General features: G+C 41.2%; 2 long non-coding RNA genes across 3 annotated transcripts; both read left to right on the forward strand.

Moving 5' to 3' along the window:
* Window positions 1–4,574: 4,574 nt before the first annotated feature.
* Window positions 4,575–5,362, forward strand: LOC125094775 (uncharacterized). Its single transcript, XR_007125689.1, has 2 exons — window positions 4,575–4,632; window positions 5,181–5,362. It is a non-coding gene; the product is annotated as an uncharacterized LOC125094775 (long non-coding RNA).
* Window positions 5,363–27,023: 21,661 nt separating this feature from the next.
* Window positions 27,024–96,503, forward strand: LOC125094770 (uncharacterized). Of its 2 annotated transcripts, XR_007125686.1 has the most exons (4): window positions 27,024–27,276; window positions 28,401–28,794; window positions 92,202–92,356; window positions 96,450–96,503. It is a non-coding gene; the product is annotated as an uncharacterized LOC125094770 (long non-coding RNA). The 2 variants fall into 2 exon arrangements; XR_007125688.1 differs by lacking the exon at window positions 28,401–28,794.
* The last annotated feature ends 47,676 nt before the right edge of the window (window positions 96,504–144,179 follow it).

Raw genomic sequence — 144,179 nt, forward strand, 5'->3', positions numbered from 1 at the left:
CGCTGGAGGCTGTGTTCAAGGCTGCTTGAATGGAAAATCTCAAAGCAGTCGCCCATGTTGAAAGAAAATATTACATTTGATCTTTTTTTTATGATTTCTGCAGACATGATGCGTGTCTGCATTCTTTAGCCTTATAACCCCTTTGTATTTGGAAGAAAAAAAAAATCCCTGCAGGAAGTAGCACTTCACATTTAATTTACAGTATGCCCGAAAAGTAACCACAACACATGGGAAGTCATTTTAAAAACACCTCCATGATTTATTTTTATTAGCCGTCTAATAAACCTGTGCTGGTTTGCAGGTTGTTATACATTGAATTATGACTTTGAGCCTAGCGTTTCATGTCTGTTTCTACGAGGCTGTTTTACTGTTCTGGATGAAAACATGCCTAAGGATGCTGGCAGCCATCCGCGAAATGTGTAATGCCCTCTCGCTGGGTCTTGTTTGTAAGCGGCATGCTTTCGGATACAGCAAATTAGAATTCTCGGATCAAATTGAGGTCCCGAGCAGAGGTGATGTGACTGACAGCAGCGTGTTGAACCAGGGCTGGGTGCCCTGAATTGCTGGGCTGCTCCCTCTGCCAGACGGAACCTCTGTGTTTTCTCTCCTGGGCACACAGCACTGTTAGATGACAGAGCGTGGACAACCTAATCGAAGTCCGCCTTCCTCCATATTCCAGATGTGTATGGGATATGGTCATGTCCTAGGAAGGAAGTGGTACAGGACCAGAGAGCTCATGGCGAGTCCTTACCACCTTGTACCTACTGCGCTGGAGCAAGAACATACCCTAAGAGTCCTCTCAGTGTCACAGAAACTCTGGATCACAGGTCCCTAAACTACAGCCCCTCTCCATTTTTGTAAATATAGCTTGTTTTTTTCCTAAATGCAAACTTTATAAAGTTGTGGTAAAATATGCATAACTTAAAATTTGCCATCATGACCATCGTTAAGCCTACAGTTTGGTGGCATTGAGTACGATGTTGTGTAAGCATCACCGTGGTCTGTTTCCAAAACTTCATCACCCCAGAGGGAAACTCAGTGTCCATTAATCAGTTAACTCCCCCTTCCACTCCCTGCCCTGCCCCAGCACCTGGTAGCCTCTCATCTACTTTCTGTCCCTATGATTTGCTTATTCCAGATATTTCATAGAGGCGGAATCGTATACTCTGTGTCCTTTCCGTCTGGTTTGTTTAACTTAGCCTCCTGTTTTTGAGGTTCATGCATGATGTGGCATGTATTAGGGATTCATTGCTCCTTCTGGCTTTGATGAGGTTTCATTGAGAGTTAAGCATCATAAGTATTTAAGGTGTATGTCTTATTTTACATATTTTTGCATTATGAAATAATTACCACAATTAAGCTAATGAATCTATCCATCACCTCACATAGTTACCGTGTAATTTTTTTTTTCTTTGTGGTAAAGGCACTTAAAATCTACTCTCTTAGCAAATTTTGGGTATACAAAATAGGACTATTAACTATAGTCACAGCATTGTACATCAGATCTCCAGAACTTACTCATCTTGCATTGCTGCTTTTTTCCTTTGTGATAAAAACATAAAGTAACCATAACATAAACATAATATAAAATTTGTCATCTTCACCATTTTTAAATGTACACTTTAGTAGTGTCAACTATATTCACACTGTTGTACGACAGATCTCTAGGCCTTTTTCATCTTGCAAAACTGAAGCTCTATACCCATTGAATAATACCTCCCCTTTTCCCACTCTCCTCTGCCCCTGGGGACTATCATTCTACTTTTTATTTCTAAGAGTTTTTCTCCTTGGATACCTCCCAGGGGTGGAATCATACAGTATTTGTCCTTTTGTGACTGACTTATTTCACTTAGCATTGCATCCTTAAGCTTTATCCATTTTGTAGCATGTGACAGAATTTCCTGAATAATATCTCCATGTATTTATGACATATTTTGTTATCTATTGATCAGCTGGTGGACCCTTGGGATGTTTCTACCTCTTGGCTGTTGTGATAATGCTGCTATGAATGTGGACGTACAAATGTCTGTTTGAGTCTTAGCTTTCAGTTTCTGTGGGTGTTACCCAGAAGTGTGTAAATAAAGTTTTATTGTAACACAGCCATGTCTGTTTGTTTACCAATTGTCTGTGGCTGTTTCCCCTTATAACAGGAGAGTCGAGCAGTTGTGACAGAGACCATATGGCCCACAAACTTGAAAATATTTACTCTCTGGCCCTTCCCAGAAAGAATTTGCTGACTGCTGCTCTGGATCTAAAGAACACGTATGTTTTACATTTGGTGGCTCTGTTGGAGAGTTTACTTCTCTTGGTCACTGGTTTTGAATCAGGCCTAATTATTTACCTGGTGTTTGGTAGACACAAAACAGTCACAGCCAGTTCCAATCATAGAACGACTCTTTTGGCCCCAATGCATCGACTTAACCTCCCAGGGGCTTGACTGACAATGATGAAGTACGAGATCTCTACTGTGGCGATATTTTTTTTCCTGCCATAATACATATGTATTAGTTTCTTAGGGCCGCTATAACAAATAACCACAAACCGTGTGGCTTAAAACAATAGCATTTTAGGGATGCCTGGGTGGCTCAGTTGATTGAGCATCTGACTCTTGGTTTCAGCTCAGGTCATGATCTCAGGGTCGTGAGATGAATCCCATGTCAGGCTTATGCTCAGTGCAGAGTCTGCTTCAGATCCTCTCCCTCCCGCTCTGTCCCTCTCGCTGCTCTCTCATATAAATAGATAGATGGATAAATAACTTAAAAATACAAAAATGACAGGGCGCCTGGGTGGCTCAATGGGTTAAGCCTCTGCTTCAGCTCAGGTCATGATCTCAGGGTCCTGGGATCGAGTCCCGCATCGGGCTCTCTGCTCAGCAGGGAGCCTGCTTCTCTCTCTCTCTCTCTCTCTCTCTCTCTCTGCCTGCCTCTCTGTCTACTTGTGATCTCTCTCTGTCAAATGAACAAATAAAATCTTTAAAAAAAAATACAAAAATGACAAAAAGAATAGCATTTTATTCTGTCACAATCTTGGAGGCCAGAAGTCTGAAATCAGACGTTAGTAGAGTTGGTTTCTTCTGGAGGCTCTAAGAAGGAATCTGTTCCACACCTTTCTCCTAGTTTCTGGTGGTTGCTAACAATCCTTGGGCTTCCTTGGCTTATAGCTACATCATCCCAATCTTTGATGCCATGGTCATATGACCTGTTTTCTGTCTCTCTCTTTAGCTGTATCTCCTTTTCTTTTAAAAGGACTTCTCATTGAGAGGGCACCTGTATGGCTCAGATGCTTAAGAAGCGTCTGGCTCTTGGTTTCAGCTTAAGTTGTGATCTTGGGGTCATGGAATTGGGCCCTGCTTCAGGCTCTGCACTCAGCATGGAATCTACCTGAGATTCTCTTCTTCTGCCCCTCCCCTCCCCCTGTTCAAGGTCTCTCTCTTTCTCTCTCTCTCTCTCAAATAAATAAAATCTTAAGAAAAAAAAGAGAACTTGTCATTGGATTTAGGGTATACAGGGTTGCTCTAGGATGAGCTCATCTTGAGATCCTTCACTTAATTACATCCATAGAAATCTCAATTTCCAAATAAGATTACATACAAAGGTACTTGGGTTTATGACTTAGACATTTCTTTTGGTGGTGGACAGGTGACACTGTAGGGGAGGGAAAACAGTTTTCTCTACTCTTTTAAGTTCAGTGACAGGGGCCTGTGTCTTAAACTGCCAAAAGACAGATCAATAGAAGGAAACATTTATTTTACATGCACATAGGGGCTGCATAGAAAACAAAACCCAAAGAAATAGTTAGGCCTGAGACCTTATTTACTATTTTTAAAAAGGTAATAAATGTAGAGAAGTGACTAGGCAAAAGAGAAGGGGTTTGGGCTTCTGGGAAGTCCAGTTTTGGGAAGGTAAATATATGGGGAAACTAATGGAAAATAAGGGCTATTTAGTAAGGGTTGTTATGGAGACTGAAGTTGGCGATCTCCAGTGATATATGAGTCCCTGGTGACTAAGAGTTATTCTGCTCTTCCTTGTACAGGGACAAATAGAAATTTATGCCCTGATTTTAGGCAGAAAGGAAGAGGGCAGAGAGTTCTTCCTGCATCTACTGTTTCTCAATTTTTGTAACCCAAAAAGCCCTATGCTACAGTGACATATTCTGTGGTACATGTTCTGATTGATTTCAACTCCATTCAACACAGTATGACATATAATGAATGATATTTACGTCCAAGCTGTATAGACATATGTATATCTAATATAAACACCCATCCCATGAGTAGACTCAGAGTTTTAGAAAAAATAAGCAATCCTGTAGAGAAATAAGACAAATGACACTGTGCTCTTCTTGGTGACCTTTATAACCATATTTATCCAGATATTAAGTGAAGCAGCCATGTAAAGATTTCAAAAAACTAGTCATTTTATTGGTAAAAATGAATATTGTGGATGTAATTACTGAAAAAATTTTAAAAGTATATTTTAAGGAATAAATTATTTCTTAGAGGAGTAATGATTTTGTTTCCTTCTGTAGTCCATAGATAATTAAGCAAGCACGTACTACATACAATGTTGTATTTGTTTCAGGTGCATGACACAGTGATTTGGAAATTCTGTCCTTTGCTCAGTGCTCACCTCAGTAAGTGCAGTCACCCTTTTTTCTTGTCTTGCTCCTGCTAGTAATGGGAAAACTTTTGGTCTTTCACTTTCAGTATAATGTTAGCTATGGGTTGTGCAGATATCCTTTATCAGGTTGAGAAAGTTCCCTACTATTTCTACTTTATTGAGTTTTCTTTTTTAATCATAAAAGGGTCTCAAAGTTTGCTAAATGCTTTTTTTGTATCTGATCATGTGATTTTTGTCCTTATTTTTTTAATAAAGTGTATTAAACTGATTGATTTTCATATCAACCAACCTTACATTCCTGGAACAAATCTCATTCATTCAGTCATGGAGCATAATCCTTTTTATATGTTGCTGGATTGAGTTTCTTAATACGTTTTTGATTTTTCTATCTATATTCATAAAGGATGTTGGTCTATAGTTTTCTTGTAATATTTTTGTCTGGTTTTGATATCAGGGTAATTAGATAATCTCACCTCATGAAATAAGTTTGGAAGTATTTCCTCTTGTTTTCCTTGGAAGAATTTGTGAAATATTGGTTTTTTTTTTTACTGTATTTTGTAGCATAATGTAGGTTTTTTCATCTCTATTCTGTAATGTAAAAAGAGGTAAGTGAGAAGGAATAGTAACCTTGTGCTTCTAGGTGTTGTCATCTCTGCATCATGTTTGGATCTATGGCAGCCTCTTTGGGACTATGAGGGGAGTCATCCCAAGTCAATATCATAAGGATGGTGGAGTAGAAAGAAGGAAAGGAGAGAGAGAGAAAGTTCTTTATGAGCAACTGAATAATCAACCCTGGAGCCTTCCTCCCCGCCTCCACCCCTTTCTCACTCTCCCTCTCACCCCACCCCCCATCCTAGGTCTCCTGTTATGTGAAGTAACTCATATCTTTATTACTGATTTTAGGCAGAAAGGAAGAGGGCAGAGAGTTCTTCCTGCATCTACTGTTTCTCAATTGCCTGTAACCCAAAAAGCCCTATGCTACAATGACATATTCTGGGGTACATGTTCTGATTCATTTCAACTCCATTCAACACAGTATGACATATAATGGATGACATTTACGTCCAAGCTATATAGACATATGTATATCTAATATAAACACTCATCCCATGAGTGGACTCAGAGTTTTGTTAGGTTTTCAGTTATGTGCAGCTGGAAATATCTGAGAGTGATTATTGCATCCTGTGCAATAGGAATATTCCCTGTTTTCTTTTCTTTTTTTAAAGATTTTATTTATTTATTTGACACAGAGAGAGATCACAAGCAGGCAGGGAGGCAGGCAGAGAGAGGAGGAAGCAGGCTCTCCGCAGAGCAGAGAGCCCGATGCGGGGCTCGATCCCAGGATGCTGGGATCATGACCTGAGCCGAAAGCAGAGGCCTTAACCCACTGAGCCCCCCCGGCGGCCCCCCCTGTTTTCTTTAGTGTCTCCCACTTTCTATGTCATCAGGCTAAGAGAACACAGATTGTGCCTGCAGAAAAGTAGCATCAAAGGGACCAGACAGTCATTGGCTTCTGTGTAAAGCAGACCAAGTACAGCCTCAAGCTTACATGGAATATAACTTTGTTGAAACCCTTTAGGGTGCCCTGAACATTAAAAAATCCTTAAATCCCTAAGGGGTTTATCATTTTTGCCCCTTGCATGAAAGTGGGTAAAAAAAGGACAGATTGGATTTGGAGAGCTTGAATTGTCACTCACAGAATGACCGTGTATATTCGTCAGGGTTCCCCAGAGACACCAGGCCAATAGAATTGGTCCCACATTTTTGCCCCCTGGGACACATGCCCAGTGTAATTCCCCTTCCTTAAATGTGGATGGGACTGCAAACACAATGATTAGGGTATGTTATGTGACATAAGTGTGGGGGCTTTTCAGATATAATTAAGATTCCAAATCAGTTGACTCTGAGTTAATCAAAAGACAGGTTATCGTGAGTGGGTCTGACTTAATCAGGTGGGCCCTTAAAAGCGACTGAGCACCTTCTGAAGAGATAGATTTGAAGTATGAGGGGGCCTCTGGTGAGGGCTACCTGGAAAGGGCTTGAGAGCATCCTCTAGTAGCTAGAGTGGTCCCAGGTGACAACTAGCAAGAAAATGGAGACCTCAGTCATCAAGCTCCAAGGAAGTCAATTCTGTCAACAACTTGAAGTTGCTTGGAAGTGGATCTTTCCCTCACTGAGCATCCAAATGGCGATGTACTGGGCTAATAAGTTGCTTTCAGCCTTGTGAGACTGTCTTAGTCTGCTTGGGCTGCTATAACAAAAATATTTCTCACTGTCTGAGACCTTGGAAGTCCAAGATCAGTGTACTGGCAGATTGTGTGTCTGGTGAGAGCCCTCTTCCTGGTCTGCAGATGGCTGCATTCTTGCTGTGTCTTCACATGCTTGACAGAGTGAGCAAGCAAGCTCCAGGCTCTTCATTTTCTGATATGACCTCATTCAAGGCTAATTAGTTCCCAGAGTTTCCAGCACATTGATGATTAGGGCTTCAACATATGAATCTGGAGTGATACAAACATTTAGTGCAAACTGAGAGCAAAGAACCTGGTTAAAATGTGCTGGAGTCCTAGCCTACAGAAACTATGAAATTAATAAAATGGTACTCCTTGAAGCACTAAGTTTGTGATAATTTGTTATGCAGCAATAGAAAATTAATATAGGTAACATTTCAAGTATCATTCCTTTATATTTGAAAAACTAGGTTTATGATCAATGTAGAATAAATTGTGAAAAGTAATAATGTTTGACAACTCAGAAAATTACATATAGATCAATTCCCCAGCAAATTGCCTTTTATTATTATTTTTTCTATTAAATGTTGTCACTTCTGAGGGGACCCCACAGACAAGGGGCAGTTTTGGGGAGGGTGTAGAGAATGCTTTTCTATCTTGCCCCAAAGAGTTGGCCAGGTGTGTTCAGCTGTTGGGAGGCTGATGCCCCTGAGAGGCCCTCCTCCTGGCCCTGAGATGGCCTTAGCCCTGAGATGCCATAGTCAGCCCTGGCTTGTACACACTCCGGGTGGGGTTCCTTGTGTCAGAGGAAATCTGCTCCAGGCAAGTGCGTCCAGGTTAAGAAGAACCATGGCATTGGGAAAGATGGCTTCAAATACACAGGGCCAGTATCTGGTTGAGTATTGTTTCTCTTTGGCATGAGGTACAGTCATTTCTTAAAAACCGTCTTTTTTTTTCTTAAATATTTTATTTATTTATTAGAGAGAGAGAATGTAAGCACAAGCAGGTGGAGGCAGAGGGGCAGAGGGAGAGGGAGAGGCAGGCTCTCCAGTGAGTAGGGAGACCGACACAGGGCTTGATCCCAGAACTCTGGGATCATAACCCAAGCCAAAGGCAGCAGCTTAACCGACTGAGCCACCCAGGTGCTCCTGAGACCTTCTTATTCAGTAAAAATTGTTCAGGTTTGCTCGGTAGCTCTGCTTGATCTGTACTCAGCTTGGGCATCAATCATAGTTCTTAGGTATAGCATTAAGATTGTGCCTGATTCCATGTTATTAAACTGATAACAAAGTGATTTCTTTAAGAAAATGATCAAAACTATTGACCTTTTATTAACCTTACCTAAGAAGTTCTTGGGATTATTTCTTATTTTTGCAGGTTGATAAAGAATAATTTTCTTTTCTCTCTTTGGCTTTGATGGGATCACAGGTAGTCATGTGCATTTGTAGCTTGCTAGAGTACCTTTTCTCTTGTTTTTGGGTTGACAGTGAAAATGTGAATTAGATGGAGTTTTTTTTTTTTTTTTAGTAAATTTAAAAAATGTCCAGTCATTTGTACAAATGGTTTAAAAGCCTTGAGATTTTAGGAATGTGTATTTGCAATTATTCTCCTTTAATAATTAATCACTAATATGTTTTAATCACTGAGAACATTGTTTTGATCATTAAGAATTTACAACGTAAAGATTATTTCAAGGTCAAATTTCAAATGTTAATCATTGTAACCTAATGCATGTAAATCTCTACTGAATTCGGTTTAAAAATAAAAAGTAAATCATTAATTCGAGCAAGCATACTTACTGGAAATTGTCTTTTATTATTCTCTGCTGTGGGTCAAGGTCATTCTTTAATCAAACCTGAGTTTGATCCAGAGTCGAGGGAAGAAAAATCACTCTTCTCCTCTCTTGCTTTCCCTAGCTTTTACAGGGAACCTCTTCCAACTTCCCTTTCTCTTAACTGTTCTCATCTCATCTGTAATTAATGCTGCTGCTGTTTTGAGGGCAGTGTGTGTCACCAGGCACAAGATACTAAGAAGTTATATGACTTTGCTTGCCGGTAGGGTATTTTTGCTTGTTGCTTTGATATGAAAGCTTTGTATGGTATCTTCCTTTGCTTGAACGGGCGTCCTGATTTCTGAGGCCTTCTGCTTAACTGTCTTCTGACCAGGGGCTGTGTGGGGTATAGGTTACCAGCATGGGTTCCAGATGGAGCCTCACTCGGGCTTGGCTCCTGATGCACCACTAACTGGTTCTGGAACCACGGGAAGTTCTCAACATCCATCCAGTGCTTCTTCCTCTTCATCTGTAAATGGGGACGAGCAGAGTACTGATGTCCAGGGGCTGTGTTGAGGATGAAATGTACCTCAGCATGCCACCAAGGCTGGCTGTTGTGTAGGGGCATCAATTTAACTCATGCTACAGAGAAAATGTGATGCCTTCATTGCGACTACATGATCCAATTTCCCCCTCAGCCCGCCCCACAGGTTACTGGGTAAAATCTGGCTTTTAGTCCTGTCCAGTTTAAATTTTATCTCATCCAATTTAATTTAAAAAAACCTCAATTGAATTTAAATGGCTTCTTTAGGCAATTGCCTGAGGAGAAACATGGTCCAGTAGCCTCTCTTGTTTCTTTCCCTAAAATGGTATTGGGTGGGAGGAGGGTTTTTTTTGTTTACAGTTCTACCCTCCCCATGCTGGTTCTTCCGTCTGTAACTGGTGAATTTGCAGCCTGTCGCCCGCACTGTCTCTGGGACACATCTACTGACTCTGTCTTACTGGCTTTTGCTACCTGCAGGCTTCTGAGCCCGATTCTCTACCTGACTGCAGGCCGGGAATCCATGTGGCCCAGGCTGGCTGATCTTCAAGGCATCTTCTAGAGTGACCATGCTTTTCGGTCCTGCCAAATTTTGCAGGATGTATCCAGTCCCTGAATTGGAATGTGGGACAGCCTGTAAGCTGGTTCCTATACCTTTATATAGCTCGAACTCTGTCCTGGATATCCTCACTTAAAAAATAGTCCACTTGTTGGCTTATAGTTATGGACTTCATGTTTCTGTCTTCCCCACCCCCCATTCATATGTTGAAACCTTAACTCCTGGTGTGATGGTTTTGGGGCCTTTGAGAACTTGTTAAGTTTAGGTGAGGTCATGAGAGTATAGTCCCCATATTGGGATTAGTGCTCCTATAAGATGAGGAAGAGCCCAGAGCTCCTGGTCTCCCTCTGCCATGTGAGGACACACACCAAGAAGAGGGATGTCTACACAGCAGGAAGAGAGCTCTGACCAGAACCTGACCATGCCGGCACCCTGATCTCAGATCTCCCAACCTCTGGAACTATAAAAGAGAAATGTTTTTTGTCTAAACCACTCAATCTATGGTGTTTTTTATAACAGCCAGAGTGGAGGAAGGCGCTTATCTTGCTCTCCTGCCTCTGGGCTCCCTTCTCCTCACCACAGTTCACTCAGGGCCAAAATGGAGCAGATTCTGTCCAGGCCTCCAGTATAAAGACCCCATGGCTTAGTCTTCTAAGCCTGGCTGTTGATATGCTACTGGGGGATAAGGAAAACTGGATGCCCTTTGTTAGGACAACACCCCAGCCCAAAGGGCCATTTCTCACTGCAAAATCATCACTTTGAGTGCACGAAAGTGAACATTATGTCAGTCTATCTCTTTGCATGTCTTCTATAATCCTCATTCTCCCCCTAGACACAGGGATGTCTCAAAGAGAAAGATAAAGAGAAAGCAAAGTGAAAGACAAAGGGGGGGGTCGGGAAAGCGCATTAATACTTTCTAAACTGCTACCCTTATAGCACTGATGCTGGACTGAAGTTTCTTGCAGACTGAGACTGGGTTGCACACTTGCCAGGGCCTACCCAGGACCAAACACAGTTTTTGGTCAAAATGCAATAAATAATTGTTGAATGAATGATGAGAATGGGGAGTATCTTTAGAGTTTCCTATGAACAAATGTGGATGGACTTCTCAAACAGCTTGTCAGCAGTTACTAGCAGATGTCTCATAGATATTTTACCATGAAGAGATAATGGGTCCCTTGCTAATTGTGAAGAGAGTAACTCTTTGAAGTGAAGGGAAAAGGAGTTTTTCCCTTTTCTCCATGAAAAGCAGAATTAAAGGAATGATAAACTCTTGTCAAAGCAAAAACTGCCCTGGACAATGTTGAACAGCCAGGGATGACTTTATTAAAGACTGTTACAATGGCAGAGGAGAGACTAGAATGGAGTCTGAACTCAATGCTATTGAAACAAAGGGCAGGAGGGCTTCTACTGGCTGGAATGGGCTAGTGGAGGATCTTAGCGGGAGGTTGATTTGATGTGATATATAGGGCACATTGGGCCTAATGTCCTCCATGTTCTGATGCTACTACCAGCCATATATGTATTGAATCAGACACTCAAAGATAAAATATATCATATACATACAGTTTTTTTTTTTTTTTTTTACTACAAAGACAAGTCTATTCTATGGACTATTTGTTCTTGTGTATCCCTCACAATTCTATCTCCCCCCCCTCCATCATCCCACTTTGGTAATAATTATTAGTAGGTCTTCATTGCCATAATTCTCCAGCATTAGTGAAGTTAAATAGAAAACGTTCATGCAAGGTCAGACACACTGGATATAGATATAGGCATTTAAAGTAGCATGGATTTGGGGCTTAAAAGAACCCAATGTTGAAAACAAGGAGAAAATGATGGAGAAAGCAAAGAAAAATGGGAAATTTAAGCTAACAGTATTGGTTAGGCCACGAAGACACCATTTTCACGTAGATGATGTCAGGTGTGGGGCTGCTGATAGAAAGGTCATGAGCTGCTGGGAAAGGTTAGATACTCCTGAGATTTGGAAATATCTATCTGTAGATCTTGGTTATATCTGTTTGAAGATGCTGTTTAATATAAGATGGGGCTGTTTCCAGGAACTTACCCCCACTTAAATGATCCCATGTTACAAACTGCTCCTTGGCCACACTGTGCTGTGTGCACAACACAAAATCTGTCAGGGCTCAGGGAATTGTAGAGCCATGGATCTTGATGAAGAAGAAGAACGCGTATGAGGGGCCAGTGGTAAATTTGTACCAGAAGCTCAACTCTCCCATTGGCTAGTCACATTTGATGATTTGCATAGATTTTATACATTTTTTTAAAAGATTTTATTTATTTATTTGACAGACGGAGATCACAAGTAGGCAGAGAGGCAGGCAGAGAGAGAGGAGGAAGCAGTCTCCCTGCTGAGCAGAGAGCCCGATGCGGGGCTCGATCCCAGGACCCCAGGATCATGACCCGAGCCGAAGGCAGAGGCTTTAACCCACTGAGCCACCCAGGTGCCCCAGATTTTATACATTTTAGATTAAATGCCTTCTAGGTTGGGCTCACTGTTTATTGAAATAGTAATGGCTGCTAAATTTAACAGTAGCAGTTTTTCAGATCCTAAGGTATTGAGTGAAAAGCCGTCCTCTCTTATTTATTAAATGCTATATCCACAACATTTTTTTTTTCCCATCGGAAGCTAGGAATGATACAGATGGTTTCCAAGGCATATATTTTGACATACTGCATCATTTGGATCAGAAATGAATATCTAAGTATCTCTGGTTGAGTAGAAGCCCCTTTCAATCATATTAGCAGCAGGACCAATCCCTTCCCATGATTATAGTGCTTTTATTCTATAGATAGTTGGTTTATTTCAGAAGGATTATTTAACTCATGGTATTTGTACACTGATGGTGTTATGGGTCAAGTTAAAATAGAGTAATAGCTTCAACTTCTCCACCATACCATAGAGTTTTTATATTTGTCTTAGTCAAAACATGCTTTTCTGTAAATGTGTATTAGTGTATGCTCTATTAAGGCCTGCATTGTGTTCCTCCAAATTCATATTTTGAAGCTCTAATTTTCATTGCGACTCTATTTGGAGACAGTCCCTTTGAGGAGATAATTAGGGTTGAATTAAGAGTGATGGTTAATTTTATGTCAACTTTACTGGGCTACTAGATGCCCAGACAGTTGGTAAAACATTATTTCTGTGTTTGAGAGTGTTTCCGGAAGACATTAGCATTTGAATTGGTGAACTATCTAAAGCAGATGGCCCTCTCCAGTGTGGGTGGTCATCATCTAGTCATTGAGGGCCCAAATAGAACAAATGGGCAGAGGAGGGTGAATTTACCCTCTGCTAGAGCTGAGCCTCCAACATTGACGGTCTTGGTTCTCGGGCTTTTGGACTTACTTTGGGACTTAGATGATCAGCCTTTGTTTTCAGTCCTTTGAACTTGAACTGTTTATTATACTACTGGCTTTCCTGACTCTCCAGCTTGCAGACAGCAAACTCTGGGAGTTCCTGGCCTCCACAACCACATGAACCAATTCCTATAATAAGTCTCCTTCTCTGGAGAATTCTAACTAATAAAATGAAGTCCTGAGGCTGGGGTCCTACTTCAAGAGTACTGGTTTCCTTGAGTACTGTTTCTACAAGGTAGAGACATAGGGATGTGTGCATGCAAACGAAAGGCCATGTGAGGACACAGTGAGAAGATCCATGTACAAGCCAGGGAGCAAGGTCTCAGGAGAGACCAAACCAGTCGACACCTTGATCTTGGATTTCCAGCATCCAGAATTGTGAGAAATAAATGTCTGTTGTTGATGCCCCTCAGTCAGTGGTATTTTGTCATGGCAGTCATAGAAGACTACTAAATCTTCTAAGGAAGCTAAGTATTGGGCAGTTTACAATCCAAGGACTCAGGAAATGCTCCAACAGATCAAAGCCACAAAATGAGTAATCCCTATCCCATTGAAAACTGTTCCTCTCTGGTAATTTGCATCTGAATAATAAAAAAAAATGCTGGAAAAAGCTGAGAAATATAAGGAAGTTTTTCTTCCTTAGGTGGGTGAGTGAACCCTAGTACCTTCTGCCACATAGGCTCTCCTTGGGCCTCTCCAGTTAATGAGTTGCCCTGATTTGGTAGAGCAAGTGTTACATAAGTGACTGACAAAGAGATTCCTAGCATATGTGAAGAAAATATGAAAAAGCCCAAGGAATGTTTTTTCTTTTTCTCGTTTGTTTTAAAAAGAGGATGGGGCACCTGGGTGGCTCAGTTGGTTGAGTAGTCCTACTCTTGGTTTCAGCTCAGGTCGTGATCTCGTGGTTGTGAGATGGAGCCTGGCATCAGGCATGTCACCTGCTTAAAATTCTCTCTCTCCCTCTCCCATTGCCCCTTCCCCCGCTTAAAAAAATAAAAATAAAAAGAGGAACACAAATGATAAATCATTATGGAGATACCTTGTTAAGTAAGTAAAGGTTCCTATTAGTACAGAAAGAGATGAGCATGTCTGCAGTTATTGTGATAAGAACAGTCAGGACGCAGTTATCCATGCGACACATTTTACAGAAACTGGAAGTCGAATGTGCTTATCCCCCTTGCTGATCCACTCTTCGGTGCTTCAGGAGCCCTCACTAATTAGCCTCATGACCCTGCTGTGAGGCAAGTGAGCGTCTCTACTCTCATTTTCCTTACTGTACCATTTTCCACTGGATGGAGCAGAGCAAACTGCCCAGTGTTTATGTCTACTCCACAGCTGTGGCTTCCAGCTAGCCTTCTTCCCCCTGAAGTGTCTATTGGATACTGCAAATCCCAAAGTTTGTCTATTGACCTGTGGCTCTGGGCAGATCTGGTCCTATTTCCAAAACAACGTCATTTGATATTTAAGAAGCGACCGGAATTCTTAGTTATTTTTACTTGCAATTTCAAGTTTTTTTTTTTTTTTTTTTTCCTTTCCCCAGATCTCCTTGGGCTATAAATTAATCTTAGTCAAAACATGCTTTTAAGAGAAGGGGACTCAAAGTAGGACAACGACTTGTTCTTTTTGAAATTGCTCATAATTTAACATAGTATAACCTTTGAAGGGGAAATGTGATCTGTTCAGAGCATCGCAGTGGTATTTAAGGAGGCTCTATGTCTGAAAGCCTCATCTCAGAGAAAGCAGGTATTTGGTTTCAAATGATCAAAACAGCCTTGTACTCTTCTTGGAGTTATTTTGACATCTAAATAATAGTTCTGGCATTTCTTTCAGAGTGTAAATCAATAACATTGACTTAGTGCATTCTTTCCTCTTACTTTCTTTCCTTACTCTTTTATAACCTTAGATCAAGTATTAATAATTATTTTAAGCCTTGCTTAGGTCTGGTACTTTGCCACTTAGTGATGCAGAAGGTACTTCCCCCTCCTCCCCCTTTTCCAGTTGCCTGGTTTTTCCAGAATATTCTCTTTCTGAGACAAAGACAACACCTTCAAAAGCAGATAAGTGGTTGCCTTTGATGTGTTTCTTTTTCTTCTTCTCTAGTACACACAGTATGGGAACACGTACACCTCTCTTTTATTCTTCTTTTTAAAAAAAGATTTATTTTAGAGAGCGAGAGAGAGCACAAGGAGGGGAAGGGGCAGAAGAAGAGGGGGAGAGAGAATCCCAGACTCCCCGATGAGTGCAGAGCCTGACATGGGGCTTGATCTCACAACCTGAGATCGTGACCTGAGATGAAACCAAGAGTTGGATACTTAAACCGACTGAGCCACCCAGCTGACCCTTCTCCTATTCTTCTCACATTCTGCTAGTATTAATTGCCCTGATTTCTCACCAGTGTTTCTGAATGCTTCTGCCAGTGGCCTACCTCAGAATCACTGGTGCTTATCAAAGCTGCCATTGTTGGGCTTCACCTCATACCTAAAACCCCCAAATCTCTGGGGAGGAGGACCTAGAAGGTGCAGTTTTTTTCTTTAAAAATTCAAAAAAAAATTTTTTTGTAGACCCCACACCCAATGTGGGGCTTGAACTCATGACCCCGAGATCGAGAGTCTCATGCTCCACAGACTGAGCCAGCCAGGCACCCCTAGAAAGTGTAGTTTTAACAAGCACCCAGAGATGCTTTCAGCATTAATACCCAAGGAGCACTACCTTACACCTTGTTGGTTTTCCAACTGTCTTCTCTCCATTCCGGTCAGACTCCCATTAGTTATTGAATTCTTATACACTAACTTCTAATTATGACTGTTACTATAGTTTCAAAAATACACCAGCTCTAAAATCCCCATGATTTGGCTTTAAAACTCTGCAGAACATGGGAGACAGTATGGTGTGGGAGGGGGCTGAGGGGGCAGGCGGGAGAGCAGAGAGACATGGAAGGGGTCAGAGAGGTTTGGAGGTCCTTCAGACCTGGGTTTGATTTCCATTCTGCTACAGAATGAGCTAAATGACCTTGGTTGATTTGACCTTGTGAAACTCAGGGATGGTAATTTGTCAGGCAGGGCTATTGAGGAGGACAAAATGAAACCACAGATGTAGCGCTAGGAGGTATGACTGTGTGGTAGCTTTTGTTGATCTTTAATTTATTCCTTTTATCTTCTGTGTTCTTGTTCTTCTGTCTTTGGTTGTCTTAGCTTCTTACATTGTCTTTATTATGCCCTTGAATATGATGGTTACCTTCTTAAATTCTCTTTTGAGTCTTCTTTTTCAGATACTCCTCTCTAAAATGATAGAGAGCTTATTCAAACCTTTAATTCTTTTTTTCTTTTTAAACATTATTTTTCCTTTTAAGTAGGCTCCATACCCAGTGTGGAGCCCAACACGGAACTTAAACTCACGACCTTGAAATCAAGACCTGAGCTGAAAACAAGAGTCAGACACTTAACTGACTGAACTACCCAGGCACCCCCAAACCTTTTACTTTTGATTGTTTTGAGGTAACGGTCTAGAAATTTCTCAGGCTGAGAGTCTGTGGTAGATATCTCCTGTTTGGTCTGTTCAGCATCCCTCCCTCTCAATATCAGCACTTCTTTTCACCTTTAGGGTTTTGCCATTCCTCCCCTATCATGGGTGGTTCAGGGAGGCTGGCTGGGGGATAGGCACTGACTTGGGCATGCCATTCACGGCACCATGTCCTTCCCACCATGATGAGTGGTCTCATGAGTGGTCATGTGACATAAGCAGGGCCAATCAGTGTGATTTTCTGTAGTTTTCTGGGTGGGACTTACAGGGAAGGCTTGCTTTGCTTTTGGAGCCTCATGTCTCTGGGAGCTTTGTGATTCCTTTAGGCTGCTAACACTTGCTTGAGGGTGGGGAGTAGGAGTAGGGGAAGAAGACAGTGTCTGCTACTTACTGAGGCTTATTCCCACTCGTGATTTTAGAGAAACACCTTTCTAATCTCTTTTGGAGGGGAACCCGATGTGGAGATGCTGGGTTCTAGCTCCTCTAGGACTTAACAACTTTTTAAATTGTCTGTATTCCACACCTCTTCTCTTTCCCAAGTCATGTACACAATGTCAATGTGGTCAAGTTTGGGGAAGCATCTAGGTAGAGGCATTTGTCATACCTGGAATCACCATTCCCTTCATCCCCTAGGTTCAGATGGTGAGATTGACCCATCAGATCAACCCTTTTATCTAGTACGGAAGACTCTTTCCCAGGGAACCCCACAATCTCCCTATTCCTACCTTATGTTGATTCCCCTTACTTGGCCCTGTTCTACTTACCTCCAGGCTCAACAGATATTCAAGTAATTTCTGGGAAGCTTCTGGCCCCCATGATACTTAGTAGATGACATGTGTGTATGTCTGGGCCATCGATCTCTGCAGGCCTCATCCATACCCTAGCCAGGACTTTTGTTACACATGTCCTTAGAATCATGCAGAAGTGTGTACATTTATCATTGAAATATGGGAATGGTTAATAATACGTGAGTCAGTAATGGATGCGAGTTCAGTAACACAATTCCATTTACTTGGTGAAAACTTCAGTGAGGTGAGGTGGAAATAGGAGGAGGTGGGAGTCAAGGTATATATATAATATTTTTGCATCTGCCATTGGGTAGATGTAAAGTTTGGACTAGTCAGGAAGACCCTTCTTCCCACAATTTTCTCACTGACAAAAGATTTGGTTTACATAAACCTCACAACTCTAAATAATGGATGACTCTGTGACAAAGGTTTTTTTTTTTTTTTAAAGATTTTTAGTTATTAAAGAGAGAGTGGAAGAGAGTGAGCAGTCTTGGGGGAGGGGCAGAGGGAGAAGCAGGCTCCCTGCTGAGCAGAGGGCCCTATGCAGGGCTCTATCCTGGGACCCTGGGATCATGACCTGTGCTGAAGGTAGATACTTAACTGACTGAGCCATTCAGGTGCCCCTGTGGCAATGGTTTTAAGTGGAAATTTAGTGTCACATGGCAGTGGACTTTGAGCTGTGTGCCCAGGGCCCAAAGTGTTGAAGGGCAGGGGTCTAGGGTCTAGAGGGGTTGACTCAGAGGATAAGAGAAAGTCAAGTGGATGAATCTCTGAATCTCCATCCTCCTGCTATACGAAGACTAGCTTGGATCTCATCAGTTTTATATATTGAAGACCTATATATAATTTTCTTCATTAAAATTGCACTGCTGCTTAAAAAACGCTGGAACCCTCCCTCCTGCCTCATTTATTCAAGCAAGTGACACCATTTTTACCTTGGTCTAGCTAGGTCTAACCAAATTTACCTTTCAGTACTCTCCAAATGGACGCTCAACATCAATCAGACAGATAATCTCACAGTCTTTTAAATATTTCATGCCCGTTCCTTTTTACATGGGTTCTGTTAACAATGATCTAGCCTTGGGGCGCCTGGGTGGCTCAGTGGGTTAAGCCACTGCCTTCGGCTCAGGTCATGATCCCAGGTCCTGGGTTCAAGCCCCACATCGGGCTTTCTGCTCAGCAGGGAGCCTGCTTCCTCCTCTCTCTCTGCCTGCCTCTCTGCCTACTTGTGATTTCTCTCTGTCAAATAAATAAAATCTTTTAAAAAAAAAGACTTAAAAAAAAAACAATGATCTAGCCTTGGAAAATGTAATTGCCAAGTGCAAGAATATCTTAGTTTCTGAAGTTACTAAAATTAATTTCATTAAAAAAATTTTTTTTTTATTATTCACTTGACAGAGATCACAAGTAGGCAGAGAGGCAGACAGAGAGAGGGTGGAAGCAGGCTCCCTGCTGAGCAGAGAGCCCGACGCAGGGCTCGATCCCAGGACCCTGAGATCATGACCTGAGCTGAAGGCAGAGGTTTCAACCCACTGAGCCACCCAGGCGCCCCTAAAATTAATTTCATTTAGCAAGGTAGTGTATAGTTGGGCTGGTGACTCAAGTGAGGCCACGTTGTTGGCTGGAGGGCCATAGGAGTAAAGTAGTTGATAGCTTTGAATCTTCAATGTTTCTTATGTAACACCTCTGGGGACAGGGGCAGCAAGTCATGAGCTTCATTTCTAATGAGATAAGCAGGGGAAAAGCATCAGCTTGTCCTGAACTGTGGCCATAGGGTAGTTGTGGGGTGCACCTGGCTGATTCATAAAATCAGATGAAATCATTTCTTTGAATGGTCATTTGGAGAAGTGGGGCAACAAAATCATTAGGAGTCACTGACATGCTCACTGTTCACTCTGCTTAGGATTCTCTCCTGGAACACATGGACTAGAGGCTTGACATCTACTCTCTGGTCTCTGGGGACCAGGACAGTGCATACAGGACAGGCTTTATTCTTTACGTTCCTCTATAACACCACCCGGCAAGTGTGTGGATTTATCAGGAATTAATGGAAGGATTGGGGTTTAATTAAGATAAATCACAACATAAAGGGGGAAGGATGATAAAAACTTTCTATGTTAAAATATGGCTTTTTTTTTTTAAGTTGAAAGGCAAAGTTACCATGAAGTTCAACATGCCCCACTTCCCAGTATAGCTTCTCTGGCCTAAAGTTTCTTTTCTCATCTCATGCTGTTTTTGGCAGCAAGATTATATTAGCATAAAAAGTAAGTTGTACTGTTTTCTCTTTTCCTAGTATCTGAAAAAATTTATGAGATATTAGAATCCCTCTTCCTTGAATGTTTGATAAAGCTTATCTGCAAAAACATTGCTATATGAGAAATTTTTATTATTATTTTTGCTTTTGCATATACTTAAAAATTTCCATAGTAAAAAGTGGAGAGAATAAAATAATAAACCACACATACTCAGCTGAAAAAATTTTAAATTAGAGGTTAAAATTTATAAATAGTATAGGACTATTCAGGTTTTCTGTATTTTCTATAGTCATTTCTTTTTTTTTTTTTTTTTAAGATTTTATTTATTTATTTGACAGAGAGAGATCACAAGCAGGCAGAGAGGCAGGCAGAGAGACAGGAGGAAGCAGGCTCCCCGCTGAGCAGAGAGCCCGATGCGGGACTCGATCCCAGGACTCCGAGATCATGACCTGAGCCGAAGGCAGAGGCTTTAACCCACTGAGCCACCCAGGCGCCCCATCTTTTTTTTATTTTAGATTTTTAATTTATTTATTTGACAAACAGAGATCACAAGTAGGCAGAGAGGCAGGCAGAGAGAGAGGGGAAGCAGGCTTCCAGCTGAGCAGAGAGCCCAATGCAGGGTTTGATCCCAGGACCCTGGGATCATGACCTGACCTGAAGGCAGAGGCTTTAACCCACTGAGCCACCCAGGCGCCCTTTCTATAGTCATTTTTGACAACTAATATTTTTTCTAGGTCATTACCTATTTCAATTAAATTCTTAGATTATTGGAAAAAGTTGTTCATAATTTTCTCTTTTTAATTTGTGCATCTATATTTCTATTTCTGTTTTTCATTCTGAATCCTTTTTATCTGTGCCTTCTCTCTTTTCTTCAATCAGACTTACAAAGATTTACCAAAATTTATTTCAGAGTCATTTGTCTACTTTCGTCTTACTGTTCCTTTGTTTCAGTGTCTGGATGGAGCTGTATCCCAGGGCTGGAACTGAGGGTGGGAGAAGAGAGACTTTTAAGACCAAGCTAAAGAAGTTCACTTTCAGGCAGATAGTACATATTAAAAGCCATGCCATTGAGAGAAAGACAACAACAATCATAATTTTAATACTAATATAGGTAGAATTATTTTGTGCTGAGGACTAGGTTAGGTATTTTACACACATTGACTCATTTAATCTTCATATCAGACCTGTAAGATTTCCATTGTTCACTTTCAGATGAGGAAATAGGCTCTGTGTGAATAAGTAATATCTCAAAATCATATAATTTATTGAAGGCATTTGACTTCAAACGTTTTTCCTATTACCCCGTTAGCTATGAACAGAGGGAAAACTGGGTGGGTTTCTGGAGATCTTGAAAGTCTGGGACATGAGACATGAAAAGCCAAAAGGGATAAACAAAGGTTCAGCTTGTCACCTACTTCCTTGGCCATTCTGGCCTACATGATGAGTTCCATTTTATTTTATTATTTATTTATTTATTTATTATTGTGTTATGTTAGTCACCATCAAATACATTATTAGTTTTGATGAGTTCCATTTTAAATGACCTGATATTTATTTTATTGTGGGAACTCCAGGGAGAAAAAAACTCATCTGATAAAAAAAGATGCAAATGGAAATAAATGTCTTTTTTTCAATACAAGGGAAAGGTATTCCTTCAGAAATGAATTTTTAGTATGAAAAATTTGGGCAAATACTATTAAAAATTAAAGTACAGTGTTAATGTTTGCAAAAAAAACTGAGCTGATCTATAAGCTTACTTTCTTTTTTTTTAAGTTTTTCCACAGCAAAAATAGAAAGATGATAATTTGGCTTTTATATAGTTTTTGTTCAGTACCTTTCAAAGAAAACCAGTATTTAGTATCTCTGAGAAAATAGGTAAGGAGATAATTGGCAACAAAATCAACTTAACAGAATATCTTTAAAATAAAGACTATTATAGAAACAGTACATAAACTGTAAAAAATGTCTATACTTCCTTTCCAAAGAAAGCATATATGTTCAGAAATTTAAACATAAAAATCATCTTAGCTTTTAAAGTATATTGGAAACAATTTATCTGTTAATACTTTAATCTCCTTGTAAAATATTTGCTTTCTTTGAGTAATGTAGTGATGAAGCAGTGTGTCATGCAAACTCTGTCCATAATGTCTGGAGGCACAATTGAATGAATATACTTGTTGTCAAAGACATCTTTAATCTGTTAAAAATAAAAATAATATTAGATATATTCAGATTTTATGGACATCCTGCATTATAATATTTTTTTAAAACACTATTCTTTTTTTTTAAAGATTTATTTATTTATTTATTTATTTATTTATTTATTTATTTATTTATTTATTTATTTGACAGACGAAGATCACAAGTAGGCAGAGAAGCAGGCAGAGAGAGAGGAGGAAGCAGGCTCTCCGCAGAGCGGAGAGCCCGATGCGGGGCTCGATCCCAGGACCCTGGGATCATGACCTGAGCCAAAGGCAGAGGCTTTAACCCACTGAGCCACCTAGGTGCCCCTATAATATTTTTGAGTATTGGGATATATATCTATTGGATGGCTTAGTTTTTTAAACTCACAGTTTTTTCCCCTTTACATCCTTGGTATTACTGCCCAGAGCACCTTCTCTCTGAGACTTCCTCTTTCTGAGAGCGGTCTGCTTCTTAGTCTCCCACACCTCCGTAGCTGTTGCTGATGTGTTTACTATAGATGGTTCCACCCTCCCTCCATGATTGTTTGGACCATTGAGAGATAAGCTGGGCCAATCAGTTCTGGGTACATGGAATTGAGTCTGTAAAATTCTGAGCACCAAGGGACATGTGAAATCCAAGGGTCATGAAGTGGCCACATATGTTCTTTAGAGCTGAGGGATGGCCCTTTCCACCCTGTGATAAGAGAAGCAGAGAATAAAGTTCTAAAGAGAGTGAGCAATTATGTATTTGGACAAAGGGAAGCAGAAATGTGAGGCAGAGAGAAGTGGTGGAAGTCCTTCATGAGGCCTCATTACCCTCAGACCCCATGAAGTATTCTCGAATCCATCTGACAAATTTCCCATTAAGATAACACAGATTGGTTTCTGTTACTGTTAAGCAAAGAGCCTTGACTGAAACAATCTCTACTGCTCCAGAGCTACTATTCAAGGTTGGTATGGACCTGGAGCAAAGGCTTCTGCTAAGAAAATTCCAGAAAGAAAAAACACAACCTAATTTATGATGAGCATTTATGGAAAGAAGAGGGCCAGTAAATATACATGTTCTAAAAGTGGGAAGTAGGATGTTTTCCTGTTCCATTTCAGAAAGATTGAAACTTGTTCCACTAGAAATCAGAAGAATAGATTATCAAAATGCACATGAGGCCACCAATCAGACTTCTGTTGAAAGGGTTGCTCTCAGCTTGTTTATGACAGTTACAAAAATAATTACCCATGGTGCATATACAATTACTACTTCTTATGGAACAACATTGATCTATGCAGTCCTAGAATCTCGTATCAAGTCATTGATGTGTTCATTGTGTTTGAGTATGCCTTTGGGAAGCAAGCATCAAGATAGGAATACTTAGGTTTCTGAAAATTTTTTTTTTTTTTGTGAAAAGAACTCTTTTATTTCTTTTTAAACTCCCTTTCCTTCTTCCCTTCTTAGTGTTTACTCCTGTTCTGTCTAATAAAACATTTTGCTATTATGGAAGTATTTCATATCTTTGCTGTTGAATATGGTAGCCACTAACCACATGTGGCCACTGAGCCCTTGCAATGTGTGGTTAGCTTGACTGAAGAGCTGAATTTTAAATGTTATTTTATTTTAATTAGTTGAAAATTAAATGTAAATAGCTATATGTCCCTAGTGATACTTAATTGGACAGTGCAGATTTTGTCTGTCAATCCATTCTAAAGTTTTTGCCTCTGGTTCTAAGATATCATTTGTGATTTTATAGTGGTTTGAATTACCCATCTGATTTCCCTAACTCTCACATTTCCCACTTCAAAAAGATCAGTGGCTAAAAGAGGCTGACTATATCACCTTTCAATCAAATTTGATTTTGTTCTTTGGATGGGTTCCTCTGCCCAAATTCTGGTTTATTCTAGATGGGAGTTCTGTGGTGGGGTGTGGGTGAATTGTGGCTTTCTACTATATTGTTGGCATTCATGAAACAGGCTGGATGCTGAGGGCAGTCAAATGTAAGCTGGGAGGAAATGTTTTTGCTTATCTTTTGGCTTGTTTGAAGACCAAACCACAGCCATGTTGGGAGAAAGTAGCTTGGCGAGATAGAACCAGCACACTCTACGGAGACTTCATCTCACTCACCACAAAACCTCAGTGTTGATACAACTTTCTATTCTTTATGAACCTTAATGATAGACTTTCCTGGATCTCAGTTGCTGTGAAGGGGTTGCTTGAACAGAGGAGTTGTGTATTTATTACATGTAATTATTTCTGCAGTTGATCTAGTGTTTTAAATAAACTGAGAGTAACCCTTTCTACAAGAGGTGGGTCAACAGCTTTGTGCTCCTTGTAGGTTACCTCTTGGTTTTTGGTAGGATGGGCTTCAGTCTTTCTGTATCAAGGTTAAGCATGCTGGATCCAGAGTGGGGGTCTTTTGAGATAAAATTGAATGCACTGGTTCAAATGACAAAAACTGCAGACTGGTTGCAGAAAAGGGCCCATCTGACAAAGGCAGACAAGAGTGTCTTTTCTTCTGTGTCTGATCAGGTTTCTTTATCAGCAACTGGATTGCTACCTGATTTCCTTCCTCTGAGCTCTGTTCAGAAGCAGCCTTGATCTCAGGAGGTGGGTCATTTTGTATTGTGTCCAAATCTTGTCCAAATCTTTGGCTGTAACTATCCACAGGCTCTGTAAGGTCAGTCAGTATGCATATGCTCTCAGCAGAAAAACTTTCCCCCACAATCTTCCTGAAAAGGTATATTCCTTTCCCTACATTGACCATCTGATGCTTGAACTGCCTGAGGTTGGAGGTGTAGGGTGGGTTACATACCAGTGCAGTGAGTGGTGCATCCACTTCCCTTATAGGGCTGGAACTCAGAAGCAGGAAAGTAAGCAGGTTGGCATTTGCAGGAACTACCTGCTATTGTCCCAGCAGTTATCCCACTGTCAAGAGAATCCAGAAAGGCTGGACTGCCCTTCCTGACTAATGAGCATCTGTGTGATTCTCTTTACTCTTGTCCTTGTATTTCCTATGGCCACAGGTTCAAAGAATGCTGGGTCAGGTCTGTAAATGAGACAGGCGCACCCAGAGTCCTCTGCCTGTGAATTTCACCTCACCCCAACCTCTTATGGTGAGCCAGGAGCAAACAGCCACTGGACTCGACTCCAGGTTTTCCCTGAAGTTCCCTCTGCTAAGGAGCATTTTTACTCTGGCTGATTCAAGGTGAAGATAAGCACTCAGTGGGGCACCCATTCTCTCCCTTTACCTCCCACTGACTGTATTTTTATTGATTATTTATTTTTTATTATGTTCAGTTAGCCACTGTATAGTACATCATTAGTTTTTGATGTAGTGTTCAGTGATTCATTAGTTAAATATAACACCCTATCCTCATCACAGCACGTGCCCTCCTTAATAACCATCACCCTGTTACCCCCTCCCCCAAACCCTCTCCCTCTGAGACCCTTAGTTTGTTTCCCAGGGTCCATAGTCTCTCATGGTTTGTCTCTTCTCTGATTTCTCCCCCTTTGGATTTCTCTCCTTCCCCTGTGGTCCTCCTTGTTATGTTATATGTGGTCCTCTACATATGAATGAAACCATATGATAATTGTCTTTGTCTGCTTGACTTACTTCACTTAGCATAATCCCCTCCAGTCCCACCCATGCTGATGCAAAAGTTGGCTATTCATCCTTTCTGATGACTGAGTAATATTCCATTGTATATATGGACCACATCTTCTTTACCCATTCATCTGTTGAAGGGCATCTTGTCTCCTTCCACAGCTTGGCTATTGTGGACGTTGCTGCTATGAACACAGGGATGCATGTGGCCCTTCTTTTCACTACATCTGTATCTTTGGGGTAAATACTTAGTAGTGCAATTACTGGGTTGTAGGATAGCTCTATTCTTAACTTCTTGAGGAACCTCCATACAGTTTTCCAGAGTAGCTGTACCAGCTTGCATTCCCACCAACAGTGTAAGAGGGTTCCTCTTTCTCTGCATCCTGGCCAACATTTGTTGTTTCCTGTTTTGTTAATTTTTTGCCATTCTAACTGATGTAAGGTGGTATCTCAATATGGTTTTGATTTGTATTTATCTGATGGCTAGTGATGTTGGGCATTTTTTCATGTGCCTGTTAGCCATTTGTATGCCTTCTTTAGAGAATTATCTGTTCATGTCCTTAAATATTCCTTCACTTACTCATTCAGTAGTTACTGATCAGGCACCAGTTATATACCTGCAGTTTCCACTGGAGATATAGGCGTGAATAAGACTTGCACAACCTGTTTCCTCCTAACCCATAGAATATCTTACAGACATACTTCCTCCCTTAAAAGCTCTCTGTTTTCTGTACCATCTATGCCCCAGGGACATGAGGAAAATTATGATATTTCAAATGTGTTTTTCTATATAAGTCCTCCTTTTGGAGGTAAAGTGAACATAATGTGATAAAAAATAGAACCAAAGAGGCTGGAATTAGTACATATAGACCTTTATTTTTTATTTATTTATTTTTTTAGAGACAGGGAGGGAGAAGGGGCAGAGAGAGAGAATCCTAAGCAGGCTCCATGCTCAGCCCTCTCTCCCACGACCCTGAGATCATGATCTGAGCCTTAATCAGGAGTCGGATGCTTAACTGACTGAGCCACTTTTTTTCCCCCCAACAAAAACCTTCATAGCACAGGATAATTTACAGGATTTTTTTTTTTTTTTCTGCTTCCAGTGTCCAAGGTGAGAGCCGGGCTTTGTGTCTAGGAGACCTGGAACTGTCCTTGCTCACGTGGCAGAGGCAGCAGAGGTGGAGGCATTTTGCTTTCAAAAGTATGTGGTTCCATTAAGAGAGGATGGAAGACAGAAATGGAAATGCTGGGGCTTCCCTGAATGATGCCCTAAGGCTGGGAAGTAGCTGCAGTTCCTGTTTGTAGGCTGGAGGCCATTCCACGAAGTCCCTAGAGAAAAGGGGGCCTCTCATGGGTCTGGGGTATGTGAGGGCTAGGGTGCATGAGGGTTGGGGCATGTGGGGGTTGAGGCTTGTGAGGGTTAGGTCGTGGAAGGGTTGGGTGTATGAGGGTTGGGGCATGTGGGGGTTGAGGTGTGCGAGGGTTGGGGCATGTAAGAGTTGGGTGTATGCGTGTTGGGTGTGTGAGGGTTGTGGTATGAGAACTAATGTGTGTGAGGGTTACGATGTGGTTGGGATAGAGGGCTCGGGTATGTGAGGGTAGGGTTTTGTGATCACTTGGGCTATTTGGTGGGGGCTAGGTATTGTCGGTGGACAAAGACAATTATCATATGGTTCCCTTCACTGAACTTGAAGGGAGGCTTTAGAATCCTTAGACTGACCCCTAACCCAAGCTTCTGATGTGGCATCACAATATTCTAAGTAGACCTTTCTCTGTCAAGTGCAGAGGCATTCACAGCTGAGCAGTGGAAGCAGCCTGGTATGTCCTCTGATGGCTGACTAGGTAAGCACAGTGTGATATATCTATGCAATGGAACATTATTGAGCCTTAAAAGGAAGGAAATCCTGAGGTGTGCTATGACACGGATGAACCCTAAAGACATCGTGCTCGGTCAAACCAGCCATACCCCAAGGACAAACACTGTAAGACTGTACTGATATGCTGTCCTTACAGTATTCAAGCCCACAGAGAGAAAGTAGAGTGGTGGGTGCCGTGGCCTGTAGGAGATGCATGGGGACTTAGTGTTTCACGGGGACAACCTTCAATTTGGGAAGATGAAAAAGTCTGAAGATGAATGGTGGTGATATTTGCACAACAGTGGGAATATACCTAATGACACTGAGTTGTACACTTAAAACAGTTAAGATGGTAAATGTTTTGTTATGTGTTTTGCCACAATTAAAAAAAAATTGGAAGGACAACAAACTGGGTCTAACCTGGTACAACTTTTTCAGTGGAAAGAGAAACCTGGAATTAACCTCCTGAAGAGTAAGCAGGGGCAGAAGAGAAGGAGGCTAAGTTATCTTGCAGAGCAAATTTCAGGTGTATTGAAATGGAAGAAATACCATCTCAAATCTCATCTAAGTGGGTTGTGCACTGGGTGGCCCAGTTCCTGGGTCCAGGCTTGTGTATGTGTTTCATGTTCCTTGAACAAGGTGGACTTTCTTTTCTCTCTCCCAGAGCCTTTGGGAGCAGGGAAATGCTGGAAGCTTGGTGAGGTCTCCTGGGGACCCGGCTGGTGGGATAGATCTTGCTCCATTCCCTTCTCTCCAGCCTCGTGATTGATTTCAGATGCTAACACTTGCAGAGCACACTCTCTGCTCTGCTTAGCATTCCCCCAGGGTAAGATGCCTCCAAATTCTCTAACGGGAGGAGACATCCAGTCCATGGGCACAGCATGGGGTGGCGGGGGGTGAACATCAACCCGGTTCAACACAACTGAACAGAGCCCAGTGCCCTGCTCCCGAATGGCCTGTAGAGACAGTGCATGGCTCCAGGCGGGGCAGCCAGATGAAGCAAAGGGTTTCCTCCTGAAAGAGCCCCAAGTGCAACTGTAGGTTGACCTTCACCACAAACTTAGTTCCCCCAGGGTCATGGCACTAAGCTTTTCCCTTTATATCTTCCAGGGCGCTGGCTAGGGTGGGTTTGGCACAATAGTCTGGCCAAGCCCTTTTATTCCCAGAGGCAACAGGAAAGGATGCACTCGGAGGGCAGAGCACTGGGCAGCACTGAGTGTGGGGCCTTCTGCTGCATGGTTCCCTCCCGTCTTTGCTACTCTGTCCCCAAGGCCACCTGCGGAAGTCAGGTCTTCAAAACCTGGGGACTGTGTGAAGCCTGTGGGAGAGCCGCTGCTCAGTCATGTCCGGATGGGGGGGCTTTGCCTGCCCTTCCTGGTGGCCAAGTCAGAAGCAGTCTTGGGTTAGAGTCATGGACCTGACCTCTTGCTGCCACTGTGGGCCTGGCCTTTGAGATCCAGTGTCTCCCTCTGCGGCTGGGTTCATGTTCCAGAGTCACTTCAAGGTGAGCTGCTCGCCTTCAAAGTCCTTTGATATTTTGGCTTAAGCTGCTGTCCCTTTTGAGGCGCCGACAGATTGAAGTAACAGCTGGAGCCCTTTGTTTATAGCGCTCTCATCTCACATTTCTGGGTGGATTTCTTTTTGGAGATAATGTTCTATGAATCACCTTTGAAATGAGAATTTATCAGCTGATGGACTGTTCTCTTTGAACTGTCAGAATAAGAATAAAATAGTGCCCTGAAGTGTAGGTTCCTAGGCCCACACAAAGGTGGGCATGAACCCGCATATCCTCAGGATAATGCTTTCTTTTTGTTTTTTATTTTTTGCTGAAAAAAATTTTTATTTGCCTATTGACACACAGTGTTGCATTAGTTTCAAAGGTACAACATAGTGATTTGGTAAGTCTATGGATATGCTGTGCTCTCTCCAAGTGTAGTTACCATCTGTCACCAGGCAACGTGGTTAAAATGCCATCGCCTATATTCCCTGTGCTGTACCTTTCATCCCTGTGACAGTCATTCTATAACTGGAAGCCTGTATCTCCCACTCCCCTTCACCCATTTCACCCATCCCTCCATTCCCCTTCCCACTGACAACCATCAGTTTGTTTTCAGTATTTTTAGGTTTAACTCTGCTTTCTGTTTGTTTATTCGTTTTTTTTTTAAAGATTCTACATATGAGTGAAATCATATGCTACTTGTCTTTTTCAGTCTGACTTATTTCATTTAGCCTAGTACCCTGTAGGACCATCCGTATGGTCACAAATGACAAGAGCCCATCATTTGTCATGGCTGTGTAATATTCCATTATGTGTGTATTTGTGTGCATATATACACCACATTTTCCCTATACATTTGTTGATTGCTGGATACATAGGTTGCATCCATGTTATGGCTCTTGTAAATAATGCTGCAATGAACATAGGGGTGCATAGATCATTTTGGATTTGTGTTTTGTTTTCTTTGGGTAAATACCTAGTAGTGGATTATTGGATCTTATGATTTTCCATGTTTAATATTTTGAGGAACCTCCACACTGTTTCTCACAGTGGCTGCACCAATTTACGTTTGCACCATGCACCGGGCTTATGTTTTTTCCATATCCTCGCCAACACTTGTTATTTCTTGTCTTTTGGATTTTAGTCATTCTGACAGGTGTGAAGTGGCATCTCACTGTGGTTTTGATTTGCATTTCCCTAATGACTCATGATGTTGAACATCCAAGTGTCTCTCAGCTATCTGTGTGTCTTTGTTGGAAAAATATCTATTCAGTTTCTCTGCCCATTTTTTGATCAGATTGTGTTTTTGGTGTTGAGTTATATGAGCTCCTTATATATTTTGGATACTAACCCCTTACTGGATATATCATTTGCAAATATCTTCTCCCATTCAGTAGGTTGCCTTTTTGTTTTCTTCATGGTTTCCTTTGGTGTACAGCAAGGTTAATACCCAGAAATTGGTTGCCAATAATCAAGTAGCAGAAAGAGAAATAAAAAAAAAAAATCCACTTAAAATTGCATCCAAAAAGTGTCTAGGAATAAATCTAACCAAGGAAGTGAAAGACCTGTACTCTGAAAACTATAAAACACCGATGAAAGAAATTGAAGATGACACATACAAATGGAAAAATATTCCATGCTCGTGGATTGCGTAAATCAATATTGTTAATCAACAATGTGGATATTGTTAAATGTCCACACTATCTAATGCAATCTACAGATTCAATACAATCCCTATCATTTTTCACAGAACTTAGGAGAAATAATACTAAAATTTATATGTACCACAAAACCCCCAAGTAGCCAAAATGATCTTGAGAATAAACAACAAAGCTGGAGGTATCACAATTTCAGATTTCACGATATACTACATAGCTGTCTTAATCAAAACAGCATGGTACTGGATACCATAGACCAATGGAATCAACCAGACAGCCCCAAAATAATGTCTATATGGTCAACCAATCGTTAGCAAAGGGAGGGAGGAATATACAAGGAGGAAAAGATAGTCTCTTCAATAAATGATCCTGGAAAAACTGGACAGCAACATGCAAAGGGTGAAATGGACGCCTTTCTTACACTATACACAAAAGTGTAACTCAGAATGGATTAAAGACCTACATGTGAGACCTGAAACCACAAAAATCCTAGAAGATCACACAGGCAGTATCTTCTCTAACATTGGCTGTGGCAACATTTTTCTAGATATGTCTCCTACAGCAAGGGAAATGAGCAAAAATAAACTCTTAGGACTATGCTTTATTTCCTTTTCCTCAAAGAATACCACAGTGGTGGTCCCCTGCTTCTTTTATGTCCCCACGGAGCAGACAACTGGTCCCTTCTGGACTCACTGCCTGGCAGTGGGAAAATAAGTCTTGAACATGCTGCCATTTTGAAATATTTTAAATGAAGACCATCTCTCTCTCCTCCTCTCCGCTCTTTCCCTCCCTGCCACTTTCGTCCAGGAGGTAATGAAGATTAGCTTTCGGTTCTTTTTCTTTTTCCTGGTAACCCAGCCTCACTGTTTAGAGAGCCTCTCAGAGTTGTTTTCCCCCTTGAATTTCTGCTTTACCATTGTGTTTACAACAAGAGTCAACTGTGGGTAATGCTTGGAGCCTGGGAAAGTATTAGAAAGCCAAACAGCTCTTGTCTTCTGACCCACAGAGACTGACATTAATGTTAAGGCAGGATTTTTTTTTTCCCGCCTGTGGAGTAGGTCATCAAGCAGGAGGACGAAGAACCACAGAGAGTGGGCTGAGGTCAGGGTCAGTGTGGGCAGCTGGTAAACTCACTTCCTGAGAACTCTCTGCAATCCTGATTCGGCTCTGCCCCTACTTACTGAACCTCCCTTTACGTCCAGCAGGGCTGGATTGTGTTCCCAGGCCTACAGGGAAGTTAATATCTGTTCAGTGGTTTGTTTAAAGGTTTGAATCTGATTGTGCGATTCAAAGCAGTAGTGTCAGACTTTAGCTGGAGGTGGCTTTTGGGGAGGAAAGGTGAGAGTTATCCAAATATTGTGACATGGGCAGCTTTTATTTTGATTTTAATGAACTTTGTACAGTTTCCTGAGGCTCTTGGCAGCTGGATGCTGGCCTGATTCTTTGTGTAATATGAGGCTGCCACAGATATTGCCACATAGTACTCAGGAGTGTGGTTCATTCACTGTGAACCTCGACATGCATGTTGTGGATTGTATTGCCAACCAACCATCTTGAGGGAATGATTGGTTCATCAATGTAACATCTCTCCCTGACCCTTGGTATTCCATCTAGTTCTTATGGTGACATGTGTATTGTCACATGTCACCATGTGACAGCTCTTGATGGTGTCCCTATAGAGATGACAGAGGGATACATTGTACGGAAATTGCCTTCATACTTGGCATTTTGGCTGGCTGTTAGGAGGGTCACTGTTGTACAAAGTGATCTGCTCTGTCAAGGGTGGAAGGGAAAAAAGGAGGAGCTTCTAGCTCTTCTACAGGATGTCAGATGTTAGAAGTAGAGCTGGTGGAAGAGAAGACACTGGGGAAATCCAGCAAGCCAAGAGCATTTTGTGGTGTGTGCATGTGAGGGGAAATGGAAGTCCCACTGTTTAGGTGAAATAAAAGATTCTGAATAATCATAGATTTACAGCAAGTTGCAAAAAATATATTTATACAGGCAAGTCCCACATACCTGTCACTCTTGCACCATCTTGCATAACTGTAGCACGGTGACAAAACGAGGAAATGAAAAGCATAGTGGTTCTGAAATAGGTGACACATTGAAATAAATCATAGCACTATTGCAAAGATAGTGTTGACAATTTTTTGAACCCTTGCAACATGCCAGTCAGGGGACAGGGCAGCTGGAGTGTAAACAAATCAGTCTTGGGTCCTCCCTTGAGGAGTTACAGAATAACCAGGGAGACTGACATTAAATTAGAAATTATGCAGATAATTCATTTCAAAGAAATCAAAAAAGATTTATTTATTTGAGAGAGATTTATTTATTTATTTATTTGGGAGCAGAGGGATGACGCATATGGAGAGGGAGAGTCAGGCTCTCCACTGAGCAGGGAGCCAGATATGGGGCTTGATCCCAGGGCCCCAAGATCATGACCTGAGCCAAAGGCAGACACTTAACTGACTGAGCCACCCAGGAACTGCCACTAATTCACTAATCACAATTGTGGTAAGTGCTATGAAATGAAAATATAGCCAAAAGAAAAAAAAAGTTGAGTTCATGAAAATATAGCCTAAAGCAAAAAACGTCGAGTTCATGAAAGAAACCTTAACATTTTCCGTGATGTTTAGAAATCTTTTTTTTTTTTTTTAAAGATTTTATTTATTTATTTGACAGAGAGAGATCACAAGTAGGCAGAGAGGCAAGCAGAGAGAGAGGGGGGAAGCAGGCTCCCCGCTGAGTAGAGAGCCTGATGCGGGGCTTGATCCCAGGACCCTGAGATCATGACCTGAGCGGAAGGCAGAGGCTTAACCCACTGAGCCACCCAGGCATCCCGTTTAGAAATCTTATTTTAAGATTTATCTATGATTCTGGAGTAGCTTGCTCCTATGTACATTTATAATTGTGTCCTTTCCTGGGCTTATTTTTGTCACATTTTCTCCTTTTATTTCCCTGGTCTGTGGAAGCCAAGTATGTCTCGGAGTAAATGGACACCGACAATTGTGCCCACAAATGGCACTTTATGAGGGTGTTTTTTAACGGAAGTCAGCAATTTGGCTGCAGAACAGGAATCAGAACTCAGAGGCCTGCTCGTTGGTATCGTCAGCAAGTAGGAGTGAGAGCACCAAAACGGATGTCTGCCAACAGGGAAAATTCTGGAATGTTGGTTGTGTTTGACAAGACCCCAGAACATCCTGATGGTAAAGCCTGCTGCCTCTGGCTTCAGGGGGCCACTTTGGCCAGGCACACAGAGGGTTCAAATGTACAGGGATCATTCGTATGGTTCACAGCTAGGACCGACTTTGGAATCCTTATGGTTTAAGTGAAGAGAGGGACAATTAGATTTGTGTTCCCTCTTAAATCTAAGAAGTGGTATCTGGGCAACTCAGACTGAATGCACACAAGAGAGTGACCCACCCCACCTACTTGGTAAATTTGGTACAGGTGGCAAAAATAATACCTGGATAAACACCATTGGTCACTTAGGGCATTTTCTCTATATCAACATTTGCTGTAGGAGGTTCTCATGTCTCCTGGCTCTTGCCAAGCGAACAGTGTGCTTTAGACAAGAAGTGGGAAACAAAGGTTTGCCAGAAATGGTCAGGAGTAATGGGCCTTAACAGTGCTGTTTGCAGTGGGGTTTCTCCTCTGATGTCAACTCTAGTTTTTGTTAGATGAAGTCCTAAATTTAGGATACCATTGGAGGCATGTGATAGAAGTGGTGACTTTACATCTGTCTTTTGTAAGTTTTCATTCCTCATTCTGTGTTCTGCATCGCTGAGCCTTTCAAAATGCACCCTTAATACAGAAGCAAGACCTCCACTTCGATCTCTGTATTTGGCCACCTAAAAATTCCAGTAATTGGCTTCTGTCACTGAATAAGTGGGGGAGGGGAAGGCCCCATGAAATCCATTGCCCCAGCCTAACTACCGTCCTACCCTGCACCCCATGTGTGGGGAAAACTCAGGATCTGTTGATGATCCTCCTGATGTTAGTCTTTTTGTTCAATTTCATTTTAGTTATAATTTCTAAGACTGATTTCTCCCCCCAGAGTGCTAGAGTCAAGTTTAGGAGAATTTGTTATGGTTAATGAATGCTGGTGAGCAGATGGGTATGATCTTGGGCCTGGAAGCCTCATGTCCCTGTCCCTGCAGGCAGATGCTGCTCCAGGTCCTGGGGCAGGGCCGAATCACCCTGAATCCCCTAGGGCCTGGCATTGTGCCCCACAAAATTCTTTTTCTTCTCCTTCTCCTTCTTCCTCCTCTTCTTCTCCTCCTTCTCCTTCTCCTCCTCCTCCTTCTTCTTCTTAGCGTTTGTTGCGTGCTGCCTGCTTTACTGTTGAAAGCTAGTAGCCGGATGGTATAGGGCTTAAGAGATGGGCATTGGAGAAGATACATGATTTTGAATCCTGCTCCTGCCACTTATTCTCTGAGTTTTTGGGTAAACCACTCAACCTCTCTGGACCCAGTTTCCTCATGTGTAAAATGGGGATAATAAGACCCATCACAAAGAGCTGTGAAAATGAAATGAGATGGTGCCTCACACTTGGTATAGAGCCCGTGGATTGTCTCTTCCCTGTTAGAGTGTAGGCCCCATCATAGCAAGGACATATCTGTTCCCTTCTATATCCCCATGCCTGGCCCATAGTAGGTGCTCAATAAAACATTTGTTAGATTAATGAAAATGTGTTATAGATTTCCCTGTGATATTACTTCGAAGAGAAAGTGAAATTTAAAGATTTGAGGAGTGGTGATATGAGACATTTATATTGGAAACAAACTAATTGGAGAAAGATATATATATTTTTTATCAGCATGAGTTATCCATGTGTATCTTAGTATTAGGCACTAATTTCACTTTTATTTATTTATTTATTTTTCCCCACCTTTTAACTTTTAAATAGTAGCTTCTTTTTATTAATTTCACTTTACAAAATGATTTACTTATTTTTTTTTTAGAGAGAGAGAGAAAGAGAGTGGCGGGAGGGGCAGAGGGAGAGAATCCCCCAAGCAGTCCCCCTGCTGAGCCAGGAGTCCAAGTCGGGGCTCAATCTCACAACCCATGAGATCATGACCTGAGCCAAAACCAAAAGTCAGACCCTTAACCAATTGAGCCACCAGGTACCCCCATTAATTTCACTTTTAAATAAGTTTATTATTTTAGTTGAGAAGTCATCATTTTTCTAGATGGTTTTTTCAGGATTCCTGAAACTGACTTACATAGTTTTATATCTTTGGCAAATATACATATATATTTTCCAGATTTATTTATTTTAGAGAAAATGTGGTGGGGAGGGGCAGAGGTTGAGAGAGAATCTCAAGCAGACTCCCCACTGAGTATGGAGTCTGCCATGGGGCTTGATCTCATAATGCTGAGATCATGACCTGAGTGGAAATCAAGAGTTGGATGCTTAAATGGCTGAGCCATGCAGGTGCCCCCATATGTATGTATGTGTGTGTGTGTGTGTGTGTGTGTGTATTTAAAGATTTATTTATATATTTTAGAGACAGAGAGAGAGAGCAAGAGCCGGGGGACAGAGGGAGAGGGAGAGAGAGAGAGAGAGAGAGAGAATCTCAAGCAGACCCTGTACTGGGCGTGGAGCCTGATGAGGGGCTTGATCCCACAATCCTGGGATTATGACCAGAGCAGAAACCAAGAGTTGGACGCTTAACTAACTGTGCCACCCAGGCAGCCTCCCTATCCATATGTTTAATAGAATTATGGTTTTTGGTTCCCCATAGAATATGGCAAAGACTTCCCCTCTCTTCCATTCCTTCTCTTTCCCACTTCCTTTCTTGCTGTCTATCTCTGCCTCCAAGAAGAAACACTATAGTGCATCAAAAGTATTTCTGAGCACTAGGATGTAGGGAATAGATCCTTCTGGACCACATCCATTGGATGGGCCAAATCTACTTAAGGAAGGAGAGTGTTTGAGTATGTTAGCTTCTCAGGAAAAGTTTTAAATAAAGTTGAAACAGTGTTTTTCTTTAGAAGTTACTCAGCTTAATAATTCCATAGGTAACTAGTAATTTTTTTGTTCTCCAAATTGCCAAAATCTGATATTGACCAGTGTCTGACTCAGTTGGGAATGAGGTGGGCACTCATTCGGAGTGCTCATTGCAATGTGTTTTAGGGACAGTTCTTTAACCTGCCACCAGATGGAGAAGTTACTCCACTTAAGTTCTGATTCATATTTGCTGTGTTGAAACAGGTTTTGGCACTTTTCTCCTTTCTGGAGTGGATGGTTAGCATTTTTTTGGATGCAGAAAAGAGAGCAGCACATGAGGTCTTATATTTGAACACTTTATGTAGGAATTAATGTGTGTGTTTTAAAAGATTTTGGCACTTAATGTGCCCACTTAAAATATCTAAAGGGTTATGTATTTTTAACCCTGAAGAGACTGGTATTGACACATGAGTTTGATTTTTTTTTTCCCTTAAGATAAACTTTGACTTTCCATTTCATGACTTCCAGCCACCAGGCTGACATCCCCTTTCTTTGTGGGATTATAACACAAGGTTAATAATTAAGGGCAAGAGTGTTGGAGATTCATAGCTCTGTGTTCAAGTCTAAACTATTCCACTTGCATGAGCCACTTACCCAATTCAATTCTCAGTTTCCTATAATGCAAAATGCTTATTTCACAGAATTACTAGAGAGTATAAATGTGGTGATCTAGCTGATGACCCCTGTATAGCACCTATGCCATGGTGCTTACAGTAGTTGTGTTTATTGTTAGGCTGTGAAAAAGCAGTTAAGAACAATATTTCCCCCTCAGTTTTGCTGAGATATAATAGACTATACAGTATTTTATATCTCTCTCCAATGCATTAAAGTTTCAGACTATGCTAAATTATCAATTAGTTAAGGCCCCTTTATTTGCTCTTCCAACTGTCTCCTGCATCCTTGGGATAGGCTACTCAAGCGCTTCTTGGGGGAGAGTGATATTGCCTCCCCAGGGAACACTTGGCAAGATCTGGAAATATTGATGTTTGCCACAATAGAAGAGTGGGTGTAAGTGGCATCAACTAGGTAGGGGCAAGTGTTGCTAAAGATCCTACATTGTGCAGGACAATCCTCCACAACAAAGAATGGTCTAGCCCCAAATATCAATAGTACTATGGTTGAGAAACATTGGGCTATAAGGTACTGAGAAGAAGAAACTTTCCTTGTCTTTGGTCTAGTCAATTCAACTTGATTAAACTCCAAGCCTATACTAATTAGGACCTCTGCTAGATTCTGGAGCTCCTAAGGATGAAAAGACACAAGCTCAGTCAAGTATGTGTAAAGGATCTGGGGTTGTGCTCTACCTACAAGCTAGTACATTAGCCTGTTACTGTTTCATGGACGCCAGCAGAAGATGCAAGGCTCCTGGGCCAAAGACAAAGGACTTGTTATTCATGGCATAGCAAGTGGAATGAGCATGATGTTGACATGGATTCCCTTTATCCCCTAAGTCCTATGGGGAGACATGAGGGTGCCTAGGTAGATATTAAGCATGAAGTGGGTTTACAGCACAGCTGAGGAACACAGAACTTGGGCATTCCAATGCTCTTAATAATAAGTGGTAAGCAAATTTCTTCTTTGGGGGGAAGACAGTATCTTATCCCTCAAGGGTATAAAAAATTATATACAAGGCATAGAGGATATGGGGCAAGATATCTCAGATTGGTAATGTTTGAGAAGGCTTCATGGAGAAGATATCTGAACTGGATTTTGAAGGGTGAATAGGACTTGGGCCCACAGACAAAGGGAGAAAAGTCTTCTCTTTTCTTCCTGATAATAAATTAACTTCTTTCCTGTACATCTTATCGCAGGTTGTGTGAGGACAGGGGACACTCTAGAAAAGTTCTGACTGAGTTTGATCAACTAGTGAACACATGTGGAATGTTGCTAATTATGTTACATCTTACATCCAACATTAATTTACTGTGAGAAGGTGAACTACATTTTTATTATATGATTTTTTTTTCATGCTGCATCTGTGGTCTTAAACTGACCCATAGGAACAAGTTTCTCTACTACCAGTAGACCCTCCTTCAACACAGGAGAGTGTTAGGCCAAGGCTGATGGACTAGACAGTGAGGCCTGCTGGATCACCCACAGAAGGCACTGTGGAGGTGATAAGAGCAAGGAACGATGAGTCTAATGGGTAAGCATGAGAGCCAGTTGGGTAGGCATCAGAACAGTGTCTTATTGCTCATGGGAGTATAATCTGAGTACACTGGGTATATTCAAAGCATCAAAGGCTGGGCAGCCAGGGTGTGAAATGGAGCCTAACTATGGGGAATCCTATGTGATACTATCCTGGAGTAGAATATTATACCACAATGAAAATGGGGGGACTGGGCTCCATGTATGGACATGGATAAACCCTGGTCTTAAACCAGATAACCAGAAACCATTCTACATATTTTCAGCAGGAAGGGTTGAATACAGGAAATCAGGTCCTACAAAATTATCGGAAGGGTTGGGGAAGGGGCAAAACCCAAGGGTGGGGGTACTCCCTGAGTATCAAGAAGTCACAGGCAGCTACTATTGCTACTGCAGAGCCCATGTAATTTTGCCACCATCGCTGCCTGAGGTTGAGGAAATCCACCTTTGTCCTCCTATTCACCTCTCATTGGTAAGAGAATAGAAACCCTGTTCAGAAGGGATTCTGGGAGTTGTTGTTAGGCCTCTACATCCTGTGACAGAGCTGAGAGCAAAGAAGGGGGTGGGATGGTGCTGGGGCTCCAAAGACAAGACTAACATGATACGTGATGAAACCGCTCCCTGAAGATTATATATGGCATGATCCCACCCATTTTTATACAATGGTGTTTTAGAGCTGATTTGAACTGGCTTATGAGAGCCAATAATTAAATTTTCAGGAACTGTGCAAGCCAGTTGTTAAGCAGAGCCAACATTAAAAATAAAATTATATAAATTTATAATGTTATACTAAAGACAATGATAACAAATATGCTAAACTCATCACCTAGTTATCTTACTGAATTTTACTCTTATCTATGCTTTTGAGGTTATTTATGTCTATTCTATCTGTATGGTGAAAATCCTATATACTGGCATGCTACTACAATCTCTTTCAAACTCTGTGTTTGGTGTCATCACCTTGGTAGCTTGAAATAGGCCACCAGGGGAGAGCGTATAACTAACATGAAAGAGACCAGCTAATGCTACAAACCAGGCTTGATTGTTCTGTATCAATATAACACATGTGGACATAATAAAATGGTGGACAAAATGTTAATAATGATGAACAGATTGAATTTAAAAGTTGGTTATGTCTGTGGCTGTTACATCGTGACTAGCACAGGATTTGAGGAAATAGCCTCCCAATATTTGAAAACTTTTGTCTGATTCAACAAAGAAATTGCTCATGTGACTGATGAGAAGGTGACTCGCTACCATATACTTTGGTCAGTTTGCTTTCTTTTTACTTGCTAATGCAAACAAAAATATCAACCAACATTTATCTTGGAACTACATTGGTTTCTCCATTGTAGCCATAGGTTGGCTGCAATTATGAAGGTGTGGCAAAACTGAACAAAAAATTCTGCGTGAGTCAACTAACTGTGATTTACAAACAGGATGTATGGGATTTTATGTATTTGATCATTATTTGCAAATTGTGTTCTATGTGTCCTTTGTATCAAAAATGTATAACAAACTTATATAGGGAAACACACACATGCACACACACACATTTGATTTTTGGAGAGGTGGTTATTAAACATTTATCATTACACCTCTGCACATATGATATAGCAGGGGATGATGAGCAACATTCCAGATAACCGTTACTTTGGGGGGAAGATCTAAACAGGCCTCTTCTGCTTGGTCTTTCTCCCCTCATTTGGCATCTACCCAGTCATCCAAGTTCAATGCTGAGGATTCATTGAGGAATCCTCCCCCCAATTCACATCTCCTCACCAAGTGTTGTTGGCTCATCCTCCTGCATTGTCATGGTGTTCACGATTCCATGTGCTTGGGACCCAATGAGAAACACCTCCTGTCACTGGTTTCTCACCTCTGACATGTAGGGAGCAGCCTGTGGAGGAGAATGTGTTTGCCAGAGATCATGGAGGACAGAGAGGGATCCAGAGAGCTCTCTGTTTCACCTGGGTTCTTCAGCAAAATGGCTGTGGGCATTTATCAATGTAGGGGAAGCCAAGCTCTGCAAAAAACCCAATTGATGGAGGTATGTAATCAATGTAGAGAGAACTTGGGGGAGTTCATAAGAAGAGACTGAAAGATGCCTGAAAAGAAGAAAGTGACCTCCCAGGGTAGGCCCTACAGAAATAACATAGGAGAGGATGGGCAGAGTCCAAGAGGAGAGATGCCACCTGGAGTGCTGGGGCTGCTCTTGGGGTGGAGCAAGTGGAAACTGGCGCTCAGGGCTTTGCTCTGACCCCACAACAGAGAGGAGCCTCCTGCCTGTATATGGAGTGGGGAAGCAGGCCCCAGGAGCTACGCCACCTCCCCACCACACAGCTGCTTCTCAATGGAAGCTCTTAGAGAAGAAAGTCAGGAAAGAGGGTGGGGAGAACAGCTAGGGAAGGGGGCTCTGTGAGACCCAGCCCATCGTCCAAGCTGCGATAGCAGGAGCTTATTCCTGAATCTGCCCTCATCATCTGTGTGCATAGGACAGTAGTCATCCCTGCTCTAGGCAGACACCCTCTGCTCAGATGTGGTTTTCTATGCCAATAATGTAGCCTCCCACTGCCTCCCTCTCTTCGTCCCCATGTCTCTCCAGACCACTTTCCTTGCTTAGGCTTCAACGGAGAGAGAGGAGGAGCACATTGTTGCACCAAGAGTGCCCTGGCCTTACCCACTGACGTCAGCATTTTGCAGATTACACTTCTTAGATGTGGACATACCTAATGCCCAAGTTGACTCTGAGGTGAATGAACACACATCTAATTTAGGTTTTAGTTCACAGGGTCTAATAGTTCTGCTGTTTTCATCAAGTCCTGCATTTGAAAGCCTGGTCAGTATTCAACGGGGAGACTCAGACCAGGCAGAGCCCACTCTACTCATGTGGCCTGGTCCAGTAACCTGAGCTGGGCACAACATGGGGACAGCGCAGTCTTTCAGAATGTGGCTCAGCTTCGAACCGAGTGTGTTCTATGTCGTATACAGACAGATTGAAAAGAAATGAAAGTGAGTTTGTGCCTAATAACTTGGAAATTCACAGTGTAAAGACACTAACTACCCAGTCAAGGCAACCACAGAGTCTGAGGATACAAGAGGGCTTGACTCCACTTAAATGAGGGACACCAGTTGAAGATGTGGCTTCATACTTCTTCCAACAGAGCCCAGGGAGAAGCTTCTGGGTTCACTGTGCCAAGCCTGGAGGTGGGGGGGACACGCACCATGTAAGCTGCAGGGAACTCTCCTTTGGAGCAGAGGAGAGCACGTTTTCTTGGATACTGGCTTCTGGGTTTCCTGTGTTTAGGATTGCCCACTTTGGCAGCATCCATCCCTCGACACAGACACAGAAGGCCTTATCATCCCCGTGTAGAGACAGGCACAGCGGGCAGGGCGGGAAGGGGAGGCTGCAGAGTGATGAGGTCTACCAGGAAGCCCTTCAGTGTGGCCTGCAGCCAGGCCTCCAGCTGTCCTATTATTTCCTGCTTGCGCCCGTGCTGCTCAGCTCCGTCCGGTTCTCATCCTGGAAGGGAAACACTGGCCAGTGCTCCAGTCCATTAATCATTTTCAGGCTTTGTGACTGGCCACGGAGCTGGATGGAACGTTCTCTTAAGACATAGAAGTGCCCTACAGTTAGATCAAAAGGAGCCTCTCCCCTCTGCAGCTCTTCATTATTTGGCCGCTGTGTTGAGAGGCTGCTTGGCCTTGGCCGTGGGTGTGGTTGCTCTCATCACACTGCGCTGAAATTCTCTGCACTGTTTGCCCAGCTGGTGTCTGTTTAGAGAGCTATTTAGATCCTTCTATAGAAAGGAAAGCTTTCTGTTCTTGGAGAAACCACTGTGATTAAGTACATATAAGAGAAAGGCATTATGATGACTAATCCGAACAAAATCAATGATTCCCTTTCTGCATTATACATGATGACGTTTGTCGTCCACCACTTCCAGTGAGAATGTGGGTGTGACTTTGGGGTCAGGGAGGAGCAGGGAAGAGCTTCCCTGATGCCACTGAGCAGGGGACCTGCCAGTGGGGAGAAGGACTGGAAACGTTAATGATGTGATTAGGTGCCCAATCAAAATCTGACCCAGGAAATTCTTATCTGTTGTAATAGGAGAAAATAACTGAGGGAGCAAGAATTTCTGGTTACATTCGATGCGGTCATTTGAGGCCACCTAGTCTAACCTCCCTGTCCTGTGGGATGCTTTCCATAAAACCTGGCTTGAAGCCTGAAGAATCTCTGTTCTCCTAAATCTCTACCCAGCCCAGAAAGTGGAAAGACACCTTTGTTTGAATGTTATCAGTGACAGGATGCTCAGTACCTCATGAGACCGTTTCAGTTTTTGAATGGCTTTAATCGTTTGAAAGGTCTCCCTCACATTTGGTTGAAAATTGTCTCTGTTGCTTTTCTGTCTTGGTCTGGGTCCTGCTTTGGGGACTATATGGTAAAATCTAGCCGTCTTCATGCTGGTTCTTGCAGCATTTTAAGATGACACAGTGTTTGTGCTTCTGATTGTCTTCTGTCTGAATGTCCTCACTGACCCAAAGGAGGAATACCACTCTGCAGGAATCCCCCAGTTCAGGTAGAGGAGAGGGGTATATGTTGTTCATATTTGGATATCTGTGGCCTCCTTTGTTCATGACACTATACTTCTATTAATTCACCCATTCTAAGACCTTGGTTTTTTTTTTTTTTTTTTTTTTTTTTGGCAGCTGTGTCACACTATTGGCTCATGTTTACCTCCAAGTCCAAAGAGTAAATTTCCTCGTACCAGAGCGTTTGGAAAGAACCAGAAGCAAAATGTTGACCTAGTCACTACTCACTTGTTTTGCTTTTATCAGGGACTTTGAATGTGACATTTGATACTAGAGTCTTAGGCAAGTGGATGTATTATGTTGATAGGCAACTTTGCATATTTTTTTGTACTTAATGTGATAGGATCACATCAAGTTCATGTTCTCCTTTGGGAATGGTGGCTGGAGCTTTGTTAGACTGTGTGTGCAGGCCACAGCCACATGAGCAGTTCAACAGGCTGAAGGTGTTAATCTCAGTGAGGAGCCAGCCCTGTCCCAGTTAGAAGTTTAAGAACATTCATGGGCAATGTTTATAGGGCCCCAGGATAATCTTTTGACCTTCTGTAAATAGCCTTTGTGTGTCCGGTGCTGGGGTTAGATTTGGGGTAAGCAAAGCGGCACCAGACACAGTCCCACCTTCAGTGTCTAGGACAGCCTTTGGGGTAACTACTGTTGTGTATTATCCAGAGCTGACCTTCCAAAACTGCTGGGTGGGCACATTCATTCAAAAGTATATTTGTCTTATTTCCTGAACCAATAGACAGATAGTACCTAAGAGATATCTACTTTGAGTATTCAGAGCCTGTCCAAAAATCTCTCTTCATCTGTCATCATTGAGACAGTTGGCAATCTGGTAATGAAACATGGACTGGAGACGTAAGACTGAGCCATGCGAGTCCTGGCCACTGAGAAAGCAGGAGCAGTTTCTGTTTTCGCCTCCTGTGCCGAGTCCTTTGTTAGCCTAAATCCCAGGAGCCTAGGCAACTTGCTCCTTCTGTGGATTTCCTTGCGGCTTATGCCTAATATTAAATACTGGACGTTTACAAATTTTATTTATAGCCTGTTAACTTTCCCCCATGAGTACATCTTGCCTCCCTGCCTAGTTTGTCTGATTATTGGTATCTTTCACAAACTTCAGTATGGTGTTTGCCAATGAAAAGGCCTAAATAAATAAATGTGGAATTCAACTGTGAAGATCTGAGAGGAGCTGGCTTCTTGCTCAGAAGAAAGGGCAAGAGAAGAAAAGAAACAGACTTTTAGGGAATTCATGCTCTGTGCTGGGGACTTTATATTTGTTATTTTTCATAATCTCCGTAAGACTTTCAAGTAAGTATTAGTATCCTCATTTTGCAGAACAGAAAAGTACATCTTAGAGAAGTTAAGAAATCTATCAAAGTTCATATGAAGAAGAGATCAGGTAGGATTTGAACTCAGGTTTCCCTGTCTGAAGGAGCAGCAGTGCTATGGAACCTGTCTGCTCTCTGTGAAGGCACAGAGGGGCTGGAAGCAAAGATGCTGTGTGAGGCCATAAGCTGCCAGATGGCCACCTTTGAGTTATCAACCAGAACCATCTCACTACTGAAGAAAGACAGGAAAAAGGCCAGGGCTGAAAGGACAAAGAGGCAAATAAATAAGAAAAAGAAGGTGGGAGTATGAAGAAGGAGAGGAAAATTACAGATTAAAGTTCCCTATGCAGGAAGAACCTCACATCTGTTCCGTAGAGCAAAGTGTTTATCAGTGAAGTAATTTGTAGATCTGTAAAAAGGCAGAAAATATATGATGATACTGTGGCAAATTTGATTCTAAAGTTAATCTGGAAAAGCAAATGCACTAGAAGAGCCAAGAAACATTTTTAAAAAGAGTAATAGGGGAGATCTGTGCTTTCCTTGATGTGGAAATGAATTTAAATTCATAGTAATTTAGAGAGTGAGATGTGGGCACCTGAGTAGTGCAGCTGGTTAAGCGTCTGACTCTTGGTTTTGGCTCAGGTCATGATCTCATGATTCGTAAGATCCAGCCCCGCGTCGGGTCCGTGCTCAGCAGGGATTCTGCTTGAGATTCTTTCTGTTTCCCTTTGCTCCTCTCCCCACCATGCTCTCTGTCTAAATAAATAAATCTTAAAAAAAAAAAAAAAGGAGTGAGACGCCCGCCAGCATTCAGCCAAGAGATTAGCAGAATAAAATAAAGAGTTGACGTTGCTCACTTGAGTCCAAATCCTGCAGGCAGGCCAGGCCAGCTGGAAACTCAGCTGGGCTTCCTATTTGCCGTCTCGAAGCAGAATTGCTTCTTCTTTTGAAAACCTCAGTCTTGGCTCTCAAAGCCTTTCGCTCTATGTGGAACACTGGTATATGCTTAAGGGGTCATTTTACATCAGTGAAAAGAGGATGAATTAGTGAATAAGTTATGTTTTACAACTGGCTGTTATTGGGTAAAATTGAAAAACAATAAAGCAAAGATTTAAGAAGTTAAAATTTTTAAAAAAGTTGTATCCCTTACTTGTACCACGTACAAAAATAAATTTGAAATCATTATAGATCTGAACATAAGAAGAGTCTTTAAACTACTAGTAAAAATATAGGAAATATTTTCATTATGTTGGAGTGGGCAAGGCCTTTTAAATAATGACATGTGACCCGGAAGTCATACTGTTTTAGAAGGACACATTTGATAGTATTGAAAGAAAACTCTCCTATATAGCAAAAAGTAATAAAATCCCAATTAGAAAAAAAAAAAACATCATGAAGGTGGGGAAAATATTCACCATATATAGCTATAAAAAATTGCATAAGAAGTGCCTAAGTGCCTAAAAAATCAGTAAGAAGCAACGATCAATCCAGTTTAAAATAGCAAAGAATATGAAAAAGCAATTCACAGGAGAAAAAGTATAAATAGCTTATAAATAGAAGAGGTGCTTAATCTCACATATAACCAAATTAATACAAATTAGAATGACTAAAAAGCACTTCCTCCAGATAACAAGCATTTAGAGAATTAATAGTAGTCAGTATTGATGGAGGTTTAATATTTTAAAGGAAATTTGGCAATATCTATTAAGAAGAAAGAAGTGCCTATGTTGTGACCTTAAGTGACCTTAAGTTCTACTGCTTCATCTATTGGGGATTGGTGAAGTGACTTGTAGAATGTTACTCAGTGTTTAAAGGAGTGAGATATTTACTGTGTATTCTGACATAAAGTCTGTGATAGAAATTTAGGTATAAACAGTGACTTATAGGGACACCTAGATAGCTTAGTCGGCTAAGCATCTGACTCTAGATATCGGCTCAGGTCATGATCTCGGGATCGTAAGGTCAAGCCCCACATCAGGCTCCGTGCTGGGTGTGGAGCTTGCTTAAGATTCTCTCTCTCCCTCTCCCTCTTTTCCTCCCTGCCTAAAAAAAAAAAAAAAAAAAAAAAGTGACTTATAGGATAGATTGCAATATAGGATCTCATTTTGTTAAAAACATGCATGTATGTTTCATGTATGCATGGGAAAGCAGCCTAGAAAAATGCACAGGAAGCTGTTAGTGGAGGTAATAGCTAAAGAATAGGATTTGGAGAACTTCATTTCTTATTTCCCACATTTTAATATAATTTTCAAAATAAGGATGATTCTTGTTTATGTTACTTTTTTTTGAATTTTTAAAAAGATTTTATTTATTTATTTTTAAATTTTATTTTATTTTTTCAGTGTTCCAAGATTCATTGTTTATGTTACTTTAAAACAGTGATGAAGAAGACACTGCTTGGTTGGTCTTACCGAAGCTCTGTTTAAATGGGATCTTAAATGCAGACAAATGCATAGGGTGTCATGTCATTCATTCATTCCTTCATTCATTCATCAATTATCTGGTGGATACCTTTGCTATGTGAGGTTCTTTTTTGTACATGGCTCTCTCTCATCTGTGTAATATCTTTTCTCATTTTACTCCAAAGAGTGAATAGTTTGGAAAACAGTGAAGAACCTAGGGCGAAGTATGCATGTGAGGGACCCTTTTGTACGTCTGGCAGTGGGCGCCGCCATGGCTGACAACCAAGCATCCATCAGTTGTTTGCTTGGATGCCTAAGAAAGCCCCTTTCTAATCCAGTCTGAAAGATTCACGTTGGAAGAGAGGATATTTTCATTGGGAAGAAAAGTTCCCTCCGTATTCATATTATGGGTTGATGGTGTGTTGGCTGTCTCTACTTCTGAGCTGTCAATCTTGTTGCTCCGTAAGCTCTTGGTGGCACTCAAGTCACGTACTCCAAAGATAGCTGGATACAACTAAAATGAAGGGTTCCTTTTTGAACTTTGTCCAGTTGTGGCATTCAAATGCCATGGGAATGTTGGTTTGCTGAATGCAAACCCAGAATAATATAAGTGCACATTATCTTGGGTCATAACAGGAGACTTTGTAGGCATGGCAAATATGCCATTGAATACATTTTTCTCTTATTTTTGGCCTGTACTGAATTATACTGCCTTCTGTTATTTGCTTAATACCAAGGTGAAGCATGTTTTGGCTATTAAGTCCTAAATTCAGATGTATGAAATACAAGGATTTTCTGAAAGGGTTTTGGATAGACTTAAACATAGAAAGCAGATAAAATAAATTACGATTATTCATATCACAAGATGACACAGCAATGAAATATTCAATGCAGTGTCTTTAAAGACTAATTTTCATAATTCAGATAAAATATGGTGTAGTCAAATTTTATGCCACTTTAAGAGGAGAATCTATAATGAAGTCAGACATAGTATATTTTACAACTGAAATATCCCAAGTCCCTCAAATTCAATTTGGCTCCTAGTAAGTGCAAATGGGAAGCACTCTCTCTATCCTTTTGTCTTGCATTTTACTCAGTTGTAGTCTCAGACAAGTCAATTCCGGCTCCTAGTGCATATGCAGAGCTATTTTGCAGTCAGAGGTGTCCATCAGCTGCAAGGTGAGTGAGACTGTAAGAAGCTAAAGGAGTTTAATTGGCTTTAAAGTACAAACGAAGTGCAGAATTTATGCAATTTGTCCAGCTAATTCAAGCAAACTCGGGAGGATAGAGTAGTAGCAGTGAGCTATAAGAAGGTACCCAATGGGATAGAATTTATAATTTAAAACAATTCTGGTTTTCTGAATTCACCTTATTCATTAAACGGGAATAATTCCCTGAAAACTGATTATTTTCTTAGGTTCAATTTCTGTACAAACACAATATCAATATCTTACTTGCTATATATTTTTCTTTCTTTTTTATTTTATTTTTAATTTTTTAAATTAAAGCTTAGTAAAGTTTCCTTACTTTGTTTTTTTAAAAATTTTATTTTTTCTGTGTTCCAAGATTTCTTGTTTATGTACCACACCCAGTGCTCCATGCAATATGTGACTTTCTTAATACCCACCACCAGGCTCACCCAAACCCTGTAAAACCCTCTAAAACCCTCAGTTTGTTTCTCAGAGTCCACAGTCTCTCATCGTTTCTTCTCCACCTCTGATTTCCCCCAATTCACTCTTCTTTTCCTTCTCCTAATGTCCTCCATGTTATTCCTTATATTCCACAAGTAAGTGAAACCACACGATAATTGACTTTCTCTGCTTGATTTATTTCACTCAGCATAATCTCCATCCTGTCCATGTTGATACAAAAGTTGGGTATTCATCCCTTCTGATGGCTGAGTAATATTCCATTGTAAACACATCTTCTTTATCCATTCGTCTTTTGAAGGGCATCTCGGTTCTTTCCACAGTTTGGTGACTGTGGACATTTGCTGCTATGAACATTGGGGTACAGATGGCCCTTCTTTTCACTACATCTGTATCTTGGGGTAAATACCCAGTAGGGCAATTGCCAGGTCATAGGGGAGCTCTATTTTTATTTTTTTGAGGAATCTCCATACTGTTTTCCAAAGTGGCTGCACCAACTTGCATTCCCAACAACAGTGTAAGAGGTTCCTCTTTCTCTACATCCTCTCCAACACTTACTGTTTCCTGTCTTGTTAATCATTGCCATTCTAACTGGTGCAAGGTGGTATCTCAATGTGGTTTTGATTTGAATTTCCCTGATGACTAATGATGATGAACATTTTTCTTTCTTTAAAAAACAAACAAAAAAACAAAACTAAGGATGTGAATTTGAAAAAGGAGATGACAAAAGATTTCACATGATTTTGCAAATCATTGTATCTTATGCCTGTGCTCATCTTCTTCTTTACATCCAACTCATTGACTTTATTGATACCCAAATGCGAGGCTAGTATTTTTAGGTCTTATTCCAGACTCAGCTTACGGACCCACCCCGATCTGCCCACTGCACTCTGCACATCTGCCCAGCCTGGCTTGGACTGCTGGTGAAGTCACAAAGTCAGATCACTGCTGCTGCCACCACTACTGCTTCAGGGCAAGCCACTCTCCATGCAGCCCTGACTGGCAAGAAGAGGCTGATGCACTTGAAAGGGCTGGGGGCTATGACTTGAAAGTGTGGAGAAATGAAAACCCTATGGGCCAACTTTACCCAGTGGGAGGATGGTGATAGGAAGAGGCTGCTCCCAGCAACTGTTCTGAGTTGTTTTAGTCCCCAGCAACTGTTCTGAGTTGTCTTAGTCCCTACAACTTTCCCAAAGACATCACATGAGGTCACACAACCAGCCAGGCTGTTAGGGCGCTTTGGCCAGCTTGGTACCCTGCCCCTCTGCATTTAGGCTCCCTCTCCCCTGCCTCATTGCTCCTCCCACCCTGCTTCTCTAGGAACATACTTTGCAGTGAAGTGTTAGCACATAAGTGTATGCTCCAGGGTCTCTTGTCTAGAGAACTGGGGCCAGCCAAAAGATTTGGAACTTGCATTGACCCCAGGAAGCAGACCCTATGGTGGGCTTTGGCTGTGGTAAGCACATGGCAACTACACCTGGCATCTGGTAGCCTCACAGCTACCAAAGCTTTTATCTGTAGTTAATGGGGACAAGGAGGAGGTGGAGGTGAAGTGTTGAGATATCAGTTCACTGTGACACTTGATCCACTTTGGGGCAATGAAAATTGTAAGAATCATGATGTAGGATAATCACTTTGGAAGGCATTGGAAGCCTTGAAAAAAGAAAGGAATGGATGGAAGGCAGTTAATTGCTATCTTGCAGCTCTCTCTGAAAGCCAGGGTATTCCTGTGGTAGCTTTAAGGGGGGTTCTCATCTCCTACAGGAGCAGGACAGAAAGTTCTAAAAGTCAGGATCTGATAAGAAGGATGGAGGAAATACAAAAGACTGACTGTAGAGACTTAAAGTCTCTTCAGTGTCAGAGAAAATTCCCTGATGGAGAAAGAGGAGACCCTGAGAATGTGGATGGTGACATTTGCCTTTTGAGACTGAGAATATTAGATCCCAATGGCCTGAAGCTTCCTGGCTGGCAGAGGCTGCAGAGATCAGCCTCCCTTTCCCAGGAGATTACTGTGACCTCTCAGAGAAGAGGCAGTGCTGCTGCTATGTCAGGGGCTGAGGACATGGGTGGACAAGTTAGAGAGGGAGGGGGTGCAGACAGGCAGGATCTTGGAGGGCATATTGAGGATGAGGGTCTTTGTAATTGAAGCAGAACTGGAAGCCACTGAAGAGGTTGAGACTACAGTGGAGCAACATGATCCCATTTGTGTCTTGAGAAGATCAGTGGCTGCTCTATGGAGAATGATAGGGGTATGCAGCAAGAGTCAAATTGGGCAGTTGGAGTGCTATCGCTGGAGAGTAGGCAAAGAGTGACCTTCATTTGGACCATTGTGGAAGTTAGAGTTAAGTAAATAGAATCAGGAGAAAATGAGGCCAAGTATCTTGATGATGGGTTGTATAAGGGGGAAGGAGAAAAGTTGTCCAAATAGATAGGTTTCTGATGATTGCAACTGAATAGATGGGCTGCCATTTCCTGAGAGAAAACATTAGGGTAGGGTGTTCATTGGGGAACACACTGAACATGGGGATTCTTGGACTTCCTGGTAAGTGACTAATGATCTGGAAAGGCAGTACACACATTATGTCACAATTGCATTTTTAGAGGACCACAGACTTGGTTAACAATACCAGTAAAATGTTGCTCATTTATGAGTCTGATGTTCTTTATTTTTCTACATATGACATTAGTTCTTGACAAAGTATTTCTCCACACATCTTCTTCCAAAAAACACATACATATATTTTGGGGGGCATGGTTTTATTAAATCCTATCTCTGCCACCTCTTGAAGAAGAAGACTTCCTTCCCCCTGATGAGCCCATTGTCGTCTGCTTTCTCAGGTGGTATTTTGGACTGTCAACAACAGGTTGTCTTTTTTCTTCTGGTTCCCCCTGTAAGGGCTTAGCTGTTAACCTTCCCTTGTGTTTCGTTTTCCATTTGTGTTTCTAAAAGGATGCCCTGTCACCGTTGTTCTCATCACTGGTTCTGTATTTACAGGTAACCTTTTTCTTTATTTTCTTTCAGCCTTCAGAAGAAAGATTTTGGTAACTTGAGACTACCTTGGGGAATACAGCCATTGTACATTTGGTCCTGCTGTGTGGCAACATTGCTGCTGGTGTTTTCACAGGCCTTGAGTGTGGTGGGGCTGGGAGTTTGGTCTTCCAATTTTTAAAATATAACACTGATGCTGTTTTTGATGTTCATGGAAGGACCAGTGGGATCCCTGAGACTTTCCCAAGGGGAACACTTTTCTGTATAAAAAGGAGAAGGTGAGAAATTCATTTATGTCCCAGAAATGGGTATACAACTGATTAGTTAAAAAATGTCATTTATTTCTGCATAACTTATCTGACCATAGAACCACATTCAGCAAAATGCACAGTGACCTTTTTGGGGAAATGGAGCAAACTGAACACCTGCCAAATTTTGTGGCCTGAAGGCAACTCCAGTAACTGACATCTGACAGATCTATTATGACAGCTTGTTTTGAAAATGTGCGAGCAATGCAAGCCCCATTTTTCAGCTAACAAATCTTTTCAGTGTCTCTGCATGGGGTAGTGGATGACCAAACTCTCATGTTATTGGTAGAGACATATAGAAAGATGTCAGAGGTTCATCAAGGGAACAATGTCAAGAAGATGAAGAATGCACTTTAGTGAGGCTCAGGCAGAGTCTTTAACTGTTGGCCTTCAGGTATATCTTGTAGGCACTATGGCAGCCATGGGTATGGCTTCAAATCTCCAATGGTAAGGTTGGAAATTAACCTACAGTCCCAGCTGTTGTGCTTTGAAATCTATCACTGGATGGGACTGAGGCCATCCTTGAGCAAGATGGGATAGAGAGGCAACTCTATTTTTGGGAGAGATGGGATGCCTCTAACTGTGGCTCCAGCCCTCCCCAGTAGCATTGCCAAACCTTCTGTAGAATTTCTCTACAGTTCAGATGGTATCCCCTCAAACTTCCTTCCTCCCTTTGGGTCAGATCTTCATCATAATCCAGCATCTCTAGCCTCCTGTGACTCATTCCCATATCCTCTCCTAAGGCAGCTCTATTAACAAATGACCTGTACATGTCATCCTCTCTTGGTTTTTGCTTTTCAGAAGACCCAGACTAACATAAGCCCCTGCTTAAAAAAAAAATCCTCCTTAGAAGAGAGACATGCAACTCCACTTGCCCACCTTTCCTACTATCTTGTATCCAGCCCAATTCACACATAGGTGTTATGTGTCTGGCCCCTGGAAGTGTTTGATTTTACTTCCCAGGTCTTATATTTGTTTGTTTATTTATTTATTTACTTATTTATTTATTATGTTCATTTAGCCAACATATGGTACATCATTAGTTTTTGATATTAATGATTTACTAGTTACATGTAACACTTAGTGCTCATCACATCACATGCCCTCCTTAATACCCATCACCTAGTTGCCCCATCCCCTCACTCCTCTCCTTTCTGCAACCCTCAGTTTCCCAGAGTCCAGAGTCTCTCATGGTTTGTCTCCCTCTCTGAACTCTTCCCATTCCATTTTCCCTCCCTTTCCCCATTGTCCTCTGCACTATTCCTTATATTCTACATATTAGTGAAACCATATGATAATTGTGTTTGTCTGCTTGACTCATTTCACTTAGCATAATCCCCTTCAGTTCCATCCATGTTGATGCAAATGGTAGGTATTCATCCTTTTTGATGGCTGAGTAATATTCCATTGTATATATGAACCACATCTTTATTTATTCATCTATTGAAGGCATCTCAGCTCCTTTGACAATTTGGCTGTTGTGGTCCTTGCTGCTATGGACACTGGGGTGCATGTGCCCCTTCTATTCACTATATCTATGTCTTTGGATTAAATACCACATCTTGTATCCTCTTATATAGAATAGTGGAGTTAAAGAAATAGGGGAAGTCTGGAAAATTAGGAAAATATTATACTGTTCAGATTATGGGGTTAAACTATTTGATTTCTTGGAAGTTACCAAACCTGGATGTCATGATAACTTAATTTATGAATGACCCATCTAACTTTTTTTTTCAGCAGCTCATTTAAATGTTTTCTATTTTAACTTAACCTGTGGGTTCGTAGAGTTTTCTCAAAATTAGAAAGTTGTGGATTTAAAGATATACTTTGCCTTTCATTAATTTGCATAATTGTTGAATGGCCAAATTCTCTCAGTATTTGAGAAGCCTTGGGTTATGTTTACTAGTTCCCACTCTTCCCCTGGGGAAGAGGTGGATTAAACAGTTTTTTTTTTTTTTTTTTTTTTTTTTTTTTTAGTACCTGGTACACTTGCAGTAGATATTGTCCTATGATTTCAGTAAATAACCTTTTAAAAAAAGTTTTATTTATTTATTTGACAGAGAGAGAGATAGAGATCACAAGTAGGCAGAGAGGCAGGCAGGGCGGGGGGGAAGCAGGCTCTCCGTTGAGCAGAGAGCCCAATGTGGGGCTCGATCCCAGGACCCCGAGATCATGACCTGAGCTGAAGGCAGAAGCTTAACTCACTAAGCCACCCAGGTGCTTACAGTATATCATTAGTTTTTGATGTAGTGCTCCATGATTCATTGTTTGTGTATAGCACCCAGTGCTCTGTGCAACACGTGCCCTCCTAAATATCCATCACCAGGCCAACCCATCCTCCCATCCCCTCTCCTCTAAAACCCTCAATTTGTTTCCCGGAGTCCATAGTCTATCATGGTTTGTCTACCCCTCTTATATCCACCCCCCTTCATTTTTCCCTTCCTTCTCCTTATGTCCTCCATGCTATTCCTTATGCTCCACAAATAAATGAAACCATATGATAATTGACTTTCTCTGCTTGACTTATTTCACTTAGCATAATCTCCTCTAGTCCCATCCATCTGATGCAAAAGTTGGGTATTCATCCTTTCTAGTGACTGAGTAATATTCCACTGTATATATGGACCACATCTTCTTTATTCATCTCTTGAAGGACATATTGGCTCCTTCTACAGTTTGGCTATTGTAGGCAGTGCTGCTGTGAACACTGGGGTGCATGTGCCCCTTCTTTTCACTACATGTGTATCTTTGGAGTAAATGCCCAGTAGCGCAATTGCTGGGTCACAGGGTAGCTCTGTTTTTAACTTTTTGAGGAACTTCCACACTGTTTTCCAAAGTGGCTGAAACAACTTACACTCCTACCAACAGTGTAAGAGGGTTCCCACACAGCAAAGGAAACAGTCAACAAAACAAAAAGGCAACCCACAGAATGGGGAAGATTTTTGGAAATGAAACTACAGATAAAGCCTGATATCCAAGATCTATAAAGAACTTCTCAAAACTCAACACTCAAAAAACAAATAAGTCAAAAAATGGGCAGAAGACATGAACAGCCACTTCTCCAAAGAAGACATACAAATGGCTAACAGACACATGAAAAAATGTTCATCATCATTAGCCATCAGGGAAATTCAAATTAAAACCACATTGGGATACCACCTTATACCAGTTAGAATGGAAAAAATTGCCAAGGCGAGAAACAACAAATGTTGGAGAGGTTGGGAAGTAAATAACTTTTTGAAGAGTTTCCAAACAATCAAATAGTTTCCAAGCTGCTATTATTAACATTTCCAATAGTTATTTTTATTAAATAAATTTCTCTACTTTTACTCTCCTTTCAAAAGTAACCCATTGCCTCAGTTGCTCTCCTTAATTTCTGGTTTGACTCTGAGCTTTGTGGTGGTGGTGATTGTTAGTCAAAAAGATGACCATATTTCCTTCAAGTTGGGAGAACACATGATGAGATAGAATGTATTTTGCCACAATAGAAATTTATTTTTTATTTTTTATTTTTTTTTAATTTTATTTTTAATAAACATATATTTTTATCCCCAGGGGTACAGGTCTGCGAATCGCCAGGTTTACACACTTCACAGCACTCACCATAGCACATACCCTCCCCAATATCCATAACCCCACCACCCCCAACCCCCCTCCCCCCATCAACCCTCAGTTTGTTTTGTGAGATTAAGAGTCACTTATGGTTTGTCTCCCTCCCAATCCCATCTTGTTACATTTATTCTTCTCCTACCCCCTTAACCCCCCATGTTGCATCTCCTCTCCCTCATATCAGGGAGATCATATGATAGTTGTCTTTCTCCGATTGACTTATTTCGCTAAGCATGATACCCTCTAGTTCCATCCACGTCGTCGCAAATGGCAAGATTTCATTTCTTTTGATGGCTGCATAGTATTCCATTGTGTATATATACCACATCTTCTTTATCCATTCGTCTGTTGATGGACATCTAGGTTCTTTCCATAGTTTGGCTATTGTAGACCTTGCTGCTATAAACATTCGGGTGCACGTGCCCCTTCGGATCACTACGTTTGTATCCTTAGGGTAAATACCCAGCAGTGCAATTGCTGGGTCATAGGGTAGTTCTATTTTCAACATTTTGAGGAACCTCCATGCTGTTTTCCAGAGTGGTTGCACCAGCTTGCATTCCCACCAACAGTGTAGGAGGGTTCCCCTTTCTCCGCATCCTCGCCAGCATCTGTCATTTCCTGACTTGTTAAATTTAGCCATTCTGACTGGTGTGAGGTGATATCTCATGGTGGTTTTGATTTGTATTTCCCTGATGCCGAGTGATATGGAGCACTTTTTCATGTGTCTGTTGGCCATCTGGATGTCTTCTTTGCAGAAATGTCTGTTCATGTCCTCTGCCCATTTCTTGATTGGATTCTTTGTTCTTTGGGTGTTGAGTTTGCTAAGTTCTTTATAGATTTTGGACACTAGCCCTTTATCTGATATGTCATTTGCAAATATCTTCTCCCATTCTGTCAGTTGTCTTTTGGTTTTGTTCACTGTTTCCTTTGCTGTGCAAAAGCTTTTGATCGTGATAAAATCCCAAGAGTTCACTTTTGCCCTTGCTTCCCTTGCCTTTGGTGATGTTCCTAGGAAGATGTTACTGCGGCTGAGGTCAAAGAGGTTGCTGCCTGTGTTCTCCTCAAGGATTTTGATGGATTCCTTTCTCACATTGAGATCCTTCATCCATTTTGAGTCTATTTTCGTGTGTGGTGTAAGGAAATGATCCAATTTCATTTTTCTGCATGTGGCTGTCCAATTTTCCCAACACCATTTATTGAAGAGGCTGTCTTTTTTCCCATTGGACATTCTTTCCTGCTTTGTCAAAGATGAGTTGACCATAGAGTTGAGGGTCCATTTCTGGGCTCTCTATTCTGTTCCATTGATCTATGTGTCTGTTTTTGTGCCAGTACCATGCTGTCTTGATGATGACAGCTTTGTAATAGAGCTTGAAGTCCGGAATTGTGATGCCACCAACTTTGGCTTTCTTTTTCAATATTCCTTTGGCTATTCGAGGTCTTTTCTGGTTCCATATGAATTTTAGGATTATTTGTTCCATTTCTTTGAAAAAAATGGATGGTACTTTGATAGGAATTGCATTAAATGTGTAGATTGCTTTAGGTAGCATAGACATTTTCACAATATTTATTCTTCCAATCCAGGAGCATGGAACAGTTTTCCATTTCTTTGTGTCTTCCTCAATTTCTTTCATGAGTACTTTATAGTTTTCTGAGTATAGATTCTTAGTCTCTTTGGTTAGGTTTATTCCTAGGTATCTTATAGTTTTGGGTGCAATTGTAAATGGGATGGACTCCTTAATTTCTCTTTCTTCTGTCTTGTTGTTGGTATAGAGAAATGCAACTGATTTCTGTGCATTGATTTTATATCCTGACACTTTACTGAATTCCTGTACAAGTTCTAGCAGTTTTGGAGTGGAGTCTTTTGGGTTTTCCACATATAGTATCATATCATCTGCGAAGAGTGATAGTTTGACTTCTTTTTTGCCGATTTGGATGCCTTTAATTTCCTTTTGTTGTCTGATTGCTGAGGCTAGGACTTCTAGTACTATGTTGAATAGCAGTGGTGATAACGGACATCCCTGCCGTGTTCCTGACCTTAGCGGAAAAGCTTTCAGTTTTTCTCCATTGAGAATGATATTTGCGGTGGGTTTTTCATAGATGGCTTTGATAATATTGAGGTATGTGCCGTCTATCCCTACACTTTGAAGAGTTTTGATCAGAAAGGGATGCTGTACTTTGTCAAATGCTTTTTCAGCATCTATGGAGAGTATCATATGGTTCTTGTTCTTTCTTTTATTAATGTGTTGTATCACATTGATTGATTTGCGGATGTTGAACCAACCTTGCAGCCCTGGATTAAATCCCACTTGGTCGTGGTGAATAATCCTTTTAATGTACTGTTGAATCCTATTGGCTAGTATTTTGGCGAGAATTTTTGCATCTGTGTTCATCAAGGATATTGGTCTGTAGTTCTCTTTTTTGATGGGATCTTTGTCTGGTTTTGGGATCAAGGTGATGCTGGCCTCATAAAATGAGTTTGGAAGTTTTCCTTCTATTGCTATTTTTTGGAACAGTTTCAGGAGAATAGGAATTAGTTCTTCTTTAAATGTTTGGTAGAATTCCCCCGGGAAGCCGTCTGGCCCTGGGCTTTTGTTTGTTTGGAGATTTTTGATGACTGTTTCAATCTCCTTACTGGTTATGGGTCTGTTCAGGCTTTCTATTTCTTCCTGGTTCAGTTGTGGTAGTTTATATATCTCTAGGAATGCATCCATTTTTTTCAGATTGTCAAATTTGTTGGCGTAGAGTTGCTCATAGTATGTTCTTATAATTGTCTGTATTTCTTTGGTGTTCGTTGTGATCTCTCCTCTTTCATTCATGATTTTATTTATTTGGGTCCTCTCTCTTTTCTTTTTGATAAGTCTGGCCAGGGGTTTATCAATCTTATTAATTCTTTCAAAGAACCAGCTCCTAGTTTCGTTGATTTGTTCTATTGTTTTTTTGGTTTCTCTTTCATTGATTTCTGCTCTGATCTTTATGATTTCTCTTCTCCTGCTGGGTTTAGGGTTTCTTTCTTGTTCTTTCTCCAGCTCCTTTAGGTGTAGGGTTAGGTTGTGTACCTGAGACCTTTCTTGTTTCTTGAGAAAGGCTTGTACTGCTATATATTTTCCTCTCAGGACTGCCTTTGTTGTGTCCCACAGATTCTGAACCATTGTGTTTTCATTATCATTTGTTTCCATAAATTTTTTCAATTCTTCTTTAATTTCCTGGTTGACCCATTCATTCTTTAGAAGGATGCTGTTTAGTCTCCATGTATTTGGGTTCTTTCCAAATTTCCTCTTGATATTGAGTTCTAGCTTTAGAGCATTGTGGTCTGAAAATATGCAGGGAATGATCCCAATCTTTTGATACCGGTTGAGACTTGACTTAGGACCTAGAATGTGATCTATTCTGGAGAATGTTCCATGTGCACTAGAGAAGAATGTGTATTCTGTTGCTTTGGGATCAAATGTTCTGAATATATCTGTGATGTCCATCTGGTCCAGTGTGTCATTTAAGGCCTTGATTTCCTTGTTGATCTTTTGCTTGGATGATCTGTCCATTTCAGTGAGGGGAGTGTTAAAATCCCCTACTATTATTGTATTCTTGTCAATGTGTTTCTTTGATTTTGTTATTAATTGGTTTATATAGTTGGCTGCTCCCACGTTAGGGGCATAGATATTTAAAATTGTTAGATCTTCTTGTTGGACAGTTCCTTTGAGTATGATATAGTGTCCTTCCTCATCTCTTATTATAGGCTTTGGCTTAAAATCTAATTGATCTGCTATAAGGATTGCCACTCCTGCTTTCTTCTGATGTCCATTAGCATGGTAAATTCTTTTCCACCCCCTCACTTTAAACCTGGAGGTGTCTTCGGGTTTAAGATGAGTTTCTTGTAGGCAACATATAGATGGGTTTTGTTTTTTTATTCATTCTGATACCCTGTGTCTTTTGGTTGGGGCATTTAGCCCATTAACATTCAGGGTAAGTATTGAGAAATATGAATTTAGTGCCATTGTATTGCCTGTAAGGTGACTGTTATTGTATATTGTCTCTGTTTCTTTCTGATCTACTACTTTTAGGGTCTCTCTTTGCTTAGAGGACCCCTTTCAATATTTCCTGTAGAGCTGGTTTGGTGTTTGCAAATTCTTTCAGTTTTTGTTTGTCCTGGACGCTTTTAATCTCTCCGTCTATTTTCAATGATAGCCTAGCTGGCTATAGTATCTTGGCTGCATGTTTTTCTCATTTAGTACTCTGAATATATCATGCCAGCTCTTTCTGGCCTGCCAGGTCTCTGTGGATAAGTCTGCTGCCAATCTAATATTTTTACCATTGTATGTTACAGACTTCTTTTCCCGGGCTGCTTTCAGGATCTTTTCTTTGTCACTAAGACTTGTAAATTTTACTATTAGGTGACGGGGTGTGGATCTATTCTTATTGATTTTGAGGGGGGTTCTCTGAACCTCCTGGATTTTGATGCTTGTTCCCTTTGCCATATTGGGGAAATTCTCTCCAATAATTCTCTCCAATATACCTTCTGCTCCCCTCTCCGTTTCCTCTTCTTCTGGAATCCCAATTATTCTAATGTTGTTTCGTCTTATGGTGTCACTTATCTCTCGAATTCTCCCCTCGTGGTCCAGTAGCTGTTTGTCCCTCTTTTGCTCAGCTTCTTTATTCTCTGTCATTTGGTCTTCTATATCGCTAATTCTTTCTTCTGCCTCATTTATCCCAGCAGTGAGAGCCTCCATTTTTGATTGCACCTCATTAATAGCTTTTTTGATTTCAACTTGGTTAGATTTTAGTTCTTTTATTTCTCCAGAAAGGGCTTTTATATCTCCCGAGAGGGTTGCTTTAATATCTTCCATGCCTTTTTCGAGCCCGGCTAGAACCTTGACAATCATCATTCTGAACTGTATATCTGACATATTACCAATGTCTGTATTGATTAGGTCCCTAGCCTTTAGTACTGCTTCTTGTTCTTTTTTTTTGTTGTGAATTTTTCCGCCTTGTCATTTTGTCCAGATAAGAGTATATGAAGGAGCAAGTAAAATACTAAAAGGGTGGCAACAACCCCAGGAAAATATGCTTTAGCCAAATCAGAAGAGATCCCAAATCGTGAGGGGGAGAAAGGGGATAAAAAGGGGTTCAGAAGAAGAAGAAAAAAAGAAACTATTAAAAAAAGAAAGCCAATAAAAAATATAAAAAGGAAAAAAAAATATATATATTAGATAAAGTATTTAAAAAATGTTAAGGGGCGCCTGGGTGGCTCAGTGGGTTAAGCCGCTGCCTTCAGCTCAGGTCATGATCCCAGGTCCTGGGTTCGAGCCCCGCATCGGGCTTTCTGCTCGGCAGGCAGCCTGCTTCCTCCTCTCTCTCTGCCTGCCTCTCTGCCTACTTGTGATTTCTCTCTGTCAAATAAATAAATAAAATCTTTAAAAAAAAATAAAAAATGTTAAAAAAGAAAACGGTAAAAGTTTAAAAAATTTAGCAGAAGAAGAGAAAAAGAAAAAAAAATTGAAAAAGAAAAAAGAATTAAATTAACTGCAAAGCTAAAAAATCATGGGGAGAAAGCCATGAGTTCCGTGCTTTGCTTTCTTCTCCTTGGAATTCCGCCACTCTCCTTGGTATTGAAACTGCACTCCTTGGTAGGTGATCTTGGTCCTGGCTGGGTTTCCCTCTGGTCTTCTGGGGGAGGGGCCTGTTGTAGTGATTCTCAAGCGTCTTTGCCCCAGGCGGAGTTGCACCGCCCTTACCCGGGGCCGCGCTGAGTCATCCGCTCGGGTTCGCTTGGGAGCTTTTGTTCCCTGAGCGCTTTCCGTAGAGTCCGGAGGGTGGGAATGAAGATGGCGGCCTCCCGGTGTCCGGCCCCGAGGAGCCGAGAGCCCGGGGCCCCACTCCTCAGTGCGCCCTCAGAGAACAGCGCCCAATGACTTCCATCACCCTGGCCTCTGGCCGCGCTCCGAGCTGACCGAGCCTGCGCCGGTTCAAGGCAACCCCGAGCTGAGAGTCACTCCTCGGCTCTGTCTCTGCAGCCGGCTTCCCCGTTCTAATACCGGTAAGCTCTGCGACACTGAGACACCCCCGATCCTTCTGCGACCCTGCGGGACCTGAGGCCGCGCTGACCCCGCCTGGGCTTCACCCCAGTTAAGCCTCTGGAGCGATGTCCCTCAGCGGAACAGACTTTTAAAAGTCCTGATTTTGTGCTCTGTTGCTCTGCCGCTCGCCGGGAGCCGGCCCCTCCCCCCGCGGTCTATCTTCCCATCGCTTTGGATTCACTTCTCTGCCAGTCCTACCTTGCAGAAAGTGGTTGATTTTCTGTTTCTGGAATTGCTGTTCTTCTTTTCTTCAATCTCCCGTTGGATTTATAAGTGTTTGCAATCTTTAGATAAGCTATTTAGCTGATCTCCCGCTACCTGAAGTAGTCTCAGCCTGCTACTTCTCCACCATCTTGACTCCTCCTCACAATAGAAATTTTTTGTTGTCCTCCAGAAATAACGTGGATATAGTCAAAGCCAACTACATAACTGTTGGGGTCCTGTGCACTGCTTATTGAAAAAGGTAGACAAAAAGAGCTTTTTTAAATTATTTTTTAATTTAATTTTTTTGGTAAAGATTTTATTTATTTAACAGAGAGAGAGATCACAAGTAGGCAGAGAGGCAGGCAGAGAAAGAGGGGGAAGCAGGCTCCCTGCTGAGCAGAGAGCCCGATATGGGGCTTGAGCCTAGGACCCTGGAATCATGACCTGAGCCGAACACAGAGGCTTTAACCCACTGAGCCACCTAGGTGCCCCTAATTTAATTTAATTTTTTTGTCAGTGTTCCAAAATTCATTGTTTATGTACCACTCCCAGTGTTCCATGCAATACGTGCCCTCCTTAATACCCACCACCAGGCTTAAAAGAGTTTTTAAAGGCACTAAAATATGAAGCTTTTCCCTTCATTTCATGAATCTTCTCTGTTCACTGTACTCTCCACTGTCCCATTGGACTTCACAAGTTCAAAGGTGGAATTATTCAGAATCATAAGATATTGACAGCAGAAAATTAAACCAAACATGGGAGCCCTTCTGAGGGCACTCTTATGAATCTGTCCCTGGGAACAACTGACCAGTGACTCAATAAGCAAGCTGGAAACCAGAGGGAACATTTCCCCTCTTCTCTCTAGAGTCTATCAGGTGGAGCTGTGCACAGAGATGATGGCTGTTGCTGGAGTCAGGGCTCCAAAGTGTAATGGAAGTCACAAGGCTCTGTGTCTGGTGTGCAAGGGCATGAGAAAATTTTCTTCTATTTTTGTCCTTGGTTCACCTGCACAGTGGCTTCATCATACTGTCTACCTTAGTGGAGAGAAGGGTGATGATTACTTGTTCATGGTGGATGATTTTATTTTGACTTTCCATCTTAAACATTTTACATCATTGTATTTACTGAGTGACTGGTCTGTGCTGGTTTCTGGTTAGGTGTCATTACTATCTCCCTGTCCTCATGGAACTTCCATTCACATAGAGGGAATCATGCAATAAGCAAAATAAAAGAGCAGACACAATGTAAAGATTGTCAAGTATAGAAGTGCTGTGAAGGAAAGTTGAATAGAGAAAGTGGTTAGGTGTGGTGGGGCAGGGTCCTTACAGTTATCAACAAGGCGGTTAGGGAAGTCCTCACTCCGAAGATGGCATTTGAATTGAGACCTGCAGGAGACAAAGGAGGCAGCTGAGCTGCCTCAGGGAAGAGTACCTGGGAGGATCATAGGGCAAGAAGTCTGTGATGGGAGCAGAAAATGTCCTTCATTGACCTTGCATGAACTTTTGGTGCGATTTTAGTTTGTGCAGATCCACATAAAAGTATCCTTTCCTCCTTTTCAGGTAGGAAAATAGCTTCCTTGTCAATTCAATTACAAATGAATGAAAAAGAGGTTCTATGCCTTGATTGTACGTGGCCACATCTTCCTCAGAAGAGGTGGCACAGGTGGGTTCTGATGTGGACTAACTTCTACACAGAGATCTTTCTTATTAAAGGACATCTCTTATTAATGGCTGAGTTCAAAGCAAACTTTAAAAAATCCAATAGATTTCTCATTTATTACATTTTGTTTTGTAAAAGATTATCTGTCAATGACTTCAGAATGAAGGTGCCAATACTAAAATAATTGGTTTATAAATGGAAAGTTAATTAGGCATTACCCTTTACACTGTCCCCTCCAAGGTCAAGGATATGACTAAAATGCAAAGAAAATGCACTTGTACAGTAGGTATATGATAGGTCTATATGAAGGACTGTCAGCCTTGAGACTGCCGCTCAGAGGCAAGTGTTGAAGCAAATGGCTTTGTGAGCTTTGGAGGAACAGGGCACAATTGTACCTGGGAACAGAAGAATGGTATCTGCAGTTACATTAATTGGGATAGCAATTATGAAAGCACCAGGGGTGTCAAGTTTCAGAGCCCACACTAATCCCCAGGAATACTTCTCCCCTGGTAGATATAGTATTGCTGTTTTCCAGGTGCATTCCTCAGACAAATTACATTTCTCAGGCTCACTTTGCATAGGTCACTATCAGGAGCAGGATTTGGGGGTTGCTAGAAGGTTCTTTGATTTTGTCCAGGCAACTCTCTGCCTTCCTGGAGTATCATTGAACTTAGTAGAAGCGAGGGTCAAAGCTGATTTGAATTTTGTCTGGAAGTATGAGCTCCATGTCCTGGTTTCAGTGAAATGCAAGGTAGGAATACAAAGGACTGCTTTCTGGAATTATTCCTGTTTACACGATGATAATGTATTTCTTTAAGATGTTGACTCAAATGTAACTGCGTCCTGGGTCTACTTGTGTTGAATGGCTGCTTTGGAATTTCATGGTCTTCTGTTGAACATAGACTATGTTTTCCTGGGAACCAGAATATGAAAATAGTTGGCAATTCCTCCATAAACTGAGCTGAATTCCAAGAACAGCATGTAGGTAATCCTACCTGATTCACCCTCAGAGCTCTACTTTGAATTTCTGTTGGTGGCAACAAAGCCATCATGAAAAACAGCATACTTCAGCTTTGTAAATGAAGACCTCCACTAAAAAAGGCAGACAGGTTTAAAAAAAGTTGTTGTTTAAGGCTTTTGTCTGATCCTTACCTGAATGAGAAATGCTTCAACATAACAAAAATATCTACTCTCATGACACTGTTGGTTTATACAGCATATTCCAAAATCCTTGTAGGAAACTTGGATGACATTTGGTAGGGTCAGTGTGACAGAAGTATATTTCATAAATACATTCATCTCAACCAGTGACATTTCTGTATTCCCATTGGGGTTGACTTTTGAAGCCTTCAGATAAGTAAGAATTGGCACATGTGGGACACCACAGGTTTTGCAAGCTTAACGTGTCATTTCTCTCTTTCTCTACCCTCTTTACAGGAAATGCTAAGTTATTAAGTTCATTGCTATTTACTGAAATGGTATTGTTATTTCCTGTCTGAAGAGCTTTAAGGGTGGGTCCCTAGGACACTGTGCCTATGAGTTAATGATTCCCCTGCTGATGTTTCCCAGAATATTTCATTCTTTCTTTTCTGTTAGGCAAAGATTTGGAGAGGTTAGGCCTGAAAAGCAACACAAAACATGCACCACTCCCTCCTTGGGCTCTTTCTGCAAGTAGGTCATCCCCCCCCCCCCCCCCCCCAGAAACTGCTGCCACTTTTGGACAATGTCTCATGGATGTCTGGTGACACAGGGGATGGGGAGGGGCCTGGGCAGGAATGTACTGGAGCTCTTTGCATTGCATTCCTGCTTGCTTAGCCGGAATTGATTAGGGACTGGGCAGAGAGCATTTAGGCTGAGTTTGGTGTAGAAGATGAAGGAAAGCCAGGCAGGCAGGACACTCATTTTAGACCCATATGCTTCATAATTAAAGAAAAAATACTTTTAGGTTAAATTAACTTCAGAAACATAAACCAGGATGACTTCCATTAGAGTACAGTTGAGTTCCTTGTCTTTAGGTCTGGTTCCACAAACCTGCCCTTATGCTCATCCTTTCACATTGAGTCCTTCCCTGTTTTGGAGTCCATGAGCTGGTAATGAGCACACCCCCTGTCTGAGAATATCGATAGTTGCCAGAAGCTCACAGAGAAAAGCATTGGGAAGGTTTTCATCTCTCAGCTGAAATATCTTCCTGAGAACACACACATAGTGTCATTGTGACACTTATAATCTTAATTTCAAATACTTTTCCTATCACAGAGAATAGTTCAAATCATTAATTTACCTGTTTCTCCAAGAAGCCAGATCCTTTGGAAATCATGCAAAAACATCAAGAGCAATAACAAAACCAGCAACATAAAATAGGTTAGAAATTCTGTGAAGATCTATCTCTGTTGGCTTCTTTGGACAATAGCCAGGAGAGAGATTTGGCAGTGTGATCTCAGTTCAGGGACATACGGCCTAGCATATTAAAGGAGGAGAGGGTGCCCGTCAAGGACCAATGTAGGAGGTCTGTGCTTCCCAAGCAGTGGTTATCCAGCCCAAAAGTCACACTTGTGTTTGCAGTGGGCATTGTTTACTCTGAGACAGTTTGTTAGGGATCAGCATGGTCTTCTCTACCACTTCCTCTGCTACCCTGACTGGCTGCACACTTGTCTTTGGGATACTGACTCAAAGGTCCACCGTGGTCAGTATGGAAACAGAGTGGAAGGATCTGGAACGTCTCCTGGCTAATTGAGGGGCTCTGGTCTTCTCTGCTTCTCTGTCCTTGCATGACTAAGCATAGGAGATGGTCATCTGCAGAATGACCGATAGGCATTTTCTCTAGAAGCCTCCCTGAATGGCTTACCAAAGGGAATTTATCACACTTGTGTTTGGCTTCAGGCAACAGCCTCAGGTTTATAAAGAGCATTTATAAGAGCATTTATAAGAGCATTGGGTCAACGTGTTAAAAGTTGGGACCTTCGCTCTCCAGCACAGATACACAATTACTTGACTCATGACACTCAAGTGTAAAACTAGAATTCTGATCCATTGATTTCTCACAAAAAAATATAACAGCACAGAAACTGGAGTCTCAAGAACTCCACAGAGGTCATACTATCTGGAGCATGAACTCACAATCAGAGAGAAGTGTGGTCAGCTAGGATTCAGAACGGGGTGCTTGTGATAAGCTTTCAGGTAAAGGGATGCGTGCTCCCTATTTTAGGTTGAATGGTGCCCTCACCTCCCCCCAAAACATAGGTTCACCTGGAACCTGTGACTGTGACCTTATTCGGTCTTTGCAGACACAATTAAGTTAACATTCTCAAGACAAAATCAGATTAGGGTGGACCCTAAATCCAAAGACAAATTATAGATTTTAAGTGTCCTTATAAAAAAAAGGAGGGGAGAAGACAGAGAAAAATGGCTCTGTAAAGATGAGAGAGAGATTAGAGTTACAAAATTTCAAGTCAAGGAAGGCCAATGCCACAGGGCTGGGCATCTTCTGTGGTTCACCAGTCTCCTCTGTAAGGGACACATTTTGTCTTCAGATGTTCATCTGGTCGGGAGGGCCTTACTGGTCTGGGAGCTATTCTTTCTCTTGGATCTCTTTTGTGCTCATTATCTGATGGTTTTACAGATTAACTCATAGTGTGGCCACCTTATTCCTCAAAAGTTCTTGGGAATGGTGATAAAAGGGGAAGATCCACCTACACAGAAATTATCCTCTGCAAGGGCAGAGAATGTTAAAGTATATTCTTCTTGTTTCTGTGTGCATTTTCCTGTGAGACCTCACCAGCTCTGACTGGTTCCATGTCCATTTTCTGAGGCCATGATGGCAAAGTCAACATCGCTTCCATCTTGGTATACCGAGTCCTCTTCTGAAGGAGTTGTGGGTACTGGATAGAAGAACAAGCAGAGACACAAATTATCTGAGGTTTGGTATAACTTTCTTTCCAGGGTCAAGTCTACCCTTCCTAACCCCTCCAAAGAAGGCACTGATTTAAATGTCTTTCCTAATTAAAAACCGAGTTTTTTTTTTTAAAAGATACACATTTCATGGAAGGTGGAATGCTTGCAGTGAGTCTTGTAGGGTGAGTAGGAGTTGCTCCTCTGGCAACCAGGTGGGGTGAGGGCAATGGGGGTGGGGAATGCACATGTGGAGGCTTTGGAAGGGCTGAAACTCTGGCCTGTCATACTAACTGAGCAGTGTCAGTGACATGGACCCATTGGGGAGGATTAGGCAGGGGAGTATCATGATTTGATTTGAATTTTTGAAAGAGCCCTTTGATGCCCTGCTGGAGAATGAGCAAGAATGGGATGAGGATGGAGGAGGGAAGGAGAACATCCAGCAGACAATGGAAGTAAGTAGTAAGTGTCAAAGTGGGATTTGGTCTTGAGTTCCATGGTTTTAGAACATTCTACATCTCAACTCATATCACATTTCTTCTCCATCCATCTTTCAAAGGTGTCATAAAGCACAAATGAGATAAAAAGCAGTAAGGTATGTGCAAAAGCAGTATACATTATTAGAAAGCTCATTAAGAAGGACATTCTATTATGCTGAACAGACCAGAAGAACAGACCTCACAAGGCTGAATGGAGTAGGAGAAAAAGGGAGAGATAATGATGGGAAAGACAGTGTCCTGTGGGCTATATTTCTCATGGTCTAACTTTTCTTTCTTTTTTTTTTTTTAATGCTTTTTAAAATTATGTTAGTCACCATATAGTACTTCATTAATTTTTGATGTGGTGTTCCATGATTCATTGTGTGCTTATAACACCCAGTGCTCATTGCAATACATGCCCTCCTTAATACCCATCACAGGGCTAACCAATCTCTCCACCCTCCTCCCCTCTGATGCCCTCAGTTTGTTTCCTGGAGTCCATAATCTCTCATGGTTTGTCTCCCCCTTTGATTCCCCACCCCCTTCATTTTTCCCTTCCTTCTCCTATTGTCCTCCATGCTATTCCTTATGTTCCACAAGTAAGTGAAACCATATCATAATTGTCTTCCTCTGTTTGACTTATTTCACTCAGCATAATCCCCTCCAGTTCCATCCATGTTGATGCAAATGGTAGGTATTCATCCCTTCTGATGGTTGAGTAATATTCCATTGTATATATGGACCACATCTTCATTATCCACTCATCTTAATATGTGCCTTCCACAGTTTGGCTATTGTGGACCTTGTTGCTATGAACATTGGGGTGTGTATTGTGGATATAGCGGACATTGCTGCTATGAACATTGAAGTTCATAACTTTTCAATATTTATAGGGATTCCTGATCTAGATGCTTTTTTGTTGAAGCCCAAATAGGCATAATATACAATTAAACCACTGTCAGTGACAGGTATTTCTGGAAGAGGAATCATGGCTCCACAGCAGGTACTAAACCAAACACAGTCAGAGAACATGGTCTGTATATGAGAAAGAAGTTGCCAGATTCTTCCTAGGGTGTAGGACCAGTCACATCTATGTTCCTAGCTCTGTTCCTGGCACATTGTAGGTGACCATTACATTAAAAAACATAATGTAGGGAGCCCACGGAGCTTATCAGGGGTCTCTTTGCCATCTGCCGGTGTATAACTTTCTTTTCTCTCTATCATGCAACTGGAATTATTCAAGCTGAATCAAACCAATCAAACATTTACATTTACAAATACAAGGGACTTCTAACCCATACTTTGGTTATGTCTGCTTACATCTTTCTTTTTCTTTCTTTTTTGTTTTTAAAAAGATTTTATTTATTTATTTAACAGAGAGAGACACAGTGAGAGAGGGAACACAAGCAGGGAGCAGTGGAAGAGGGAGAAGCAGGCCTCCTGCTGAGCAGGGAGCCTGATGCGGGGCTCCATCCCAGGACCCTGGTTCTGTGACCTGAGCCAAAGGCAGACGCTTAATGACCGAGCCAGCCAAGTGCCCCACATCTTTCTTTTTCTTGGTCTCACATGCAAACAGGGTGAACCCTGAGCTTGGGAATCTTTCTGCTTTTTTCTTCTTGTTTTTGTCAGCTGAGATTGGAGGTAGAATGCTGAATAAATAGAAATTGATTCTGGGCCTCAGGACTCTTTATGAAAGCAATTCTGACCTCCAGCCACACATATAATATTGGTAATCTGATCTCGGTTTGATTTCCACATAAGCTGTCATTTTATACACCTACAGAAAGCAAGGGAGGACATTAATGAAGAGGATATATTTCTAGCGGCAAACAGAAACAGAGTCAGTTACCGAAAGCTATCCCTGCTCAAATAACAACTCATGTATTTTCTTAAATTTTTGATTGCAGGTGTGTATTTTGTGCTTCTGGGTATTCTGGTACACAGTCTGTAATGACTTTTGAGTTTGGCTATAAAATGTTACCTAGTGGGTTGCCATCACTTGTATGCAAAAAGTAATCAGTATCCCCATACTTATAAAGTATGTGTATTACTGCTAAATCATTGGGATAAATTAGAACATTTTTCTCTGATGAAAAAAGTAATGAAAACTCATTTTATAGTAAATTTGGAAAATACATAAAGGTGCAGAAATTACCTGGGATCCATTACTCAGCTATAAATGCCATTATTTGAAATATTTCTTTTTTTCTATGCATATGTAAAATCATTGTATGTGCATATATACCCATTGCATGATATATAATTCCAAATCTTGCATTCCTTTAACATTGATGTACAAATATGTCCCTTATGTTATTAAATATTCTTTAAATATACTAGGAATGGTTAAGGCTTTAAGTGGCTAATTTAAGATTATTTCATCCTTGGCCTGGCTTGATATTTGGTGCTTCCAAGCCATCATTGCATAAAAGATCCATCCCCCCTTTGTTTATTAAAAATAAGGGCATCTATATTTCATCTACAGGGTGAGAGATGTTTGAAGGGAATCAGCATCTACATATTTTATATTTTATATTAAGAAATAATGACATATTTTATATTGAGAAAACTATAGTTAGATATATGATACTGCCTCTTTTGTTTCTTACTTATATACTGTACGTTCTCTCTCCCTCTTTTTTTTTTTTTTTTTTTTTGCAAGTTACAGAAGTGATTAAACTTTGGTAAGAGAGGTTATTCCTAGAAATCTGGAGGGCTCAGCTCAAGCTGTTGTTGAATGTAAATGCAGTATTTTCCAGAGCTCAAAGCAGCCGCAACACCCTTGTATGTGTCTTCTCTTTCATGGCATCAGACCCAGACCAGGAATCACCAAGAGTGCAGAGGGATTAGGGTTGAAGAGTGCAGCGTGGTGTGTCTGTCAGACAGGCGGTCAGAGGCAGCACAGAGGTGGTGGGGGCACACGGGCCAATATGTAACTTATCAGGCAAGGCTTGATGTCAAGGACAAAGGCAGACTGGACTTTTGAAGAAGGATTTCTTCTTTTACAGGGTAACACCCCTGGGTTCACTTGGCTCCAAGTGCTATACCTTGGCCATTTAGGTGAAAGGTTAATCAACGTGGAGGAAAACCCACATTGCTATATGCCTGCCCCCTCTAGGAGCTGAGGCTGACCCAGATCAGAATCAAGTAGACGTCAAGAGACCTACAGGCCAGTCACATAAGGAGACAGGGTTCTACATGCGGGGGCTAGAGCAAGGGGCTTGCCTGCCGTGGGCCGGGATGGCCAGGGGGTGCTGAGCAGGACGGGGACCATATGGGGACTGCCTCCTAGCTCCACTGGACAGGTGATTCTCAGTGCTCAGATCATGTGAACACCACCCACTGCCCACCACCGCCACGCACAGGAATCTGCTGGTCTCCCTTGGGGCCACTGGCTCCTGTCTCTGCCTCTTGTCTCACTGAATATCTGTTCATACGATGTCTCTTGGGTGCCCTTCTGTTCCTTGTCCGAGTTCAGAAACTGCTACCAAATCTGTCTTAGTTTGCTGGGGCTGCTGTAACAGAGTGCTACACACCATGTGGCTTTAAGAATAGGGAGTTAGGAGAAGGGAGTTGGGGGAAATTGGAAGGGAGGTGAACAATGAGAGACTATGGACTCTGAAAAACAATCTGAAGAGTTTGAAGAGGTGGGGGGGTGGGAGGTTGGGGGAACCAGGTGGTGGGTATTAGAGAGGGCACGGATTGCATGGAGCACTGGGTGTGGTACAAAAAACAATGAATACTGTTATGCTGAAAATAAATTAAAAAAATGATTAAAAAAAAAAATAGGATTCTACTCTCTCCCAGTCCTGGAGGCCAGAAGTCTGACATCAACTTACCTGCAGGCTTGGTTCCTTCTGAGGGCCATGGGGAAACTAAACTGCTGCTCTAGGTCTCATTACGAATCTTATAGACAGCTGTCTTCTTGTCTTGTCACATTGTCTTCCCTGGGTGGATGCCTGTCTGTCCAGAATTCCCTTCTTCATAAGACACTAGTCATATCTCAGTAGGGCCCATTCTAATGACTTCATTTGAACTAGATAACCTCTGTAAAGACCCTGTCTTTTTTTTTTTTTCTTAAAGATTTTATTTTATTTTATTTCAGAAAGAGAACACAAGCGGGGGGAGCAGCAGACAGAGGGAGAAGCAGGCTCCCCACTGAAAAAGGAGCCTGATGTGGGGCTCGATCCCAGGACCCTGGGATCATGACCTGAGCTGAAGGCAGACGCTTAACTGACTGAGCCACCCAGGTGCCCCAAGACCCTATCTTTAAATAAGGACTCTACCCTTTTTTTTTTTGGAGGATGCAACTCAGCTGTCCTGAGTGAGCTCAGCAGATAGTGCTTTCCATCTCTGTATTTCTAAAGTGTAGTTTGAGTGATGTGTCCTTCCTAAAAATGAAAGAAGTGGAATCCTTTAAAATGAGGTGAACCATGAGAGACTATGGACTCTGAAAAACAATCTGAGGGTTTTGAAGGGGCGGGGGGTGGGAGGTTGGGGGATCCAAGTGGTGGGTATTGGAGAGGGCACGGATTGCATGGAGCACTGGGTGTGGTGCAAAAACAATGAATACTGTTATGCTGAAAATAATAATAAAAAAAAGCTCCCTTTTGAAGGAATAATTTGGCATTGGTTCTTTACCTGGAGAACCCTATGCTGTTGGATTCATCTTCTCCCCCAGGCAGCTCAGATTAGTGCAAAGGAGACAACAAAGAGAAGGCATTTTTCTCTAAAGTAATAGAAGATGACGCAGGACCCATCTGGGGTTAAGCTGGAATTGTCCGGCTATCGAGTATCTCAGCAGGTCACCATCCTGCTGTGTTATTGACTGTCCTTGTGTCCGAGTGTACGTGTCACATGTTACCTCTGGGGCTTCCACCTCAGCCCCAGTGAGGCTCAGTGGGCTCTCATGGTTCTGTGTGTGAGCCCAACCGAGGTAGCCAAATCGAACGGCAGCCCAGCACAGCGGCAGAGAGGGTGGGCGGCAACCTAAACTCTCTTGTCTCAGTTTTCATCCGTAAAGTGAGCACTAATAGTACTAACATCGAGCATCTCTATCAGGGAGTTGTTTTGAAGATTAACTACATTAATATCTATAAAGTGCTTAGAACAGGGCCTGGCGTTTAATACACAAAATGTGTATTTATCAGATAACATTAAGGACTTAAGTCTTACTAGATGCCAGGCACTGCATTCAACACTTCCAATGCACTCTTATAAGAGTGCTACAGGGTAGTCCCTATTCCCCCGACCTTACAGAGTAGGAAACATGGTCCCGAGACTGTTTGAAGTTGAAGAGATTAAAAGGATGGAGCCAGGTTTCAGAGAGAGGTGTGTCTGACTGGCTGCCCAAACTCGCCAGCCCCGTGAAAGTGTCTGCAAATACTTGCTGAGTGTCCACCACGCAGTGGCAGATACCTGTCCATGGCTGGCAGAATGATGGTATTTATGAATTAGACTGATTACATGTACATGTCAGTCCCAGTGTTCATCTGAATGGTGCTACCTTCTTGAGACTCACTAATGATTGGGAGCACATAACGATGTTAGTGAATTTTCTCCTGTTTACATTTACATTTTGAAAGGTTTTGCAAATTATTACTTATAACTAGATATCTTCCCTAACTTACAGATAGTTACTTTGTAATATGGATCAGCTGACAGGACCCAACACATCTGTTTGTTCCTCATGTTGAATGTACTTGCACATGAATATCTTATGCAATTTCTGTTCATTCTGCTTGAAGGATGAAGGGAGAGAGCAGAATGCACATGTGAGCCATTTACCTTTTCAACCAGTGGATGGTCCAGAAGGCGTCCCCACTGGCCCCTGCGAGCCATGGGAGAGGGCCAGGGCACACTCCTGAGAATATACAAGTGCCAACATCCCATGCCGCAGCTGACTCTGCAAGTGGACGGAGAGGAAGGGTGTGCTGGTGGGGAGAAAGATCCCCCAGAAGAAGTGGCCATGAGATTTATTGTTCAAACCAGGACTCTTTTCAGAATTAATGAGGGTGCTAACAATACATGTGCTAGGTCAACAGGTGTAAACCAGGACTGTCCTGGGCTAGGGAGCCAATGGCTGCACTATGACAGGCTGCGAAGCCGAGAGAGGTGTGGGTGCAGGTCTGGGGGACGGCAGCATGACTCCTGACTGGAGGCTGTGACCTGGGGGCGAGTGGGGGCTGCCTGATGCTGGTGCGGCTGGGCGACTGGTCTGTCCCAACATGGACATACATCTAGTTAGTTTGTGAGCCTGATATTTGAACCAATAAACCTAAAGAATGTTATGAAAGTAATTTCTAAAATTGTCTGAACAAAAGTCATTTAAAATCACCTTCGACTAACATAACATAATAAAAAAATAAAATCACTTTAAAAGCAGCATTTCTTTAAAAAAATTTTTTTATTTTTAAAATTTCTTTTCAGTGTACCAGAATTCATTGTTTATGCACCACACCCAGTGTTTCATGCAATATGTCCCCTCCACAATACCCACCACCAGGCTCACCCAACCTCCCACCCCCTACCCCTTCAAAACCCTCAGAAATAGCAGTATTTCTATATTGCTTAGCCCTCTGGGTTGGGAGAGGGAATATGGGGAAATTGTTACAAAAATCAAAGAAAAAGCCTGTTGCCTGTGTTGCAAATTTGGAATTACTGACATAGATTATTCTTCAATTTCTAGAGCTTTTGGAAAATAATCATCTTGAAATAGGAAAGCAAATAACCTGGTTTTCCTCTAAGGGATGTTCTGTTTTGAATGTGGGATTTTGTTCTGTCTTTCATAAACGGAGACAACAAAAGAAGACATTTTCTAATGAGATATATTTACAAATCATGAAAAATTCTTCCTTTTTTTGGCCTTGATCCTTGCATTTCCCCCTACTTAGCTTAGTGCCTGGGACACTTTAGATGCTTAGTAATGATTTATCAAGTAAAATACAAAATACGTTGCTTCTTCCGTGTAGGCTGTTGCCCTGTTTTTCACGGACCGGCCACTAGATGGCTCTCCATACCCATGCCAGATGTCCACTAATCTGTGTACTCGTTAATGCATGCCGGTAGCTATGCCTGCAGTCAGGCTAGGAAATCCTGTTGAAAGAACGACTCAATGCTCCCTTTTCACTGGGCACCGGTTTCCAGTGCTCTAGACTACTTGTGTGTACAGAGGCATAAGACAAAGCTGGTGACATTCATGTTGAGTGGTTGGAAGAAGAGATAGAGGGCCATGTTCTCCTTCAGCCTGCGTTCGAGATGTGTTCTCCCTGTCCTGGAAATGCTAAGTAATTTTATGGCTAGTGACTTTTTAGATTAGTCAGGCACACACTTTAGTCGTTTGTGTGAACATTCTCCCCTTTTTCTTCCACCCCGCCCTATCCCCGTCTTCTCTTGTCTCCCATCTCCCCTACATGCTGCCCACACACTTGGGCAGCACGCTTTGTGTCATCACACAGCACGGGAACCCAGCAAGGCAGATGGCGCGTTTGTTGAATTGCTTATCTGTGAATGTCGGGAGTAGAGGGCGGGATTGTCGAATAGAACTCACTCTGCTAACACTGCTTTGTGGTCAGACTTTGGACCATCAGTGTAACCATGAAGTTATAGTTGGGCTAGTTCTCTAGAGGCTGCAGTAGTATTTCCCCTGAGGGTGTAGACGCAGTCTTAACCAGGGGGAAGCCTCAATACGGCTTGGGTACAAACAGTTTGGAGGGTGTGGTCACTGGAGCCTTCCTTGTAGTCACTTCTCCATCCATACTCTGGGCTACTGCAAAAATAGCACTGGAAAGGGGCAGTTTTCTTTGGGATAAATCCATTTCTTTGAATAATATATTTTTCTCTCTGGTTATGGAAGTGATACTTTTCCATTGTAGAAAATTTGGAAAAAACAGCAAAGTATTATAAAAATAATAATTCCAACCATTTTGGAGACAAAATTGAAATCAGTATTTATAGTTTTATATCCTTCTTTTCATATTGCATTATATCCTGGGCATACTCCCATAACATTAAATATTTTTCAAAAACTCAGTTTTTCAAGGTAGTATATTATTCCATTTTTTGCCCATTCTTCACTTTATTTGATTGTTTTCCTACTGATGAACACTTAGGTTGTTTCAAATTCTTCACTTTCAGAGTTGATGCCAAAAGAAATATTGTTATAGATGCATTTTTCTCAGATCTCTGATTAATTCCTTAGAATAAATATCTGTAATTGGAATTAAAGGAAGCATAGATGTATTCTTAAAATGGAAGCAAAATGCAACCTTTCTCAGGAAGAATTCTTTATTCTTTTGTTTCCCAATTCACGGTCAGATTAGGGAACTCTGAAACTCGGGTTGTATCTGAGTTTTGCAAAGTATTTCTCACATAGCGCCTCTTCCTATGAGACAATGTCAGTGGCGGGATACCTAGATTGTTCTGCTTTGGAAATAAGCTCTTTTTCTCCTTGTCTTATATGTGAATCATTTATTTCCTGAAAGCTTAACTATGAAGATTTCTATCAAAAAGTCTGCTTTTTGTAACCCTGGGGTATGAAGCTCAATCACTCAATCACTGAGCTTCATAGGGTTTATGAGGTCTTCTGTCATTCGGAGAAGCTGGTGAGCTGCTGTTGATGCATTGTTAGTGATGTCCATTGCCCAGCGAAACACTGGATTCCAGTCTCTGTGGTGGGCTCATGTAGATGACACACCCATGTACGGCAGGCTTATCCTGACTTAGAATTTGGAATCTCAAGGGAAGGGTTTTGGCATAGTCCTTGTAACTCTCCATATTCTTTCACCAGGCAGGACACATTTTATCCCATTTTATATAAGAAATCCAAAATGTAGGGGTTTGAGAGCATTCCAGGGACAATTACTATTGGGAAAAGTTCTTTTTTTTTTTTAACTTTTAAAAGACTGACATTGAATGAAAAGGATATTCATTTGACTTTTTAAATGCTTTTTTGAAGGAAAAATCTATTTCTAGAACTCAGCATTTGGTATATAACAAGAGCACCTCAATGTTTTTCAAACGGTGTTCATTATTAAAAAATTAAATTAAGCTTGTATTTCCATTTTGAAATCTGGAATATTTCTGTTTTTGGTATTTTGGTATTTGGAAAAAGGCAGAGAGTTTTTTTAAACCTATGTATGCACCAGTCTTTTAACATTCTTTTACTGCTTTGGATTCCACAAATTATGAAAGTCGTAGCTCAGAGACAACACTAAACGGGAAACAGGAGTTCTGTTCGCTGTTCCTTTTTTTGCCCTCCTGTTTGTGTCCTGGCTGTCAGATTTCCCACATTACTCCAAGTTCATTGGTGTGTCTAACTGCCTCAAAGCAAGTTGACACAATACTCCTGGAATCTGGCGTGCCATGAGCCTCCAACACTGTGTAGCAGGGCTGGTCTGGACAATGTGCGAAGGGGAAGTTGGCGGCAGAGTCCTTCTCCTTGATAATGGATGCTCTGTCCTCTGATGCTGAGACCTTCATGGGACTGTGGGCTGCTCATTGCTGGGTTCTACCCAAGACTGCCCTCTCTGAACCCAAGCCCCACATCCTGAACTTTGCCCTCCTCCATCAAATTTCACCATATTCTCTTAACTCAGAAATCTGCTTCTGTATGAAAGCTGGTGACATGTGGAAAATGACCTTGATGTATTGGTAGCTTCTAATACCCCACCGGGCAAGTTATCCTAGCTGTCATGGAACATAAAGGTTCACAGACCAAATTGAGATGCTCAAATCACATGGTTTATTTATAAAATTCAAAACTTATCATGAAAAGCAACAAGAAATTGATGGGGTAATGAATACACCTGGGGTCTTGTGCCTGGGAGATGAAAGGACTATCCTTCCAGGATTCTAGCATCCTGGGCTGAGTTTTGACTATCTGCTGCATCAGCCTTCCCTGCTAGTGATGTAGTTAAAGAACTAGAGCTGAGGTTAAAGAAGGGCTCAAAAGGTGGAAGGTGCTGTAACCAGTACATGCTTGGTCTATTGGGGAGACATCTGGTCAATAGCTATAGGTCACCAATTTACATGCTGAGTGGATGTTTTAGGTAGAACACTGATCCCCAAAGATGCCCTCACCTTAGTCTGTAGAACTGTGAATATGTAACCTCACATGGCAAAGGAAATTTTGCAGATGTGATAAAGGGAGGTTGGTAGGCCCAATGTAATGACAATGGGTCTTTTGAGGGAAGTGGGAGGCAGAGAAATCAGAGTTAAGATGTGATAGTGAACAGAAGGGCCATATGTACCCCAATGTTCATAGCAGCAATGGCCACAGTCGCCAACCTGTGGAAGGAGACAAGATGCCCATCAATGGATGAATGGATAAAGAAGATGTGGTCCATATATACAATGGAGTATTATGCTTCCATCAGAAAGGATGAATACCCAACTTTTGTATCAACACGGATGCAGCTGGAGGAAATTATGCTGAGTGAAATAAGTCAAGCTGAGAAAGTAAACTATCATATGGTTTCATTTACTTGTGGAGCATGAGGAATAACATGGAGGACATAAGGAGAAGGAGAGGAGAAGTGAGTGGGGGAAATCGGAGGGGGACATGAACCATGAGAGACTGTGGACTCAGAAACAAACTGAGGGTTTTGGAGGGGAGGGGAGTGGGAGGGATGGGTGAGCCTGGTGGTGGGTATTAAGGAGGGCACGTATTGCATGGAGCACTGGGTGAGGTGCATGAACAATGAATCTTGGAACACTGAAAAAAATAAAATAAAACAGAAAAAAATATGATAATAGAAGCAGTCAGAGAAATAGATGTCTGTTTGAACAGATGCTGTTCAATACAGATGCTGTATTGCTGGTTCTGAAGATGGCATGAGCCAAAGAATGCAGGTGACCTCTGGAATTTGGAAAAAACAAGTATTTAATGGACTGAATTGTGTCCCTCACCCCTGTTGAATTCATATGTTGAAGTCCTCACCCACCAGTATCTCATAATAGGACCATGTTTGGAGATAGGGTCTTTGCAGAGGAAATTAAGTTACAATGAGATCACTAGGGTGGCCCCTAGTCCCATATGACTGATGTCCTTATAAGAGGAGGAAGATTTGGACACAAACAAAGACAAAGGGAAGATGATATGAAAATATAAGGAGGAGATGGCCATCTACAAGCTAGGGAAAAGATCCTTTCCTGAAAGCCCTCAGAAGGAATCTACACTTTTGACATCTTGATCTTGGACTTCTAGCCTCCAGAACTGTGAGACGATACTTTTCCATTGTTTAAGTCTCCAGTCTGTGGTATTTTGTTACACAGCCCTAGCAAACTAATACACCAAGGGAACAAATTCTTTCCTGGAGCCACCATAAGGTATTGGAGGCATGTTAATACTTTGGTTTTAGGCCGGTGGGGCCTACATTAGACTTCTGACTTCCAGAACTGTAAGGTAATAAATTTAGTTCTTTTAAGTTGCAAGGTTTTTGATAATTTTTATAGAAATAATATGGTGGCTGTGGGTTTAATGTGTGCTTTTTGAGGGCAGAGCATAATGGGGCCAGAATGGGACCATAATGGATATTATCAGTGAGTGGCCAATTTAGGAATGTAAAAAGCTATTGGCTTGGAGGGTTCATAATCTGGTCTTATGACTTGATCTTTGTGCTCCATTCTATCTACTGGTAACACTTATTTGTTCTACCACCATTTTAAGATAATAAAGTCAAACTATTCTGTCTTTCACATGTTCTATGTGGCCAACTTATTATTTCTACGTAGCACAGCTTGTCTTCTGGATTATGCCATATGCTTACTCACTGCCTGTGGTTAACACATTAGTTTACTTACACATCAATGCATTTCACCTGCTTTGTACAAGCTAGTAGCTTCCTGTCTATGTAGGTAATGTGTCCTTTGAGTTCCATCCATTCCATCTATTTTCCTCCTGTAATTTACTGAATATTTTAAAATAATAGGGCAAACACATGTTATAGCTCCTGTATTCTCAGGGTGCTAATACATGAACCATATTTGCATTTAGATAGAGGGCTCTGTACACAGTGCTCCTCCTGCCATCATCCTGGCATTGGTTTGGGGGAATTCTGTGGCACATGAAAGTTATCAATCTTCTCTTCCTTATTCTTTCTCCTCAGTTAAGATCTTCTTTAAGACCCTGGCCACTCTGTATTGTCTATGGCTCTTTCCAAGCTACATTGGCAGAATTAAACACCTACAACACTGATCATTTGGCCCCAAAGATAAAATATTTCCTATCTTATGGAAAAACTTTGCTTACCTCTTCACTAGAGTCCCATGAAAGGAATATTACTATTTCATTTTCAAATGTGAAGAAGCCAAGACTCTGGAAGGTTGTTTACTTTCCTAAGGTCCCTAACCGACTGAACATGGGCTGTGCCAGGGTTCAGCTTCAGAACCTGGCTGTTTCCATGCTGCTTTGGGGGAACTTACCTTTAGCTTGTCTGGTCTACTTCTCCTGCCTTAGAAAGGTGATTTTGACCTGTCTTCATGACCTAATTATGTTTCTGATCTTTCTTCCAACTTGGCAAACTCACATCCAATACATCATACTTGTTTGGGTCTTAGCTATCTTCTGATTTATTATGAAGCCAGTAAACAGTTCTTCATTTTGTCATTTGAAGTTGTTGATGAAAGAGCTAAAGTTGTGTTGGGCAAAAATGTGATCTGTGAAGTGACACTAGTCATGGATCCAGAGTGAATCATTTAAAGAAAAAAAAAAAAAACAAACCTTTTTATGTTGAAATAATGAGATTTACACAAGAGCTGGGAAGGCAGCACAGGCAGTTCCTATATACCTTCAAACAGGTTCCCTTCCTGTCAGCATGTTATCTAACTATGGCATACTTACCAAAACTATGAAATGGATGTTAGTACAATAGTATTGCAGACTTGGTTCTGATTTTTACTGGCTTTTTCACTAATGTTATTTTTCTATAAAAATCTACTCCAGGATACCATGTTGCATTTTAGTCATTACCTCCTTAGTCTTCTCCAATCTGTGGTGGTTTCTCAGTTTTCCCTTGTCTTTTATGATCTTGACATTGCTGATGAGTACTGGTCAAGTATTTCGTAGAATGTCCCTCAACTGGAGTTTGTCTCCTATTTTCTCATGCCTAGACTTGGGTCATGAAATTTGGGGAAGAATACTACAGAGATGAAGTGTCTTTCTCATCTCATCATGTCAGGAATACACAACATCAATATGACTTATCACTGATGACGTTAACCTTGGTCACTCAGTAGGGTGAATAATTTCAAATGTGATTAATCAACAATATTATGTCACACCCATCTTGTATTCAGAATGATATTAGGCACTTATTGGGTGAGATAATTGAGAAATAGGATAGAAAAAAATTCACAGAAAGAGCCAAGGAAGAGTTTTATAACATGTACAAGGAAATTATTAAGACCTCAAAGAGATGACTAGAGAAAGAATAGACAGTTCATAAGAGAAGGAAAGTACACATTCTTGAAAAAATTCATGAAGAAATGTTTACTTTCATGGGTAAACAGCATAATTATATCATTAAAATATTCATTATAAATACAGGACGCAAAAATATTAGTTGAAAGAGTGGTGTAATCACTCTTTCATTCTTACCTATTATGATTATAATTTAAAAATATGTAGAGTAGGGGCACCTGGGTGGTTCAGTGGGTTGAGTCTCTGCCTTGGGCTCAGGTCATGATCTTGGGGTCCTGGGATCGAGTCCCGCATCGGGCTCTCTGCTCGGCGGGGAGCCTGCTTCCCTCTCTCTCTGCCTGCCTCTCTGCCTGCTTGTGATCTCTCTCTGTCAATTAGATAAAATCTTTAAAAAAATATGTAGAGTAAAAAAAGACCAAATCATAGAATAGATATTAATAGTGATTGTCTTTGGATGATGAGTTTGCGCATGACTATTTTTCTTCTTTTGGCTTTTCCATATTTTGGGGAAAATTTAACACTAAGCTGTGTTAACCAAAGGTCAAGTCGGGTAGTAGAAAGAATGTCTGCATTATAGCCAAACCTGGTTTGGGTCCTTACTCTGCTAGTTAAAGGCCTCATGAACTTGGGTAAGTTTGCACCCTGGTCACTTTAGATCCTCAAATTGGAATCATGAAATAATTTTGTGGGGTGTTTGGGAGAAAATTAAGTGATACAGTACGTTTGGAAACATCTGGCCCTGTTTATATTAAAAGATGTCTTTCTTAAAAGACAAGGCACCTGCTTTTGGGATTTTTTATAATCTCTTTATTTATTTATTGGGGGGATTTTACAATCTCTCTTTTTAAAGAATTTTAATTTTTTTTTTAGGATTTTTAAAAATTTTATTATGTTATGTTAGTCACCATACAGTACATCATTAGTTTTTGAGGTAGTGCTCCATGATTCATTGTTTGCATATAACACCCAGTGCTCCATGCAATCCCTGCCCTCCTTAATACCCACCACCTCTTTAGAGACAAGGTTGAAATACGCTCATGGAATGAAGGGGTGGGAGGTGAGAGCCTGCCTCACTGTTGTAGGAGCTTGGGGGAGGTGGAGAAAACAGTGGAAGAAAATCCAAGAATGTTCTCAGGAGTGGGTGGGACTTCAATGTTCATTCAACAGCCAACACATCATATGTGCCAGGTCCTGTTCTGATCATTTTGGATGCACATTCATTAAAATTTTTATTAAGTGCTCACCACAGGCCATGCATTGTTCTGGGAACTGGCGATAGAGGGGAGAACAAAATGGATGAAAATACCTGCTTTCACGGAGCTCATATTCTACTGAAGGGAGACAGATACTAGACGAACAGGCAGAGTATGTGTGGAGGAAAACACAGCAGGATGAGTGTATGCATATGTTGCAATTTTAAGCAATGTTTTTCTGCTTATGAACTTTAAATGTATCATGACACATCCCTCACACCTCCCCTCTAGGGACCCTCAGTTTATTTCCTCGAGTTAAGGTTCTCTTATGGTTTGCCTCCCTCTCTCTTTTCATCTTATTTTATTTTTCCTTCCCTTCCTCTATGTTCATCTGTCTTGTTTATTAAATTCCACATATGAGTGAAATCATATGATTTCTGACTGACTGACTTATTTTGCTTAGTGTAATACCCTCTAGTTCCAGGCATATCATTGCAAATGGCAACATTTCATTCTTTTTGGTGGCTGAGTAATATTGCATTGTGTGTGTCTGTATGTGTGTGTATCTATCTCTATCTCTATCTCTATCTCTATCTATATCTATATCATCTATATCTATCTATATCTGTCTATATCTATCTCACATCTTCTTTATCCATTCATCTGTCAATGGGTATCTGGGCTCTTTCCATAATTTGTCTATTGTGGGATAACTGTATGATGGGCATTAAGGAGGGCACTTGACGGAATGAGCACTTAATGTTGTATGCAACTGATGAATCATTTAATTCTACCTCTGAAACTAATAGCACAGTACATGTAAATTAAATTGAATTTCAATAAAAATTAAAAAATAAATGTATCATTACACAAAAATATTTTTCTGGTTAAGGAAATTAAAGTAGGAGCATAGATTCGTAGAAGACAAGGTCATCCCTTTCTCCCAACTCCATGACCCTCCCTTTTTAGAAGCATGTGTTTTCTGTGTGCTTTTCCTGCCTTCAGAAATAACTCTTGGCCATTTCCTTCAAGTTGCAAATCCCCAAGGTGTGCACATTTGGACGTGTGCTGTGTATTATTTCTGTGGGGCCTCATCCCCTTTCCTTTCAAGTGTGCTCTGGCTTTCCTACCCCAAGTGCCTACTGACATTTAGGCCCTTTGTCTCAGGACCCCTGAATCCAGAAATGTGCCAACCCTCTTCTAACAATATTTTGATCTAAGTTATCCATAAGTTTTTTTTTTTTTCTTGATTCCTTTCCTTATTGAAGGATGTCTTTTCTCTGCCCTCGTTCTCAACGTGTTGGCATAGCCATCTCTCTTTTACACTCTGGCTGGCTGTTGCCGTGCCAGTGTCTGTGTGCACACGCATGAGCATGCACGTGTGGGGTGTATGTGTGCATCCACATGCGCGGTGCAATGACTCTTTCTTCAGAGACTGCTGCCTGGCTTGAGGGTCCAGCTCTCATGGGGAGGAGGATAGTTTCCTCCCCATGGGGCAGAGTTGCTCTGACCTAGCAGTTTAACTGCCTTGTTAGATGCTCATGTTTTTACTTCCCTTCCTGTTTCAGTTGGAATGAATCACATTCGAAAACATTTCCATCCTTTTAGTGACTACATTGAATAACACACGGTTTTCATTACTATATACCATAATCAAACTTAACCTTTTTCTTTTTAGAATTAGCACAAGGGGCACCTGGGTGGCTCAGTGGTTAAGCCTCTGACTTCGGCTCAGGTCATGATCTCAGGGTCCTGGGATCGAGCCCCGCATCGGGCTCTCTGTTCAGTAGGGAGTCTGCTTCCCCCTCTCTCTCTCTGCCTGCCTGACTACTTGTGATCTCTGTAAAATAAATAAAAAAATCTTTAAAAAAAAAAGAATTAGCACAATTATTTCCATCATTATCTAGCTTTCTTCAGTTGGCATGCTTAGCTCCAAAAAATGGATTCCCGCCTAGACTGATGGAGAAAGAGTCTTTTTTAATTTCTGGAGACTCAGAAATCATAAAAGGGATAACGAAAACTATGGTGGAAGAGTGTAGATGATTGGCTAATAGATTGCTCTAAACTATTTTCACCTGACTTCCTCCTCAGCTCTCCTTCCCTGAACCATGCTCCTTGAAGTGGTCTCCAACATTGAGCTTTTAATTAATATTTTACAACATTTCTTTGAAATGAGACAAATGCCCCAGGCTGTCTTAAATATAAGCTCTGTAATTCCAAAAGAATATTGTCACCTGAAACTTCTACCCTCTTTGCCCTCACTCACACACCCTTTGGATTGATAAAGGAAGGATCGTTACAAAACAGTGGAATTTTGAGACTGCTACAACATTCATGTTCCTGCTTTCCGAGGGGTTGGCAGCCACATGCTGCTGAGAAGCTGTTTCAAAGGGGAACTGGACTTATTTCCCTTTTAAGTGAGAGTTGCAGCATGAATGTAGATCAATCACAGTTTCTAGCAGAGTCGTATCCTCTTTATGAATGCAATTCCTCAAAGACCTCTGGGCATACACTGAATGTGTTAGGCAGAGCCCTTTCAAAATCCAGACATGTTTTCCGAACAAATGCCAGATTTCCTAGGACTGCTGGTTACAATCCCTTGCTCCACAAATATAGTGCATCTGAGATTGTCTGTCTGGATAATCTTCCCTTTTTAGTGTTTACTTAAAGTGGAAATGATGTTATCCAGGCCCTGGGTATGAATGAGATCATGTCATGAGGTCTCCTTCTGATGTTGTTTCTCTCAGTAGGGTAGTGACATCAGGATCTGAAGGCAGATCGACAGTTTTGATGACATTTGGATGTCCCCGCCATTTCTAACCTCCCATGATTGTTGGGAAATCACTGGGGAAATGAGGATGTCACATAAGGTGGTAGGTCAACCTGTGTAGTTACCCACAGCCATGGGAAGATACTGTGGAGCTATTATTAGTGTGCTCTGAAGAGACTTATTTATTCTAAAATAGATTTTATTTTTTAGAGAAGTTTTCATGCACAAAAACACTGAGCAGAATGTACAGAGATTTCCCATATGCCTCCTGACCTTATGAATATACAGACTCTCCTATTATCACCATCCCACCCACCCACCCCAGAGTGGGACATTTGTTATGACTGAGGAACCTACATTGACACCTCATGTAAGTCCATGGCTTACAGTAGGGTTTCACTTTCAATGTTGTATATTCTATGGGTTTTGACAAATGTATAATTACTTGTATCCATCATTATAGTATCCTACAGAGTAGCTTCACTGTTTTTTTTTTTAAAGATTTTATTTATTTATTTATTTGTCACAGAGAGAGAGAGAAAGAGCAAGAGCGAGCACACAAGCAGGCAGAGTGGCGGGCAGAGGCAGAGAGAGAAGCAGGCTCCTTTGGGCAAGAAGCCCAATGCGGGACTCGATCCCAGGATCCTGGGATCATGACTTGAGCCAAAGGCATTGGCTTAACTGACTGAGCCACCCACGTGTCCCTCACTGTTTTTTTAAAAAAAATGTATTTTGCCTATGTACAGATTGAGAAGGTCCTATCTAAAAAGATGAATGGTTGAATTCTACTTTTCTGCTAAGATTTTAGGCAGGAGAATATTTTTCATGAAATTCTCAGGAATATGGATGTTCTCTGACAAAAGGGTTCCATGACCATATAGGTTGGGGAAATACTGGGGAAGAATAATGAAGTTATCAGTATGGTATTGACACCACTCTTCTGGCTCTCACATACAAATATATGTTGTCCAAATCAGCTCAATTATCTAACTAAAACTAAATTTTACTTCTGAGAAATTGGTGGAAAAAAACAATCATGAACATCCTAACCATGAGTCCTAATATCTGTTTCGAAATGAGCATCCCTTTAAGAATTTCATCCGCACATTTATTTGTTCATTTAATAAATATCTATTTTGTGCCTTGTCTGTGCTCTTAGGGACACACATCCCCTTAACATGAGGAAGAATGTGGCAGAGGTGGCTAGTAACCATTGCTGTCTGTTCTTTAGTCATGTTGAGTGCATGGCAATGCAAGACAAAGACCATTTCCCACCTTTTTTTGCAGTGAGAAGTGCCATGTGACTATGTTCTGGTCCGTGGGATGTGACCTTGAGGTTCTGTGTGTAGGGCTGTTACTTGACTTTTATGCATTGGCCTAGCGGGCAAAACAGAAGCCATGTGACAGAGCAACAAGACAGAGCCTGGGACTTTGAGGCTATGGAGGATGACAACAGCCTTGACATATGTATAATGAGACCATTATGTGAAAGAAAGAAACTTCTATCAGTTGAAATCCCTGTTACCATGGCCTTCATCATGTCAGTCAAACCAGTTACCCAACTGACCCCAAAAGGATTTCTGGTGATTGGGTATTGTCATAAGATCAGACAGTTGTGATATTTAGGAGCCTTTTAAGTCCAATGGTATACAATGACCATCTCAGTTTATAAAAAAGATTTGGTTATAGGAAGGTAATATTTAGTAATTTCTTCAACTTCTTACTTACACATGTTGAAGGAAGAAAAGACCCAGGGAACTGAAGTATCTTTAGGTGATAGTGGAGAGAGGCACAGATTCTTCTTACTATTTTAGTTAACAAACCTAGAGAAATAAGGTCAACCTTTCGTACTGCAGTCGAATTTTTCCAGTTAGCTTAGGGTGTGCAAGCACTTGACATGGATCCAAAGGTTTTAAAATATCCCAAATCTATTTTCCCAATTCCTTCTATATATCTTTGCGAAACAAATTCTGGCCCTGTAAACTTCCCTTCACTAACACACTACCTCTGTCCACAAGTGGGCTTAGGTAAACACACAAGTATATATTTAGATGTGGGTTAGGCATGAAATAGCTTTTACTTCCTAAATAAGGAAAGAAAAACCTTGATTCATTACTAAATGGGACATTTTAGATCTGAGTAGACAAAAAGGACCATGTGAAAATGTGCTAAGCTTCCACATAGTTAACAAGATGTCACTTTGTGAGAGAATTTTCATAATTAATGAACCAGTTCAATTTGCTCTGCCATTTGACTTTGATTAATATGTCGTGAAGTATTCCCACTGGGACTCTATCCAGTTGGTTTGGGAAGCTCTTATGTCTATATCCTGTGCACAAGCATGGATCAAAGTGCTGGCATCTTAATACCTGCCTCGTTAGGTCAGGGAACAGTCATGTCAACTCAGTGACAATGCCTGAGGTCCTGCAGCAAAACACCACATGGCCCAGATGGACAAACCCACAACCAACAAACACAAAATGCAAGCCAAAACTATTTGGAGAAGGGATTGGACCATTTGCCTATTTTATGGGATCTTAGAAGGCGAATTTACGTAATTAAACTTTTATTCCTAATTCTGCCGTGAATTTGGCAGCCCGAGTGAAATGACCTTACCATCGTCTTTACACCATCTGATTAAAATTTGCTTCACTGCAAATTTGGTTTATGGGAATAAATTATTTACATGACAAGCTGTAGCTATTGGTGTCTGGTCAGTGCATTTTTCTGTTTAGAAACCACTATTGGCATTTCAGAAAAGGAATTAAATACGGAGAATTTGTAGTACGTATGAGAGGGATGAAGGTGTAAAAATGGGGAGATTAGCAACTGCGGGAAGCCACCATCCTCTTAGGCTTGAAGAAACGAAGGGGAACCAGCTGGACTCTCCCCTTAGGCTGGCTGAGCCACAAAAGTTGTTGCTGTAAAACCGAGCTGTCTGAGCAGAAGCTCAGAAGGCACACGTGCCAGCCTGCTGCTGGGGCTGCCATTGCCAGAGGCACACTAGAAGGTGAAAAAAAAATAACACATTCTTCACTCCCACCTTTCAGTTTGCTACTGGTGCCTCCCACTGGTGGAACCCAATGAAGGCTGGTTGGCAAGGAAATGTAGTTTCTGGGCTTTCTGCCTCAGGGTCAGAGAGCAAGATAACGAAGGAGAGTGTGGAGTTGAGAAACAAGAGCCTCCAGTCAGTACCCAGTTTCCAAGGACATATCCTATATAGATTTTTAAAGTCATCTCATATTTTAGGGGCGCCTGGGTGGCTCAGTTGGTTAAGCGACTGCCTTCAGCTCAGGTCATAATCCTAGAGTCCCGGGATCGAGTCCCACATCGGGCTCTCTGCTTGGCGGGGAGTCTGCTTCTCCCGCTGACCTCTCTGCTCTCATGCTCTCTCTCTCTCTCTCTCAAATAAATGAATAAAATCTTTAAAAAAAAATAAAATCATTTCATATTTTAAAATCACGGCAAGTATACTCTTTAATCCCCATCCTCTATTTCCCCAATCCCACTCCCTCCCTCGACCTCCCCTCTGGTAACCATCAGTTTGTTCCCTTGAGTTAAGAGTCTGTTTCTTGGTTTGTCTCTCCTCCCTTTCTTTTTTTTCCCCCCTAGCTCACTTGTTGTGTTTCTTAAATTCCACATATGGGTGAAACCCTATGGTATTTGCCTTTCTCTGACTGACTTTTTTCACTTAGCATAATACCTGTAGGTCCATCCATGTCATTGCCAATGGCAAGATTTCATTTATTTTTATGGCTGAATAATATCCCATATATCACCTCTTCTTTATCTATTCATCTAATTATGGACACTTGGGCTGTTTCCATAATCTGGCTATTGTAGATAATGTTGCTATAAACATAGGTGGGCATGTAACCCTTTGAATTAGTGTTTTTGTATTGCTTGGGTAAATACCTAGTCGTGTGATTCCTGGATCATAGAGTAGTTCAATTTTAAATTTTTTGAGGAAGTTTTGTGCTGTTTTCCATATCCCATATAGATTTAAGCAGCTGCACAGTAGTTGATTAAATTAATAAATGAGATAAAATTTTATTATTAGCCAAGTTATCACATCTTTAAATCCATCTCTATGAAACTGTATAAAATTATAATCTAGCATATACATACAATTCTGAAGTTGTATGGATGACAGTGGATAATACATGTAAAATGCTCATGTTAATATTTATTCACACTAGTTATCCAACTGTCTTTATTGGTAAGAAATAAGACTGAAACTATCATTTAGATCTATGCCTTGACCATGCCAATCCTGTCTTTCTACAATGACTAAAAAGGACAAATTTAAACAGAAAAGGTAGTGAAGAAATTAGTTGAAACTTGGTTTATACCTCATGTATCTCCCATTGCAGATAAAAACACTGGTGCCCCCCCCCCCCCAAAAACACCCAAAATAAAACAAAACACCAGGTGGCCCCCTTCGCTGGGCAGATATAACTTCAAAGGCAACAACCCCAGCCCCACAGTACCTTGGAGATGTGCAATGTTATTTGCCCTCCTGGTGGGCTTCTAGTGGTCAAAGCAGGTCAAGGACATTTGAGGGAACAAATGCAAGCCTTTGCCCACTTTGTGGCCCAGTCACTTTAGATAGAAGAGCCATTAATAAAAAGGAAAAAAAAAAAAAAAAACACCTGTTGGTCTTGGTGGCACTGTACAAACAGGACTGGATAATTTTGTGTTATGAATTTGTTCCTATCTTTTCATGTGGGTCTGGGAAAAGTGTCTGGAGGGAATTTTCCTCCCTGGTTGGGGGTGACTTACTAGACCGGCAATTACTGTCATTACAAGCCCAATCACATAGCTGGGAGACTGGGGTGATTGCTCACTCCTAAGCAGCATGGGACACGCGGGAGCAGTTGAGACCACACTGTGAGGCCAGGGAACTGCAGACAAGTAATCTGCTGGGGAAAAAGGCCCCTTTGATCTTCATACCAGACAGCAATTTCAGCAGAAGCGGAGTCGAGTTGGTATTTTTTTATTGCAGTGGGACGGGCACTACTGACTTGCCTGAGTGGGGGTTGCCGGGAGGAAGTAAAGTTGATCTTTAGCTCACCTGCATCTTAAGCAGTGCAACTTTTAAAAAGCTTCATGATTTTCTTAACTAGAAATGATCTAAAGACTTAATAAAGGCAAGTAATTTGTTATTTGACGTTTTGAATCATGTGGCCAATTTCAGCTCACGGAATACTGGATGCTTGCCTGGTAACTGAAGTCTGGCAATGGCAACTTTCTATTTGGTCCTTGTGGTGGACTGCGAAAATTCAATCATTTTCACTAAACTCAGTACAGTGCTTGCCTTCATATTTCCCTGGAATCATCCATTGTCAGCCTCCAGGGAGAGAACAGATCTGTCTCTGTGCCCTCAGAAATGCTTCTGGGTTATTGTTATGCCAATTGGAAACATGAGAAAGGCTGTTTACGTAGAAAGTGGTCCAAGGAAGAAAGTGGGTTTGGATGAAGGGCATTGGCTCATGTCTTTTGTGCTGGTTATAGGACAAGCATCTCATCACAAGGCATCCTGACGTGGTCAGAATCTGCGGATGACTCATTTCCTTTGGAAAAGTTTAACAGAAGCTGCAAGAGGACCCGTCTGTGAATCCTCCTGGTTAAGCAGTAATTCAGTTCATCATGACTTACTTGTTTTGGAATCATGGTCTTCTCTTGAACTAAAGTTACAGTTTCTCTAACTGGACAGGATGTAGGGTGTTTACGATAACCTCGGTTATTTTGATTGTCAGTGTGCACCTTCAGGTTCTCACTAAGCAAATACTGAACGAATGAACCAAATGAGTTTTTGCTTATGGCTATTGATTTCCTGGTAGAACTCCTTTTTTTCTAGTGCCTACAGGAAATGTCTTCCTCACTTGTGTGTGTGTCTGCCAGGCTTGCCAGTTCTAAGTCCGCCACAGGAGGAGTTGTGTTCACAGGAACACACCATGTGACATGTCAGGCAGATCAAAGCAGGGATTTCAGGGCTGACTACAAGGGGAAATGGTTAGTAATTAATAAAAGGATGTGGAATTGGTCATGTTGACTGAAAGAGCCCAGAACCTTGGCAAAATGCTTCCAGAGGCTGCCAAGATAAAAAGAGTGGCTGGGCTGAGTTATGTACGGGCGAAGCTTGCAGGTGTTAATGCCACTGGGTGAGGGGAGCAGAGGAAGAAGTTTACTTTCACCCAGACGGTGGACTCACGGATTATAAGAGCCTCTTCAGCTTTGGCCTTAGTTTTAGTTTGTTTTTAAATGGAGCTTTTAGGGGCCATAGGGGACATACAAAAACGTGATAATGGTGTTTAATGCTGAGAGTCAAGCTGTGGTTTCTCATTGGCTGTATCTGGCTTTATGCTGCTTCATGTCAGTATGTTTTGTTTCCAGATTTAGGATCAAAGCAACCTTTCCCTTGCACTTTGTTCATCCTGTACCCAACCCCACACTGTGCAGTCTAATGCATTGATGAAACCAAATAAATCCCCCAGGAATGCGTGAGTCTGCTGGCTTTCCACCATAACTATAGCCACTGTACACTTTTTTGGTGGCTTGGTGGTGAGGAGTAGGAAGTGGGAAGGGGAAGTGACCCAGATAATGGACGTTGGGAAGGAGTGTATTAGAAGTGGGTCCCATCTCAGCAAAGGGCTGGTGAGTATTCCTCGTCAGGTCTCAGCTGACAAGGCTGAGAGCTATGAAAGCTCTGAATGCAGCTCTCTCTCTCTCTCTCTCTCTCTCTGTGTGTGTGTGTGTGTGTGTGTGTGTTCTCGGGAGCTGGCAAATCATGGAACCTCCAAAGAAAATTTCCACTGATTGTCTGAGAGACTTGTGAACTTATAAATGGCTTCATTGAGTTTTTAAGCCATTTTCCTAAGAGAAAGATGATGTTTGATCCCTTTTGAAATCTTTGCAGATATCTCAGGACACGAGGTCCCTGCAAGGAGTAGTTATTATGGACCCTAACCAAGTAGCAGTGCAGTGTCTTAACTTCTGAATGATTTTTGTCTCTTGTTCTTTGCCCTCCTTCAGGCCTTTTCCAGCTCCTGCCAACCTGCTCCAAAAAGACCAAGGCTATGGACAACGTGACCTGTTGGGAAAGAGTGGGGGGCAACACGCCTTGGCTGGTTCGTCTTCAGTGGTTTAGAGTGGAGTTCTTAACCTTGGAGCAAATGTCAACTTTATGGGTAATCTTGTATGTTAAGAAGGGTTTGAAGTAAATATGACAGATCCTTAAATCATAGGCAATTATGGGCACGGGGGACAACAGTTTTTGTAAATTTCTCTCTACTCATCTGTAATTTCAAAACACAAAAGTATCTGTTGAGGGACTGGAAGGCCAATGTGGAGAGTGGTAATAAATGACAACCAAATGTATGCTAGGTGCTTTCGGGTCTTTGCAAAGAAATATCCACATGTCCTGTATGGGATACAGGGGATCATTTATCATTTTTTACAGAATGCTGAGTAGTAACACCCTAAAAGTCAGTGGCTGAAAACTATAATTAATTGTGTTTGCTCATGTATCTATGGGCATGGCTGGCTGGCTGGGATGGCCCTGCTCCAGTGTCTCTCATTCTCCTCTGGGTAAATTGAGGCATGTTCTTCCCAGTGATGGGGGAGGTGGAAAAGGAAAACGGAAATGCACGGGGCTGCTGAGGCTTAGCCTAGGAAGCAGTGCCCTTGCCTTCCACCCATATGCCACGGCCAAGGCATGTCACGTGGCTGAGCCCAAAGTCAACAGGCAAGAAAATAGTCTGGTTATGACAAGCCTGGGCAAGGATGCAAATGCAGAGAGATGGGTTAAAATTTGGCCAATTGTAACAGAGAGAAAGAGAGAGAGAGAATACATTCTACACATAAAATCATATCTCTATAAATATAATGTATAATATAATGATTCCATCTACATGTGAGTCTACATCACATGTATATAAGTGATTCCAGTGACAATGCTCAGATCTGGGTTTCCCAGAGTTCTTTTTTGTTCTATTCCTGTGAAATGGTTGAGGTGTTTGTGTCTGCCCTATTGGAATAGGATCTCCCTTAGAAAAGAAACAACATCCTAAATATTTCCTCTGTGATTTTATTTTCAATTCCCCAACCACTGGCATGCCCCAGCCAGCTTCCTGGGTTGGGAGCCTCTGTGGTTTCCAGGAGCAGTCCTCCTAGGTTGATCTGGAAAGGCTGGGCTATGTTTCAGCCAGAGATGAGAGTCTTTCTCTGAAAGTCTTAGAAGTGAGGACATTTTGTTTCCAGATAATAAATAGTGCTATATCTGGGTCAGCCATCTCTATCCCCACCTGCTCCTTGAGGTCATACCAGCAGGGATGTGGTAGTCTGCAGCTCTCTTTGCCTAGACCCTCCCAACACACCCCCCCCCCCCAACCTGGTAGCATGAAACAGGAGGCCACTGGATGCACCATGACAGCAGCATGTGATGGCCAACATGGTCTGTTCTCCTCTGTATCAACTGGGCAACGTCCTGATAATGGGGGCAAACATTGCACTTCACAGTAGCTTGCTGGCTCTCAGTAAATATTAAGGAATGAAGGGGAACTTTTCAAAGCACTAGGAAAACTCTCTGGAGGTGAGGAGGGCAAAGAACCAGTCCCCACAGGAGAATCGGAGGGTGCTGATTACAGGGAGGCATGCTGATGTGGCAGCAGGTGATTAGGAGCCATTTTAGATGGGCTGGTGGGGAGGGAGGGAGGGATAGTGTCTCTGAGGGGATGACGTTTAGTTTTAAATTTTAATTATTTTATTAATTTTATTATTAATTAATTTATTTAGTGGAATAATTTTATTTTAATCCCAGCAGGGTTAATTTACAGTGTTAAGTTGGTTTCAGGTGTCCAGTATAGTGATTCAACACTTCCACTCATCACCAGGTGCTCACCAGGACAAGTGCTCTCCTGAATCCTCACCACTGATTTCCCCCCTCCCCCCCACCCCTCTCACCTCTGGAGACCATCAGTTTGTTCTCTATAGTTAAAGAGTCAGTTTCTAGACTTGTTTCTCTCTCAAGGAGATGCCATTTAAATTGAGTTCATGCAAAGACCTGGGGAAAGAGATTTCCAGGTAGTGAGACCTGCATGTATAAACACCCCAAGGGAGTAACAATCAACCCTAAAATCTCCAACTTCCAAAGGCAACCTTCTCTGATGCACCCATACCTTCTGGTCTTTCCAAAGGAAATATTCTTTCAAAATTCTTTCAGAACCCGTGAATGCACTAGGGCCTACTTCCAACAGGACTGGCTATTTATTTACTTATTTATAAATAGATTTTACTTTTTAAAAAGATTTTATTTATTTATTTGACAGAGAGAGAGAGAGAGGGAGGGAGAGACAGTGAGAGAGGGAACACAGCAGGAGGAGTGGGAGAGGAAGAAGCAGACCTCCTGTTGAGCAGAGAGCCCCTTGCAGGGCTCGATCCCAAGACCCTGGAATCATGACCTGAGCTGAAGGCAGACACCTAATGACTGAGCCAGCCAGGCGCCCCTAGATTTACTTTTTGGAGCAGTTTAGGTTCACAGCAAAATTGAGCAGAAGGTACAGAGATTTCCCATATGTCCTCTGGCTTCCCCCCTTCCTCTTCAGGCACAGCCTCCCCCATTAAGCAACGTCCCCCATCAGAGTGGCACATTTGTTGCAGCTGGTGAGACTACAATGACACACCATTATCACCCAGAGTCCATAGTTTACCTTAGGACTCATACTTGGTTCTGTGCATTCTATGGGTTTGGACAAATGTATAATGACATGTATCCACCATATACTGGATATGGAAGTTTCACCGCCCTAACAGTCCTCTGGTTGGTTATTTTCAAGTACAATGAAAGCTCACAGATATCATTTATGTATCAAAAGAAGAATAAAGGAAAGGGGCCAGTGCAGTTTTTTTCTCCCCTCTTTCTTTAAGATCGTAAAGGTCTTTGACGCGTGGAAAGCGGGCTTTTATTAACTAGGCATTTGTATTATAAACATAATTCCCAGACAAGCAGGAAAGTCCCAGAATTCTGAGTCACTGATGTTTGAATAGATGTTTTGTAAGGCCAAGCATTTGCTTTTACAAATAAAGCATTGATGAACTAAACAGTTGCTTGAAATGAACTGGGCAAGTTTTATAATGTGCACTTGGCCTTCAGAAGACAGTGCTGTGATTTATAACAATGTTTCCCTCTTTAATCTGCATTCGCATTACAAGAAAATCTCTCTTTTTTGGCCATCGGTCTTGGTCATTGCCCAGTGTGAAGGAGACCTGTATTTGCAGATTACAAAAATTTCATGTGGATAAACAACACAGTCATCTGATAGATGCTACATAATACGCAGCTGCAGTGAGGTCTTCTCTTGTTGCAGGAAGTATAAGAAAATGAGAAAGGATTCTGTTTGTGAAACATAGTTTTGTCAGGAGTATGGCCAGTACGGTTTATTTCTTATTCCAGGCTGCTTCTAACACTGCTGAGATGTTTTAATGCATTTTGTGCACTTCAGTTAATAGAAAGGTGTAGAAATAGAACTGGAGAGAGTTCAAAGAGGGACAGAGAATCAGGTATGTGAGGCTCCAGGCTATGATTTATACTTAGAAGAACTAATACCTTATGAGGACTTTGCCTTACCAAAAGCAAATGATGGGAAACACTAGATATCTGCACATACTTGAAGGGAATATGAGTCCAAAAAAGAGAGCAATTTAGCTTGATATAAAGGGCTGGAGTTGGGTTGGAAACTCAGTGGGTAGAAGTGGGGGAGATGGGAGAGCCTCCTTCTGGAACTAAGGTCATAAAGTTTCAAATTAGAAAACCCAGATTATGGGCTTAAGTACCTGTTCCCTCCACTGTGCGCCCCTGCCCCCCTCCCCCTGCCCCAAACTTCCTATTTTATTAACCATTCCCAACAGATTATTCTTTGACTCAAACTGTCCATTTGAGCAAAGAAATCCTTTCTAAGATCCCCTCTTTATGGAGAGGAGGAGCTCCATCTGTCCGTCTCCAGGAGGCGGGGGAGGAAAAGAACCATGGGCTGAAGATGTGGGCACAGCTCTATCAGCAATGAGGAATCTGATTCCTTTTCTGTTGTTTGATGGGATTGAATTACTCTCCACTCTTTAATATGTAGGTTCTGGAGTGGGTCTTAAAAGCTGCTCTCTCCCTTGACACAGGACCTCTCTGTAATAGCAATAGCGATCGACAGCCCCTAGCTTCTTGTCCAAGGTCTTCTGGTGATGGACAAGCCAATGTTCATGAGTCAGCTCATTCACTGATGTTTGCTCTAGGTCCAAAATACATACCCAAATGTGGCAGTCCTGTGTAATCACCTGGTGAATTTTGAATTTTACAATCTTTTCAGCCTGGGGCCCACCCTCAGTGACTATGATAGAATTGTTCTAGGCAGGGTGTTGGCATCACTATTATTTAAAACTCTTCATGGAATACCAACAGGCAACTGATGTTGAGAGCACGAATTTTGTCCTCTGGAACTAAGTTCATTTCCCCTTTGACATGACAGTCTTTGAGACATAGAAAGCTGATAACCTGCCCCTCAGTTGTTATCAGTTCCCTAAGACTTTCTCGTCTCCAACTGAAGTCCCTCATTTTCTTCCAAGTTACTCCTGTGATGTGGTTTTATTTCCTCACCATCCTCATCATAAGCTACATTGTCTGGATGCCACTTATAGTGTGTGTCTCTTCATGCTTTTGTTTCATTGTGAGCTCGCTGTCAACTAAATCCCCTCAATTTTCTCCTGTAAAAGGCGTACAGCTTAGTGGGGGAGACAGGCATGCCAGCCTCATCCTGTAATTATAAAATTGATTTCTAAAGTCTAAATGCAGGAATTTTCTTGACTCTTACTAAATTTCGTTTTGTTGGGTTACCTATTTAATTCTGTCCTCCAAAATTACTGGTAAGTATCTCCCGTTTGGTAAAGCATCTGTATATTTTTACCCATGTTATTAATAGCAGGAACAGAAATTTATTGACCTTGAGCACTTTATTGACTGTAAACACTTATTGACTGGAAACATCACCAGAATGAATCAAAAGAAGCAAAGAAGAGCCCTAGCTTCTACAGGATCACCAATTAAGTGTTCTTATGGAAAAGGGAGAATGCTCAGGGTAGAAACAAGAGCTAAGAGCCACTGCGTAAGTAACGGGTCCCAGAAAGAATTGTAAGGCAACAATGCACCTGGAGCGCAGGGCTGCTCTGGACCTTTGCTGACTGACTGTGTGCCTCCTGTCTCTCTTGTTTTGAATGGGAGCATCCATTGTGGATATTCTGTGCTTGAGGCACTACTGTGTGTGGAGTGTGTGTGTGTGTGTATGCGTGGTGATCTCTACAGTCCACAGTATTCAGATGGTGATGAGGAGTACTCCATGAGTTGTGTACGAAGAGCCACGCATAGTTACCCTTGGACATGACTTAGAGGGATGTGGCTTTTGGCAGGTCTGGGAGGGGGGGAGTGTATTTTGCATGGGTGAGGGGTGTGAATTACATGTGTGCAGAGGCAGATTGAATCTGGGTTCTGTAACTGACCAGTAGAATATGGTGAAGGAACACTGTGCTGGTTTTCAGACCGAAGCTTTTTCTACTTCCTGCCTCTGGTGATGCTTATTCTTAGAATCCAAGTCACCATGTTGAGAGGAAGCCCAAGCTTCCCCTGGAGAGGCTCTCATGGGGAAGACCCAACAGGCAGAACATTTGGCAGCCATGGGAGAGAGTCACCTTGGCAGAGCTTCCCCAGGTTACCCCAGGTGGGACAGAGATGAGCTATCCCTGCTGAAACCTGCTCAGAACCAGATTCAATATGTCTTTTTATTTTGGTTAACAGTTGGCTTATGCAGTTGGCTGCTCCCATGTTGGGAGCATAGATATTCACAATTGTTAGATCCTCTTGTTGGACAGAGCCTTTAAGCATGATACAGTGTCCTTCTGTATCTCTGACTACAGTCTCAGAGCCAGGTTCATTTACACAGCACATGGCTGTTTTAAGCCATGGAGTTTGGAGGGATTTGTTTCCCAGCAGGTAAGATCACCGCCAGGCACTGTGGTTGTGACTTTTTCTATATGTTCTTATTTAGTCCTCCCGACAATGCTGTGACTTAGGTGTTATTCTCTCCCCTGGTAGATGAGAAGACTGAGGTTCAGTGAGCTTGGTAACAGCCCAAGATTGCACAAGTAGTAATTGGCAATACTGGGGTTGAAACCGGGCAATGTATCCTTCTTTTAACCTCTAAATCCCAGGTAAGACAGGACTAAGGGCAAGAGAGTCATGCAGCCACTGGACAAATCTCTACAGAGCACTTTCTGTGGGGAGCAAAAGAAAGAAAACATAATCTGCCAGAATGAATTCCAGATGGCTTAAGGAACTAAATATAAAAACACAGAACTACAAAAGTATTAAAAGAAAATATGAAGTTCTTCAAGTTGTTAATGCTTGTGGATAAGAAAGCTACTGGTTTCATATCTGATATTATTTTAAATAATATTTCTGTCAATTCTCTTGGGATCATAATTTGTCTACATATAGGGAAAATTTTGTTTATCGTTTGTCTACAATTTACACCTTGTATTTCTTATATCTTTCTCTCTTTTAAAACAGGATCTATTGGAGGGGGAGATGAACCATGAGACACTGTGGACTCTGAGAAACAAGCTGAAGGTTTTGGAGGGGAAAAAGGTGGGGGTTGGGTGAGCCTGGTGGTGGGTATTGTGGAAGGCACATACTACATGGAGCACTGGGTGTGGTGCATAAACAATGAAACCTGGAACACTGAAAAAATAAAATTAAATAAAAAAAATAGGACCTACCGTGCAGAACAATGATGAATAATAGCTATGATGGTTGTCTTGTTTTTGACCGTAATGGAAACTTTTTATTCTTTCATTATTCAATATATTTTCTGTGAGTTTTCCCCTTAATTACATGATCTTACATTCTTTCTTAGTGTAGTAAGAGGTTTTTTTTTGAAATTTGGAAATAGTATAGAATTTTATCAGGTAAATTTTTGGTGTGCATTGAAATGAATATAATGTTTTGTCCTTACATCTGTTGTAGTTGATTGCATCATAAATTTCCTAATGTTGAACCACTTTTGCATTTCTAGGTGAATTCTGCTTGTCTAAGATTAAGAAATAATAATATAATACTGAATTTGTTTTGCAAATATAATTTTTAGTATTTTACAACCATGTTCACATATTCATACGACTTCACTTTATTAGTGTGCGCTAACCTTGTTTGGTTTTGGAATCACAGTGATGCTGCCTGTGTTGAATGAGTCTGGAGTCTCTCTGTTTTTGTGTACTTTCAGACAGATACATAATTTAAGGATTATCTCTTGCTTCAAGGAATCAAAATCCCTATAAAAGTACTTGTTCATAGTTCCTTTGTTTTTTTTTTTTAAGATTTTATTTATTTATTCGACAGACAGAGATCACAAGTAGGCAGAGAGGCAGGCAGAGAGAGAGGGGAAGCAGGCTCCCTGCTGAGCAGAGAGCCCGATGCGGGGCTCGATCCCAGGACCCTGAGATCATGACCTGAGCTAAAGGCCGAGGCTTAACCCACTGAGCCACCCAGGTGCCCCAGTTCCTTTGTTTTTTGAAAGAATTCCAGCTTTGACCACCTTTTCAATTTTTATTTATTTTATTTTATATTTTAAAAAGATTTTATTTATTTATTTGACACAGAGAGAGAGAGACAGTGAGAGAGGATACACAAGGCGGGGTAGAGGGAGAGGGAGAAGCAGGCTTCCTGCTGAGCAGGGAGTCCAAGATGGGTTTCCATCCCAGGCCCTGACCTGAGCTGAAGGCAGATGCTTAATGACTGAGCCCCCCGGGCACCTCCCCTTTTCAATTTTTAAAAAGGTACTAATTTATCGACCTACTCACAGTTTTTACCCTTTCTAGGATGAAATTTGATTAATTCATATTTTTATAAAAAATCACACACTACGGAGATCATCACAATTTTTGAATAGTATTACTTGCTTTTATAATAAAATATCTTGTCTAAAGTTGTATCACCTTTTTCATTGTTCAGTTAATGAATATTTGGGATATCAATTCCAAATTAGTCATTTAGAATTAATTTATTTCTCATTCCTATCCCAAACACAACTAGAACCTTAGCATATACTCACTCCCTCTCTTCCTTCTCCTGTAGACATCTTCTCCCATACTGGGATTTTAGTTGCAGATTATTGTTAAACATTTAAAAATATATTTCTGAACTAAATTTTATTGGTTTCTTCATTTATTGTTGATTCTTGGGTCCCACATCTTTCCATTTTTTAAAAAGATTTTATATATTCATTTCAGAGAGAGAAAGAGAGAAGAAGTGCAGAGGGAGAATCTCAGACTGTGCCCTGAGCACGGAGCCTGATGTAGGGCTGGATCTCATAACCCTGAGATCATGATCTGTGCCAAAATCAAAAGTCAGATGCATGGCGGACTGAGCCACCCAGGTGCCCCACATCATTCCCTTTTTGAATTAATTTCCTTTTATTCTAATCTACTAAGGCTCATGTGTGAATCTTTAAATGTCTGTGAAATACCTTTATTTTGTTTTTCATTTTCAGTGCTAATTTGGATGGGAATCAGATTCTAGCTTCAAAATAATTACCTCAGAACTTTGAAGGTATTACTCTATTGTTTTTTAGCCTCAAGTATTGTCAAGGACAAGTTCATTCATTTTAGGTAGCCTGTTTTATTCTCTTATGAAGCATTTAGGATTTTTTCTCATCCTCAGACTTCTGAATTTTATAAAAATGTATCAAAGGGAAGGTAGGTCTTTTGGCAGGTGATGAATATTTTTAATTCATAAGTTTCTATAGCCCTGGGAAATTTTCTTTTTGCTTCTTGATTACTTGTTCTTCTCCATTTCTAGAATTTTCTCTGTTCTCTAGTTCTAGGATTTTCATTAGATGGATATTGGCATTTTGTACCTTTAAAAATTTTTTTTATTTTCCACTTTTTTCCTTTAGTTGACATATTCTTTTTTTTTTTTTTAAATGATCCCTTGGCTCAGTTTTCCAGGTCAACATCAACAAGTTACTATTTAAATATGAATGTTCTCCAGTTCCATTTATCCAGTGGGGCGGGGGGACAAGATGGCAGGGAAGTAGGAGGAGGCGCCCTTTCAACCTGTACCCTAAAGTGAGCTGATTACCTACCAAAGAACTCCGATCACCCATGAAATCAGCCTGAGATCAGAATTATACACGTCTGGATCTCTACAGGGGCAGAAGACGCCAGTGGGCAGGTAAAGCGGAGTATCTTACTTTCTGAATCAAATTTTTAAATTTCTAAGATTTCCTCATGTAATTATTAAATTATGGATATGGTATTCTTAACATTTCCAAAATGTGAAATTTATGTTAATCCTCTTTTATTTGCTCTATGAACCCTGTATCTTTGTTATTATTTCTTCTTTTTTGGTGATCTCATGCTGCTCTTTCCTTAAATCTTTGGTTCTTTGTTGTCTACTCATCTCTCTTGTTTGCCCCTCTGTGGATGCCAGGTCTGATCACAGGTGCTTATCTCTGGTGACTGGGGGCTGGGCAGGATGAGCTGTTGGGAAGGTGTTCTGGCTTTTCTCAGTTTGTGTCCCAGATCCATGTTCTGTACTAATCAGCTTTGCTCTAGGCCCCACGAAGCTGATCTCTGTGTCACTGGGCTCCTTTGCCCACTGCCTTCCAGTTGGTTCAGCTAAAGGGAAACTCCAGCTGAGTCTCAAGGGCAGAAGGAAAGACTGGGTATTGTTCCTCCCTCCCCACTGCCCTCCCCTCTGTCTCCTGGTTTTGGGAGTAGTGATTTTTTGTTATTGTTGTTTGTTTGTTTTAATCTATAGTCAGAACTTTTTGTGGCACACTCTACTGTTATGGCTATCACTCTTCCTGCTTTTCAGTGACTGCTCCATCCTTTCTCCCTTCAGGACTGGAGGAGGTCATGGTTTTCCTCTGTTGCTAACCTCTGAGAAGGTTAATCTCTGCATGGTTCCCCCAGCCCTCTCTTTGACTCTTGAAACAGTCCATTTGTGAATATCTCTTTGGTCAACCCTTTGGGTGTGAGTCCATTTCCTGTCAATGCCCTGATAGAGAAGATGGGGATGCTGAGGTGTTTCCTCTCTGTGGCCGCTCCATATCCTCCGAGGGCTTTTTTTTGGCTATGGTATTAATTGGGGAACTCATGCCAGCTGTAAGAAATAACCCCAAACTCTTGGTAGCTCAATAAAAATTTGTTTTTCTTTTGATCTTGGCATCCTGGCTCTTTCCATCTGGGAGCATTGTCATCTTCCAGAGCTCCTCATTGATTTTCACTGTGTTCTTTACTTTTAAGGGGAAAAATGGGGATGGTTGCATGCAGCATTTCATGGCCAGGTCTGGAAGGGTACACTTTATTGCCATCCATGGGCTAGAAACAGTTACATGATCTCAACCCAACTTTAACTGAAGCTGGCAATATAGTCTTCCTGTGTGTCTAGGAAGAGGAGGATGGGCTCAGTGAGCATCAAGCTACTGACTGCCATAGCTTCAGGTGAGTGATGCCTCTGAAGTATAAATGTCCAAACCCATCACTTTTACCTGTGCTATGTGCTGCTATTGGTTACCACTCAGTTCAAGGTGAGGTGTGGGGTGTGGAGTGGAGGAGAGGAGCCAGAGATGTGTCTGCTCCAAAGGCAATGACCCAGTTAATCCCCTGTTATTTTTGCCCATTCACTCTTGCTTCTTGGGTCCATTGGGTTAGAACTTGGAACATGGTGTAACCATTCCTCTCTGTAGTGGCTTTCTTCTGCACAAGTGTTTGCTTGTGTTTTTTTTTTTTTTTCCCAGCAAGTTGATCTTGTCTGATTTTTATCTTTCTGATTTTTGTTTCAAAATTTCTGGTTAGTATTGGGTACTGTTTCTTGTTCTGCCCAGCTGTAATAACTCCAGTATTTTAGAAACCATCTCTTCTGTCATTTATAAGGGTGTGGAGAGGGAGGGAAATTAGATGAATGTTCTATGTTTGCCACTTGGTCTAATGTCTTCATCTTTTTGTGAAAAACGTATAGTATGGAATGATTGATTTGGAAGCAGTTTCAATGTACAGTATGAAGAATTTTTTTTTAAATTTTTTATTTTATTTATTTATTTATTTATTTATTTTTTCAGCATAACAGTATTCATTATTTTTGCACCACACCCTGTGCTCCATGCAATCCGTGCCCTCTACAATACCCACCACCTGGTGCCCCCAACCTCCCACCCCCCACCCCTTCAAAATTCTCAAATCGTTTTTCAGAGTCCATAGTCTCTCATGGTTCACCTCCCCTTCCAATTTCCCTCAACTCCCTTCTCCTCTCCATCTCCCCTTGTCCTCCATGCTATTTGTTATGCTCCACAAATAAGTGAAACCATATGATAATTGACTCTCTCTGCTTGACTTATTTCACTCAGCATAATCTCTTCCAGTCCCGTCCATGTTGCTACAAAACTTGGGGATTCATCCTTTCTTTTTTCTTTTTTTTTTTTTTTTTTACAGCTTTATAAACATATATTTTTATCCCCAGGGGTACAGGTCTGCGAATCGCCAGGTTTACACACTTCACAGCACTCACCATAGCACATACCCTCCCCAATATCCATAACCCCACCCCCTCTCCCAACCCCCTCCCCCCATCAACCCTCAGTTTGTTTTGTGAGATTAAGAGTCATTATGGTTTGTCTCCCTCCCAATCCCATCTTGTTTCATTTACTCTTCTCCTACCCCCTCAACCCCCCATGTTGCATCTCCTCTCCCTCATATCAGGGAGATCATATGATAGTTGTCTTTCTCCGATTGACTTATTTCGCTAAGCATGATACCCTCTAGTTCCATCCACGTCGTCGCAAATGGCAAGATTTCATTTCTTTTGATGGCTGCATAGTATTCCATTGTGTATATATACCACTTCTTCTTTATCCATTCGTCTGTTGATGGACATCTAGGTTCTTTCCATAGTTTGGCTATTGTAGACATTGCTGCTATAAACATTCGGGTGCACGTGCCCCTTCGGATCACTACGTTTGTATCTTTAGAGTAAATACCCAGCAGTGCAATTGCAGGGTCATAGGGTAGTTCTATTTTCAACATTTTGAGGAACCTCCATGCTGTTTTCCAGAGTGGTTGCACCAGCTTGCATTCCCATCAACAGTGTAGGAGGGTTCCCCTTTCTCCGCATCCTCACCAGCATCTGTCATTTCCTGACTTGTTCATTTTAGCCGTTCTGACTGGTGTGAGGTGATATCTCATGGTGGTTTTGATTTGTATTTCCCTGATGCCGAGTGATATGGAGCACTTTTTCATGTGTCTGTTGGCCATCTGGATGTCTTCTTTGCAGAAATGTCTGTTCATGTCCTCTGCCCATTTCTTGATTGGATTCTTTGTTCTTTGGGTGTTGAGTTTGCTAAGTTCTTTATAGATTTTGGACACTAGCCCTTTATCTGATATGTCATTTGCAAATATCTTCTCCCATTCTGTCAGTTGTCTTTTGGTTTTGTTCACTGTTTCCTTTGCTGTGCAAAAGCTTTTGATCTTGATAAAATCCCAATAGTTCATTTTTGCCCTTGCTTCCCTTGCCTTTGGTGATGTTCCTAGGAAGATGTTGCTGCAGCTGACGTCGAAGAGGTTGCTGCCTGTGTTCTCCTTGAGGATTTTGATGGATTCCTTTCTCACATTGAGATCCTTCATCCATTTTGAGTCTATTTTCGTGTGTGGTGTAAGGAAATGATCCAATTTCATTTTTCTGCATGTGGCTGTCCAATTTTCCCAACACTATTTATTGAAGAGGCTGTCTTTTTTCCATTGGACATTCTTTCCTGCTTTGTCGAAGATGAGTTGACCATAGAGTTGAGGGTCTATTTCTGGGCTCTCTATTCTGTTCCATTGATCTATGTGTCTGTTTTTGTGCCAGTACCATGCTGTCTTGATGATGACAGCTTTGTAATAGAGCTTGAAGTCTGGAATTGTGATGCCACCAACTTTGGCTTTCTTTTTCAATATTCCTTTGGCTATTCGAGGTCTTTTCTGGTTCCATATGAATTTTAGGATTATTTGTTCCATTTCTTTGAAAAAAATGGATGGTACTTTGATAGGAATTGCATTAAATGTGTAGATTGCTTTAGGTAGCATAGACATTTTCACAATATTTATTCTTCCAATCCAGGAGCATGGAACAGTTTTCCATTTCTTTGTGTCTTCCTCAATTTCTTTCATGAGTATTTTATAGTTTTCTGAGTATAGATTCTTAGTCTCTTTGGTTAGGTTTATTCCTAGGTATCTTATAGTTTTGGGTGTAATTGTAAATGGGATGGACTCCTTAATTTCTCTTTCTTCTGTCTTGTTGTTGGTGTAGAGAAATGCAACTGATTTCTGTGCATTGATTTTATATCCTGACACTTTACTGAATTCCTGTACAAGTTCTAGCAGTTTTGGAGTGGAGTCTTTTGGGTTTTCCACATATAGTATCATATCATCTGCAAAGAGTGATAGTTTGACTTCTTCTTTGCCGATTTGGATGCCTTTAATTTCCTTTTGTTGTCTGATTGCTGAGGCTAGGACTTCTAGTACTATGTTGAATAGCAGTGGTGATAAAGGACATCCCTGCCGTGTTCCTGACCTTAGCGGAAAAGCTTTCAGTTTTTCTCCATTGAGAATGATATTTGCGGTGGGTTTTTCATAGATGGCTTTGATAATATTGAGGTATGTGCCGTCTATCCCTACACTTTGAAGAGTTTTGATCAGGAAGGGATGCTGTACTTTGTCAAATGCTTTTTCAGCATCTATGGAGAGTATCATATGTTTCTTGTTCTTTCTTTTATTAATGTGTTGTATCACATTGATTGATTTGCGGATGTTGAACCAACCTTGCAGCCCTGGAATAAATCCCACTTGGTCGTGGTGAATAATCCTTTTAATGTACTGTTGAATCCTATTGGCTAGTATTTTGGCGAGAATTTTTGCATCTGTGTTCATCAAGGATATTGGTCTGTAGTTCTCTTTTTTGTTGGGATCCTTGTCTGGTTTTGGGATCAAGGTGATGCTGGCCTCATAAAATGAGTTTGGAAGTTTTCCTTCTATTGCTATTTTTTGGAACAGTTTCAGGAGAATAGGAATTAGTTCTTCTTTAAATGTTTGGTAGAATTCCCCCGGGAAGCCGTCTGGCCCTGGGCTTTTGTTTGTTTGGAGATTTTTGATGACTGTTTCAATCTCCTTACTGGTTATGGGTCTGTTCAGGCTTTCTATTTCTTCCTGGTTCAGTTGTGGTAGTTTATATGTCTCTAGGAATGCATCCATTTCTTCCAGATTGTCAAATTTGTTGGCGTAGAGTTGCTCATAGTATGTTCTTATAATTGTCTGTATTTCTTTGGTGTTCGTTGTGATCTCTCCTCTTTCATTCATGATTTTATTTATTTGGGTCCTTTCTCTTTTCTTTTTGATAAGTCTGGCCAGGGGTTTATCAATCTTATTAATTCTTTCAAAGAACCAGCTCCTAGTTTCGTTGATTTGTTCTATTGTTTTTTTGGTTTCTCTTTCATTGATTTCTGCTCTGATCTTTATGATTTCTCTTCTCCTGCTGGGTTTAGGGTTTCTTTCTTGTTCTTTCTCCAGCTCCTTTAGGTGTAGGGTTAGGTTGTGTACCTGAGACCTTTCTTGTTTCTTGAGAAAGGCTTGTACCGCTATATATTTTCCTCTCAGGACTGCCTTTGTTGTGTCCCACAGATTCTGAACCATTGTGTTTTCATTATCATTTGTTTCCATAAATTTTTTCAATTCTTCTTTAATTTCCTGGTTGACCCATTCATTCTTTAGAAGGATGCTGTTTAGTCTCCATGTATTTGGGTTCTTTCCAAATTTCCTCTTGATATTGAGTTCTAGCTTTAGAGCATTGTGGTCTGAAAATATTCAGGGAATGATCCCAATCTTTTGATACCGGTTGAGACTTGATTTAGGACCAAGAATGTGATCTATTCTGGAGAATGTTCCATGTGCACTAGAGAAGAATGTGTATTCTGTTGCTTTGGGATGAAATGTTCTGAATATATCTGTGATGTCCATCTGGTCCAGTGTGTCATTTAAGGCCTTGATTTCCTTGTTGATCTTTTGCTTGGATGATCTGTCCATTTCAGTGAGGGGAGTGTTAAAATCCCCTACTATTATTGTAGTATTGTCGATGTGTTTCTTTGATTTTGTTATTAATTGGTTTATATAGTTGGCTGCTCCCACGTTAGGGGCATAGATATTTAAAATTGTTAGATCTTCTTGTTGGACAGTTCCTTTGAGTATGATATAGTGTCCTTCCTCATCTCTAATTATAGTCTTTGGCTTAAAATCTAATTGATCTGATCTAAGGATTGCCACTCCTGCTTTCTTCTGATGTCCATTAGCATGGTAAATTCTTTTCCACCCCCTCACTTTAAACCTGGAAGTGTCTTCGGGTTTAAGATGAGTTTCTTGTAGGCAACATATAGATGGGTTTTGTTTTTTTATCCATTCTGATACCCTGTGTCTTTTGATTGGGGCATTTAGCCCATTAACATTCAGGGTAAGTATTGAGAGATATGAATTTAGTGCCATTGTATTGCCTGTAAGCTGACTGTTATTGTATATTGTCTCTGTTTTTTTCTGATCTACTACTTTTAGGGTCCATCTTTGCTTAGAGGACCCCTTTCAATATTTCCTGTAGAGCTGGTTTGGTATTTGCAAATTCTTTCAGTTTTTGTTTGTCCTGGAAGCTTTTAATCTCTCCTTCTGTTTTCAATGATAGCCTAGCTGGATATAGTATTCTTGGCTGCATGTTTTTCTCATTTAGTACTCTGAATATATCATGCCAGCTCTTTCTGGCCTGCCAGGTCTCTGTGGATAAGTCTGCTGCCAATCTAATATTTTTACCATTATACGTTACAGACTTCTTTTCCCGCGCTGCTTTCAGGATATTTTCTTTGTCACTAAGACTTGTAAATTTTACTATTAGGTGACGGGGTGTGGACCTATTCTTATTGATTTTGTGGGGGGTTCTCTGAACCTCTTGAATTTTGATGCTTGTTCCCTTTGCCATATTGGGGAAATTCTCTCCAATAATTCTCTCCAATATACCTTCTGCTCCCCTCTCTGTTTCCTCTTCTTCTGGAATCCCAATTATTCTAATGTTGTTTCGTCTTATGGTGTCACTTATCTCTCAAATTCTCCCCTCGTGGTCCAGTAGCTGTTTGTCCCTCTTCTTTTTTTTTTTTTTATCTTTTTAAAATTTTTTTATTTTTTCAGCATAACAGTATTCATTATTTTTGCACCACACCCAGTGCTCCATGCAATCTGTGCCCTCTACAATACCCACCACCTGGTGCCCCCAACCTCCCACCTCCCACCCCTTCAAAATTCTCAGATCGTTTTTCAGAGTCCATAGTCTCTCATGGTTCACCTCCCCTTCCAATTTCCCTCAACTCCCTTCTCCTCTCCATCTCCCCTTGTCCTCCATGCTATTTGTTATGCTCCACAAATAAGTGAAACCATATGATAATTGTGTTTGTCCCTCTTCTGCTCAGCTTCTTTATTCTCTGTCATTTGGTCTTCTATATCGCTAATTCTTTCTGCTGCCTCATTTATCCTAGCAGTGAGAGCCTCCATTTTTGATTGCACCTCATTAATAGCTTTTTTGATTTCAACTTGGTTAGATTTTATTTCTTTTATTTCTCCAGAAAGGGCTTTTATATCTCCTGAGAGGGTTGCTTTAATATCTTCCATGCCTTTTTCAAGCCCGGCTAGAACCTTGAGAATCGTCATTCTGAACTCTATATCTGACATATTACCAATGTCTGTATTGATTAGGTCCCTAGCCTTTGGTACTGCCTCTTGTTCTTTTTTTTGTTGTGAATTTTTCTGCCTTGTCATTTTGTCCAGATAAGAGTTTATGAAGGAGCAAGTAAAATACTAAAAGGGTGGCAACAACCCCAGGAAAATATGCTTTAGCCAAATCAGAAGAGATCCCAAATTGTGAGGGGGGAGAAAGGGGATAAAAAGGGGTTCAAAAAGAAAAAAAAAAAAAGAAACTATTTAAAAAAAGAAAGCCTATAAAGAAAAAATATAAAAAGAGGAAAAAAATATATATATTAGATAAACTATTTAAAAAACGTTAAAAAAGAAAACGGTAAAAGTTAAAAAAATTTAGCAGAAGAAGATAAAAAGAAAAAAAATTGAAAAAGAAAAAAAAATTAAATTAACTGCAAGGCTAAAAAATCATGGGGAGAAAGCCATGAGTTCCGTGCTTTGCTTTCTTCTCCTCTGGAATTCCGCTGCTCTCCTTGGTATTGAAACTGCACTCCTTGGTAGGTGAACTTGGTCCTGGCTGGGTTTCCCGTTGATCTTCTGGGGGAGGGGCCTGTTGTAGTGATTCTCAAGTGTCTTTGCCCCAGGCAGAGTTGCACCGCCCTTACCCGGGGCCAAGCTGAATAATCCGCTCAGGTTTGCTGGGTTTGCTTTCGGGAGCTTTTGTTCCCTGAGCGCTTTCCGTAGAGTTCCGGAGGGCGGGAATGAAGGTGGCGGCCTCCTGGTCTCCGGCCTGGAGGAGCCGAGAGCCCGGGGTCCCCCTCCTCAGTATGCCCCCAGAGAACAGCGCCCAATGACTCCCGTCACCCTGGCCTCAGTCCGCGCTCCAAGCTGACCGAGCCTGCGACTGGTTCAAGGCAACCCCGAGCTGAGAGTCCCTCCTCGGCTCTGTCTCTGTAGCCGGCTTCCCCGTTCTAATACTGGTAAGCTCTGCGACACTCAGACACCCACGATCCTTCTGCGACCCTGCGGGACCTGAGGCCGCACTGACCCCGCCTGGGCTTCACCCCAGTTAAGCCTCTGGAGCGATGTCCCTCAGCGGAACAGACTTTTAAAAGTCCTGATTTTGCTCTGTTGCTCCGTTGCTCCGCCGCTCGCCGGGAGCCGGCCCCTCCCCCCGCGGTCTATCTTCCCGTCGCTTTGGATTCACTTCTCTGCCAGTCCTACCTTTCAGATAGTGGTTGATTTTCTGTTTCTGGAATTGCTGTTCTTCTTCCCTTCAATCTCCCGTTGGATTTGTAGGTGTTTGCAATCTTTAGATAAGATATTTAGCTGATCTCCCGCTACCCGAAGTAGTCTCAGCCTGCTACTTCTCCGCCATCTTGACTCCTCCCCAGTATGAAGAATTTTTAAAAGAAAAATGAAATCATGAGCTACTTTGATAGACATATATTGATACCAAAAGAGTGATTGATGGTTCTGTGTTCTCATAATATCTGGAATACTATTTCTAGCTCTGGATAGGCAATTTATAACAGATATAGACTACCTAGAATTTATCAAGTGGAGGACATCTATGATGGTGATTGTTCTAGAAAACATATCATAGAGTAATTGTGGAGGAAACCAAGGATATTCTGCATGGAGAATAAAATATAAGGTGGGATGGGGGTGTATGTGTGTCAAAATATGCAGAATTTGTCATAGGTCTTTGTTAACTTGCTCTAGATTTTTAATGAGTTTGATGTCAAGTATTATGGTGTATTCTATGAATCCTCTTCCCTTTAAAAAATATTAAGGTATTGTTTGCCAGATTCTATTCCAAAATACTTCTTTATTTCCTCTATGGTTACCAACAGTGACTGATTATCTTCCATGTTTGGATGATTTTGTAGTAGTTTCTTCTTGGAAGTTTTGGAAGTTGTCATCATCAAAATGGTGATAATCTACCTTTTTGAAGATATCCTTCTAAATATGCACTGCCAGGGGAAAGAGTATGTAGAGTTTTGCTCAGGAGAACAGGTTACGAAATGGAAGGAGTGAATGCATCCTAACACAAAAGAAGAAAATGATCTTGTATTGCCCCACTGTGTCTTTCTCTTAATGATAAAGGTTGGATGAAGGAATGCACAAATAAATTCTTTATTATACATGATACTGTGGGATGGGGAATAGTAAATTGCTTTTATTAGTACATGAATTGATCTGTCCATCCATTTATTTATTCATTTAAGAAATTTGTTGTGTTCCTTTTATGACCTAGGGATTATTTCTGATATTAGGAATATAGCAGTGAACAAAATTTGCTGCCAGCATAAAGCCTTACATTCAGTTGGGGAAATACAATAAATGAATCTATAAATATAGTGATATACAGTGAAGAAAAAAAAGGCTAGGTCCCTCAGTCCAGGGTCAAAAAACCATCTAGAGCATCTGATTGGTCACTAGAGGTCATATGCCAGCCTTTGTCACCAGGTATAGGAACAAGTGGGGTGGAGGCATTTTTAGCTTCTATAGTGATAGGGTATTATGATGGGCACTATATATGGGTAGAAACTTCCAAACATGGAAAAAATTTTAAGATACTGATAGCCAAAACCATGGCAAGACTGTCCAGTACAGTCTCCAAAGTTTTATATAATCTTTCATGTAAATTGGTGCCAGTCCAACTTAGTTGTGGGGCCCAGGCTTACAGACCAGTTTGCAAAATGTTCCCCTCCCCCATCAACCTCTATTTAGTTAACATTCTGAGAAGAAACCCTTTTTAACAATTTTGTTTTTAAGAATGTTCTAAGGTTTAGAATGAAAATTTGTTGTTGGGGTGTGTTCTAGGATCAAATCTCCCTTTTCTCACCCCACGTGGAACTTACGAGGTATCTGAAAAATGTACAACATGCATAATTTGGAGAATACATCTAGCCGTCTAGCCTGGATGAGGTGTCAGATGCTGGGGGCATATTGGAAAGACATCTGGAAGATAAAGATACTGTCTGTGAGCTCTTAGGTAATCTCATTATGGCTGAAGGCCCAGTGTTGGTGATGCCAATAGATGGGCAAGGCAGGGATTCAGTAAATGAGCAAGGAAACCATTTCTATTCTTATCATGAAATATTATCTTTGTTATATAAGAATGGACTTCTTTGCTTTTAGGTAGCATTATACTAAAACATTGAATGAGCCAGTGTCTTTGCTCTGAAAGGTGAAACATAAGAAAATCCCAGAACATGGCCTGAAATAGGGTCAAGATATTTTAGGACAAAAAGAAAAAAATGCTTAAACATGTAAGTAGGACTGCCATGAATGAATATGTTAATTATTGAGAGGCACAGAACTGAGTGTTAAGAGTTTAAAAGCAGAGGCAGAAAGCTCCACAAGGTGATGATGAATGATGCAATTTGCAGCTCATGGACCACTTCAGTTTCTAGTCAAAAATGCTGATCTGAGTTGAAGAATACTGCTAAGATTCTCATGATCTTGTATTCTTATGTATGTGTTCATATTGAGATGTAATTGACATACAGTGTATTAGTTTCAGGTGTGCGGCATAATGATTCAAAGTATATGTATATGGTGAAATGAAGACAAAAAATCCAGCTAACAACCATCGCCACACATATTTACAAATTCTCATGACTTTAAATGGCACCAACATATTTACTAAAGAAGAGTTGGCTGTTAATGGTAATGCCAGCCTTCAAGGGTTGATGACATAGCACAAATACTCTTAGATTTCCTTTACAGACGTTTTTTAAAAATAAGGTGTAATTATCATACAGTGTTATATTAGGTTCAGGTATACAACATAATGACTGAACAATTCTATACTCAGTGCTCATCAGGATAAATATACTTTTAATCCCCTTTATCTATTTCACCTATCCCTCTACCCACTTCCCTGTCTGGCAACCACAAGTTTCTTCTCTGTATTTAAGTGTTTATTTTTGTTTGTCTTTTCTTTTCTTAGTTTGTTCTTTTATGTGTTTCTTACATTCCACATATGAGTGAAATTTTATGGTGTTTGTCTTTCTCTGACTCATTTTAGTTAGCATTGTATCCCCTAGGTCTGTCCATATTGTTGTAAATGGCAAGATTTAATTCTTTTTTATGGACTGAGTATTATTTCAGTGTGTGTGTGTGTGTGTGTGTGTGTGTTCATATATATACCACATCTTTATTCATTCATCTGTGGATGGACACTTGGGTTGCTTCTATATCTTGGCTATTGTAAAAAGTGGTGCAGTAAACGTAGGGGTGTGTATATCTATTTGAATTAGTTTTTTAATTTTCTTTGGGTAAATATCCAGTACTGGAATTACTGGATTTTATGGTAGCTCTATTTTAAATTTTCCAAGGAATCTCCATACTGTTTTCCGCAGTGGCTCCCCAAGCTTGCATTCCCACCAACAGTGCACTAGAGTTCTTTTTTCTCCACATTCCTGTCAACACTTGTTATTTCTTGTGTTTTTGGTTTTAGCTTTACAGACCTTTTTGGATGTGTCATCTGTAGATTCATTTGAACTCACTTTTGAACAAGTTTTTAACATTTGGGCAATGAATTTCATTAGACCCTGTCTATTTCTTTTGCTGCCCCTCCCTCTGCCTTATTCCTGCTACAGCTTCCAAGTGTTGAGAACATACTGCATACCGAGCTGTGTATGGCAGAATAGTGCCCCCCAACGTTGTCCACATTCTAATCCCCGAAACCTGTGGACATGCTGTTGTGCTTGGAAAAATGGACTTTGTAAATTTGATAAAAGATTTTGTAGTGGGGAGATTTTCCTGGAGTAGCCACATGGGCTCGACATAAATACAGGGGTGCTTTTGAAAAAATGGGAAAAGTAGAGTGGAGGGAGACTGGAAGATGCTACTCTACTGGCTTTGGAGGTGGAGGAAGGGGCCACAAGCCAAAGGATGCAGGTGGTCTCTAGAAGCTGGGAAAGAAAAGGAAATAGATTCTCCCCCAGAGCCTCCAAAAGGAATGCAGCCCTGCTGACACCTTGATTTTAGCCAGGCAAGACCCATTTTGGACTTTAATTTTCAGAATCATGAGATAATATATGTGTCTTGTTTAAGCCACTAAGTTTGTGGTAATTTGTTACGTTAGCTATAGAAAACTAACACACAGACATTGCATTGAGTTTTTTTTTATACATTATCTAAAGTTAATCCTCTCTGTGATCTTTTGAGGTTGGTATTATTATCCTCATTCTATAGAAGAAGGAAGAGATTTGGAGAGATCCAAGTAGGAAATGTTGCCATATATCAGGATTTGATACTAATGTCCTTGTCCCTTCTGTTGATTTCCTCCATGAGAATCCCTTCTCCCTGATTCAGGAGCATCCTGGGACTTATGATGAGGTAGCCCTGGGCTCAAGTCGAAACTCCAACATGTAAGGCCTGTCTGACCCTCTGTGCCCAATCTTTGTAGATCTGGTAGCATCCAAACTTGTGTATCTCCTCTTGGCTTTCCAGACTGGAAGTTTATGGTCTCCTTAATTTCTCTCATGGGTACCTCTACATCCTCTGGGGGCACTTTCCTTCTATTTTGAACATTTCCATAACATTCTATAATCCATTATGTATTTCTCGGAGGATGAGAGCTATGTTAAACTCTTTTCAAATTATTCCTTGAGCTATGCTAAATACTTTTCAAACTATTTCTTGCATCCAGTTAGCATTAGTTTATAAGTAAATTGAGAAGGAAATAAAAGGAACAGAGCTGCTCAGAGCACTACCTTATGCCAAGTGCTTTCCCTATATGATCTCATTTTATCTTTATAGCAATCATCAGTTGGGGATATCATAAGCCAATTTTTTAGTTCTTTATTTAAATTCAATTTAGCTAACACATACTGTATTGTTAGATTCATCATTATACTGATGAACCCAGTGATTCATCAGTGGCATACAACACTCAGTGCTCATTTTCAGTGCTCTCCTTAATGCCCATCACCCAATTATCCCTCCCCCCACCTTCCCTCCAGCAATCCTGTTTGTTTTCTAGAGTTCAGAACTCTTATGGAGGCCTCCCTCTCTATTTTTATCTTACCGTTTTCCCTTCCCTTCCCCTATGTTCATCTGTTATGCTTCTCAAATTCCACATGTGAGGGAAGTCAGATGGTATTTGTCTTTCTCTGACTAACTTAACATGCTTAGCATAATACCCTCTAGTATCGGGGCACCTGGGTGGATCATTTGGTTAACCAAATTGGGCCCCACGTCAGGTTCCCTGATTGGTGAGGAGCCTGCTTCTCCCTCTTCCACTCCCCCTGCTTGTGCTCTCTCTCTCTCTCTGTCAAATAAATAAATAAAATCTTAAAAAAAATCTTCTAGTACCATTCATATCATTGCAAATGGCAAGATTTCATTCTTTTTTTATGGCTAAGTAGTATACCATTTTGTGTGTGTGTGTGTGTGTGTGTGTGTGTGTGTGTGAATCACACCTTATTTATCCATTTATATCTGTGTGTGTGTGTTATTTATCCATTCATCTGTCCTTGAACATCTGGACTTTTTCCATATTTTGGCTATTGTGGACACTGCTGCTATAAACATTGGGGTGCAAGTGTCTTTTCAAATCACTATGTTTGTATCCTTTGAATCAATACCTAGTAGTGCAATTGCTGGGTCATAGGGTAGCTCTATTTTCAACTTTTTGAGGAACCTCTGTACTGTAAGCCCGTTTTATAGACATGAAGCTTGAGGGTTAGAGGGTCAGACAGGTTTTACATGTTGGAGTTTCGACTTGAGCCCAGGGCTACCTCATCATAAGTCCCAGGATGCTCCTGAATCAGGAAGAAGGGATTCTCATGGAGACAATCAATAGAAGGGACCAGAGAAGATGGATGGGAGAAGGGAGGAGATCCTGGGCACTGTGCTGATGTAAGCTGGTGCTGTGAAGCTTGTGTGGGGGTTGGTGGAGTAGATATGTATTGGGGAAACTAGAACATCTGTGGCTTGCATGGGTCCTTTCCATGTTCACTGTCATCTGCATCCCTGGACATTTTTGCAGGGGAGATTCCATGAGGTGATACAGGATGGAGAAGGAATTGGAGAGTGATTCCTGTCTCTATCAGTGTGTGAGTTATAAGCCACAAAAATATACTATTTTATTTCTATATGTGTTTTTGTCCATGTTGAGACATCTTATACATGGTATTGAGCAGAAAAAAAGGACTTCAAAAAATGTACAGGTAACTTAATCCCAATTCATGTTTAAATTTAAAATTTAAATTTTAAAATTTAAAACAATTCATGTTTCAATTGTTTTACTGGAATTTGAAAATTACTCAAATCAATGTTTTATTGCATTTTAAAATGAAGCACAGTCTGGAGCCAATTTTTTTTTTTTAAGTTATCTGGTCCAAGGTCCTGTTTCTTTGGGAGCAACTTGATTCAGAGAGGTAAGAGTCTTGTCACTTGGACTCCAGGTCCAATCTTGTCCTCGCTTATCCCTGCCACATTCCTGATACATGGGCCATATTTTTTTGGGTCAAGATGTCCTCCTCATTTCTTTACCAGGATCTTTTATTAAGGTCAGTCCGATTGCCCCAGGAGACATTTATGATTTAATCTCTTGAAAGAAACAGGAAACTGCCAAGTGCTAGCTCTTCTGAAGGGTTTCTCTGGGCCCTTCAGAAGGGCTGCTCAGCACTCCCCAGTTTCCTGGTCTCAGCAATGAGGCAGCACAGTGCTTTATTCTTTTGGTTATGATATTCATCCAAAGGTACAGATCTTTCATCTGAGGCTAACGCAAGCAGATCTAAAATATTCTTTTTTTTTTTAAAAAAGATTCTATTTATTTGTCAGAGAAAGAGAGAGAGAAAGTGAGCACAGCAGGCGGAGTAGCAGGCAGAGGGAGAAGCAGGCTCCCCACTGAGCAAGGAGCCCAGTGTGGGAATTAATCCCAGGACCTTGACTTCATGACCTGAGCCAAAGGCAGACTTTTAACCAACTGATCCAGCCAGGGGTACCAGATCTAAAATATTTTTGCCTTAAAGAAAAACCAAGCATACAATTTTTAAGGCAGCCAATGTAAAGTCAAAAAGTTTTAAAGAATTTGTGGTTGGCACTTGAGGGTTTTGGGTCTTTTATAAAATGCTTAATATGGGAATTGATGATGTGGGAGATTTTGTTTGGCTAAGAAGAGATGTATCTCTTCAGTCTTCCCCACTGAAAAAGTCTCTGAGCCAGTATCCTGAACTTGGAGAGGGAATGAATGGGTTGCAGAGTACTGCACGAAGCTGTTGGACTCATTTCTTGGCCCTCAATTAGAACTATATGCAGACTATCTCAGAATAAGTGAATCGGCACTATGAAAAACACCTTCTAAAGAAGGAACGTTCAAAACCGCTTGTGGGGACTCCTATGGGCTTCTGCCAGTCCTTGAAGTCAGATTCTTCTTTGGACCTCATAGCAGATCAGTCTGGAATCCTCTGATTTGGTGTGTTTTGGGGTGCATATAATTTGATGGATAAGACTTCTGCAACAGCTCTGGGTCCATGATTGGTTAGACCTGGGGAAAGCAAGTCCAAGCATTCCTTGGGAATTTTATCCCTTCCCACTTCTTCCTGGGTTTCATCTCCATTGTATACTCTTCAAGACTGTTCCTAAGCTCTCCCTTACCCTGCATGCTTCCTTTTATTCTTATGTTTCTAAGATGAGCTGAACTTTTTAACACACCCTGTCTCTGGCCTCTGCTGATACCCTGCCTCCATGGTCTTCATCTGCTGGGATCCTTTGACCCAAAGAGGGATGCTCAGCCAAGCTTCCTGGTCTTTCTGTGCCCCTAGGGAAGGGAGCTCAGGGTTTCTGCTCAGCACTCTGGGTGCAAAAAGTCACTCTCTGTGCTCTTAGGTCTACTTTGTACCCAGGACTGCCATGCTTTCTTGGGAACCTGGTCCCTCTTGTGGGAGCCTGCCCAGTACTCAGTCTCCCACTTGTGTTTGGATCAGCCTCTCCTTCTGTTTGCCCTTGTCAGTCCTCCCCAGGGGGAGGGTTCTTGCCTCTGAACCATGGTCGATTGGCAGGAGCCCAGTTCTCTGCCCTTCTTCTCTGATGCTGCTTGGCTGTCTTTCTACCTCTTTCCTAGAAAAGTTCCTGCTTCTGCTTCCTTCCTGCTCCTGGTTCAGTTTACCTGTTGGAAACTTCATGGCTCACCATGTTGACAGATGTGCTCCCTTCTCTTGCCCCATCCCATGCTGTCTGCCTCCCTGGATGATGGTTGGTTGTTGCCAACCTCTGTGGACATTGGGCATTGCTTGCCGAACTGGATTCTGAGCTTGGTCTGTGCCCAGCTCTCATCTATCCTACCACACCCCCGAGAGTCCTTCAAGTTCCAGGTTGGGCCCCTTTACAACTCTTCCATCCTACTGCTGTAAACCACCCAACACCCATACATTTCCTATCCCCTAATCTCACCCTTATTTGGATTCAAATTTTTCTACCATATAATTTCTCCTTCCCAGTTTTGCAAATCTGCCTCTTCCAGTGTGGTCTCTCTTTACTGGTGTATGCTTAGAGGCACTGTGAGGCGTGATCATTGGAGATTGTCTCTACCTGGTCATTGCTCCTTTTCCCACCACTCTGTTATAAACATACCCCCTACCCCCATGCCCGTGTCTACCTATTAACAAACCATTGGGTGCATCTCAGTCCTCCTTCCCTCTTATTTAATCTCCTGCCAACTTTTGCACAGTTTACCACCCATTTTTTCTTAAATCACCCTGCTGCCTCGTGTTTGCTGGGAATTTGTGCTCCTCGTCTTCCCCTTGGCACCCATGATTAACCATCTTTGCTGATTTTTCCTGAGCATCCCTTCCCCTCCTTCCATCCCTGGGCTTCACTGTGTCTTCTAGGATGCCCCTTTACTCCTTTGGTGAAGTCACATGCAGTTCTATGGTCCCTGCCTCAGGGATACTGGGTTTTGTATTATGTTAGAACTGGGGTAGAGGGGATGTGAGTGGCTCCTGGTGCCTACAGTTCTTCTTTCTAACTATTACATTCCCCGTGTTATTCATCCATTTCCCCAGACAGGAAACCCTGGATTCTCTCTCACTGGATTCCTTCAGCTCCTTTATTTTTAAAATTTTACTATTATTATTTTATTCTTTATTTAAATTCAATTTAGTTAACATATACTGTATTTTTAGTTTCAGGGGTAGAATTTAATGATTTATCAGTTGCATATGACATGCAGTGCTCATTCTATCCCCCCCTTTACCCCATCCTCCCCGCCCCTTCAGCAACCCTCTCAGTTTGTTTCCTAGAGTTCAACATCTTTCATTATTACTATTATTTTTTAAAATATTTTATTTATTTATTTGACAGAGAGAGAGAGACTACAAGGAGGCAGAGAGGAAGGCAGAGAGAGAGAGAGAGAGGGGAAGGGAAGCAGGCTCCCTGCTGAGCAGAGAGCCTGATGCGGGGCTCAATCCCAGGACCCTAGGATCATGAACTGAGCTGAAGGCAGAGGCTTAACCCACTGAGCCACCCAGGCGCCCCTCATTATTATTTTTTAAAGTAGGTTCCACACCAAGCATGGAGCCTAACCTGGGGCTTGAACTCATCACCCTCAGATCAAGACCAGAGCTGAGATCAAGTGTCCGATGCTTAACCCACTGAGCCACCCAGGCATCTCCTTTTTGCTCCTTTAAATGAGAGCATCCTATCAATACATCCCTGAGTTCTGTCATCTACATTCTTTCCTTGTAAGAAAACAGGAAGCCTACACATCAGAGTTGTTCCTCTGCAGCAGGAACTTCAACCCACTGGATCAGTTGTTGGTGGTCCAGTTCTCCTGAAGCAACTGGTGGAACACACATGTGTGCACATGCACACACATAAATCAAATGAACAAAGATATGGGTTCCTGGTTCTTTTGAAGTTTTCTCTATACATTCTGTTGTCTGTTTTGGTGCATATCGCTGGGTCTCAAGCTGTAGTTTACTGTGGGGAGCTCTCACCTAAGTTGCCTGATGCATTAACCTACCCATATGTGACAGAGCTAGTGCTGGTGAGGCTGGAAGGTATGACAGCTGGAAAACAGTCTTCAGGACATACTCCACTTCAAAAAGAAATGTTCTAGCTGTAATCTCTTAAACTAAACAATAAAAAATGTAGTACTTTTGGAATTATTTATTTTTTATTGATTAGTTTGCTATTTCCAATGAAAGCAACTCTGAAAGTGGTCTCTTTTTAACCAATCACATGAACTGTTCTATCTGAATTGTTAGAACAAGGCACAGAAGTGAAAAATAAGAATGAAAATATGTTCACTGTATTTGGCATCTCATTTGATCCACATGACACATCGTGAAGTGATTAGTACTCCCTATTCCCACCTTTTGCAGATAAAGAAATTGAGAAATGGAAAGACTTGATATTAATTAGCAGCACAACGGTACTAGAACACAGACATTCTCTTTCCCAGGCCAGGTTTCTTTCTACTATGCTGTTTTACTTCTTATGTTACTGAGCTATACTAAAGACCCTTTACTGTCAAATAATACTTATGGAAAAAATAGAAATACAAAAGAGGGAAAAAGGAAAATATATCAATTTAGTCCTATCACTAAAACACAACCATTATGTGTAATTATATATAATTATGGATAATTATATTCATCCAAACAATGTTTTCTACAATAACTGTTTTTTCTCAAAGTTTAAAAAAATACCATCAAAACAGTTTTTGATTTTCTGCTTTGTCACAGTGTGATCTCATGTTATTTAATCTTACCAGTATAATTTTTGAGATTGCATAGTATTTGAGTGGATGTTTTGGTATTTTGGGGGGGCAAAATTTAAGATGAAATGCCAAATGACTGTAAATCTTTGATAGTATTATTTATTCAGCAAATATTTGATAACCTCCTGAATGTGGGTGCAGAGGGAGAATTCATGGAGTGAATAAGTGGCCAAGTCATAGGAGATGGGGCACAATGTCCTCCTGAGTGACTTCAGGCAGTGAATTGGAGGTTTGAGGAGTCTTGGTCATTTAACAAAAATATATTGAACAGAATTAAATAAATTCATGAAAGATTAACCCATGTGATAGAACTGACAATTTGGGAGGCATAAAGCTGAATAGTTTCCTTCAGGTAGAGTTAGAGGGCCTCTATAGGTGGATTATGGGCTAAGGCAGGAAAGAGTACAAAACACCTTCAAAGACATGATGAGGGCCATATCTTTACTGGGCCCCTAATTTAGCCATTTAGCATATGGAACCTAGGATAGCACCTAGGAACATCTTAATAAAGATTTGGAATAAATGAATAAATGAAGTTCTTCTCAATGATTAATGTAACCTAATCAATATTATTTATTTCATATGTTGACTTGACTGCCAGATGATTGATTTGAATGTGTTTCAAGAGCTTCCTGTATACTTCTTGTTTCCCTTAAGGTGGTGTCCACTCCATTCATAACCTTTTACTCTTTAATTATTTGTCATATATAGTATTGGTCTTCTGACTCTTTCACCTCACAAAATATCTAGAAGATTCTCTCTGATAACATCTATGAGTGCATATGGGTAAAATGGTAGCACTGAACCACCTATCTTTCTTCCATTTGAAGATAAACAAAGGAGAACCCTCAATTCAAATACTGATATCTAAGATATGGAAACATATTCATTTCAAACATATATCAAAGTGGTATAAATTCAGGAGGTTAATAAAGCATTGGTCAATATTAAGTTCCATGAATTAAATTAACTTCTCTCTTTATTCTGCTAAATAACATGTTAAAAACACACAAAACATAATCATGCCAAAAAATGGGCAGAAGACATGAACAGACACTTCTCAAAAAAAAGACATACAATGGCTAACAGACACATGAAAAAATGTTCATCGTCATTAGCCATCAGGGAGATTCAAATCAAAACCATACTGAGATACCACCTTACACCAGTTAGAATGGCCAAAAGTAAATAATGTGTGCTGGAGAGGATGTGGAGAAAGGGGAACCCTCTTACACTGTTGGTGGGAATGCAAATTGGTGCAGCCACTTTGGAAAACAGTGTGGAGATTTCTTAAGAAATTAAAAATAGAGCTACCCTATGACCCTGCAATTGCACTACTGGGCATTTACCCCCAAGATACAGATATAGTGAAGAGAAGGGCCATCTGTGCCCCCATGTTCATAGCAGCAAAGGCCATAGTTGCCAAACTGTGGAAAGGACCAAGATGCCCTTCAACAGATGAATGGATAAAGAAGATATGGTCCATTAAAAATAAAAGAAAAAAAGAAGATATGGTCTGTATATACATGGAGTATGATGCTTCCATCAGAAAGGATGAATACCCAACTTTTGTATCAACATGGATGGGACTGGAAGAGATTATGTTGAGTGAAATAAGTCAAGCAGAGAGAGTCAATTGTGATATGGTTTCACTTACCTGTGGAGCATAAGGAATAACATGGAGGACATTGGGAGATGGAGAGGAGAAGTAAGCTGGGGGAAATCAGAGGGGGAGACAAACCATGAGAGACTGTGAACTCTGAGAAACAAACTGAGGGTTTTGGAGGGGAGGGGGTTGGGGGTTGAGTGAGCCTGGTGATGGGTACTATGGAGGGCATGTATTGTATGGAACACTGGGTGTGGTGTATAAACAGTGAATTCTGGAACACTGAAAAGAAATAAAACAAAATGAAAAAAAAAAACCCAAAAAGAGTATAGTTCTTTTTATTTTGAAATAAAGTAAGCATATTTGTGAAAAAAGAAATAACACTTCTTTCTAAGTGTTTACTCCACTTCAGACTGGTCACTACTTCTATTTCTTGCTAATTGGAGCTGTCCATGATGGTTGTCCTATCTTGTTCATAATCACTGTGTTCGGTCTGCTTGCCAAGTCAGCCTGCTGTCTTGTAAGATGAGAGCTGGTCATTAGTGAAACAACAGCAATGTGAACAGGACACTGAAAACATTCACTGCTATACTAAAAAGTCCTCTTGATGTGTACTGATGCCCTGCATTGAGGTGGAAAAAGAGACTTCTCTTGCTGTTTGTAGTGGGGTCCCTGCCATGAAAACTGACACCTAACACTGAATTGTCAAATGTGGTAGTCCTCCAACGTGGACCCCCCATGATCCTCACCTTCTCATTAATTCACATCCTGGTGTAGGCCTTTCCCACATTGAAGAGGCTGGCCTGTGTGGCCATTAGAATACAGTGGAAGTGAGTGATGGGATTTGGCTTCAAGCCTGGCTCACAGGTAAACTCTATTTTCCATGGAAATTAATTGAGGAACTCCAGTTATAGAGTCAGCAACCCCCGCAACACATCGAGACTCAGCTATAGGCACTCTTTTTAAGATTAAATTAAAAAAAATATAGAACCATGAATATCTCGTTTTCTTTTTTTACTTTTTGTGCCTCCAATGCTATGACACTACATGTTCTTGCCTTTTTTTTTTTCATGTTCTTGCCTTTTAAACAGTAGATTGGAAATAAATATTGTTAGTACCCTGACTACAAAGATGAAGAAATGAAATTTGAGTTCCTCTAATTCTGTTATTCTGCATGACTGCTTGGAATTTTTATGTTGAAAATTGAAAACAGTGAAACAGTGAGACTTGCAAGGTGAAATTTTTTTAAATCTTTCAATATTTATTTATTTATAATTTATTTTTTTACTATGTTATGTTTGATTGATAAGTGCAACTTTTAGTTCATGAATGAAATAGTTTCCTGAATTTAGATAAAATCTTTAAAATGAAAATTTCTTCTTTTTAAAAACATTTTAATTGTTTGTCTTAAACTCAAAGAATGAGTCATTGGAATAGTGTCTGTTATTAATTAATTAGTTAATTAATTAATATGATTTTGTTGTTCAGAGGCTCTTCTTTGAGTGTCAGTATACAAGATATGCCACTATCCTGAGACCATTCTGTTGGCCAGTCCTTTAGCCCCATGATAGGACCATAACTAAATTTATCCCATTGCGTTCTGAGCCATTCATTTCCCCCATCCATGGGAACTTACCCTCCCACTGTTGACATTTAGACTGGATAATTCTTTATCATGGGTAGCTGTCCTGTGCCTTGTAAGATGTTTAACAGAACCCCTGGCTTCTTCCCACTATATGGCAATAGCAACCCCCTTTTCCAATTGTGGCAACCAAAAATATCTCTAAACATTACCAATGTCTCCTGGGAAGCAAAACCACCCCAGTTGAGAACCACTATATTACCCCCTCTCTCCCCTATTGTTGTTTGCTGTGTTTAGTCTATACATGATCTCTGTTAGAAATAATTGAGGGACACCTGGGTGGCTCAGTTAGTTAAGTTGGAATTGCTTTTGGCTCAGGTCATGATCTCAGGGTCTTGGGATTGAGCCCCATGTTGGGCTCCATGCTCAGCAAGGAGTCTGCTTGAGAATTCTTTCTCTTCCTCTCTCTTTGCCTCTCCCTCATCCTCTCTCAAACAAATAAATATGTCTTAAAAAAAAAAAGAAATATTTGAACTGTGGGATAAACATGTCCTCTTGGCAAATGAAATGAAATCATCATCAACACTGAGTCCTGTGGGTTGAACTGGTATGTGAAGTCTTGAGACATCAATGTTATAAATCAGAAGTTATCAATGTGGAGAACAGGCCCAGTGAAAGGAAATATTCTCATGGTGTCTCAGCTCTGTGTCACATTGGATAGTTGAATTAAGGACCAGAATCTGAAAGTAGATTCTTCTGGAATTTTTTCCCCAAAGAGATTTTTTTTTAATGGTAAAGAATTTGGCCCTTTGCTGAATATGAAAGAAAGATATCCTTTTTGAAATTCAAGGTCTAGGTCTGTGAGAAATTGCGTGACCTCTAATGGACAGGAAGTAGAGGCCAGGAATAAAGAGGGTGACTTCTGGCAAAGAGCCCCTTGGGGTAAACTCTGAAGCAGTTAGATCTTCATAGATACTTATCCAGGTCTCCAGAGGTCAGTGCAGGCTATAGATACTTAACTGTAGCTACAGATTGAAAAAAAGAGGTGGATTTATTCTTTTGAGGGTCATGGTCATTTGCAATGTTTTCAAGCATTTTTTTTTTTTTTTTTGAGTAGCATTACCCCCAAATATACAGTGTTTATTTTGGGCTAGTGGTGAAACTGGACTCCTGCCTCTTTGATCTTCTTCTTGTTTATGGCAGCCCCCGAAGTACCTCCCAGGGGTTCATAATGGCTCAGGAGAGCTGATGGTGTGCAAGTCTTCCCAAATTTGCATTTGCTGACCACACATTGGTAGTTTGAAATTGGCCATGGTGGGAGTATTTACACCATGGAAATTGGTAAATAGTACATGTTAGATCCCCCTCACCTCCTCCTGAGGCCCACTTATCAAACATTTATCAGCACATCACTGTTTTCCAGGAGCCCTAGACCCTTATGGAATAGGATTTAAAAATTACTAGTGTATTGGCATGGTGTACCGGGAAGTAGTGCTAATTTACTAGGGTTGCCTCAGCAAAATACCAAAAACAGAGTAGCTTAAACAATAGAAATTTATTGTCTCACTGTTCTGGTAGCCAGAAGTCCAAGATCAAGGTGTCTACAGGGCATTGCTCCTCTGAAGTCTCCAGGGAAGTACCTGTTCCAGGTTTCTGGTAGTCATGCAGGCTTGTAGTGGCATAACTCCAAGCTCCCATTGGTGCTTTCCCTGTGTGTGTGTCTATGTCCAGATTTCCTTTTTTTTTTTTTTAATAAAGACACCAGTCATATTGGATTAGAATCCACCCTAATGACCTCATTTCAACTCAGTTACCTCTGTGAAGACTCCTGGCCTAAATAAGGCCACACTGACATGTACTGGGAGTTAGGACTCTGGCATATCTTATTTTGGGTGGACATAATTCAATCCACAACAGTAGCCAAGCAGGGATTTTGATTCTGTTCTGTTCCTCATTAACTGTGTAACCTTAATTTGACACTTAACAGCCTCAGTTTTATGTCCAAAAATAAAGGGGTTGGACCATGTAATTTGTGAGATTATCTCTCAAATTCTAGAACTTCACAAACACTGCTCTTGACATTTTCATTAGTGAGCTCAATCTCTGATTTTTTTTTTTATGCTTTCTCTATGTATAAGGGAAACTGGTTAGAATTGGCTGGTTAATAGCAGTCGCTATCTTTTTTTTTTTTTTTAAATAAGAGCCTTTTTTTTTTTTTTAAAGGATTTTATTTAGTTACTTGACAGAGAGCACACAAGCAGGGGAAGCAGCAGGCAGAAGAAGAGGGAGATGCAGGCTCCTTGCTGAGCCAGGAGCCTGACATGCGGCATGATCCTGGGATCATGGGATCATCACCCTGGGATCATGACCTGAGCCAAAGGCAGATGCTTAATTGACTGAGCCACCCAGATGCCCCTAGCTACTTTTTTTTTTTTTTAAAGAAAATTACAACATGCCAGCCATTCTATTAGGATCTTTACATATTTTGTTTAATTCTCAGAAAAGTCTTGCAAGGTATTTATTAGAATATTCATTTGATAGTTGAGATGTCCAAGGTAACAAGAACTTACCTAATTGGTTAAAATTCATAGTATTGGCAAGTGACAGAATTGGGATGTGAGTCCACATTTTATGAGTCCAGAGTCAGTGCTCTTTTTTAAAAAAGATTTATTTATTTATTTTGGAGAGAAAGAGAAAGAGAGAGAGAGAGTGTGCACAGTGGGGAGGGGTGGAGGGAGAGGGAGAGAGAGAATCCCAAAAGACTCCTCACTGAATGTGAAGCCTGACATGGGACTTGATTTTATGACCCTGAGATCAGGAGCCGAGGAGAAGTCAAGAGCTGGATGCTCAACCGACTGAGCCATCCAGGTGCCCCCAGAGTCAGTGCTCTTTAGGATTCTCCACTCCTTTGTGAAGATGACCACTCTTTAGAAAGGTGAAACCCCCAGGCCTAACCCTTTGGCGCTGAGTTCTTATGACTGCACACAACCTCTTTTGTGCATCCTGTTTACTCACTGAGAGGCTTATCTTTCATTTCCTCTAAGCTTCAGATTAAGCCAGCTAACTACCTTATTCTCAAAGGAGATATGACCAGAAGAGATCTCTGGGACACCCTTTGGAGGAATCCATAGCCCTTCAGTGTGTCTACAATTTTTGCATCTCGGAAAAGGTTTGAATTTGTAAACTGTAGTTAAGATCATAGAACTCATGAAGTTTAAAAGAGGTTCACATTGGTATAGACAACTCATATTTTTCTTGCTTTTATGGGAGTTCAGCCTTCAAAAACATTTTTCCTAATTACTCATGAGTTTGGTTACCATGTAGCAGCTGCCATTTTATTCTTCGATGCTGGGAAGCTGCCGCCATTGCCACCCAAGACCCCTGGAGAGCCTCTGTACCCCTAGGGGTGAGGGCTATTTCCCCTCCCAGGGCCACTCCCTCAGGTACCATCTATTCTGCTTAAGCCAATGTTGTGGCAGAGCCCTTAGGGGCCACAGCTTTTTGGTCTTCTATGGAGAAAATTTTTCTTTTTGCTTAGTCATGGAAGGTAACTAAAGCAGTGCTGCCCTTGTCTTAATGCCTTTGATATCTTTAGTGAAAGACAGCCCCTATTTCCATTACAGTCTCTGTACATGGCAGGCTGGGCTGGGTTGGATTGGTCTCAGCATGGGTACCAAGGTCTACTTGTAGTAATTTCTCACTGATGATGATTAAGTGTTGCTTGTTGGGCTGTCTTCTGCCAAGAAGCCCCTCAGTTGCTCCTTAACATGGTTCCTGGGATCCAGTATCGCTAACCCCGATACTTAAGTCATACCCATTAAGATGTCCCTCTCAATGCTGGCATCCAAGGATAGCAAAAAGGATACTATTAATTGTTTTCTGTTCAGAGGAAGAGGTGAGGACATACAGTGAGATGGCTATAGCAGTTGGTAATAGTACTAGAGCTTTAGTTTGGCAGTGTATGTAGCTGATTGCCTGGACTGTACTGCTTCTGTTTAACTAAGCTCAACTTCTTGTGCAAAGTACTATTACCTGTACATGTTGTAGTGGAAAAAAACTACTTTGAGAAGTAGATCACATGAATGTGGAGCTACTAATCAGATAAGTAAGGAGAAGTCCCAGGAAATGCCCTGTTCCACTGTAAACAGAATTATAGTTTACCTGGAATCTCTGCATGTGTTTATTCATGGCATTAGCTCATAATTTGGGTCCAAGTTCTATTTATTACCCTTCTTATAAGTTTGTTTGTCTTCCTCCTCTTACCTGCCAGCAGGAGTTGGCCAGCTGGGAGGTAAAGTCCTTGTGGGACAGGCCAACCCCAGTTTCATGAGCTTGGTCAGAAGTCAACATTTTGATCAAACATGAAAATCAAACTAATGTGAAAATACAACCTTGGGAGGTCTGAAGTTAAAAATGTGAGTCTTTAGTGAAGCAAGATGTAGGGATTGGTCTCTTCCACAAGGGTTCTACATTCAACATGGTGTCTGGTGTCTCAGCCCTATGTCATGGGTAATTATTGGAGAAAGATAATTAGTGGGGAAAAAGCCCTTTCCATGGGTACAGCCTATTCTGGGCCATAGAAGACCCTTGTATTTTGGAGGGGTAAAGGGTGGGGGTTGAGTGAGCCTGATGGTGGATATAATGGAGGGCACATATTGCATGGAGTACTGGGTGTGGTACATAAACAATGAATGCTGGAACACTGAAAAGAAATAAAATGAAATATAAAAAAAAGAAGACCCTTGTACTGATATCTGATTGCCTGCAGAGTGACCAGCTTGTTGCTGGTCTTTACTACTATCTTTATTATCTCAATAAAGCGATGGGGAAGAATCTGGAGATTTTTACATTGATAAAGGAAAAAGTTGGGGAAAGGATCTTTTCTTTTTAGGTAGTCTTGTGAATTTTGTCCTCACACACAAATGTCAACAAACATTTGTTTGAGATACTACCATCTGAAATCTAACATTCATTTATCAGTGCCCTCTGGTAGCCAGGAATCAGAGACTCTCTCACATCCTTGCTCTAAGGGCACTTGGGGTTTAGATTGGTGTGAATTTTACCCACTTCCTTCTCTGCTTCCTATCTTTCCTTCTCCAAAAGCCACAGGCTTTTTTTTTTTAAACTTATTTCACTGGTTACTTTTAGAAATATTTTAAACAAGCCAATTTTTCCCTCATAAAAAAACCCCTTTTCCATTAGGAAGATGCCTTTCAAAAGTTCTGAAGGCTGGCTTAACAGCTTTTGCCAGAGCCCTCTTGGAAAGGTGAAATTGATAGTTCCATAAGGTTAAAAAAAAAAAGTTTCTTTTCTCACTTCCTGTCTAGAAAACGATTCTTCTGGTTGAATAGGTTGGTAGGTTGCATCAAGTAGCCTTCACTGAGAGTGGGCTGGGTTGTGCCCCAGGTTGGTCCTGGAATCTTGTCTGCTTGTAGGGCATCCTAAGGATATGAATTTGCTCCAGGATTTGCATGAGAGTGTGTGTGTGTGTGTGTGTGTGTGTGTGTGTGTACATACACACATATGCTTTACATGCAGTGGGTTCTTGGTCAGTTAGTGGTGATGATGATGTTGATATCAATGGGGTTGTATTTGGCTCAGCCAAAGTTGGCTGCACTCTTGGGGAAACCTCCAGGTAACCCTTTCTCCCTGACTTCTCAGGAGTACCTGTGGTTGGAGACCATGAATACTTCTCTAGGGTCACAATGGCCCGAATTTATTATCTATTTGGGTCCAGTCAGACTCTGGGGTCTCTGTTGGCCTGGGTTCATGGGATAATGGACATACAGTCAGTGGGTAATAAGAATGGAAGTCTTAATCCAGATCTTCCTTCTGTTGATGAGGAGAACAAGGCCCAGGAAGAAGGAGGAACTTGAATGAAATGCAGAATCCTGGTGTTCTGACTCATGGTTCAAGTCACTGTCTGCTACTTCAGGGGTCCACAGATGGCAATAATCTTAATTGCCTGGGTGCATATTAACCATGCAGGTTCCTGGAGCATGTCTATGAGATTCTGATTTTAATAAACACTTGTGGTCAACACTGAACAATCAAGACATAATGTGAGCCATACGTGTCATTTAAATTTTTCTAGTGGTCATACTGAAAAAGGAAAAGGAAACAAGTGAACTTTTTAATAACAGATTTCATTTAATCCAATATAGAAAATTTCCTACTGTAACACATATATCTATAAAGATTTTAGAGAGTTACTTTACTTTTTTGATACTAAATCTTAGGAATTTGGTGTGTGTCTTATACCTATAGCATGTCTTAGTTTGGATTAGTCACATTTCAGGTGTCAAAAGCAAGTAGCTAGTGGCTATCCTATAGGACAGTGCAGATCTATAACGGTTTCTTACCAAGCACTGAAACTCTTCATAAAAGGCGTAGCAACTTAAAAGGCTGCCGGCAAAATAAAGAGCTCCCCTATTGCTAGACTCAAGTGTCTAGTATTGCAAAGTTAAAAAATCCAAGCACCCCACCACCTGAACCTTGTTAAACTTTGTGGAATACTGCACATTAGTAGACAGGGATGTGTTTGCACAGAAAATATGCAGGAAACCATTGGCTGTCAGATGACACAGACATCTTGAGGCCAAACGCCACTTATGCATCCCTGAGCATGTGTGTTTGCTCGTGTAGACTATTGTGCAAGCATGGGAACTATATGTACTGAAGGCACAGGCACCCTGTGAAGTGTTTAGTGGCATTTTCAACCAGAAGCAGCTGATCATTTTCCAGTGTAATCTGTGAATGCCAATGGGGGATTTTTGTTCATGAATCAACTTGTTTGGATTGACAGAACTTCTCTGTGCTCTGTCCATGTCTCAGACTCACAAAGGTGCTCTGTTTGTAAATTTGCAGTGGGGCGGGTGGAAGGAGGATCATGGAAGTTCAAGGTAGTCTTTTCTGAAAAATGCAACACCAGGGAGCCAGGGTGGAAACCGATCTGACCTTCCACTCTCCCCACCAGAAGTGCTTTTCAGGGGGTTGCGGGGTGGAAAAACATTTGAATTCTAGCTAATAAGATAGAAGTACAGGGGCACCTGGGTGGTTCGGCCAGTTAAGCGACTGCCTTTGGCTCAGGTCTTGATCCCAAGGTCCCGGGATCGAGTCCAACATTGGGCTCTCTGCTCAGCGGGGACTCTGCTTCTCCCTCTCTCTTTGCTGCTCCCCCTGCTTATTCTCCCTCTCTCTCCCAAATAAATAATAAAATCTTTAAAAAAAAGATAGAAGTACATATAATGCGACTTACAATTCTGTACATATGTTAATATAATTAATGTAATTATTGATTAATTATATCTGAAGAATGGTTGTAAAGATGTCAGTTGTTCAAACCTGAGTCTCATCATTATTTTTCATCTGCCTATGCTTCATTTTGATTAAAAAAAAAAAAGAGAGAGAAAAGTGAGCCACTAGAAGGAAACTGGGTATTTTGTACATGGTCTTTTCTTGGAAGGATGTCATGTTGTGTTGTGTAACCACTTTAGTGGCATCCTGTGATGCTGGAGAGTAAAAGAGGATGAGAACACAGAATATACAATAATAATAATAATAATAATAATAATAATAACAACAACATCATAACAAGAACAACCACGAACATTCACCAAGCATTGATTATGTCTTAGACCCTGATTCTCATGTAATTTAATCATTTAATCTGGCAGTAATCCTTGAAGTAGGCACTAGTATTTATATCCTCATTTTCCAATGAAGAAACTGGAGCACAGAGATGTTAGCTGCTTTGCCCAGGTCATCCAGCTGGTAAGGAGCAGAACTGGGATTAAACCTAGGTGGATCCTTAGTTCTTACCCAAAAGACCAAACCTGTCTGGCTTGGAAGTCTCCTTAAATGACCTTCCACCAACCTCGCATCAAAGCAGAAATCCCTCTGACCTTCGAAGTAGGCAGTGTTCCAGCCCCCACTTAAATGCATTGAGCAGCAGGGAGCTCATTATTTTGTTGGAAGTTCATGCCTTTTATAAAAATCCCCAATGATTGGGAAATTTTTCTTTGTATGAAATGTCCTTCCTCTGATTAGCAAAATTTGACTTCCCCCAATGTTCTTGGGGGTAGGGAATTCTTGAAGCTACAATAATATGGAGTTACACATGGTGGGACTTATATCTCTATATATGTATTAATATAATTGGAGATTAATTATTTTGGAAGAGTAGTTATAAGGATACCAGGTGTTTAAATCTGCTTTTCATAATTCTTTTTCATCTGCCTTATGCTCCAGCCTATGGAACTGCTTACTCCATGTTTTGTGGTAGATCTCAGGAGGCCCCACCTTCATACTTTTGCTCAGGTTGCCTGGAAGAGCCTTCCTTCCACCTGTTCACAGCCAAGCTCTCTGAACCTGAGCCCTGTCTGCCATGAAGTCTTCTTCAGTAGGGAAAGAAGTTGTTACCAATGAGGGCTAAGTGATTGTTTACCTAAGAAGGATTTAAAAATTGGAGGCAATTTCCTTCCTCTAGACCCAGAGAAAATATGAAAGCTGTTTGAGCATCCGTGTTGTGTTGGAGGGTGACGAGGCTTCCTTTGGACAAAACTTTTAACTGGAAATTTGGGCAAATCCCTTAACATTGTGGGCCTGGCTTCTCCATCAGCAAAATGAAGAACTCAAATCAAGGGATCTTACAAGTCAAGGTGTACATACCTGGATCCTTGATCAGCTTTTAAAAAATGTCTATGATAGGAGTGCTCTGTCAGACCTGTGGATTTGTAAGCCTACTGTGTGTGGGATTCTCTGTCTGTGAGTGGAAAATTGAGGGCTGCTGCCCTGATGAGGAAGTGGTATGAATATTTTTGGAAACTGGGAGGGTTGAATCAGCCATTAACACTCTGTTGATCTGAATGGGAGGTATTTTAGTGGATGGGTGGTGAGAGCATGTTTCTACAATTTGGATAAATACAGCATTTTGGGTTTGGTGGAACAAGTTTGATTTTAAGCACTAGAGCATGAGTCATCTCCACTGATGCTTAAATGAGCTGCAGGCTGAGCAAAGAAGAAAAAGGCACCAGCCAGACATCAGGGCTGTTGGATACATAGACTATTAGAAGGACTTCTAAGATATATGTTGATTGATTTTTTTTTTATTTTGTGCTTTTTAAAATTTTTTTTTAAAGATTTTTATTTATTTATTTGACGGACAGAGACCAGAAGTAGACAGAGAGACAGGAGGAAGCAGGCTCCCCACCGAGCAGAGAGCCCGATATGGGGCTCGATCCCAGGACCCTGAGATCATGACCACTGAGCCACCCAGGCGCCCCTATTTTGTGCTTTTTAAAATAGAAAAATCCCCCCACCACTTTTAAAATGAGGGTATGTTGGACAACAAGGCCTAGGAATAAGGGTTATAGCTGGGAGGGGGAGGTCTGTCAGCTCTGCAGAATCCTGAAAAAGGACTAAAGTAATCTGTGTATCATGGAGAAAAGGTTCCAGTGCACATGGTTCCCCTCAGGTGCCAGCAAGAGGAGCTGGGGAGGCAGCTGAGAGCAGATTAGGGGAAATGCTCATGGCAGCTGAGTCCTGTGCAGCTTCACCAGATGCGGTCAGAAACCACCCAGAATCACCTTTGAAACTGCTTGGAGTGTCCTGTTAATAACATGGAGGCAGCAGAGAGTCCTGGGCTTTCCTATTGGGAATTCACACTTTCTTAAGTCAAGCCATTGTGGTCTGAGCTGCCCCACCCCTGGTGTCTTTCTAAGCATCATCCCACTGCTTCAGTTTTCACCTCTTATAGCTTAATTCAGTAACTCATAGCAGAGCCTGGGATCCAGTCAGATCTTGTCCCCAGACCAGGCAGTAGGACAGTCTGAAAGAGATGGACTGATGGAACAATAGAGGCACAACCTCTGGGGAGGCTCCAGGCTGTTTCCATGTAGGGAGAGTCCCACAACCCATGAGAGGGTCCACTAGCCAGAATGACTCATTTCCCCTACTCCCCCATTACACTTATTCTCCTGGACTTGTGACAGGCCAGGAGGAGAAAGAAAAGGGAGAGGTACAGGAAGTAGCCTCTTTCAAGAGTAACAATTTACTACTTCTCTGCCAGTGTTCTCTGTTTACCTCCATGAATCTTTGAATGGCTTGAGTCCTATCTCCTTTGGTGGAAATGAGATGCAGCTTGTGGACGTGCTTTGAAAAATTAATGTTATAAAAGATTATTATTTTGCCCAACTGGCATTTGTTTTTTGGGAATTCCTGACTTTTTTTCCATTATTGTGACACTGCCTTTCAAGAACAAGCCAGAGGTTCTCATAATCACTTCACACCTGTAGAGAACTATCAGGAGCCCCAATGAAATTCTTGGTAAAGATGATGAGCAAGTGCTTACAGCCACTGGAAATGTTGCATAGGTCAGGGCTCAGGAAAGACCAAGGACAAAGGTGGCATATCATGTTGTAAGGAAGAACTCATGTGCCCGAGTCTGCCTGCTGGAACCATAGCCCGGGTTCACCATTAGCTATGTGACCTTGAGCAAGCTCCTTAATCTCTCTGGTCTTGGATTTCTGTTCTATATAGTGGGGAGAGTGATAGTACCTATGAGGGATGTTGTCAAGATTAAGTGGGTTGACTTGATGGCATGTGTAGAATAATTCTGTATGTACCAGCTCTTTTTGATGTTGGTTTATGGTAATGGCACATGAAGGTGCAGAGCCCCATTGTTACTCCATTTATTCCTCACAGTCACACTGGAAGGGTGAGGTATTATACCCATCTTGTACAGGAGGAAAACAGGGTCCCTGAGAAATGAAGTCTCTTGCCATGCTAGTAAGTAGCAGAACTGGGATTTTTTTTAAAGATTTTATTTATTTATTTGACAGATCACAAGTAGGCAGAGAGGCAGGCAGAGAGAGAGAGAGAGAGAGAGAGAGAGAGAGAGAGGAGGAAGCAGGCTCCCTACCGAGCAGAGAGCCTGATATGGGGCTTGATCCCAGGATCTTGGGATCACCACCTGAGTTGAAGGCAGAGGCTTTAACCCACTGAGACACCCAGGTGCCCCAGAACTGGGATTTTTTTTTTTTTAACTCAAGAAAACTTATGAGTCATAATTCATTCAGTATTTACCTAAACTGTTACCAATAATACTTTAAAGAACTGATTAATATAATCTGTAGTCCTTGACATTTTTAACATTTCCTCACAGTGTGAATAAAATACACAAGAGGCATTCTGGGCTGCTCAGGATATTCTGGAAGTGTCTGTGCAGCTCTACCAGGATTCTGTGTGCTAGCTCCTTGCCTGCATTCCTAACTGCCCACTGGACAGCTATGTCTTGGTTCCCCAAAGATACCCCAACTCTTGCAGTTTCTGAATGGATCTCATTACCTTTCTCTAAAAACCCTACCTCCTCCTGCAGTCACTTTCAGATTAATGACCTCACAGTCCTCCCCTTTTCCATATTTGGTGAATGTTGGCACCATATTTCACTCTTCACTCTCATCTGCCCTTAAAATTGGTAGCCATTTCCTGAGGACAACCTCCACAATGTCTCTTGACCCTGTCTCTTTCTATCCCCACTGCCAAAAGCATAGTTGGGGCCAATGTTCGGTAAGACAGGCATAGCCAATATAACAGATATCAAAGCATTAACAGCACAAAACCAAGACGTTAGTTTTTGCTGATGTAAAAGAGAACTGGTCAAGTCTGCTGGTTATAGTCCATGCAGCCATGCAGTGATTCAGGCTGATGGAGGCTCCACCAGGCCACCAAGGATATCGTGGGTTCAGCTTCATCACAGCCAGCTGGAAGGAAAGAGGCATTGAAGAGGTACTCAGGAAGTTTGACGGGATCTTGCAGCTGAGTCCATCTCTTCCCCTCATACTCTACCTGGCCTTGCCTACTTGCAATGGAGGCTAGGAGGTCCCGTCCAGCTGTGTCAGCCTTGGCCACAAAGCCCTTGTCATTTCTTGCCTGGTTTTAGCAGTGTCCCTCATACTAGTCTCTCTGCCTGGTCTCTCTCCACATCCAATCCATACTCCACAATGTTGCCAGAGTTAACTTTGAATTCACCAATCCTACGGGCCTCCTGTTGCCTTCAGAACAATATCTGTAAAGTTGCATTCTTAGAGTTCCCTAGTGTGACCTAGGCTCGCTTGCCAGCTCACCTCCAACTCTAAACCTCCAAGAGCTTCAGACCAGCCCCGGCAGATCCCATGCTCCTTATGCACAAAGCTACGTACGCTCACCAAACTGTATCTCTTCTCTGAATAGGTGACCTTCTATCATCATTCATGATCTGAGCCCTCCTCATTCTTTCAGGCATCGTTTAGAGGCCACCTTCCTCCTGAAGTCCCCTTCAAATTGGTGGTCCTCAACTGAGAAGGATGCCTCTTTTCCCTCTGTTCTCCTTGAGCACATTTCTAATACAGCCATAGGAGAAACATTAGGATAACAGTTTCTGTTATAACTCTTTGTTGAGTCCCTTGCCAGACTAAAATTTACCTTGTATTTTTCCTTCCTCTTCATGCGGGGTAAATCCAACCTCCTTGGCATGACACACCAATGATTTAATAATCTATTTCAACAGATAATTCTAAGCTCATTTTTGTGACTCTTTCCAGAAGCCTGGTCTGTCCACCTTAAAATGCCCTGTGTCCCTATTGCCCTATATCCTTTCATGTTTCTGTACATTTGCCTCTGCTTCTCTCTTCCTGGAAGGCTCCCCACAGCATCTCCACCATCTGGTGAATGAGTGAACCCATCACATACTTTATTCCTTGGCTTTTCTTCTATCACAGGTGTCCACTCCTCTGATAGAGCCTTACCGCTATTCTAGTCCATCATTCCCAACAGCTGGGGAGAACCAGAACCAGAATATCTTAATTGGTTTTTTGGAGCCTTGATGCAGACACCACATTTGGTGCATAGAAAGATTAAATAAACATTTCTTTTTTCTTTTTTTTTTAAAGATTTTATTTATTTATTTGACAGAGATCACAAGTAGACGGAGAGGAAGGCAGAGAGAGAGAGAGAGAGGGAAGCAGGCTTCTTGCCGAGCAGAGAGCCCGATGTGGGACTCCATCCCAGGACCCTGAGATCATGACCTGAGCCGAAGGCAGCGGCTTAACCCACTGAGCCACCCAGGCGCCCTAAATAAACATTTCTTGAATGAATGTACCCACAATTTAGACAGCCAGATACTATTTATCCTTGCCGCTAAAGTGTTGTACATAGTGTGAGGACAGTGACTGCCTGAATTTAATCATAGAGCAGCCAGTAGATTTTGAACAGTTTCTTTTGTTGTTTAATGCCCTTACTAAGATGACAGAATGCAAACACATTTCTCATATATCAAGGACAAATGTAGGTAAAAATCTGGGAAAAACCTAAAACACATAATGAAATAAAAAAATAAAGAAAAAAAGAACAAAGAAAGAAAAGAAAGAAAAACCAAGCAAGCAAGCCAGCCAGCCAGCCTAGGAAAATATATGTCAGAAATGAGGTTCACATTCTTGAACTGTTTCTTCTTCTTCTTCCTTTTTTTTTTAAAAATTGAAACATCTCCAAAGAGTACAGCCTTAAGAAATTTGGCCCAGGTGTATTTAATTTTCCAGAACAATATACTGATGATTATCATCTGGGAGTGTGAATTCTTAACCCTTAGGCCGACACCTACTGTTCGTTAGCCACCCTGAAAGATTTAGGGTTTTGCCAAGGCAAGAAAAGGGCAGGGGGTAAAGACTGAAGTTTAGTAAACAGGAGAAAAGGGTTCTAGGTTGACTTGGAGACGGTTGAGGCAGAGGGGATGGAGCAATACAGGTAGGGTCTTCAGAAGAGGTAAGAAAAAGTTGGATGAGTGACAACACCACACGTATTTCCTGATAAAAGTTTCTCAAGCATTTTCTGAGTCCTATGAGCTGGGGCAGGAGAAACCAGCCAAGTATTCATGTTTTACTTTTACATAAAGCTATAAGGTATAGAATGCTGTTGTTCTGCTTGAAATGCAAGGTCCAAATATCGTATATATTGCTTTAAAGTCAAAGTTTTGAAACAAACACACTTTCAAGTTTGGCATTGGAAAGAACCGAGGGGTGGCTCTTCCGGAGGCTACTGTCTTTCTACAGGATGTAGACCTTTCTAAAGGTCTACAAGACCTTTCTACAAGGTCTTGTCCTTGCTTTGTTAGTTCTCCAGTTCCTTCAAGATGCTTTATTTTAAATGTAGAACACCCACATAAGAGAATTGTTCCTTTTCATTTCTTTTTTCCTTTTAGAGGAATGAGTATCAAAACAGAAAAGGTGCATTACGGTAGTCCTTTTAGCATTTAGGCAAACATCTTTTGGCAGTTCACAGCCTGGAAGCAGATCCATTTGCTGCTCTCAGCTGAAGAATTCCATGTTTTTGGGCAGAACACATCGCTTCCCATCTTCCTTTGAAACATGATGTGGCTTGGCAGCATGCTGCAAAACCCTTGTATAGTTTCACTTCCTCAGACATCTCAGGGAAAGGCTGAGGACTATATTTCTCCCCATTAGTTGGAAATTTCCCAATAGTTTTTAAGATGGTAGAGGGAACGTATCATTTATAAGGGACATAAAACCAAGGATTTTTAAAAATTTAAATTCAATTAGCCAACTTACACTACATCATTAGTTTCAGATGTAGTATTCAGTCATTTATCAGTTGCATGTAACACTTGAGTTGCTCATCACGTCACGTGCCCTCCTTAATGCCCATCACCCAATTACCCCTTACCCGTACCCACCTCCCCTCCAGCAACCCCTCAGTTTGTTTCTAGAGTCAAGAGTCTCACATGGTTTGTCTGCCTCTTTGATGCCTTTCCATCTATTTTCCCTCCCTTCCCCTACCATCCTCTGCCCTGTTTGTTATACTCCACGAATGAGGGAAACCATATAATTGTTTTTCTCTGACTTATTTTGCTCCGCATAATACCCTCCATTTCCATCCACATCAACATAAATGGTAAGTATTCATCCTTTCTGATGGCTGAGTAATATTCCATTATATATAAAACATATGGATGTTTATGACCTCACCTTGTTCATTTTATGCAACTGTAGATAGGTCCAATTTCTATCTGATATTCTTTGGCACATTTACATGTTGTCCAGAAAGCTCTAGAGTGCTTTTCAGTGACATTTTCCTTCTTTTAGTCACTCATCTTCAGCCCTACTTTTGACCCCCCATCTGAAACTCAAGAGTCTCAGAATGGCGAAATGAGAGGGCAGTGCCTAAGTATTTGTGCCTCTCTTCCTGCAGAGTTTATGGTGGCAATAAGCCAGGATCTTGGGGCACTGCTGTAAGACACTGACCTGGGACACAGAGGTTCTCTGTCTTTCCCTTGCCATGCCATGGGATTTTTTGTACAGAACTCTTTTTAAGGTTACATGTAAATCTCTCCCATTCTCCTATTTGACATGCATTACACCTTTTCATGTTCATTTATTCACTCATTCATTCAACATCTACTTACCAAGTGCCTACTTTTTACCAGGCACTGGGCTTGGTAGTCAGGATATAATGGTGTACAAAACAGACACAGGTCCTACTCTCATTGAACTCACAGGCTAGTTGAGGGACAGTCATAACAGCCACTGCAATGAAAGGAGGGCAGGGAAAGAAAGAGATACTATTCTATGAACATATATACAGAGTTATTGGAGCCACATGGAACTAATGGATTTAAGTTTCTTGAGGAGCAATTTTTGAGAGGATGTTTGCAAGACAAGCAGAACTTGTTTAATTGGAAGCAGAGTTGGGGAAAAAGAGTGTGTAAGAGGGGGAAGAGCATGTGCGACGACCCTGTGGCAGGAGTGGGCATGTAGTTAAAGCAAGGCTCTGCCTGGAGCTCAGAGTCAGGAAGCCAGTGAGGCCTGATCATGGAGAGTATTTAGACTGTGCTCAATGTTTTCTTTCTTACCTGGACACTGGGAAGCCGAGTGAAGCTTTAGGGTGGAGCTCTGAGTTTTGAGATCATTCTGGAAACTGTGGGGAAGAGATTCGGCCAGGGCCAAGGAGGATGCTGGGGGACTAGTCCATGCAAAAAAAAAAAAAAAAGTCTCTTGGGATTGCAGGTTGCTTGCCAAGGAACTGTGGAAAAGCTAAGGGTCTGATTAGTATTAGAAGAAAAAAATGGACAGAAGTTGGTGATAAGTTGGTCACGATGCGTGAGTAGGAGGTGAAGAAAATGATGCCGACATGGACCCTCAGTTTCTAACTGGCAAAACTGGATGCAGAGAGAACCATTTACAGAGGGAAGAGGGAGGAGGGAAGGATGGGCAGAGGTGTGGGGAGAAGATCATAAGGGCAGATTTGGACAAGTGGAAGTCGAGATGCTCATGTAGAATTGATGCTTATGGAATTCATGGGGGAGAGCTGGGCAGCTAGATATATTTTAAGGTCACTAGTGAATGCCCAGTTGGACATTCAAAGTTCTCCATGCAGGTCTCATTTGACTAGCTTTGTAAAAGTAGGGAAATTGTCCCAGATGTGCAAACTTCAAACAGTACTCACATGTCTAAATTCGCTGTTGATGAGAGAAGAGTTGTAAGCCTCAGTAGTCTCCACTCTTATCTTTACTCATAAAAGTAGCTGACATAAAACTTTTAGCTTAAATCAGTATTTCTCTGCAAGCCTTTCTGTGTCTTGGAGAAATTCCTTCCACAAATGACACCATTTATTTTCAGGTCACACCCCACAAGGAAATACATGGAAGTGAGCATGGTGATGGATTGAAATTTTCTGTATGGATTTAATGTGGGGCCTCTCCTACTCCCAGACATCTTTACTCAAGCATCTTGGAAGAGCCTTGGTGCAGGCTTTCACGCTACATCATTAATGTCTAGTTATTAACTGCAAAGGTCTTAGAACAACAATTTCTAAATTGTTAAAAAATGCAAAATACATGCTACTTTTCAATGTCTTCAGGGATTCCCAAGCTGTTTAATATTTTGGAAAGAGTTAGTTCTATAACATAACAAATTATGTTCTAAAAGTTGGGTCACCAATATGGGGCATATTATGACCACTACCACCATGATTACTGATTGTCAGGTTAGACATTAACCCATTTAAACCTATTTGGTAAGTGGTGTTATTTCTCCCACTTTCCAGTGAGAATACTGATGCTCTTGGAGGGTAGAGAACTGGTGACTGGCGTGCTTGATTCCAAAGTCAGTGGGCTTTAGCAGATATGTGTCTCACTTTTGGTGACTTAACACACATTTTATTATTTTCTTTTGGCCCATAGGTAGTTCACTTTCTTCTAAGAACTAGTCCCTTCCGATGGAACTTTATTGAAAGGACCTTTATTCCATTTCTGCTTTATTTAAACAAAGTGTAGACAGGCCAAAAACTGGGTTTTGAAATGATCTGTCAACCTGCTACTTGCCTCCTCTTTCCTATAGAACTATGTCTATAAAGTATCTTGAAGATGGACGTTGCCATATAAATGCTATATATTATTTTCATCTAGAACCATGAAAGAAGCTGTGGGTTGGAGATGAATGAACTTTTGTTTCTGCAAGGCCAAATTTTTATTTCTTAGCTGATATATTTTGAGCCAGAACTCTTCCACGGTAAGAAAGATAAGTTCCTTGATTCTGAAAAATGACTTTGAGGGCTGGGTGGTTGAAGAGGTTAGCTGTTGTGCTGTGTCTTAGTCTTAGAGGTGGCAGAGTGGGAAGAGAGAGAGGAGGAGGAGAGGTTCTCCTTAGATGTTTGTTTCAGTTGGGAAATGGGGACATTTTATATCGGGAATCTGATATTTACCATACATGGTGCTTTTTGTCCAGAACGCTTTCAGAAGAATGCATTCTTGCTTTCTCCCTTGTCCACACCCACCAGTGATAATCAGCACCACTTGGGTGATTCTGGAAGCCAGTCTAAACCAGTTACATTACTTAATAGTTGAGGGGATGGGTAGAAAATATTTTCTCCATTGAAAACTATTAGAGGAATTTATAGGCTGTCAGGGTGTAATTAACCATGAAAGATACTGGCAGGGGCATGAAACTAACATTCCTCTCTCATCTCTTGACCCTGCCTCCTTCCACAAGTGGGAGATGTTCTTCGTGTCTTGGCATTCTTGCCTTGTTGTTCTGCTCTTTGAATCTTTGCCCTGGATTAATTTTTCTGAAGCCCATGACAGTGTCCTCAACCTGTATTTCTGTGAACTCTGTTATTAACTCCTCCTTCAGCTCATTATTCTGTTTGTTTCTTGAACTGACCTTCAGTTAGATGTGGAGCCATCTGAGCAATTATGCCGGACAGGCTTTCTGCCATTTTGTATTCATGTGTGTACAGATATGGAAGGCCTAGGAACACATTTTATTAGATGCTATAGAAGGTCAAGTTTGACCTAGTTGGAAGTTATCAGCACTACTTAGAAGAATAGACTTATTTACCCACAGCCTTTTGAAATGTGTGTAATAACTATTTGTTTTCTTTTAGCAAAATGGTGCTCACAGAAAACTAATTCTCATAGGGACTTCCGGCTCATAGATATTTACATCCCTGATGAAACAGTACCAATACTTAATAGCACTGCAACGAATGCTTTAGAAATAATAATAGTTTTTCTGTGACTCAAGATGCTAGACCTAGAATAACCATATGACCCAGCAATTTCACTTCTTGGTTTATACCCAGAAGAATTGAAAACAGGCACTGAAACAAATACATGTATGTGAGTGCTCAGGGAAGCACTATTCACATTAGCCAAAAAGTAGAAACAACCCAAATGTCATCAACAGAGAGATAAACAAATTGTAGTCTGTACATGCAATAGGATATTATTCAGCCTTCAGAAGTAATGAAATACGATATATTTACTATAATATAGGTGAATTTTGAAAACATGAGGCTCAGTGAGAGAAGCCAGACCAAAAGGTGAGATGTTGTATGATTCTATTTATATGATGTGTCCAGAATGGGTAAACCCATGGAGACAGAGAGCGCATTGGCAGTTGGCAGGGCGAGGAAGAAAGGGAAATAGGGAGCTAACTGCTTAATGAACATGGAATTTCTTTTTGGGTAATGAAAATGTTTTAGAACTAGATAGAGGTGGTTGCTCAAGATTGTGATCATACTAAATGCCACTGAGTTATTTGCCTTAAAATGGTTAATTTTCTATTATGTGAATTTCAACTTAATGAAAAAAGAAATAACTACAGCAAACACCTCCTGAGCACATGCTATGAACCAGGCACTATACTGGGCATTTCATATAATTCTCTCTTGAGGCCATATAACCTCTCCGTGAGGCAGGTGATATATTCCTTCCATTTTACATTTAAAGACTCTGACCGAAGCCCAGAGAAGTTAAGCAAGATACTCTTTGTCTGACCAGCTTTCTAAAAACCTTGAATTCCTAGAACTGAACACAGCAACTTGAAGAAACTTGGTTGGAAGTAGGGTCATTTTCCAATTGCATCAATTTTGAAAGAATACCTCTCTTTTCTGAATGTGGATCCTGGGTGGTAACTGAGTTAGATGCTGTGGTTCTGTGCTTAAAAGGAATGTTGCAAAGAACTAGTTCTGGATGGATGCAGAGGTGTGCTTTAGAATTCATTGGCCAGCAAGACTTCTTGTTGGGAGTCTCCTGATTGGGAGTTCCCAGAGGGCAGAAAACATGGTGTTACGGTGGAAGCAGGGATCATTCAAAGTGGCATTTGGCTCTGAATTCATACTTGCCTGGTCTATTATCAGGTTTCCTTATAAATTTTTCATTTATAAAATTATAGCACAAATCTCATGGAGTCAATGAGGGATTTAACTTTCTTCAAATATACAGGGGGTAAGATATCTGGGTTGACCTTTGCATGATCTGTTTTTCCCTGTGGTTTACTAACATGGTTTTACGAAGACTTTACTATTAAGACCTGCCTATCTTACTAGGGTACGTTTTTCATTCTTTATTTATTTAATCACTTGCTCATTCATTCATTCATTCATTCAAAAAGTCATTCACTCATTCTTTACTTGTTCATTCATTCAATTGCTCCTTCATTAACTCACTCAGTCATTCATTCATTGACTCATTCATTCACTCACTCATATACTTATGGTCACTAGCCCACTAGCCTACACATTCCTTATCATCATCACTCCTTCATTTCTTGATTGATAGAATCCCTTTAATCTATATAAGTAATACCTGGAAAGTTGCTTGTAAAAATGCAAATAGTAAAGAAATATATCCAGCAAGTAGTGAGATCCTTTGGTACTGAGCCTCTGGGCTTCCCCTCTGCCCTGATCTGAGCCCCAACAGTATATCCCACTGTTCATCATTCATTCCTTGGTATGTAG

The sequence above is a fragment of the Lutra lutra genome, chromosome 1, assembly GCF_902655055.1.
Source record: "Lutra lutra chromosome 1, mLutLut1.2, whole genome shotgun sequence".
In the NCBI taxonomy this organism is placed as follows: Eukaryota; Metazoa; Chordata; class Mammalia; order Carnivora; family Mustelidae; genus Lutra; species Lutra lutra.